The 138,905-nt window shown below is 46.4% G+C and overlaps 7 protein-coding genes and 1 long non-coding RNA gene across 26 annotated transcripts in view; 5 read left to right on the top strand and 3 right to left on the bottom strand.

Moving 5' to 3' along the window:
* LYSMD1 (LysM domain containing 1) overlaps positions 1-17,201 on the bottom strand; it is a 19,151-nt gene extending 1,950 nt beyond the window's left edge. The window contains exons 1-4 of one of the 5 annotated variants that reach the window (XR_008524124.2): positions 17,041-17,121; positions 16,373-16,561; positions 13,069-13,433; positions 12,147-12,352 (exon numbers count right to left, since the gene is read on the bottom strand). Coding sequence is in view for 4 of the 5 variants with exons in the window: in XM_054553153.1 (XP_054409128.1) it covers positions 12,214-12,352; positions 13,069-13,433; positions 16,373-16,561; positions 17,041-17,076 (729 nt within the window). In the remaining variant the exon portion in view is untranslated. Of the gene's footprint in view, positions 1-11,081; positions 12,353-13,068; positions 13,434-16,372 lie in introns of those variants that run through there. The other 4 variants (XM_054553154.2, XM_054553153.1, XM_009244566.3 and 1 more) reach the window with 4 other exon arrangements.
* TNFAIP8L2 (TNF alpha induced protein 8 like 2) lies at positions 7,747-11,628 on the top strand. 2 transcript variants are annotated; one of them, XM_054553155.1, is made up of 2 exons: positions 7,747-8,053; positions 10,027-11,628. In XM_054553155.1, exon 2 carries the CDS (start codon positions 10,032-10,034, stop codon positions 10,584-10,586), a length of 555 nt encoding a protein of 184 aa, XP_054409130.1. In that variant the 5' UTR covers positions 7,747-8,053; positions 10,027-10,031; the 3' UTR covers positions 10,587-11,628. The 2 variants fall into 2 exon arrangements, with proteins under 2 accessions (XP_054409130.1, XP_002810295.1); XM_002810249.4 differs by having other exon boundaries at positions 10,000-11,628.
* A 48-nt stretch (positions 17,202-17,249) lies between the features above and the next one.
* SCNM1 (sodium channel modifier 1) lies at positions 17,250-20,426 on the top strand. Its single transcript, XM_024257116.2, has 7 exons — positions 17,250-17,498; positions 17,766-17,836; positions 18,230-18,318; positions 18,417-18,514; positions 18,622-18,710; positions 19,435-19,629; positions 20,274-20,426. Exons 1-7 carry the CDS (start codon positions 17,250-17,252, stop codon positions 20,371-20,373), a joined length of 891 nt encoding a protein of 296 aa, XP_024112884.2. The 3' UTR covers positions 20,374-20,426.
* An 844-nt stretch (positions 20,427-21,270) lies between these two features.
* TMOD4 (tropomodulin 4) lies at positions 21,271-27,056 on the bottom strand. The gene is made up of 9 exons (XM_054553151.2): positions 26,037-27,056; positions 25,675-25,831; positions 24,757-24,873; positions 23,542-23,631; positions 22,918-23,048; positions 22,718-22,825; positions 22,205-22,348; positions 21,804-21,948; positions 21,271-21,388 (listed from the first exon to the last, which is right to left on the bottom strand). The coding sequence occupies exons 1-9, from the start codon at positions 26,157-26,159 to the stop codon at positions 21,366-21,368; spliced, it is 1,038 nt and encodes a 345-aa protein (XP_054409126.1). The 5' UTR covers positions 26,160-27,056; the 3' UTR covers positions 21,271-21,365.
* VPS72 (vacuolar protein sorting 72 homolog) lies at positions 21,272-42,479 on the bottom strand (the record flags this gene model as incomplete). Its single annotated transcript, NM_001133199.1, is given in 13 exon segments — positions 21,272-21,388; positions 21,804-21,948; positions 22,205-22,348; positions 22,718-22,825; positions 22,918-23,048; positions 23,542-23,631; positions 24,757-24,873; positions 25,675-28,328; positions 29,312-29,456; positions 36,593-36,769; positions 37,789-37,903; positions 38,081-38,233; positions 42,294-42,479. Coding segments are annotated over 6 exon segments (1,095 nt in total). The 3' UTR covers positions 21,272-21,388; positions 21,804-21,948; positions 22,205-22,348; positions 22,718-22,825; positions 22,918-23,048; positions 23,542-23,631; positions 24,757-24,873; positions 25,675-27,940.
* Positions 42,480-50,461: 7,982 nt separating this feature from the next.
* PIP5K1A (phosphatidylinositol-4-phosphate 5-kinase type 1 alpha) lies at positions 50,462-101,592 on the top strand. 11 transcript variants are annotated; one of them, XM_009244520.2, is made up of 16 exons: positions 50,462-51,347; positions 68,184-68,222; positions 76,551-76,582; positions 79,609-79,689; positions 84,217-84,347; positions 84,799-84,916; positions 85,102-85,254; positions 86,745-87,044; positions 89,094-89,299; positions 90,785-90,868; positions 91,709-91,757; positions 92,527-92,611; positions 94,405-94,551; positions 94,720-94,849; positions 98,975-99,020; positions 99,925-101,592. In XM_009244520.2, exons 1-16 carry the CDS (start codon positions 51,263-51,265, stop codon positions 99,925-99,927), a joined length of 1,689 nt encoding a protein of 562 aa, XP_009242795.1. In that variant the 5' UTR covers positions 50,462-51,262; the 3' UTR covers positions 99,928-101,592. The 11 variants fall into 11 exon arrangements, with proteins under 11 accessions (XP_009242795.1, XP_054384274.1, XP_003775627.1 ...); XM_054528299.1 differs by having other exon boundaries at positions 76,548-76,582; XM_063727748.1 differs by lacking the exon at positions 50,462-51,347 and adding an exon at positions 65,709-65,772.
* Positions 101,593-105,760: 4,168 nt separating this feature from the next.
* PSMD4 (proteasome 26S subunit ubiquitin receptor, non-ATPase 4) lies at positions 105,761-118,482 on the top strand. Of its 4 annotated transcripts, none has more exons than XM_024257093.2 (10): positions 105,763-105,865; positions 113,173-113,313; positions 114,930-115,044; positions 115,851-115,937; positions 116,184-116,252; positions 116,412-116,627; positions 117,019-117,127; positions 117,323-117,454; positions 117,535-117,602; positions 118,195-118,482. In XM_024257093.2, exons 1-10 carry the CDS (start codon positions 105,840-105,842, stop codon positions 118,363-118,365), a joined length of 1,134 nt encoding a protein of 377 aa, XP_024112861.1. In that variant the 5' UTR covers positions 105,763-105,839; the 3' UTR covers positions 118,366-118,482. The 4 variants fall into 4 exon arrangements, with proteins under 4 accessions (XP_024112879.1, XP_024112861.1, XP_024112856.1 ...); XM_024257088.2 differs by having other exon boundaries at positions 117,019-117,136; XM_024257111.2 differs by lacking the exon at positions 113,173-113,313 and having other exon boundaries at positions 105,761-105,865.
* Positions 118,483-119,744: 1,262 nt separating this feature from the next.
* On the top strand, positions 119,745-124,494 carry LOC134762078 (uncharacterized). The gene is made up of 2 exons (XR_010141615.1): positions 119,745-119,882; positions 121,391-124,494. It is a non-coding gene; the product is annotated as an uncharacterized LOC134762078 (long non-coding RNA).
* Positions 124,495-138,905: the final 14,411 nt, after the last annotated feature.

The following is a 138,905-nucleotide window of genomic DNA, read 5'->3' as shown; positions in this document are numbered from 1 at the left end:
TATCATGGAGGACAGGAAAACTTTGGTGGGAGTTGGCTTGGTGCAAAAGAAGAAAATGTTCCTGAGGGACACAGCTTCAGCAAAAGCTTTTACTTGGTGAGCAAGGAGCCTGCAGCATGGATAACAAAAAGGTCCTGTGAGGCTGGTGTGTGGGAAAGGCACTAGTTAGGAGCAAGGAGAGGGAAAAGGGGAAGACAAATTACAGAAGACCTGGAATGCCTAGGTGAGCTGGTTAAAATCATCTGACAGGAGTAGGATGTCATTTTAAATTCTTGAAAAAGGTGCAACTTGTCTTTTTTTTTTTTTAAGCAAGAAGACAGAGACCTACTAGCAAGAAAATAGGTTTAAAGGTGAGGGGAGAGGGACAATCAGACAAGGGTGATGGGAACAGGTTTAGAAAGAAATACATGAATCTGAGAGCTATTTTGAAGGACAAATCAAAATGACTCTCTTGGCTGGGCGAGGTGGCTCACCCCTGTAATCCCAGCACTTTGGGAGGCCGAGGTGGGCAGATCACCTGAGGTCAGGAATTCTGAGACCAGCCTGGCCAACATGGAGAAACCCCAGCTCTGCTAAAAATACAAAAAATAATTAGCCGGGTGTGGTGATGGGCACCTGCAATCCCAGCTACTCAGGAGGCTGAGGCAGGTGAATTGCTTGAACTCGGGTGACAGGAGATTGCAGTGAGCCAAGATCGTGCCACTGCACTCCAGCCTGGGTGACACAGAGGGAGACTCTTTAAAAAAAAACCAAAAAAACAAAAAACAAAAAACCCTCTTCCTACTCCATTAGTGTTTTGAATAAAATCACATGGTCCTGGCCGGGCACAGTGACTCAGGCCTGTAATCCTAGCACTTTGGGAGGCCGAGGCGGGTGGATTGCCTGAGCTCAGGAGTTGGAGACCAGCCTGGGCAACAATGGTGAAACCCCGTCTCTACTAAAATACAAAAAATTAGCTGGGCATGGCGGCGTGCGCCTGCAGTCCCAGCTACTCGGGAGGCTGAGGCAGGAGAATTGCTTGAACCCGGGAGGCGGAGGTTGCAGTGAGCCGAGATCACACCACTGCACTCCAGCCTGGGCAACAGAGCGAGACTCCATCTCAAAAAAAGGAAATCACACAGTCCCACAGATCGGATTGGAAAAGCACTCTCTTCCAATCCCCAGGGAGCTATTTCAAACTTCCTCCTTTTTTTGCAAGTTCCTTTCCTTACCATTTCCTTGTTCATCTCAGGAAAACCCTCATCCGTCTTCAGAGAAAACAGAGATAATAAAGTGAGAATTCCACCAACTTTTTGCTCCCTACAGATATACTTAGCTGCATCATGTCTCTCTCATCCTAGTGAATGCCATTCATATCACCTGTCGAAGGTTCATCTATGACTTTACTATAAGTTGTATGCAGTCCCTGGTTGTCTATCTTGCTCAACACTGTATCCTTTCCTTGTAGCATAGTGCCTGCACACAGAAAGTATTAACTTAACAAAAAAAAAAAAATAGAGGCAGAGTCTCATTGTGTTGCCCAGGCTGGTCTTGAACTCCTAGGCTCAAGTGATTCTCCTGCCTCGGCCTCCCAAACTGCTGGGATTACCGGCATCAGCCACCATTCCCAGCCTTAACCTGTCCTTTTCTACTGATATTTTCACCTTAGCATATACACACGCTCAAGTAGTTCCCATGATTAAAAGGAAAACATTCCAAACTTTCTCTTGATCCTTGTCTGCACCCAGTCATCACTCAGTTTCTCTTCCCTTCATAACTAAGCTTCTAGAGTTACCTATACTTGCTATATCCATTTTCATGATTCTCATTCTCAATCATTTTAGTTTTTGCCCCCCATCAGTCCACTGAGATTGCTCTCATTAAAGCCACCAATGACCTCCTGGTCACATTCAATGAACAACTCTTCAGTCTTTATCCTTTTGCCCTCTCTGTGCCATTTGACCTGTTGACTCCCCCCTCCTTGAAATGCTTTCTTCTTTTGGCTCCTGAGGTCCCTCTTTCTCTTAACAGAGACTAGGGGCTTAATAAATATGTATTTTTAATGAATGGATAGTTTCACTTCTATTAATATGGCTTTTCTTTTTTTTTTTTTTTTTGAGACAGAGACTCACTCTGTCGCCCCAGGCTGGAGTGCAATATCATAATCTTGGCTCACTCACTGCAAACTCTGCCTCCTGGGTTCAGGCGCTTCTCCATCTCAGCCTCCCGAGTAGCTGGGATTACAGGCGCCCGCCACCACGCCCAGTTAATTTTTATATTTTTAGTAGAGACAGGGTTTCGCCATGTTGGCCAGGCTGGTCTCGAACTCCTGACCTCAAGCGATCTGCCCACCTCAGCCTCCAAAGTGTTGGGATTACAGGTGTGAGCCACCACACCCAGCGTAATATGACCTTTCTTATCCTTCTCTGACCTCTCTAAATGCTGGTGTTCCCTATGGTTATGTCCTTAGCCACCTCTTTCTTCTCTACCCATTCTCATTGGTCAAGATAATCTGACAATGAGAACAGTTACAAAACCAACAGTTACAATAAACTGTTTTTTTTTTTTTTTTTTTTGAGATGAGTCTCCCTCTGTCACCTAGGCTGGAGTGCAGTGGCTCACTCGGCTCACTGCAAGCTCCGCCTCCCGGGTTCACGCCATTCTCCTGCCTCAGGCTCCAGAGTAGTAGGGACTACAGGCATCTGCCAACACACCCGGCTAAATTTTTTTTTTTTTTTTTTTGTATTTTCAGTAGACACTGGGTTTCACCGTGTTAGCCAGGATGGTCTCGATCTTCTGACCTCATGATCCGCCCGCCTGGGCCTCCCAAAGTGCTGGGATTACAGGTGTGAGCCACCACGCCCGGCCACAATAAACTGTTTATATGTTGCTTACCATAAAATCTAGGTGTTCAACTCAGGTCTTTCTCCTGAGTTCTAGACTCATGTATACAATTGCTTATTGGATACTTCCATTTGGATTTTTCATGTTTACCACTTAGTCTAAAGACAGGAAGTAGCCAGACGCAGTGGCTCACACCTATAATCCCAGCACTTTGGGAGGCCGAGGTGGGCAGATCACCTAAGGTTGGGAGTTCAAGACCAGCCTGACCAACATGGAGAAACCCCGTCTCTACTAAAAATACAAAATTAGCCGGGCATGGTGGCGGGTGCCTGTAGTCCCAGCTACTCAAGAGGCTGAGGCAGTAGAATTGCTTGAACCCGGGAGGTGGAGGTTGCCGTGAGGCAAGATCACGCCATTTGCACTCTGGCCTGGGCAACAAGAGTGAAACTCTATCTTAAAAAAAAAACAAAAAGACAGGAAGCTTGTCTTTTATCTTTTTATCCCCAGCACTTAATCATAATGCCTGGCATACAGTAAGTAGAGGAAAAAATAAATGCATCAAAGATTAAAAACAAACAAACATCCTATGGTTCAGAGGAAAAACAACAACAACAACAAAAAAACAAAACAAAAAAAAAACAAGCCAGGTACAGTGGCTCACTTCTGTAATCCCAGCACTTTGGGAGGCCAAGGCAGGCGAATCATGAGGTCAGGAGATCGAGACCATCCTGGCAAACACGGTGAAACCCCGTCTTGATTAAAAATACAAAAAATTAGCTGGGCGTGGTAGCGCGCGCCTGTAATCCCAGCTACTCAGGAGGCTGAGGCAGAAGAATCGCTTGAACCTGGGAGGCAGAGGTTGCAGTGAGCCAAGATCGTGCCACTGCACTTCAGCCTGGGTGACAGAGTGAGACTCTATCTCAAAAAAGTAAATAAATAAAAATAGGACGGGCAGGGTGGCTCACACTTGTAATCCCAGCACTTTGGGAGGCCAAGCTGGGCAAATCATGAGGTCAGGAGTTCAAGACCAGCCTGGCCAACATAGTGAAACCCCATCTCTACTAAAAATACAAAAATTAGCCGGGCATGGGGGCGCGCACCTGTAATCCCAGCTACTTGGGAGGCTGAGGCAGGAGAATCAGTTGAACCCGGGAGGCAGAGGTTGCAGTGAGCTGAGATCATGCCACTGCACTCCAGCCTGGGCGACAGTGTGAGACTCGATCTCATAAATAAATAAATAAATAAATACCCAAAACAAAAAAAGAGTAAAAGCCGTGAACTATCTCCAGCTATGTCAGGCTGACTTACTTGACTGCTTTAAATCACACTAAACTTACTCTTTCTGAACTGATATGAGAGTACTGATCTTAACCATGGTAAAACCTCACCTAAAACAAACATAGGACTGTTCCATCCCGAATACTTTTCCAAATAACTGAAGTTTATCCAATTAAGTGCAAAATATCTTCATTTTGCTTCAAAGTAGAAATTGCTCAAAAAAGTACTATTCATTTCCTGTAGATTATACAGTGGAAAGAGCACCATTGAAAGTCATTGAGACTTAGCTAGATTCATCTCTGGAGTATGGCTTTGGATAAACTACTTATCTCTAAGTCTGATTCTGTCTTCTGTAAGAAGACATACTACCTTCCTGCCTACTTCTTAGGATCAAATAAGATCCTGTAGGTGAAACGTTTTGTAAATTCAAAAGTGTTTTGCACATTTAAGATACCATCATTTGGCCAGGGTACACAGTGACTCACTCCTGTAATCTCAGCACTTTGGGAAATTGAGGCAGGAGGTCTGAGTCCAGGAGTTCGAGGCTGCAGTGAGCAGTGTGAGCCACTGTACTCCAGCCTGGGCAAGATAGCAAGACCCTATCTCTAAAAAAATTTGTGGCCAGGCGCAGTGGCTCACGCCTGTAATCCCAGCACTTTGGGAGGTCGAGGTGGGTGGATCACAAGGTCAGGAGTTCGAGACCAGCCTGGCCAATATGGTGAAACCCCGTCTCCACTAAAAATACAAAAAAATTAGCCGGGCATGGTGGCACATGCCTGTAATCCCAGCTACTCGGGAGGTTGAGGCAGGAGAATTGCTTGAATCCGGGAGGCGGAGGTTGCAGTGAGCCGAGATCGTGCCACTGCACTCCAGCCTGGGTGACAGAGTGAGACTCCATCTCAAAAAAAAAAAGAAAAAAAAATTGTTTTTGGCCGGGTGCGGTGGCTCACACCTGTAATCCCAGCACTTTGGGATGCTGAAGTGGGTGGATCACGAGGTCAGGAGTTCAAGACCAGCCTGGCCAAGATGATAGAAACCCCGTCTCTACTAAAAATACAAAAATTAGCCAGGCATGGCAGTGGGTGCTTGAAATCCCAGCTACTCAGGAGGCTGAGGCAGAGAATCAGTTGAACCCAGGAGGCAGAGGTTGCAGTGAGCCGAGATCGCACCACTGCACTCCACCCTGGGTGACAGAGTGAGACTCTGTCTCAATTGAAAAAAAAAAAAAAAGAGAGAGAGAAAATAAAAGACTTCCCCATGAATGAAGTAAATGAACATTATAACATGTGACTCCTATGTTACTACCATTTTCCCCTCATATCCTGGTTCTTGGATATGTTTTGACTTTATTCTTTCAGCACATATTTATTGACCACAGTATGTGCCAAGCACTGTGCAGACACTAAAACATAATCTGAGCTCAGTGGGTAGACAGTTAATAAAATCACAAATTACAGACAGGCGCTATGGCTCATGCCTGTAATCCCAGCACTTTGGGAGGCCAAGATGGGCAGATAGCTTGAAGCCAGGAGTTCGAGACCAGCCTGGCCAACATGGCGAAACTCTGTCTCTACTAAAAATTCAAAAATTAGCCAGGTGTGGTGGCAGTGTAATCCCAGCTACTCGGGAGGCTGAGGCAGGAGAATCACTTGAACCTGGGAGGCAGAGGTTGCAGTGAGCTGAAATCGCATCACTGCACTCCAGCCTGGGTGACAGGGACAGAGCAACACTGTCAAAAAAAAAAGAGAGAGAGAGAGAGGAAGGAAGGGAGGGAGGGAGGGAGGGAGGGGTGTCTGAAGCTGGAGAGGAAAACAGGTAAAGACTAGGTAGCAGAATTCTGAATCCAGAAGTTATTATTGTATTTACATCTTCTTATAGTTTTATTCCCTTTATTCTTTTTTTTTTCTTTCCTTTTTTGTTTTTTTTGGAGACAGAGTCTCACTCTATCACCAGGCTGGAGGGCAGAGGTGCGATCTCGGCTCACTACAACCTCTGCCTCCCTGGTTCAAGAAAATCTCCTGCCTCAGCTTCCCAAGTAGCTGGGACTACAGGCATGTGCCATCATGCCCAGCTAATTTTTGTATTTTTAGTAGAGACGGGGTTTCACCATGTTAGCCAGATGGTCTTGATCTCCTAACCTCGTGATCCGCCCGCCTCGGCGTCCCAAAGTGCTGAGATTACAGGTGTGAGCCACCATGCCCAGCCGAGACAGGGTTTCACTACGTTGGCCAGGCTGGTCTCAAAACTTCTGACCTCAGGTGATCCACCCACCTTGGATTCCCAAAGTGCTGGGATTACAGTCATGAGCCACTGTGCCCGACCTGGAGCAACTTTTTTAAAGTTTGCCATGATCTGATCTTTTTCCTTCTTCACTTATCTGTCAAACAACTTACATTCCAGACATAAATCACCACTTCCTGAGAATGTCCTGTATTATGTTTTTTTCCTGCATGTGCTTATGCCGTCCCCATCATCTGGGACTTCTTCCCCATCTCTGGCTATTAAGTAGTTGAATCTATCTTTCCAAGTCTACCTCTTCAGCCCTATCATAATTAAGCTTCTTTACTCTCAAAATTATTTAAATCCCCATTAAAGTTAACGGCATTGTTTGACTAGTATTACTGTTATTTATGTTTAAGCTTATCTCCCTGTCCAGATTCCCCATAAGATTCTTGATAGCAAGTGTTTTTGTCTCATTCAACAACTGTGACTTCCAGGATGGGTGCAGTGGCTCACGCCTGTAATCCCAACACTTTGGGAGGCCAAGGTGGAAGGATTGCTTGAGCTTAGAAGTTCAGCCTGGGCAACATAGTGAGATCCTTCTCTCTACAAAAAAAAAGGAAGGCTTGGTGGTGTGAGCCTCTGGTCCCAGCTACTTGGGAGGCTGACGTAGGAAGATCTCTTGAGCCCAGGAGGTCAAGGCTGCAGTCAGCTGTGATGAAGCCACTGCACTGTGGCCTGGGCGACAGAGCGAGACCCTATCTCAAAAACAAAACAACAAACAAAACCCAATTGTGACTTCCCCTCATTTTTGTATCCCTTTAGCAGCTACAAAGCTCAGTAGGCCCTGTGGGGTGTGGTGGCTCACACCTGTAATCCCAGCACTCTGGGAGGCCAAGGTGGATCACCTGAGGTCAGGAGTTCAAGACCATCCTGGCCAACATGGTGAAACCGTCTCTACTAAAAATACAAAATAAGCCAGGCATGGTGGCACATGCCTGTAATCTCAGCTACTTGGGAGGTTGAGGCAGGATAATCACTTGAACCCGGGAGGCAGAGGTTGCAGTGAGCCGAGATCACACCATTGCACTCCAGCCTGGGCTACAAGAGCAAAACTCCGTCTCAAAAAAAAAAAAAAGGCAACTCAGTAGGCTTGTTCCTCTAGGCTAGTGATTCAGTGCTGTGCTGGCACCTGCTGGTCACCTGTGGTGCAGCAGCCCTGGTCCCAGCACCTTCCTCCCTTCAGTATGAAGGGTTGTGACAGTCTGTGCTCTTACCTGGCAATCACTGGAATAATATATTAAATACTTGCCCCACAACACCACCTTTCAATCTTCAGAACTTTTCCCACTGACTTCCTACCCCAGAAATTTGGACTCTACATCCTTCCCAGTACTGTAGAAATATAAGGACAGGATCTCCAGGAACTGGGCAGCAAGAAAAGAAAGAAGCAATTTGAGAGTGGAGGATGCAAATCCCTTTCCCCCCTTCAAAGAATCGAGACTGTTTCCAACAGAATTGCACTCTTTTTGACCTTTGTCTTATTTCTAGGTTGCTCTTGGGCCAGAGGCCTTCTTGGTGACAGTAGTGATGAACCGGAGGTTGAGCAGAGAGTAGGTAGGCGGGGCTCAGGGGTGGGGCCAAGCCAAAGGGCTCTCACACTAAGTGAAGCTTCTCCATTCTGTAAGCTTTCCGGGAACATCCAAGGCAAGACTGGCACCCAGCACAGCAGGTGAGGGACCGGCAGTGACAGAATGGTAGACTTTAGGGGTAATGGTGGCAGAGGAGTCTCCAGCTCTTTCAGTCTTAGCTTTTCATATTGTGAAACTCTCGCTTGTACAATTCTTGGGTCCTTTGTAGAGCTTAGCTTAGTTTTTCTGGTGGCAAGGCAGCCTCTGAAAGACCTGGTTTTGGATGCGGTGGGGGCAGGGCTGAGGGATGCAGGTGGATCCATATCCATATGGATGTGTGCGAAATGCAAGGAAATCTTAGGAAACAAGGAGATAGACTGGTAAGAGCCAGAGGGAGAGTATGGCCAGGCCAGAGGATCATAGGGAGGACCCAGACAAGAGAAAAAGGGAGACTGAAACAGGGAGAGAGGGAGAAGACAGCGGAACAAATGTGAGACGGCAATGGGGGCAATGGAGACCTGGGTAACAGGAAGGCCAAGGAGGAAGGAAGGCTCACATGGAGCAATCTCCTCTTCCGGCTGGGGAGCGTGGTCCAGAAAGCCCCAAGGCAAGCTGGGAGCAAAGCAAGGTTCAGGTTTCCACTGGAAGGATTCAGCTGGGGAAAAAAATCCTCCACAGTCCCCACCTCCCCTGCCTCTTCAGACTCCCATTTTGGTTTGGGGGAGAGGGTGAGGCTGCTCCTCACTGCGGTCACAGCCACATCCTGCAGAGCAGAGGAGGGGGAAGTAAGAAGCAAAACAACCAGAAGAACCACAGGCGAAGACCATGGGGAGAGAACCCTGGACACATGGAGCTGATATGCCGCCAAGAGGGTCCTGAGTTCAGTGTAGCAGAAGGCTCAGACCTTCAGGACTGCCTGCCCTTCTTGAGGTGCTGGCTTCTCGTGCTTCCTCAGTGTGCTTTAACCACACTGGGAGCATTCCGGGGAAGGAGGTTTCTCTGGATTATTTGGTTTGAAGCCCATCTTTATAATTTACTAGTGACTTTGGCCAAATTGCTAAATTTCTCTTAGCTTCAGTTTTCTCATTGCAAAATGGGGATACCTACCTTAACCTTACACAGGATTAGGAAGACTAAGATGACTGACGTAAAGCACTTGGCACATAGTAGGTTCTCAGTAAATGTTAGTTATTACTCCTATTAGGATTCCTGGGATGCTTATGCTTCTTACTTTAAAGGAAGTATAGTGCACTAGCTGCCACTGGCTTTGGGGGCCAAAAAATGAGTTGCGTTTGATCTTGGGTAAATTACTTAATGTAAGTATCATTTGCTTAGCTATAAAACAAGGATGGTAATATCTATGCCACACAGACATATGGCACAGAGTCAGCGTCCAAAAATGGTAGCTGTAAGAATTCTGTCAGGCTGGGCGCGGTGGCTCACGCCTGTAATCCCAGCACTTTGGGAGGCCGAGGTGGGCAGATCATGAGGTCAGGAGTTCGAGACCAGTCTGGCCAACATGGTGAAACCCTGTCTCTACTAAAAATACAAAAATTAGCCGGGCATGGTGGTGGGTGCCTGTAATCCCAACTACTTGGGAAGCTGAGGCAGGAGAATAGCTTGAACCCGGGAGGTGGAGGTTGCAGTGAACAGAGATCGCACCACTGCACTCCAGCCTGGGTGACAAAGCAAGACTCCGTCTCAAAAAAAAAAAAAAGAATTATCTATTATCTGTCAGGTAAGCCCTGTCTTCACTGCAACAGCAAGAGCCTGCTTCCCCTTGAGATGTAACTTGTGCTAGGCTAGCCACCCACGTGCCCATATTCCTCCAGCCGGGGCTATCACCACTCCCGTGGGCTGTTTTGGAGTCAAGATTTGCTACAGCACTAAGGGGAAAAAGCAGGCAGGAGCAAGGCATAGAGGACTGAGGGGCCCCAGGGGGCGGGGAGGATGACAAACAATGATGATGACATGGAAACTAAAGAAGCAACAGAAAGGGGAAAAGCCATTTCTCTCTTTCTAAGGAAGCCTGTGGCCTTTCTTCTAGTGACTGACCACATACCCCACTCTCCAGGACCCATGGAGTCCTTCAGCTCAAAGAGCCTGGCACTGCAAGCAGAGAAGAAGCTACTGAGTAAGATGGCGGGTCGGTCTGTGGCTCATCTCTTCATAGATGAGACAAGCAGTGAGGTGCTAGATGAGCTCTACCGTGTGTCCAAGGAGTACACGCACAGCCGGCCCCAGGCCCAGCGCGTGATCAAGGACCTGATCAAAGTGGCCGTCAAGGTGGCTGTGCTGCACCGCAATGGCTCCTTTGGCCCCAGTGAGCTGGCCCTGGCTACCCGCTTTCGCCAGAAGCTGCGGCAGGGTGCCATGACGGCACTTAGCTTTGGTGAGGTAGACTTCACCTTCGAGGCTGCTGTTCTGGCTGGCCTGCTGACCGAGTGCCGGGATGTGCTGCTGGAGTTGGTGGAACACCACCTCACGCCCAAGTCACATGGCCGCATCCGCCACGTGTTTGATCACTTCTCTGACCCAGGTCTGCTCACGGCCCTCTATGGGCCTGACTTCACTCAGCACCTTGGCAAGATCTGTGACGGACTCAGGAAGCTGCTAGATGAAGGGAAGCTCTGAGAGCCCTGAGCCTAGCACATTCCACTTTGACAAAATGGCTGACTGAGAAAACATAGATAATGGGCTTCCTAACCCTGCTCACCTGGCACTAACACTTTTCAATCTTCAGGCTTCATTCCTTCCCAAGAGTGCTTTTGACTCTGAGACCAGCCCACCCCCAAACAGCTAGTGGAGAAGGAGCAATGCTGAGGGGTGAGGCCTCTCTCCCACTCCAGCCCCAGGACAGGAAACAGAACTGCCTGAAAAAGGTGAAGTGAAACTTGGATCTCTATTTCTCCCATAAGGGACTTCTGAAACAGGGAAGCCCCCTCCCATGTGAACCAAGGAAAGGAGGCACAACCCAGAGAACCCCTCTGGGGACACTAAAGACAGAAGAAGGGAAGGTGGCCCTTAGAGACAGAGCTTGGACAGATGCCAGAGGCTCTGTTCCAGAGTGCAGGAGAAAGGGGCTAGGGCAGGGGAGATTCTCATAGGGGAAATAAAACTACTAAAATATGCACAGGGCTCAATGTTTAATCTGTCCAGCTTCGTATACCTTATAATCATCACAGAAGAAAGGAGGTATATAAACATTACTTATCTCACCTCTCATCATTTCCAAACAGGAGACTGAGGCAGATTTCCATTATTATTGAGGTTCCCTTACCTACTTCTGTTTAAGAAACAGAACAACGGTACCATAGATCAGTGCTACAAATCGCAAATAAATATGCAGTGAGGAGGAAGGCATAGAGAGAGAGGGTTTGGAGGGGAGGGGGTGTAACAAAGAGACTCCCACAACTGGCTTCCTCTTCAAACCCCAAGGAAAGCCTTATTCCATCTGTTTCCCTCACCACAGGCTGAGCAGAACAGGTGAGAAGGGTGAACTGGTAGAATGGAGAGTTCAGGTCCCTACAGTGCTGCTTTTTCTCAGAGTCAAGAATTGTGAAAAAGTTACAGGGAATTGGTTAGTCAAGACTGAGCCCATTCAACAGGAATGGGGTACCAAAAAAAAAAAAAAAAAATCAGCCCAAATCTGTCACTTTGAGATTGGAGAAAAGGCCAGCAGTCATCCATTCTCTGTGGTGTGCTAGATCACTGATTGCCTCACCCTCAATAACATGTTTGGCTAACAAGGTGGGGAAGGTGGAGAACCAGCAGTCACTGGCTCACTGTTCCCGGGTTCTCCTCACCCCAGGGCTATAGAAATTCCATTTTTCAGCTAAGAGTGGGAAGGAATAAAATATAGCAAATAAATATTACTTCAATATTAGCACCAAATAAATTATGTCACATAGTTGGAGATGAGGAAGAAGCTGAGGGGGAGTCTCTGCTTCCCTGTTCTAAGGCCAGGGAAAGGTAAAAAGGATAGGAAAGGCAACAGGGATATAAAAAGAGCCTTTTGAGTCTAAAGGACTCAACTCTAGATTCAGCCCAAGAACTGGGAAAGGTCCAGTTCCCATTCCCTAATCTTGCCAATAAAACTGCCCCAGGCCAAGGAATTTTTGGCGGACAAGGAGGCTGGGGAAGATGGCTGGAGGGGAGGGAGGCAGGCTTGTAAGCCATGTTCTTGAGCCTCACCTCAGGCTCCTCTCCCCCTGAAGTTTCTCCTTCAACATCTTCCTTCTTTCAGTCAGTTCCGGGGACATCAGAGTTTGAAGATTTCATCCTCCTGGTCCCGTAGTGTCCGGGTCCGAGAGGTACGGGTCAGCGGCACAGGACCTAGGACTGCTCGTTGCTGCATCCAAGGGGAGCTCAGGTGGAGACCTGCCTCCTCCCCAGGTACCCTGCAAGCGGGGAAAGGGGGGAAAGAGTGACAGATCAAGGGAAGAACCTGACAGTGGGCCAAGTGAGAGAGGTACATGGAAAGCTGTCTTCTAATACATAAGCTGGTTGCTTCAAGACGTCTCAGTACCCTCTAGATAAATCCTAACCCTAATGCTCCTTCATGGATGATCAGAGCAGTAAAAACAGTTAACTGTCGGCCGGCCGTGGTGGCTCACGCCTGTAATCCCAGCACTTTGGGAGGCCGAGGCGGGTGGATCACGAGGTCAGGAGATTGAGATCATCCTGGCTAACATGGTGAAACCCCGGCTCTACTAAAAATACAAAAAATTAGCCGGGCGTGGTGGTGGGCGCCTGTAGTCCCAGCTACTCGGGAGGCTGAGGCAGGAGAATGGTGTGAACCTGGGAGGCGGAGCTTGCAGTGAGCCAAGATCGCACCACTGCACTCCAGCCTGGGCGACAGAGTGAGACCCCGTCTCAAAAAAAAAAAAAAACAGTTAACTGTCTGACTCCAATAAGAACACAGAACCCAGTTTTCCACTGCCTCTACCCATGCTAGCAGCCATCGCCTCTGCTCATTGTCTTGGGGCCACATGGGGGAAAGGTATCACCTTGTCTCTGTTGGCACTGTGCTTACTTACTTGTGTTTGTGGTTAGGTAAGACAGGAACGATGGAGGAGTCTAGGGAGGAACTTATAAGGAACCATTCAAGACTCACCCATTTTCCCCTTTTTTCAGCTTCTGAGCAGCAGCCTTCTTGGACAGGCTGATCTGTGAATCAAGCTTCTTAAGGAAATCAGAGGCAGAGAGGTCATGGATGGGCGTGGGGGTTTCCTGGCCAGGTGTGGGGAGGACTTCACCATTGGCACGTCCTGCTCCTGTCTCTTGTTTCTTCCCCTCAGTTAAGTGTGGCCAAACTTCATTGTTACTTGGGTGTACTTCTTCCTCTCCATCTTTCTCTTCCTCGGAGTCCAAACCATTGAACAGGTCTCTGGGCTCCGTCAGGATGGGGATGTAGAGGGTTTTCTTCAGGAAGATGGAGTCATTAGTATAAAGGCGGTTTGCACGTTTAATCTGTTCCATCTTAAAAAAAAAGGTCACCAAAATTAAGGACAGTAATAATGATCAATCTTACATTACATCTCGAGCTTTTTAAAGTGACTGTACAGAGTCTTCTTTGATTCCATAGTAACCAAGCTAAAGTACAAAGGGCTGACATTATTTCTATTTTGTAGATGAGTGGTTTTCATACTTTTTGGTCTTAGGGCCCCCTTACATTTTAAAAAATTATTGTGCAAGCCAGGCACAATGTCTGATGCCTATAATTCCAGCTACTCAGGAGGCTGAGGAGGGAGGATAGCTTGAGCCCGGGAATTAGAGTCCAGCCTGAGTAATATAGTGAGATGCCATTTCTAAAAATAAAAAAATTAAAAATAAATGAATAAATAAAAATGAAGGAACTGAGGCTCAGAGAGGTTAAGCTACTTGCCTAAAATTATCTATCAAGTTAATGACAGAGCTAGAACAACAATCCTAGGTCTTTTCACTGCTTCTGGGAATGCTTTTCACACTATACTATTAACAATGTCATTAATAAATATTTATTTTGACCTATTTATTCATCACTGGACATAGTGACTGGCATCACCATCTATCTGCCTGGCCTCCCAAGGTAGAAACATCAATGTCATCCTTAACTAATACTTGCCTTTCATCACCATACCAAGTGGTCAACAAAACTGCTTCAAAAATCTCTCTCACAACTGGTCTCACCTTCAGGTCTACTGCCAAAGATTTAAAATAGACCCTCAGTATTTCTCATCTGGGGTTATTGCAACAGTTTAACTGGCCTTCCTCACTCTATTTCTACTCATCCTCCTCTTGGCATCTATCTTTCTAAAAAAATAAATCTGATTAACCCACTACCCACCTATGGCTCCGCATTGGCTAAAAGATAAAAACTAAATTAGCATTCAAGGGCTTTCTCAATCCAGCTCCCAAAGGAAATGTCTACATTAATCTCCCTCTGCCACCTCTACATTTTGCTATCCTGAACTTTTTATTTTTCTTTGAACATTCCATGATCTTTTTCACACTTTATTCATGCTATTACTTCTGCCTGAAATGCTCCCGCCCTCCTACTATCCCATTCTTTGCTTGGAAAACTTCTATTCATCAACTATCACTCCCTTTGTGCTACCTTCTTCAGGGCTCCCAATGCATACTGTAAATATTGCTATAATAATACATAACCCTACTATAATATTATTCACCTCTTTAAATATTTGCTTTGCCTAAACCCTATAAGTCCTTTAAGGGCAAGGATTGTGACTTCTTGTCTCTGTATACCCAGGCAGTTGTTAGCATCCTACAGACCTTGACACATAGCAGGGGCTCATTAATGCTTTATTTAAAAATTATTAATTATAATTATCTAATTATTATCATAATTAGATAATGAAATATAGAAACTACAGATACAGTGTATTCGTATTTTCTTTCTTTCTTTCTTTTTTTTTTTTGGAGACAAGGTCTCACTCTGTCGCCCGGCCTGGAGTGTAGTGGTGCGATCTCGGCTCACTGAAACCTCCGCTTCCCCGGCTCAAGTGATCCTCTGCCTCAGCCTCCCCAGTAGTTGAGATTACAGGCACATGCCACCATGCCCGGCTAATTTTTGTATTTGTTGTAGAGATGGGGTTTCACCACATTGCCCAGGATGGTCCTGTACTCCCGAGCTCAAGCAATCCACCCACCTCAGTCTCCCAAAGTGCTGGCGCCTGGCCCACCACAGCCCCTTTCTGACTGAAATTTAATCTTTTCTGATTTCCCAACTTTTTTTTTTTTTTTTTTTGAGACAGAGTCTCACTCTGTTGCCCAGGCTGGAGTGCTGGAGTGCAGTGGTGCGATCTCAGCTCATCGCAACCTCCCCATCCTGGGTTCAAGCGATTCTCCTGCCTCAGCCTCCTGAGTAGCTGGGATTACAGGTGAGCACAACCACGCCGGGCTAATTTTTGTATTTTTAGTCGAGACAGGGTGTCGCCATGTTGGCCAGACTGGTCTCGTACTCGTAACCTTAGGTGATCCACTTGCCTCCGCCTCCCAAAGTGCTGGGATTACAGCGGTGAGCCACCGTGCCTGGCCCCTATTCTTTGTTAATACCTTTACAAACTCACCACATTCTGTCACTTGTAATCATTATTTGTGTCCCTGTTCATTTCTCATTAGGCCATAAATTACATGAGGACAGCAAGCATATAGTTTAAGTTTCTATCTCCCAGAAAAGTTATCACAGTGCTTTAAATACAGCAAGCATAAAAATGTTGGCTAAATTCAACATTTGTTTGAGTGAGATGGAACAAGAAAACAGGGGGATAGGGGGAGTAACCCCATCAACTTCAATGCTGTACATTTTTACATCTATCCAATTTCCCCCATGCATGACCTGAAATACTTGGTGTAGAGTACCTGTTTTGCACAGAGGAGGCCACCTTACTGGAAAGAAGGCAGAGCATTGAGGAGGAACCAAGAGCAAGGAGAGGTGGGCACTTTAGGAACTGAGAACTAAAAATCAGCTCTCCATTATTTGCTGTAAACGTTTAATCACTCTCAACGTAAAATTTTCTGTGTGGTTAATAGAATCAGACAGACCTGTTTGAATCCCAAATCTGACACTCATTATTTGACCTTAGTCAAACTGGTTAACCAATCCAAGTCTCAGTTTCTTCATCTGCCAAAAGAGAACGATCAATGTATACTTGATACAGATGTGAGGGTGAAATGAGCTAACGTATGTGAAGCCCCCAGCACAGTGTCTGGCATAATAAAATAGGAGCTGTTCCTCTCCATTGGAATAGTAGGGCAGGACTTGTGCAACACTGTGATGGGAAAACAAAGATAAAGGCAGAACAGAGTGCAACACATTAGGAACATTTCAGGGGAGGATACCTAGAAGGGCCACTACATTCTTCTCAGGACTAAATCCCTCCTGACTGTTGTCTGCACCCCAATCCTGGAAAACTCACCGTCACCCCATATTTGAGTGCTAGTCCAGCCAGGGTGTCTCCGGGCTCCAACTGATGCTCCAGGCGTCTTTCCCTCACTGGGGAGCAGGCCGATTGCACCAGGCTTCCATATGAACGAGCCCGGCTCCCTTGAAGCAGTCCTGACCCCCCTGGCGGGGGCTGTCTAGACGGGGAAGCCATCTCTTCACCCTGCCAACAGCTAGAGTTGCAACTAGGGGAGGTACGACCGACACTGCGAGTGACAGGCCTGAAGTCTGGGAATGGATATTCAGGGGATTCCTTTCCCCCTCTCTCTTCCCCTATGTCCCCGCCTCCCCAGCACTACGCCATCTGCCCCCTCCCGGTTTTTCCTCCCTCCAAGCTCCTTATCCACAAATCTGTCCCTTGAGTATTCAGTCCCTCCCTAATTCTCCCCTAAGCACCCCTCCGACTTTGGACTCCCCCACAACTCCTCGCTACATTGACCTCTGACCTTTGAACTCTAGAAATAATCCTCAACACTCTTTCCTCAGTTTGCCCCAAAGTAGCCTGGCCTCAGGGCGCTCCAACATCCCAGCTCTGCCCGGTCCCGGGGTTTGTTTGCTAGAGTCAGGAACAAATCAGGCCCACCCCAGGTGAACTGTCGCCGCAGACGAAGAGCGTGAGGATTGCAAGAATTTGTAGTACACCTTCCACTCAGAGATCCTCGAAGGTCCGCTCCGCATAAGACAGGTCACACCCTCAAATTTTGGCTCCACTTCTAGGTTCTTGTCCCGCCAAACGCCTCAGATCCGCCAAGATGCAAGGGCCTGGATCCAGCTGAGCGGCAAGGCCTTTGAGAAAAGACTTCATTTCCCAAAAGGCTCCGCGTCTGCGGAGTCGCAGGGCACCATAGGAAATGCAGTTCCCTCCGCGCACCAGAGAGTGGATTTCCGGATCGCGCAATGCATGCGTGGAAATGCATCCCCGGAAGTACGGAGGCCGACAGGAAGAGAAGGAAAAAGGAGAAGGCGCTGTCCCGCTCTTGCTACGGTGGCCTGGAGGAGTGGAGAAACCGGAACAAGAAAATTTATCACTTCTGGGACTCACAGTCGGGATGTCTTTCAAGAGGGAAGGAGACGATTGGAGTCAACTCAATGTGCTCAAAGTAAGCGTGAGCGGAGAGGATCTGGAGCCGCTTCAGTCGCTCTCTGAAGGTTGGGAAGGAGCTTTGTTTCATTGCTCTGGCAACAACTCGGGGGTGCAGGAGAGAACCAGGCGACTTAGAGCTGTGTAGTGACTCCTTTTTCGGTCTATGATCGCTGTTCTCCCCAGGGTCCTTATTCCATTTCACTCCTCATTTCTATAATTTCACTTCCATCCCTCTCTCCTATCCCGGTGATCCCGTCCGGATTTCTTCCCCTACTCCCTGCAGAAAAGAAGAGTCGGGGACCTCCTAGCCAGTTACATTCCAGAGGATGAGGCGCTGATGCTTCGGGATGGACGGTAAGAGCGAGGAGTGGCTCAAGCCTGAGGGTTCTGCGGTTAGAGGCTCAACAGACTTTTTTTTTTTTTTTCCTTTGAAACGGAGGTCTCGCGGTGTTGCCCAGGCTGCCCTCGAACTCTAGGGCTCAAGTGATCCTGCCTCCTCAGCGTCGCGATTAGCTGGGATTACAAGCGCATGCCACCACGCCCGGCTTCAACAAACTTTTGTTATTAATTAGGACAGCAGGAGTACCTAGGATTCTTTGGCGGCCAGTGAAGACTGGAAGAAGTGGAGATTGGGTCACCAGGGAGTTGGGTTTTGCAAAGACTGCTAGGGCAGGGTGGGGCTTATGGCAGGGACGGGCCCAACCCTCTTCCCCTGGACCGGTTATCCTCTTCTCTACCCCTGCTCAGCTTTGCTTGTGCCATCTGCCCCCATCGACCGGTACTGGACACCCTGGCCATGCTGACTGCCCACCGTGCAGGCAAGAAACATCTGTCCAGTAAGTTAGGGGGAAGACGGGATCGGGAATAAACCCTCGAAATCTCTGCACACCACTCTTGGTGCTATGCTTTTCATTCTGTTTCCCTTTCTCCTCAGGCTTGCAGCTTTTCTATGGCAAGAAGCAGCCGGGAAAGGAAAGAAAGCAGAATCCAAGACATCAGAATGAATTGAGAAGGGAAGAAACCAAAGCTGAGGTAATCAGAGAGTGGAGAGTGTGTTCTAGGCAAGACCCTGCTGCACACACCAGGCTGGAAGTGTGGAGGGCTGAAGGCTCTGACTCTGTCTCCCATCTCCTTACCAGGCTCCTCTGCTAACTCAGACACGACTTATCACTCAGAGTGCTCTGCACAGAACTCCCCACTATAACAGTTGCTGCCGCCGGAAGTACAGGTATGGAACGGGAAAGCCAGAGGTAGGAAGGCTCAGAAGGAGACAGATGGCTCTCAAAGAGTTCCAGTGTGTATTGTGAGGAATACTCGTGTTCTGGAGATGTTACTTAGTGTTTCAAGAAAAGGAGAATTTTGGCTGGGCGCGGTGGCTCACGCCTGTAATCCCAGCACTTTTGGAGGTTGAGGTGGGTGGATCACTTGAGGTCAGGAGTTAAAGACCAGCCTGGCCAACATGGTGAAATCCCGTCTCTACCAAAAATATAAAAAATTAGCTGGGTGTGTGGTGTGTGCCTGTAATCCCAGCTACACAAGAGGCTGAGGTGGGAGAATTGCTTGAATCCGGAAGGCAGAGGTTGCAGTGAGCTACGGTCACACCACTTCACTCCAGCCTGGGTGACAGAGTGAGACTCCATCTCAAAAAAAAGAAAAGAAAGAAAAAGAAAAGGAGAATTTTGTGATTTTTAAATAAAGTTTGGGAAATGGCACTTCGTAATTTTACTTGAAGAGTAACAGTTTTAAAAGCTATAGAAAGTCTTAAGATTAAAAAAACTTGTAAAATTTTAAGCTAGCCTTTCCCAAATTCATGATTCTAAAATCCTTTGTATGCAGAACTTATTAATATCTTCAGAAATATAGTTTAAGAAGTACTGTTTTAAGAGGTTGGGAGTCATAGGAGAGTTGGCCCTTTCCCTTACTGCTTTTACAGACTATTCTTCTCTACCTAGACCAGAAGCCCCTGGTCCCTCTGTCTCCCTTTCCCCTATGCCACCCTCAGAGGTCGAACTCCAAAGTGGGAAGATCAGTAGGGAACCTGAACCTGGGGCTGGCCCACAGGCCGAGGAGTCAGCAACTGTCTCAGTCCCTGCACCCATGAGCCCCACAAGAAGACGAGCCCTGGACCATTATCTCACCCTTCGAAGGTAAGTGTGCCTAATCAGTTTCCTCAGATTTTCTCTTTTCTCTGACCCTTCTTGTTTCAAAGCTATTGTTTTTCCTTTTTTTTTTTTTGAGACGGGAGTTTTGCTCTTGTTGCCCAGGCTGGAGTGCAATGGCATGCTCTCGGCTCACTGCAACCTCCGCCTCCTTGGTTCAAGCAGTTCTCCTGCCTCAGGCTCCCGAGTAGCTGGGATTACAGACATGTGCCACTACGCCCGGCTAATTTTGTATTTTTAGTAGAGACGGGGTTTCTCCATGTTGGTCAGGCTGGCCTCAAACTCCTGACCTCAGGTGATCCGCCTGCCTCGGTTTCCTAAAGTGTTGGGATTACAGGTGTGAGCCACTGCACCTGGACTCCTATTGTTGTTTTCTATCTTTGGTTTCATTTTGTTTTAGCCACCCAACTTACATGGCTCTCAATTTTTTCTCACCGCTAACTTTTTTTTTTTTTTTTTTTTTTGGTAGAGACAGGGTTTCACTATGTTGGTCAGGCTGGTCTCGAACTCCTGACCTCAAGTGATCCACCCGCCTTGGCCTCCCAAAGTGCTGGGATTACAGGTGTGAGTTCACCACTAACTTCTTAATAAGCCTCTTTCCTGATCGATGCTATTTTCTCTGATGTTTCCAGCTCTGGATGGATCCCAGATGGACGAGGTCGATGGGTAAAAGATGAAAATGTTGAGTTTGACTCTGATGAGGAGGAACCACCTGATCTCCCCTTGGACTGATACCCTTTTCCCATTCATTCACAAATAAACTACAATGGGTGCTGAGAACTTAACTTTCCTTAAGTCTGGTTCCTTGTTGGATCTCAGGATTTCAGATCTGTTCATTCTCATTCCAGCTACTCCTTACCTGCGACGTACATAGCTCTCCATACTCCTTTTTTTTTTTTTTTTTTTGAGGCGGAGTCTTGCTCTGTCGCCCAGGATGGAGTGCAGTGGCACGATCTCGGCTCACTGCAAGCTCTGCCTTCCAGGTTCACGCCTTTCTCCTGCCTCAGCCTCCTGAGTAGCTGGGACTACAGGCGCCTGCCACCACGCCCAGCTAATTTTTTGTATTTTTAGTAGAGACGGGGTTTCACCGTGTTAGCCAGGATGGTCTCGATCTCCTGACCTCGTGATCCGCCCCCCTCGGCCTCCCAAAGTGCTGGGATTACAGGCGTGAGCCACTGCGCCCAGCCACAGCTATCCATACTTCTAACCCCTCCCCCACCTTCTACCAAAGCCATGCCAAGCGTCAGCTGCATCAGCCTGGTGCCCTATTAATAAGACTGTCAAAAAGAGGTCTTTGCCCTTCATGTTGTCTGCCTGCTTCTCCACTACCACTCAAAGTCCTTTCCCCCTTCAAATCACATGAGGACTGCGGGTAGGCACTGGGGGGACCTGGCCACATCTGGAAACAGGGCTGCGGCTAAGTTCCCTGTGAAAGTAGAAGAGTCGAAAGGCATTGGCAGGGTTATGGGGAACACCAAGGGAGGGAGCTCCCCCACCTCCTCCTAGTAACCTGAACCTCTCTGCCTGCTGATCCCCAGAGTATAAATAATCCCCTGGTGAACTGGCAGTAACCCTTGGGGGTTAGCGCCAAGATTCTCACCCCAAAGCCCAAGGAAGGAGGCAGGCAAAATGGATAGAAGGGCTTTTATTTACAGGAAAGGAGGACAGATGAGGATTTAAGTGTCCAGTGCTCCCAGCTCTAGTTGGTAAAGGGAAATGCAGTGTTATCTCTTCTTTTGCTGGCGACCTGTAAAGGAGCAATATTAAACGTAAGTATTTTTTCCAGCTCCTGCTTTCTGCAAAGGCACTCTTCTCCTTTCCAGTCCCTTAGCCAAACTCATAAATTGGTAGTGTCTTAGGCCACCTTACAGGCCCATCCCACATTAGCAAAACAAAAGAAGAAACCACATTACAAATAAAATTACGATACCTCTAAACAAGTATGATTATCTCTAGCATCCTTTCTACCTCTCTACTGGTCCATATTTGGGGCAGGGGGAGTTTTCTGTCTACCTTCTGATCACTCTTGGGATTTGAACTTCTCATATGAATAGCTCTTTGGTAGCACCCTGGGCTGTTAGTCATTAGGTCTGCTTTCAGGAGGATCCACCAATTTCTGCACTTCCCTGCCAACTCCACACATCATGTCTGCAGTTACTCACGTAGTTCATTGTTTCGGGTCATGGCCTGGGCTGCCCGAGCTCGTGGCCCCTGCTGCGTAAAGTGGTAGCCAAAGCGGACAATAGAGGGACACTGCTCTAGCACGGTGGCCATCTCCATCTCCACTGCATCACCAGGCCACTGGCGCTGGGGGAGGGAGAGGCAAAAGCTGACAGTCACCCTCTCTGGGCTGTTTACCATCCCAGAGCACAGACCCCTTTGGGAGGTCAAAGAAGCTTGTTTCTCCACAGTGGGTGAAGAGAGATGCTGACTTGGCTTCCCTCATAGAGACAATGAAGAGGAGAATTCAAACAAGATTAAGTAAGATAGGTGCCCCACTGGCTGGCTCAGGGAGGAGACTCAATGAGACTGAATGCTAACATCAGGGGAAGGGAATGCTGACCTGATTGTCTACACGGAGCTCAGTGAGTGTGGCATTTTCCCGAACTGCCTTCAGCACAGCCATGAGTCCTGTGCTGCTAATGAAGTTGGATTCGATGTTTAGGCTCTGGAGGCTACGATTCTCACGCAACATGTCAGCCACTGCCTGGGTAGTAGGGACTTGGGTTAGGATTAGGGAACAGTTTCACAGATGACTGAGGAAAGAAAGAACAGGAGCAAGAGGGAAACACAGCTCTTTGAGAAGAGTCTTTCAGGAGCTGTAAATGGAGCTAGAGGGATACAGAAAGCAGGGCGGATAGCAGGGGAAAGCAGGGAGATGAATGTGCAGTGGGACTGGGGGTGTTAGAGAGGGTTGAGAGTTATGAGCCATAGCACTGAAGGTAGGAGTCTCCATGAGGGCTGCCCTAAGAAGGCATGATGAGAATAGCACTCCTTAGCAAAACCCTTTATGACAACCATGCAAGGGGTGCATATAAGATGTGGGGAGAGGGCTGGGGATGTCAACTAGCCTTACATTGGCGATGGGGTCACCACTCCTCGTGGCTACCAGACTGAAGCTCCGCACATAGGTATTTGCCTTCATTGCCTCACACAGCTCACTTAGCATGGGTATTGGGATGTCCTACCAGAGGGGAATAGGAGATGGTGGGCTAAGGGACTCTCGGATGTCGGTGGTTATCCGGTGTCATGGTTTGGAGGATGCAAGTCAAATACCTGTATATTATTCAGGTTCACCTCCTCCAGCTCCTTGTCATTGCTTCGGACCCTCTTTAGTATCTCCTCAATGTTTGTGGGATTTGGGGGTTCATCCGGCACTGGCTTATACTTGTCAGGCTGTACCACACCTGGTGAGTGAGGGCAGGAAGGGAACCCCAACATGTTCCCCATAATCTCCTCCCCATTGGTTTTCTTTTCTTTTTATTTTTTTTGTGATGGAGTCTCGCTCTATCCACCTAGGCTGGAATGCAGTGGCACAATCTCAACTCACAGCAGCCTTGACCTCACGGGTTCAAGAAATTCTTGTGCCTCTGCTTCCCAGGTATAATAGCTGGGATTACAGGCATGCAACCAGCTAATTTTTGTATTTTTAGTAGAGACAAGGTTTCACCATGTTGGCCAGGCTGGTCTCGAACTCCTGACCTCGGGTGATCCACCCACCTCAGCCTCCCTAAATGCTGGGATTACAGGCATGAGCCACCTCGCCTGGCACTCCACAGGTTTTCTTATCACTCATGCAGCATGTCCTCTCCCAGAATCAATTTCACCCTTTTCTACCTTCTCCCACACTAGGACTGCCTGCCCAGAGCCCTGGGGACCATGCTCCCCAAACACACTCACTACTAATGCCTTCAGTGTTGCAGATTTCTCCACTGCAGAGGGCATCATAGTATTGCTTGTTGCTCATCAGTGTGTACATGTCCAGAATTGCTGGAGAGGGTAAGCAGAGGGGTCACAGGGAATGAGAAGGAACCTGTTCCAAGCCTCCCTCCTACCTATTTCTGAATCTGCTGCATTTGTAAAGCCTGACCACTTATACTTTGCCAAAGAAGTTCCCCACCCTCTCTCAGCCCCAGGGGTCCTTTCCATAAACTTCTTAAAGCAGTAGTTTCTAAAACATTGAGAAAGGGCTAAGGGAAGCTCCCTTATGAGCCACTAGAGGATAAAGGAGTCTGTAGAGACTCTCCTCTTTCAGCCAGAATGGTTCCACTTTTTTTTCCCCCGAGACGGAGTCTCGCTCTGTCCCCCAGGCTGGAGTGCAGTGATGCGATCTTGGCTCACTGCCACCTCCACCTCCCGGGTTCAAGCAATTCTTCTGCCTCAGCCTCCCAAGTAGCTGGGACTACAGGCGCATGCTGCCATGCCTGGCTAATTTTTGTTGTTGCTGTTGTTTTTGTTTTTTGTTTTTTGAGACGGAGTCTTGCTGTGTTGCCCAGGCTGGAGTGCAGTGGCACTATCTCGGCTCACTGCAAGCTCGGCCTCCTGGGTTCACACCATTCTCCTGCCTCAGCCTCCCGAGTAGCTGGGACTACAGGCGCCCACCACCACGCCCAGCTAATTTTTTGTATTTTTAGTAGTGATGGGGTTTCACCATGTTAGCCAGGATGGTCTTGATCTCCTGACCTCGTGATCCACCAGTCTCAGCCTCCCAAAGTGTTGGGATTACAGGCGTGAGCCACCGTGCCCAGCCAATTTTTTGTATTTTAGTAGAGATGGGGTTTCACTGTGTTGCCCAGGCTGGTCTTGAACTCCCGAGCTCAGGCAATCCACCCGCCTCAGCCTCCCAAGTGCTGAGGTTACAGGTGGGAGCCATGGCACCCGGCCCAATGGTTCCACTTTTATTTGCTCTTACAATCCCTGTAAAATTGCTCTTGAGGTGTTATTAAATTTAAAAATGAATAAATACATAAACAAACAAGAAAAGCTTGAAACTACTGCTTGAGGCTTTCTTAGACATCCACATTCTGGTTGAGGGCCTTCCTCACTAGTCCCATGTCATGGCTAGAATCCACCTGCCCCTGATCCTCTCACTCTCAACTTCCCACAGCTACCCACCTGCAATGTCACACATTTCAGCATCTGTAGCATGTGCCAGTGCCTCCTCCAGCTCAGGCTCCAGGGTGATCTGCTCCTCCGCTGGGATTTCCCTCTTGGGCTGAATATAGGGTTTCCCTGATGGGGAGATGAAGGATGGTTCAGGTAGAGGTAATTTCTCCCAAGATCCTGGCCTCCAGGTTTCTTTCCTTCTCCAGGAGGTAGAATGCTGGGTCACGAAGGGACACTGGAAAGCCTGAATCCTCTACAAGCTCAGGAGTCCTTAGTCCCCATCTCTCAAGAACTGAAGAGTGCGGGGCCGGGTGCGGTGGCTCACGCCTGTAATCCCAGCACTTTGGGAGGCCCAAGGCGGGCGGATCACAAGGTCAGGAGATCGAGACCATCCTGGCTAACACGGTAAAACCCCATCTCTACTAAAAATACAAAAAAATTAGCCAGGCGTAGTGGTGGGCGCCTGTAGTCCCAGCTACTTGGGGGGCTGAGGCAGGAGAATGGCATGAATCCGGGAGGTGGAGCTTACAGTGAGCCAAGACTGCGCCACTGCACTCCAGCCTGGGCGACAGAGCAACACTCCATCTCAAAAAAAAAAAAAAAAAAAAAAAAAAATAGCAGGGCGTGGTGGCTGGTGCCTGTAGTCCCAGCTACTTGGGAGGCTGAGTGAGGCAGGAGAATGGCGTGAACCTGGGAGGCAGAGCTTGCAGTGAGCCGAGATCACGCCACTGCACTCCAGCCTGGGAGACAGTGAGACTCCGTCTCAAAAACAAAGAAAAAAAAAGAACTGAAGAGTGTAAGTGTCAGGGCATCTGAGTCCCTAGGCAACTAGGAGCTGGAAGGTGAGAGGCAAGCTGGAGTGGGGACAAGTGAGAGACAGCACAGCCACTTGGGTTCTACGAGGCATGGATGTCAGGGTCCCCATACCCTTCTTCTCGCCTGTGAAGGGCACCAAGTCATCACGCTCTTTGACTTCTAGTGCCTGTTGCTCCAAGTACTGCAAAAGGGCCTCTCGGTCCAGTGGCCCCGTTGGGCTCTTCTTTGTCTGGTCACGTTGTCTTAGTCCAGCTGGCAGGAGCATGTTCTTAGGGATGAGTTTTGGGGAGCAAGTCAGACCTCCCCTCTGACCTAGGTACTGCTAGGGCTCCCTAAAACATCTTCAGACACCTTTCCCCTGGCCTTCTTAGGACTCTAGGTCCTGTAGCAAACCCTATTCTCAGCCACCCAGAGCCCAACACCCTTCCCAAATGCCTGGGACTGCCCCTGGTTCCCTGTGCTGGAGCCCCTACCTCAGGGTCCATCTCCTGTAGCTCGCAGTCCAGCTGCTCTAGCTCCTCGGGGCTCAAGGTCCTTAGGATCTCATCTTCATCTATGTCTCTGTATTTCTCCAGTTCCTTCTGATATGATGACATGGTGGCCCCCACCCCCTCCCCACTGTGTGGCACTCACAGAGCCTGGGCAACATGGGACAAAAGGATGGACAATGGTAAGATGGACAGGGACACAGCAGGGACACAAAGAAACCAGCTGGGGGGGGCAGAACATTGGATTGGATTTCTTGGAGATTAGAAATCTAGTTGAAGATGGGAAGCTGGGGAAGAGTAGGTTGTTTAGAGTTAGAACTAGAGTCTCCTTTCTGCTTCCCCAGCTTCCAGCCACCCTGGATGGGGATCCCAGACATCTAAGCTGGGTTTATCTTCCCACGGTATGACAGAGAATTCCTGGCAGCACCCCTCCTCTATAACCTCTCTTGTCAGTGCCTTCGCCCTAACACAGCTGCTGGAAGCCCTGCCAACACAGCTGGTCGCATGCCCAGTTCCTATTGAAAGGGGACGAGGGGTGGGGGAATAGAGAGCTTCAGGGAAATTCCTCCTCTCCTCCTCATAATCCAGCCTTTTTCCTAAACCGGATAAAAAAAGCAAGGACAATGGGGTGTAAGGGGAAGAGAGAGTCTCTTACTCCATCCTCATTTCCCTTTTATTGTGGGGAATCAAGATTTCACTTTCTGTGTTTGCTAAAATTTGAAGTCTTAAGGGAAAGCAAGGGCTCGGAGCAGTTGGGGGACTTCCAGGTTGGGGGAAGGGTAGTAAGGCCTCTGGAGAAGGGACTGAGTCCCCATAATCTGTCCCTTGCTTTGGACAGGAAGGTGACACCAGACCAATGGGTGTAAATGGGGTAAAGTTTCTTTAAAAACAGTGGGAATATTAAACTCGCACAATTTTATACAATATAAGATACACACAAGGAGCTATACATACACACCATGCTGAATATGAAAGATCCAGAAAGTATGTGAGACACACATCGACAATGTAAACTATACACAGTTAAGGGGTAGGATGGCACAGTGGCAGAAATATACACTGAGTGACAGAGACAGGGACACACTCCACATCATTCCCCATAGGAGCCACTCTTCTCCTCCCATCTCCCACCGGGCTCTCATCCATAAGCCCCCTGTCTTCCCCACCTACCAGTCCTGGTGGTCACCTCCCTTCTCACCTCCCCTGTGTCAGTAGGTCTGTCTGTTCTACTAGAGCACTGTCCCAGCAGCAGGAGGAGCCCGGTGCCGGGGGAGAGGGTGGGGGAACAGTGAGCTCAGCATTTTATTATTTTAGCTCTGGCCAGGTGGGGGGTAGTGGGAGATCACATATACACAGCCCCCATACCCTGCCCAGCCCTGAGAGCCTCTAGTGGTCATTAACAGCCATGGCATCTCCTCCACTTCCCTTCATACAAGCCCCAGTCTGAGACATCGGAGTTCGACTAGAATCAGCCAGTTCCTAATTTGGTGCCTGCTGTATTCAAAACAGTGAGTGTAAAGTGATAGGAAGGTCAATACAAGGATGTGTTTTGGTGTGCAATCTTCAGATGTTTATAATTTAGTTGGAGGAATGAATACAATTTAGAAAGGACAGCTCATAATAAATGCTATCAAATAAAGACCCAAATATATTCAGGTATTCATAAATACTTCTTGCTCCCAACCCTAGACTGGACACCAGACAAAAGGGATCTTTCTATTTTATTAGATTAAAAAACACAACGAAACCTGTAAGAACTAGGGGAAAAGGAAAAAGAAATAGATTAGGCAAAGATCAGAGGTGACAAAGGGGAGAAGCAGGGAGAGGAAACGGAACAGCAAGAGCCCTAATCAGGGCAGGATAGAAGTTTCTGAGGACTAGACATCTCTTCATTTAATGACAATTTTCTGGCGCAAGGCTCGGGGCCCAGAGCCAGGGAGGGGCTCAGGAGGTGGCGGGCCAGGGCCCAGGGCTGAGGCAGTGGGCGGCAGTCCATGGGCAGTAATGTACTTCTTGTAAGCCTCACGAATGATCTTGAAGGCTCGAGCAGTGGCATAGGGTATGTCTGTAACAGGGTCCCGGTATAGGGCTGGACGATGGGTCACTGGACAGACCTCCCGAACAGGGACTTTTGGGGGCCGCCCTTGGGGGAACCATTCCTCGAAAGTTGCGTCATCACTAAAAGTGATGAAGGTACGTGAGCAGCGAGCAGGGGGGTTGACGGGTCCAGTCCCAGCATGAGGAGTCAATGCAGACGCCGAGGGAGCTGGATCAAGTCTGAGGACAAAAGACAAGGAAAAACACAAAGAGCTGAGGAGAGAAGACAACAGATACAGAAAGAAGGAAATCAGGCTGAGTGCAGTGGCTCACGCCTGTAATTCCAGCACTTTGGGAGGCTGAGGCAGGCAGATGATGAGGTCAGGAGTTCGAGACCAGCCTGACTAACAAGGTGAAACCCTGTTTCTACTAAAAATACAAAAATTAGCCGGGCGTGGTGGCGGACGCCTGTAGTCCCAGCTACTCAGGAGGTTGAGGCAGGAGATTCACTTGAAGCCAGGAGGCGGAGGTTGCATTGAGCCAAGATTGTGCCATTACACTCCCGCCTGGGTGACACAGCGAGACTCCATCTCAAAAAAAAAAAAAAAAAAAAAGAAAGAAAGAAAGAAAGAAAGAAGGAAATCAGAGAGATGAGGAAAGAGAAAAAGGAGGCAGGGTGTTGGGAACATTCTGAGGAACCTACTAAGTGATTGATGGGAAAAGAAAGCTAAGCTAGAAGGAAAAGCAGGAAAGAGAAGAAGAGAGAAGCTAAAAGAAAAAAGAATAAGAAAGAAATAAGCTAGGCTGGGTGCGGTGGCTCACACCTGTAATCCCAGCATTTTAGGAAGATGAAGTGGGAGGATTACTTTAACCCAGGAGTCTGGGCAACACAGCAAAACCGTCTCTACAAAAAATACAAAAATTAGCATGTGTGGCTGTACTCCCAGCTACTTGGGAGGCTAAGGTGGGAGGATCGCTTGAGCACAGGAGGTGGAGGTTGCAGTGAGCCGAGACTGCACCACTGCATTCCAGCCTAGGCGACAGATCGACAGCGTCTCTCAAAAAAAAAAAAAAAAAAGAAACAGAAAGTGAGCTGAAGGGAGTGAGGAATCTGAAAGAAATCTGCAAGTGTTAAGGAGAGCTGTGTGAGAAAAGCAAGCAAAATGGGGCCAAGAGAACATGAGCTGAGCACACAATCTCTTTTCCTCTTGAGATTCACTCACCCTTCTATGTCAACGTTCTCTTCCTTGGGGCCTGGCTCCCCAACAAGTGGCACTGTCACTGAATGATAGGTGATTATGGGCCCAGGGCACTTCCGCTTCTTATGAACCTGCTTCTTTTTGTCAGCCTCGAGCCGCTCATATGTCTCTTTAGGGTCAAAGGAAGAAATGATGGGATGATCAGAATGTCCCTTTTTCTCACATCCCAGTACTGTCCCACGATCTCTCAATTATCTTCCTGGCTATCTAGTCACTGCCAAATACCAGAGACAGCTATGGAAGTCCCCTAAGGCCCTCTGGCACCTCCCATTTTGTAAGTTTTCTGCTTATAAGTTTTTTCTTGACATCCTCTCTGCTCATTTCTCAAGTACACCTGGGCCCTCTATAGTACCTCAGAGTTGGAAGGTACCCTTTGATGAGGAGCTTATTTGCTTTGCAAGATACCAAAATCTCCTCTACAAATGCCCTGTCAATTCACTCCTACAGCTCGGTGTACTGGCACACGCCTGTAATCCCAGCTACTTGGGAAGCTGAGGTGGAAGGATCGCTTGAGCCAGGGATGCGGAGGTTGCAGTGAGCTGAGATGGCACCACTGCACTCCAGCCTATGCAGCAGAGTGAGATCATATCTCAAAAAAAAAAAAAAAATTAATAAAGTAGGAAATTAAACATAGAGATTTCTGGTCGCTCTTAAACAACAAGAAAATCTGGCAACCCTGGGTCTGCATTCTTACAGGAGAACAATTAGATGAGCTGAGTAACTGTTCCTCCTTTCAGGCACTCCTCTCCAGTTCACCACCATCCCTCTGGCTGCACACTTCATGTTACCTGCCTGGTCTCCATGACACTGCTCTGTAGCGATGCACTATTGGTATATATGTTTCCTCCTTAAGGGCAGTGACTGTAACTCATATTGCCTAAATATTATCAGGGTGATAGAGCATTTTCCACATTACAGGCACTCATTAAATATTTGTTAATGAATAAACGAATCAAGGCCGGGCACAATGGCTCATGCCTGTAATCCCAGCACTTTGGGAGGCCGAGGTGGGCAGATCACAAGGTGAGGAGATCGAGACCGTCCTGGCTAACACGCTGAAACCCCATCTCTACTAAAAATACAAAAAATTAGCCGGACGTGGTGGCGGGCACCTGTAGTCCCAGCTACTCGGGAGCCTGGGGCAGGAGAATGGCGTGAACCCAGGAGGCAGAGCTTGCAGTGAGCTGAGATCGTGCCACTGCACTCCAGCCTGGGCAACAGAGTGAGACTCTGTCTCAAAAAAAAAAGAATCGCCAGGTGTGGTGGCTCACGCCTGTAATCCCAGCACTTTGGGAGGCTGAGGTGGGCAGAGCACCTGAGGTCGGGAGTTCGAGACCAGCCTGACCAACATGGAGAAACCCCGTCTCTACTAAAAATACCAAATGAGCCAGATGTGGTGGTGCATGCCTATAATCCCAGCTACCGGGAGGCTGAGGCAGGAGAATTGCTTGAACCTGGGAGGCGGAGGTTGCAGTGAGCCAAGATCATACCATTGCACTGTAGCCTGGGAAACAAGAGTGAAACTCCGTCTCCAAAAACAAAACAAACATACGAAAAAAAAAAAAGAATCAAAATATTCCTTGTTCCCTTCCTCTGAATGAACTCCAGATTTCTGTGTCCTTAAATATGGTTACGATGAACACAATCCCCTAGTCTGACCATAAAAGAGTACTCTGGAGGCCAGGTGCGGTGGCTCACGCCCGTAATTACAGCACTTTGGGAGGCCTAGGCGGGTGGATCACCTGAGGTCAGGAGTTTGAGACAGACCTGGCCAACATGGTGAGACCCTGTCTCTACTAATAATACAAAAATTAGCTGGGCATGGTGGCTTGGGCCTATAATCCCAGCTACTCGGGAGGCTGAGGCAGGAGAATCGCTTGAACCTGGGAGGTGGAGGTTGCAGTGGAGCCGAGATTGTGCCATCGCACTCCAGCCTGGGCGACAGAGCGAGACTCCGTCTCAAAAAAAAAAAAAAGAGTACTCTGGAAACCCTTCCGATGATTGAACCTCTTTTGCACTTGAACTGTTTGAAAATACTGCTTTCTCTCCCTTGAGCCAGTCTTCCAACCCCTCAACCCCTTTACTTTCTATTTCTTTTTTGAGACAGAGTCTTGCTCTGTCGCCAGGTTGGAGTACAGTGGCATGATCTCGGCTCCCTGCAACCTCCCCCTCCCAGGTTCAAGCAATTCTCCTGCCTCAGCCTCCTGAGTAGCAGGGACTATAGGCACGCACCACCATGCCCAGCTAATTTTTGTATTTTTAGTAGAGACAGGGTTTCACCATATTTACCAGGATGGTCTGGAACTCCGGACCTCGTGATCTGCCCACTTCAGCCTCCTAAAGTGCTGGGATTACAGGCGTGAGCCACCAAGCCTGGCCCAACCCCTCGACTTTCAAACACTTGCCTACACCCTCTGGAACTCATGCTCTGTAATCTGCCAACTCATCTATATCCTCAAGCTCCTCACTCAGCATTCCTTCCATGACTTGCCTTCACAGAAACCTGGTCATTCACTGAGGCCACCACTCCTCTCTGCAGACCTCTGGTGGAGACTGCTCATTCTCTTACATCCCTACAGGATATACCTATGTCCTACTGGGCCCCACCCTGTAGCTTTCAAATCACTACTTTTCGGCCTACCAGCAAACTCCCTTCTCTTTTGAGACCTGTGCCAAGAGTCTAGATTAACTTCTCTCCTTCCTAGTCATGGTCACTCCCTCACTCACTGAAGACTTTGGCAGTGGTTTCCACTCTTCATCTCTATCCCAATTCCCATCATCTTAGGGTCACCCTGGTGACTTCGAAGTGCACATGGGTAGCCCCTTCAACACTGCATGGCCACAGTTTATCACCTCATCTCTAACAACCTTCTTTTCCATGTCACTTTACTTTTTTTTTTTTTTTTTGAGTCTCACTCTGTTGCCCAGGCTGGAGTGTAGTGACACGATCTCCACTCACTGCAATCTCCGCCTCCCGGGTTCAAGTGATTCTCCTCAGTGATTCTCAGCCCCCCTAGTAGCCAGGACTACAGGCACGCACCACCATGCCTGGCTAATTTTTTGTATGTTTAGTAGAGACGGAGTTTCACCATGTTGGCCAGGCTGGTCTCGAACTCCTTACCTCGTGATCCGCCCGCCTCGGCCTCCCAAAGTGCTGGGATTACAGACGTGAGCCACCGCACCCAGTCATATTTTCCTTTTTAAATCACGCTTAGGTTGCTCACTGTATCATTTCAATCACTTCAGTCACTCTCCTGTCAATAATTCTCTTGTGCTAATCTGGACTGCTGAGTGCCACTGGAGAAAAATAACAGCACAGACTGGAACCACCATAAATTCATGGTCCTAGCCTTCAGCAGGTCCCTCAATACTGCTCAATATCCCACATCAATAACTATTTAAATGCTCCTCAGTTTCCTCAAGCTTCCAGCTGTATCCTTAATGTTTGACAGATGGTGCTGCATAATGAAAAAGACATCAGGTGAGAACCACCGCGATGCCCTCCCTCTGTATTACAAACCTACAACTGTAAGCCACATTTTTAAACAGAGACAGGGTCTCACTATGTTGCCCAGGCTGGTCTTGAACTCCTGGGATCAAGCGATCCTCCTTCCTTGGCCTCCCAAAGTGCTGGGATTACAGGCATGAGCCACTGCACTCGGCTAAGCCATACTTTCTTTCTTTTTTTTTGAGACAGAGTTTCACTCTTGTTACCCAGGCTGAAGTGCAATGGCACGATCTCGGCTCACTGCAACCTCCACCTCCCGGGTTCAAGTGATTCTCCTGCCTCAGCCTCCCAAGTATCTGGGATTACAGGCATGTGCCACCACACTCAGCTAATATTTTGTATTTTTAGTAGCCTGTTGGTCAGGCTGGTCTTGAACTCCTGACCTCAGATGATCCGCCCGCTGCAGCCTCCCAAAGTGCTGGGATTACAGGTGTGAGCCACCACACTTTCGTTCTCCCTTCCCCCATCTGAAACCAGTTCCTCCACCATGCTGCTCTGGTTCCCAGCCTTGCCTCCCATCTCCAAAAACCTACACTATTAATAACTATTTTTTCTTCTCTTTCTTTAAACTCAGTTGTTTCTCATGAAAGATATAATTTCTAATATCTTCGAATAAAATAAAAACAACTTTACCTTAATCTCAGACCCCTCTGTAGCTTCTATTCCCTCTTCTACCCTTCATGGCCAAGCTTGAAAAGTTTTGCTCCCCAATATACTTTGATATGACTTGGTCCCCAAAAAGTGCTAAGCTAATGTCTGACCTCTATCTCACCAAAACCAATGGGCACTTCTCAGTTCTACGAATCATCATCTCAGCAGCAATTACTCTCTTGAGACATCTCTTTCCTGGCATTTTTAATACAAAGTCTCCTGGGTTTCTCCAACTCGTTGGTCACTTCCAGGCTCTTTTCAAAGCTCCTCCTCTTGTATGAAACTATCACATTTTAGTGTCTGCAGGACTCTATCAGGCCTCTGCTTTCTCACTCTGAACTTTCTCCCTCCATGCTCAGATGCACTCCAATATCGTCAATTACCATCCATATTCTAAAGACTTCCAAATTTGTATTTTCAGCCCAGATCTCTTATTGGAACACCAGATTTGCATATTTAACTGACCTCTCATCACTGCATGAATTGCTCACAAACTCCTTAAATTCAACATGTTCAAAAATAAATTTATTTTTTCCCCACTGAACTTGCTCCTCCTTCAGGGTCTCCTAAGCCAGTTACTGATGTCGAAAACCTGGGAATTGCCGGGCGCAGTGGCTCAAGCCTGTAATCCCAGCACTTTGGGAGGGTGAGGCGGGTGGATCACCTGAGGTCAGGAGTTCAAGAACAGCCTGGCCAACATGGTGAAACCCCATCTCAACTAAAAACTACAAAAAAATTAGCTGGGCGTGGTGGTGGGCACCTGTAATCCCAGCTACTTGGGAGGCTGAGGCAAGGGAATCTCGAGCCCAGGAGGCAGAGCTTGCAGTGAGCCGAGATCACGCCACTGCACTCCAGCCTGGGTGACAGAGTGAGACTCTGTCTCAAAAAAAAAAAAAAAAAAAGAAAGGAAAACCTGGGAGTCACTCTCCTTACAGTGGTCCAAACCAATCAACGTGGACAAAGGATGCAGATTGTAACTACAGTAACATCAAGGTGACCTTGTTGCTTGTGATGGTTCTGTCATTACTTTATATGTTTTGAGGGATAGCTACTGTTTTAAAATACTTAATTGCTGTTATATAAATAAAGATTATATGTCCCACTTTAATACCAATATAATGAAAGAAAAAGTGATGAGAATATATCCTGAAGATGTTAGGGATGAGCTAAATCTTTTCTCAATCATCATGTTCTTTTGGAGTCAAGTTACCTAAATTTCTTTCTTTCTTTTTTTTTTTTTGAAACGGAGTCTCGCTCTGTCGCCCAGGCTGGAGTGCAGTGGTGCAATTCTTGGCTCACTGCAAGCTCCGCCTCCTGGGTTCACGCCATTCTCCTGCCTCAGCCTCCTGAGTAGCTGGAACTACAGGCACCCACCACCATGCCTGGCTAATTTTTTTGTATTTTTAGTAGAGATGAGGTTTCACTGTGTTAGCCAGGATGGTCTTGATCTGCTGACCTCGTGATCCGCCCGTCTCGGCCTCCCAAAGTGCTGGGATTACAGGCATGAGCCACCGTGCCTGGAGAAGTTATCTAAATTTCAAAACTATTACTAATCTGGAATGGGATGGGTCCCAGATATTCCAGGTAAATAACCTCCCACTTCTGGGAAATCACATCTGGCTTATGTATATTCAATTATATATGGTTGGCCAAAAAAAAAAAAAAAAAAAAGAGACAGAGAACAAAAAAAAAGGAAATTCAAGAAGAGAAAAATGGCCAGGCACAGTGGCTCATGCCTGTAATTCCAGTACTTTGGTAGGCTGAGGCAGGCAGATCATGAGATCAGGAGATCGAGACCATTGGCTAACACGATGAAACCCTGTCTCTACTAAAAATACAAAAAATTAGCCGGACGTGGTGGCATGGGCCTGTGGTCCCAGCTACACGGGGGACTGAGGCAGAATCGTTTGAACCTGGGAGGTAGAGGTTGCAGTGAGCTGAGATCGTGCCATTGCACTCAAGCCTGGGTGACAGAGCGAGACTCTGTGTCAAAAACAACAAAAAAGAGAAAGAAAACATATTAAATACTATAGGTGATTCCACATGCTATTTCACCCAGAAAGTATGTACTAAGAGGTGTGAATCTGCTGGTCCCTCAATTTATCATGTACCTTTCACGATATGAGACTCCTTACTACTCTATAAAGAAGTATATATTTTTGTATAATATATTACTGTACATGGTTCTATCTATGCCTATAAACTGAAGAGGTGTTTTTTTTTTTTTTTTTTTTTTTTTTTTTTTTGAGATGGAGTATCGCTCTGTAGCCCTGGCTGGAGTGCAGGGGTGTGATCTCAGCTCACTGCAACTTCCACCTCCCAGGTTCAAATGATTCTCTTGCCTCAGCCTCCCAAGTACCTGGAATTACAGACATGCACCACCACGCCCAGCTAGTTTTTGTATTTTTGGTAGAGACGGGGTTTCACCATGTTGGCCAGGCTGGTCTGGAATTCCCAACTGCAAGTGATCCACCCACCTTGGCCTCACAAAGTGCCAGGATTAGAGGTATGAGCCACCGCGCTTGGCCCAAACTGAAGAGATTTGTAAAGCAATACCATAAAATGAAGAGATTTTTAAAGCAATTTATCTCATGAAGGACTAATCTGCTGACTTTACATTCTCATGATTATCATTAAAGTCAACATTATCACCCCCTGCTTTTTTTTTTTTTTTTAAGAGATGGGGTTTCACTATGTTGTCCAGGCTAGTTATGAACTCCTGGCCTCAAGTGATCCTCCTGCCTAAATTCCCTGAGTCATTAGGTATACACCCCATTTTATAAACAAGAAAAGCAAAATGTGAATAAGTAATTTACCTACAGACTTAATGCAAGCGAACAGCAGAACGAGGATTTGACCTCAGTTCTATACAACTCTTATTTTACACCAAAGAACCTTAGCTTGTTTTTCAGAGTGCTCATAACTGCCTAGACTCTTGCACCTAATTACCTACTCTCTGCCATTTCTTCCTTCTGATTCCCTCATCCCAAATTTCCATCTCTCCAGTTCTTTGGGCCTCCAAGTCTCATGGTTTTTCTCATGCCCCTCAGCCCCTCTACCCACTTTTTCTGAAATCACAGACTTACCCAGTGAACGTAAATTAAGCTCTTCTGTGATCTTGGCCTCCCGGAGCAGTTCCTCCTGGGTTAGTGGCCGCTCACAGTGGGGCCCCTTTCGCCGTCTTGACTGGCCCTGCCTCTCCTGTACCCGCAGGAACGTTTGTCGTGTATGCTCAGCTGTAGACTGACGCATGGACTTCCGACCTGGAAGAGAGTGAGATAAAAAGAAATCTTTCAATTCATCTCCACCTATTTTATTTATTTTGAAATTTTGTGCTTGGAAATAATTTTTTTCTTTCTTTTTTTTTTTTTTTTTGAGACGGAATCTCGCTCTGTCGCCCAGGCTGGACTACGGTGGCACGATCTCGGCTCACTCCAACCTCTGCCTCCTAGGTTCAAACAATTCTCCTGCCTCAGACTCCCGGGTAGCTGGGACTACAGGTGCATGCCACCATGTCCAGCTAATTTTTTGTATTTTTAGTAGAGATGGGGTTTCATCATGTTAGCCAGGATGGTCTTGAACTCCTGACCTCGTGATCTGCCTGCCTCGGCCTCCCAAAATGCTGGGATTACAGGCATAAGCAACCGTGCCTGGCCTGGAAATAATTTCAAACCTACAAAGTTGCAAGAATAGTACAAGGAATACTCATGTATCTTTTACCCCTATCACCTATTGGTAATATTTTGGCCCTTTTGCATTTTGTATGTGTGGTTTTTTTCTGAATGATCTAAATTAGGTAACTAAAGTTGTACACATCATGGCCTTTATCCCTAAATATTTCAGTGTGTACTTCCTAAGAATGAGGATTTTCCTATCCATAGTAAGTTATCAACATCAGTAAATTTTTTCTTCTTTTTATTTTTATTTTTTGGAGACAGAGTTTTGCTCTTGTTGCCCAGGCTGGAGTGCAATGGTGTAACCTCCACCTCCCAGGTTAAAGCAATTCTCCTGCCTCAGCCTCCCAAGTAGCTGGGATTACAGGGTCCCACCACCACAGCTGACTAATTTTTGTATTTTTAGTACAGACGGAATTTCACCATGTTGGCCAGGCTGGTATCGAACTCCTGACCTCAGGTGATCTACCCGCCTAGGCCTCCCAAAGTGCTGGGATTCTAGGAGTGAGCCACCGCACCCGGCAACATCAATCAGTAAATTTAACACTGATATGATACTTTATCATCATATTCCAATTTTGCCAATTGACCCAAACATCCCTACTCACTGTCAGAGCCGTCATCTTGTAGTTCTAATGGCAGTAGTGCCTTCTCTTCTCGGGCCTTCTGAGAGCTACCAGCCGGGGTGCTGACCTTTCGAGGCCTTAAGCTCTTGAGAGGCTCCTGAGGACAGATTGGAATCAGATACCGGGAAACAGAAGAAGTCAGGAGAAATATGAGGATCTCAATGAGAGAAAACTAGCATTGCCAGAAATGGAAGTGGCATAGGGAGTACTGGGACCTGATGAAAGACAGAATAGGAATTGAGGAAATCCAAGACAACTAGGACTCCCCCTGTACCTTATAGGCCTTGGTGACTACTCGGCGCTTCCTTCTTGGCTCTTCTGCTTCTCCATCACTGGATGGTTCATCCCCTTCATCAATGTCAAAGTCAGAGTCCACTTCGTCCTCTGTGTCTGACTGGTCCCCTTGATACTCATCATCTCCGGATTCCTAAGGACACAGGGAGATGAGGGTTGGCTGGCAATGGAAGCCTTAATGCCCCTTCAGGAGGAACAGAATCTCTCAACTTTCTTGATAAGGGCTGCCCTACTCTCCTTCCTAATCCAGCCCTTCATTTTCCTCAGGCAAGAAAACTTTCTAGCTAATGGCCTTTGGCTCCAGTACCACCTCCTTCCAACATTAATTGATAGCCCTTTACCTGCAACACACTGTTAACTACTGGGGAACAAAAGGATATGGTTTGGTCTCTGCCTTCAGGGGCTTACAGTAAAGGGGAGAACATAATCTTACTTTTTTTTTTTTAAGATGTGGGTCTCGGCCAGGCTTGGTGGCTCACGCCTGTAATCCCAGCACTTGGGAGGCCGAGGTGGGCAGATCAATTGAGGCCAGGAGTTCAAGACCAGCCTGGCCAACATGGTGAAACTCTGTCTCTACTAAAAATACAAAAATTAGCTGGGCATGGTGACGCACACCTGTAGTCCCAGCTACTTGGGAGGCTGAGGCAGGAGAATTGCTTGAACCCAGGAGGCATAGCTTGCAGTGAGCTGAGATAGTGCTACTGCACTCCAGCCTGGGCAACAGGGCAAGACATAGTCTCAAAAAGAAAAAAAAAAGGATGAAGAGGACTTAAACTATGGTTGAAAACACTGTTAGTATTTAGACAGCCAAGAGGGAGGAAGGAATCATGGGCAGATGAAATAGCAGAAACAAAGGTGCAGAAATGGTAATGTGTACAGCATGTTTATGGAATAAGGATTTAGATCTAAGTAAAACTTTTCTCTGTCAAGAAACTTTGTTAGCCAGCTGCGTTTGGCTCCAGCACTGCCTCCTTCCAACACTGATTGCACTGTAGGACTATATGATTTGAAAAGAAGGTTGCATTCCATTTATGGAGAAACTTAAATGTCACACTAATAAACACGATTTTAACCTGCAGGCCAGTGATTCTCAATCCCCTCCATCTCCTTATTTGTCCTACCATTGATAATCATTGTTGAGGTAAACTAAAGTTACTGAGAGAAATATGTGTCATTCCTCAGGTGTGTTGGGACAGAAAAACAGCTGAGAACTGCTACTATGGATAATGGAGAGCCACTGAAGATTTAGGGGAGGGGTAATGGTATGTACAATGGGTATTTCAGAAAGCTCTGGAGGCAGTTAGATGGCCTGGAGTAGAGAACGTGAAGTACAGCATAGACCTCAGGTGAACTGATTAGGGCTAGAATGGCAGCCATATTATAAAGAAAAGGGAAAAAAGCCAGTTGAGGGAGAGGGAGTCAACTGGGCTGGGTGACACCTCACACATGTGGCTCTCTCTTCAATCAGTGATGCAAACTAATGGGCTAATCTTGGTACACATGATGCCAAAGCAAGCAAATAACACAGATGGTTGACGCTCCAAGCCAGCCAGAGTTCAATTTTGCACTAATGACCATCATTTCCTCCTAACTGATGTTTGTGAAAGACAGCCTGGGAACACATTAATCCCCTCAGCTTTAATCTGGTATTAAGCCATATCACCAGAGGGTAGTAGATCAACCCACACATTAGCTTAGTGCCCAATCAACATACTTGCACTAAATTAAGGATTTACTACCATTCCTTTGGCTTTTATTGAGAGTCATTAAGAGACATCACTAGATAAGAGAATGTTTGTATATCATCTACGAAAACCGTTACTTTTTATAATATAAGGATATAATGATAAATGCTCCCTAGGATTTAAGGCTGAAAAAGTTTGTGTCTCTTGAAGAACTTGTATGCTTCTTTCTTACTAAAAAAAGAAATACAAGGTTTGGCTACCAGGAAGCTCACAGCTAAATTTAATATCAATTGCTATTACCATTTTAGCAGAGGTTCCTGGTACAATTACTTCTGATCTGTCTCTATTTTTACTGTTCCTACTTTTTGTTTATATTGTAAGCCTCCTTAAATCCTTTTTGGAAGCATGAAGGGTACATATTAAATAACAAGTCGTAAAATGACAGAAATAGGAAAATGGCCTTAGAGGAGGGATGAGAAAGTTCTATTTTAAACTAGTTGGTTAGGGCTGTGTCAGTAATGACTCTGTCAGTGATGTGGATTTTTTTTTTTTTTTTTGAGACGGAGTCTCGCTCTGTTGCCCAGGCTGGAGTACAGTGGCGCAATCCACTGCAACCTCTGCCTCGCGGGTTCAAGTGATTCTCCTGCCTCAGCCTCCTAAGTAGCTGGGACTACAGGCACACGCCACCACAACCAGCTAATTTTTTGCATTTTTAGTAGTGACAGGGTTTCACCATGTTGGTCAGGCTGGTCTCGAACTCCTGACCTCGTGATCCACCCACCTCGGCCTCCCAAAGTGCTGGGATTACAGGCGTGAGCCACCGCAGCCAGCCCCTAAGTCCTGTGGGTTCTATTCCGTAATTTCTCTTTAATCTTGCTGTTTCTCTACTGCCATGCCCCCTTCAAGCCATTCTCATTACAGAGTAAGTCATCTTCCTAAAGTACAAATTTCATCGTGGAATTCTGATGACTTCTCAGTCCTCTGGATGAAGAGCAAAACTCCTTAACATAGCTCACAAGGCCCTAAATGATCTGGCCCACGCCTACTCCCTCCAGGCTTATCAATCTTTAGTCTCCTTCATGCTCTGGAGAATGAAAGTAGACTTGCAGGTCCTAGACCAGGATCTCAATGTCTTTACACACTCTCCCCAACCTGCTCTGTGGACTAAACTTTCTCCTTCTCTTGCTTTTCATCAAGCTAAGGTCTACTTTTCAAACTGTCCTCAGCTTAAATATCATCCCTCCAGGGATGCCTAACCTGATCAACAACTTTGGTTCAGATGTATTACCTTAACACTCTATCTTACACCTTGTTTAGTCCTTATCAGACATTTTTTGTTTGTTTTTGAGACGGAGTCCTGCTCTGTCGCCCAGGCTGGAGTGCAGTGGTACGATCTCGGCTCACTGCAACCTCCTCCTCCCGGGTTCAAGCGATTCTTTGCCTCAGCCTCCTGAGTAGCTGGGACTACAGGCAAACGCCACCACGCTTGGCTAATTTTTGTATTTTAATAGAGACAGGGGGTTTTACCATGTTGGCCAGGATGGTCTCGATCTCCTGACCTTGTGATCCACCCGCCTCGGCCTTCCAAAGTGCTGGGATTACAGGCGTGAGCGACTGTGCCCGGCCAAAGCGACCATGCCTGGCCTATCACACAGTATTTTAACTGTTAACCCAGCCAGTTACCCCACTGGGGCATGGAGTATGTAAGGACAGAGCACCGTTTTTAATATTCTCTGTTTCCCTAGAGTCTAAAACAACCTATTACCGATGGCATGCTCTGGGTACTCAACACATTTAATAAACGGGTAGATTCAACTAATAAAAATTTAGCAAGTGGCAGCCCAGTCCGGACACCTCACACATAATGTTGAACAAAACAGACCATCTCTAACTTTATACAGTTTACAATGCAATAGAAGAAAAGCATAAGCAAGTAAGCAAACCAAATCTAATTACAAATTGAAATATGTTCTGTGGAAGAAATAAATGGGGACACTTGCTAGGATAGTCAAGGAAGGGTTATCTTCCTGAGAAAACATTTACACTGAGACTTGAAAGCTGAAAAAGGAGTGGGCTAAGCTCCTCTACTTTTGGAGTGGTTCCTTTCCATGTCTCAGGTGAATAATCCAGCAGTGGGCCAACGAGTATACATCGAGCAACTGACTACTACTACGTGTGTGCCTCGTGTATGCTGGACGTCAGAAGTACAGTGAGAGATGCAACCACGCAAGTACACGGTAGGTTTCTGCCGTTCTCTGTTCTCTGGAGTGCCTCCGGAGAGCTTCTCCGTCTCAGGCCCCTTTGACCCCATCCAGAGCTCTCCCTTCTAGGACTCCACACTATCCGTCCCCCCCGCCTCGCCCCCCGGCTCCGATTCACCCACCCAACTCGAGTATCAGCTCCCAGAGCTCCTCTCTATTCCCCGCCCTCTTCTTCTTTGTCCGGGGTTTCTCCCTTCAGGGCTCCCCTTCGCTTCCTCCCCTCCCTTTTCCCAGGCCCGGATCTTGCCTCTGTGAAACCCCCATAAGTCGTCTGGTAGAACTCATCTTCCTCCTCTGCCTCCAAAAGCCCAGAAAGCCGGTTCCCAGCGGTCTTCCGGGGTGCCCGGCCCCCAGCCAAACTCATACCGCCTACCGAAAGACTGCGCCGCCACCAGCAGCCCCTCACCAGCTCGGTTCTGGGAGCTCGACGCTCGACACCACTACCTGCGGGTGGCCACCAACGGCGGAAGTCGGGCTTTTACAGGCAGAAGTAACCGAGTGTCGAGAGACTCCTAGTCCCACCCTCTAAACCCTCTTTACTCTTCAGCCTCTCCTACTCCTGCGCGGAGCCTCTAGACCGCTTGCTCTAGGACCCAGCGATCTCCCTTGCTCAATGAGTCCACTTGGTGGTACGACGACCCCCATAACCCTAAGTCAACACATTTTCTTTTATTTTATTTTTAATTTATATAAATATGTTTTTTTTTTTCATAGGGACGGAGTCTCGCTTTGTCGCCAGACTGGAGTGCAGTGGCACGATCTCGGCTTACTGCAACCTCCGTCTCCCGGGCTGAAGCGATTCTCCTGCTTCAGTCCCCCGAGTAGCTGGGATTACAGGCTCCCGCCACCATGCCCAGCTAATTTTTGTATTTTTAGTCGAGACGGCTTTCACCATGTTGGCCAGGCTGGTCTCGTACTCCTGACCTCAGGTGATCCGCCCGCTTCGGCCTCCCAAAGTGCTGGCTGGGATTACAGGCATAAGCCTGCGCGCCCGGCTCACATTTTCTTTTAGAAGAGGTCATTCTCTTCGCTCCAGTCCGTTTTCTACACTGCTGCCAGTAGGAAACTTTCTAAAAACCCACATTTTGCCATTCCTGTCCTCAAACATTTTTAACGGCTCCACATCATCTACGAGATAAAGTCCAAAATCCTTGAGGAAGAAAGCATAGTATTGTGGTTGAAAACACAGCCATAGACATTTATCCAAAGGAAAGGACATGATTCAACCTGAGGAAGCCGATTTAGGGGAAAAAAAAAAAAAGGAAATCAGTATATCCAAGAGACATCTGCACTCCATATTTATGCACCCCCATATTTATTGCAGCACTACTTACAGTAGCCAAAATAGGAAATCAATCTCCGTGTCCAACAACAGATGAATAAAGGAAATAGGGTGTATATACACAATGGAATACTTTTCAGCCATTAAAAAGAACAAAATCCTGTCATTTGCAGCAACATGGATGGAACTGGAGGACATGTTAACTGACTTAAGCTACGAACAGAAAGTTAAACACTGCATGTTCTCACTCATATGTGGACGCTTTAAAAAAGTTGATTTCATAGAAGTGAAAAATAGAACAGAGGATACTGGAGGCTGGGAAGAGCAGGGGGAAGGAAGGGACAGGGAAAGATTTGTTAAAAGACACAAAATTGTGGCTCACACCTGTAATCCCAGCACTTTGGGAGGCTGAGGGGGGTGGATCATGAGGTCAGGAGTTCACTACCAGTCTGGCCAAGATGGTGAAACCCCATCTCTACTAAAAATACAAAAATTAGCTGGTCGTGGTGGTGGGCGCCTGTTATCCCAGCTACTCGGGAGGCTGAGGCAGAGAATTGCTTTAACTCGGGAGGTGGAGGTTGCAGTGAGCCGAGATCGCGCCATTTGCTCTCCAGCCTGGGAAACACAGCAAGACTCCGTCTCAAAAAAAAAAAAAAAAAGACAAAATTGGGCCTGGCACAGTGGCTCACACTTGTAATCCCAGCACTTTGGGAGGCTGAAGCCGGCAAATCCCGAGGTCAAGAGATTGTGACCATCTTCGCCAACATGGTGAGACCCTGTCTCTACTACGAATACAAAAATTAGCTGGGTGTGGTGGCATGAACCTGTCGTCCCAGCTACTACAGAGGCTGAGGCAGGAGAATCGCTTGAACCTGGGAGGCAGAGGTTGCAGTGAGCTGAGATTGTGCCACTGCACTCCAGCCTGGCAGCAGAGCAAGACTCCATCTCAAAAGAATAAAAAAAAAGACACAAAATTAGAATTTTTTTGAGACAGGGTCTCTGTTGCCCAGGCTGCAGTGCAGCAGCAGGATCATGGCTCACTGCCTCCTTGACCTCCTGGGCTCAAGCTGTCCTCCCACCATGGCTTCCCAAAGTTCTAGGATTACAGCCGTGAGCCACCACACCGGCCCCCAATTACATTTGTTTGTTCGTTTGTTTGTTTGTCTGAGATAGGATCTCACTCTGTTACCCAGGCTGGAATACAGTGATGGAATCACTGCTCACCGCAGTCTGGACCTCCTGGGTTCAAGTGATCGTCGCACCTCAGCCTCACGGGTAGCTGGAACTACAGGCTCATGTCACCACGCCCGGCTAATTTTTTGTACTTTTTGTGGAGATGAGATTTCATCATGTTGCCCACGGTGATCACCTGGGCTCAAGTGATCCCCACTCCTCAGCCTCTCAATGTGCTGGGATTACAGGCATGAGCCACCTCGCTTGGCCCCAAATTACATTTAGATAGGAGGAATAAATTCTAGTGTTCTTGGCTGGGTGTGGTGGCTCACACCTGTAATCCCAACACTTTGGGAGGCTGAAGTGGGCAGATCACCTGAGATCAGGAGTTTGAGAATGGTCTGGCCAACCTGGCAAAACCCCATCTCTACTAAAAATACAAAAATTAGCCGGGCATGTTGGCGGGTGCCTGTAATCCCACCTACTAGGAGGCAGAGGCAGGAGAATCACTTGAACCCCAGAGGTGGAGGTTGCAATGAACCAAGATCGCGCCATTGCACTCCAGCCTGGGCAACAAGAGTGAGACTCCATCTCAAAAAAATATATAAAACAAAAAATTCTAGTGTTCTATGTCACTGGGGGATAACTATGTTTAACAATAATATGTATTTTCAAATAGCTAGAAGAAGGATATTGAATGTTTGTGCTGGAAACAAATAAATTATATATTTGTGAGGCTGGGCACGGTGGCTCACGCCTGTAATCCCAGCACTTTGGGAGGTTAAGGTGGGCAGATTATTTGAGGTCGGTAGTTCAAGACAAGCCTGACTGACATGGTGAAACCTTGTCTTTACTAAAAAGTACACAAATTGGCCAGGAGTGGTGGCAGGTGCCTGTAGTTCCAGCTACTTAGGAGGCTGAGGCATGAGAATCACTTGAAACCGGGAGGTGGAGGTTGTAGTGAGCCGACATCATGCCACGGCACTCCAGCTTGGATGACAGAGCGAGACACCTTCTCAAAATAAATAAATAAATAAATGATACATTTTTTAGATGACAGATATGCTAATTATCCTAATCTGATCACTGAACATTTTATGTATTGAAACATCACTATGTGCCCCATAAATATGTACAATTATGTGCTAATTAAAAATTAAAATAAAATAAAACAACAACAAAAAGAGAACACAGCTTTAGAGCCAGCCAGACCTGAGTTTGAGTGTGAGCTTTAAGGTCTTTTAGCTGTATGACTTTGGACAAGTTGCTTTACTGCTCTGAATCTCAGTTTTCTCATCTGCAAAGTGGGACTGATAATAATACCTATCTTTTAAGGTTGTAGAAGATTAAGAGATATAATTATTGGCCAGATGCCGTGGCTCACCCCTATAATCCCAGCACTTTGGGAGGCCGAGGCGGGTAGATCACAAGGTCAGTAGTTCGAGACCAGCGGGGCCAATATGGTGAAACCCCATCTCTACTGAAAATATAAAAATTAGCTGGGTATGATGGCGGGCACCTGTAGTCCCAGCTAGTCGAGAGGCTGAGGCAGGAGAACAGCTTCTGAACCCAGGAGACGGAGGTTGCAGTGAGCCAAGATAGCACCACTGCACTCCAGCCTGGGCGACAGACCAAGATTCTGTCTCAAAAAAAAAAAAAAAAAGAGAGAGATCATTCTTGTCAACTGCTTAGCACAGTGTTTAGTAAGTGCATAGTAAATGTGTAGTAGGTGGTAACTACTACATGGCATTCAGTATTCAGATCCTTCATAATTTAGCCTCTCCCTGTCCTTCTAGTCACACCTCTGCAACATCACTACTCTAGCATCACTCCCTTAACACCTAATTCTCTGTCATGCCTCTATGCCTTTCTTTCTCCTTAGAATCCCTTTCCTTTCTTTTCTAATTTTATGGGATAGTGGAGTCTTCCTGAACACCCATTCCTCTCTTTCCAGGCACAATTCATATAACTGTGGAGATGATGTCTTCTGTAGTCTCTGGAATAGTTCCAATCTCAAATATTGTCTGTTGTAAAGACTCTGTTCTCATTTTTTATGCTGAAAATATGGTTATCAAACCATAGCACTTATATAAACTTTATGACGGCACCTATTACATTGTATTCTAATGATTCACATGTCTGTTCCCCTCATTAGTCTGTGATCTTTTTGAGGGCAGGGGCTTAATCTTTTCCTTTTTTTAATTAAAAAAATTTTTTTTGGAGACATGGTTTTGCTCTGTCGCCCAGGCTGGAGAGCAGTGGTGCAATTTTAGCTTACTGCAGCCTCCACCTCCTGGGCACAAGTGATCCACCCATCTCAGTTTCCTTAGTAGCTGAGACTATAGGTGTGCGCCACCATGCTCAGCGAATTTTTGTATTTTTTGTAGAGATGGGATTTTTGCCATGTTGCCCAGGCTGGTCTTGAACTCCTGGGCTCAAGCAATCTGCCTGCCTCAGCTCCCAAAGTGTTGGAATTACAGGAGTGAGCCATCCTGCCTGATGATGGGCTTAATCGTCATCTGTGTATTCCAGGAACTCTAATAGTGCCTGGGACGTAGCTTGGGCTAAATAATGTTAATTGAGTGAATTAATGAATGAATGATTAATTGAATAAATAACCCATCCTCTTATTGTAGAATCCTTTCCTTGCTCTTGCCAGTCCCCACCCCTTCATTCTAATCTTAGAAACTGTTCTGGCCGGGCGTGGTAGCTCATACCTGTAATCCCAGCACTTTGGGAGGCCGAGGCAGGCAGATCACGAGGTCAGGATATCGAGACCATCCTGGCTAACACAGCGAAACCCTGTCTCTACTAAAAATACAAAAAAATTAGCTGGACGTGGTGGTGTGTGCCTGTAATCCCAGCTACTTGGGAGGCTGATGCAGGAGAATCTCTTGAACCCGGGAGGCGGAAGTTGCAGTGAGCCAAGATCGCGCCACTGCACTCTAGCCTGGGCGACAGAGGGAGACTCCGTCTCAAAAAAAATAAATAAATAAAATAAAGAAACTATTCTAACATATGAATGACACTTTAATAAAGGTGTGGGTGTGTACTCACACGTACTGAAGTCTGTACCTGTGGCCCTACTTTGAGGTCATCAGACTGTACCCCCTTTTCCAAAGTATGTATTGGTGAACTCCCTTTTCTATTTCCTTGGGGGCACTAAGCCAACATGTCCTGCTCTGCCCCTGTTTCCACACCCTGCCACGTCACCACAGTTCTACTATGCCAGGGATGTTACTGGGGAGGAGTGGTTCCATGACTCAGAGGACACCCCAGGTACTCAGTGGGAGTGGGGGCGCCCCAGGGACTGAGTGGGAGTTGGTGAAATTAAAAATAAAAATAGTAGTAGTTGATGAAAATAAAAATTAAAAATATAAAAAATTAGCCGGGCGTGGTGGTGCATGCCTGTAGTTCCAGCTACTCGGGAGGCTGAGGCAGGAGAATCGCTTGAACCCGGGAGGTGGAGGTTGCAGTAAGCCAAGCGCCACTGCACTCCAGCCTGGGCGACAGAGCCAGACTCTGTCTCAAAAAATAAAATAAGATGAAATTCACAGATTAGCTCACAGGGAGAAGATTCCTCTGTTTGACTGCGTTGTTCATTCTGGGATTTATTAGTCTGTTTCCAATTTTAAAATCAGAAACAGCTTTACATCAACACCAGCCGAATTTGTTTTTGTTTTTTTTTTTGAGACGGAGTCTGGCTCTGTCGTCCAGGCTGGAGTGCAGTGGCGCGATCTCGGCTCACTGCAAGCTCCGCCTCCCAGGTTCATGCCATTCTCCTGCCTCAGCCTCCCGAGTAGCTGGGGCTACAGGCGCCCGCCAACTCGCCCGGCTAATTTTTTGTATTTTTAGTAAAGACGGGGTTTCACCGTGTTAGCCAGGGTGGTCTTGATCTCCTCACCTCGTGATCCGCCCTTCTCGGCCTCCCAAAGTGCTGGGATTACAGGCGTGAGCCACCGCGTCCGACTACGCCATCCGATTTCTAAAGTAACTCAGGAAATGGTAGCAACCCTATGCCTTTTCGGAAAACAAGGATAATTTATTCAACAAATATTTATTTATTGAATACCTATGAGCCAAATCCTGTGCTCAGTGTGCCCCTCACTAGTTCCTGTCCTGTTAGTTGAGTGGAGGGTATAGTTATAGGCAATTATAAAATACTTCAACACTACAAAATTCCACTGCTGTGGAATTACAAACAAGATTTTGTCTACTTTCGGTGCCCAAAGGAAGACGAATAATCCAGCAGGTGGCAGCAGGGAAACAATTATTTTAGATCTTCATAAGGGAGGAGTAGAAGGCTGCCGTAAATGCATGGGGATTTTTTTTTTTTTTTGAGGCGGAGTTTCGCTCTTGTTGCCCAGGCTGGAGTGCAAAGGCGCCATCTCGGCTCACCGCAACGTCTGCTTCCCAGATTCAATCAATTCTCCTGCCTCAACCTCCCGGGTAGCGAGTAGCTGGGATTACAGGAATGCTCCACTACGCCTGGGTAATTTTGTATTTTTAGTAGAGACGGGGTTTCTCCATGTTGGTCAGGCTGGTCTTGAACTCCTGACCTCAGGTGATCCGCCCGCCTCGGCCTCTCAAAGTGCTGGGATTACAGGCGTGAGCCACTGCGCCCGGCCTTTTTTTTTTTTTTTTTTTTTTTTTTTTTTTGAGACTGAGTTTCGCTCTCGTTGCCCAGGCTGGAGTGCAACGGCGCGATCTCGGCTCACTGCAACCTCTGCCTCCTGGGTTCAAGTGATTCTCCTGCCTCAGCCTCCCGAGTAGCTGGCATTACAGGCACCCGCCACCACTCCCAGCTAATTTTTTGTATTTTTAGTAGAGACGGGGTTTCACTATGTTGACCAGGCTGGTCTCGTACTCCTGAGCTCAGATGATCCACCCGCCTCGGCCTCCCAAAGTGCTGGAATTTCAGGCGTGAGCCACGGCGCCCGGCCTGCATGGGGATATTCCATGGATGTTGGGGTCCTAGGTTACTTTATGAGGACCCACAAGACATCTGGAAAGAGGATAACCAGGCCATTCTGGGGGTTACAAAACCTGGTTTTTGTTTTGTTTTTTTTTTTGAGACAGTTTCGCTCTGTCGCCCAGGCTAGAGTGCAGTGGCGCGATCTCTGCTCACTGCAAGCTCCGCCTCCCAGGTTCATGCCATTCTCCTGCCCCAGCCTCCCAAGTAGCTTGGGACTACAGGTTCCCGCCACCACGCCCGGCTAATTTTTTGTATTTTTAGTAGAGACGGGGTTTCACCGTGTTAGCCAGGATGGTCTCGATCTCCTGGCCTCGTGATCCACCCGCCTCAGCCTCCCAAAGTGCTGGGATTACAGGCGTGAGCCACCGCGCCCGGCCACAAAACCTGTTTTTAATGGAGTTCTTTCATGGGCTATGAATTTGAGAGGATCTATCTGACCGACTCTTACCCCGAATGTTTTACCATTCCTCTTTATTTATTCATTCCACACATAATTATGGAGCCCCTACTATGTACAAAGTCACAGGAGGAGCTGGAGATACAAAAGTGAACCAAACAAAGTCCTTGCTCCCCAGAAGTTTTACAGTCTGCTCAGAGAGACAGGTCTTCCCACCAGGGTTCATAGCCTACGGGGTACTTTGTTAAAAACGAGCAGTTACTACGAAGACTACAATGGGAGAAATTTTTCTGTGTATCTCCATGCCCTTTGGAGCACAGATAATTGACAGTTGGAGGCTAAAGGGCTTGGGGCGCGGGAAGGTTGTGATAAGTCCCTGATAGCCTCCCGTGCCCTTTTTTGACAGGTCTTCACTGATTCATGCATCAAATATTTACTGAATTCCGTCACTGTGCCTAGATTTGTGCTTGAGGCAAACAAAACACAGATCTATTTCGAATGCCATTCAGAGGAAGGTAAGACACGCACGCACGTTTAATTAAATAGTAAACAGAGTAGTAAAACTGGAAAAAGACTAAGAGTTCTTGGTGGTATTAAATGTTTTGTGATATTCGACACCTTAACGTCTCTGACTTGACACCAGTACTCCCGCAGAGAGTTCTTTCCTGGGTTAGGAATTTCAGAGGACTTGGCGGACCGACTCTTGTCCCGAGTTCAGATCACTCGACCCAGTCCTAGCAAAGAACTGAACCTAAGAGGACCTGCCGAGCCACCGTAGGGATTGTCGGCCAACCCGCGCGCGCACATCTTCCACCCGTTGACTCGTCAGGGCGTGAGGGCCCACCTCACGTGACCATTAGCAGCCTCCCGATTGGTTTTGCTCCTTTTCTCTCCCCAACTAGTGGGCTGATGCCGCGAGAAGGTCGGGCGCATGCGCAGTGCTCGGATTTTGCTTGGCTACCAGGAGTGAAGCGGCCGGGTTGGGCGATTAACAGGCGGTGGCTAGGGAGGACGGAGAGGGGGCGTTCGCTCCTCTGGGACTTTTCATGCCTCGTTTTTTTTTTCAGATGTGGCTTGGTCTGGACGCAAGGTCCCAGCAGCCAGCTTAAGCTTACTCTTCTGTGAAAGGGGAAAGTATCGCCTGTGGAAAGCGGTTAAACTTGTGGAGGGGGTGCGAGACGTGAGTTCTCCCCCATGCCAGGCGAATGGTGTGGCCTTGAGCTGGTCAAGGAGCCGGCTCGACGTGTCTGAGGGAGGCCCCGGAGGGGGCGGGGAGGTGGCCCACAGAACGCGCGTTCTGTAAAGAGACGTTGGGAAGATTCGATTCCGAGAAGAGGAAGAACTGGATTGAAAGAGAGCCAGGCCGCTGAGGGGGAGGGGGCTGCCAAGATGGCGTCGGCCTCCTCCGGGCCATCGTCTTCGGTCGGTTTTTCATCCTTTGATCCCGCTGTCCCTTCCTGTACCTCGTCCTCAGGTAAGCCCGGCAGGGCGGGGGTAGGGAGCTGGTGAGGAATATGCGATGGGAGGAAGAGCGAGACCTAAGAGGGTACCTGTAGCTGGGAATGTCCTACGTGTTACCGGTAAGTGGGGCGCGAGTTGGGCTTTCAAATAGGGATTTCTGAGCAGGCAGGAGTTTGAGGAAAGGATAAGTTTGATTAAGAAGTTGTCGAAAACGTTGGTTGTCTTTGAAGAGGAGGGATGGAGATTGAAGGTGGGGGTAGGGTGGCCGGGCGCGGTGGCTCAGCACTTTGGGAGGCCGAGGCGGGCGGATCATTTGAGGTCAGAAGTTCGAGACGAGCCTGGCCAACATAGTGAAACCTCGTCTCTACTAAAAATACAAAAATTACCCGGGCAGTAGTGGCGTGCGCCTGTAATCCCAGCTACTCGGGAGGCTGAGGCGGGAGAATCCCTTGAGCCTGGGAGGCAGACAGAGCTTGCGGTGAGCCGAGATTGGGCCACTGCTCTCCAGTCTGGGCGAGAGAGTGAGACCCTGTCTCAAAAAAAAAAGGAGTTGGGGTAGGAAACAAGAGAAACGGAAGGGAGTAGAGAAACTAAGAAAGTAAATGGAGGCCTAAGAAGTAGAGAGAACTACTTAGTGTGAGAGGCAGGTAGAATCTAAGTTGATGGTGGGCTAATTGGATGAAAATGTTGAGGAGAAGCCATGGGACTTAAAAGATATTGAAGAGTTATTGGACGCTTTCGATTTCTGGAGAGGTAGGGAATCGTGGATTTTGTTGGGTGGGTGGGAGTTGTTGAAGCCATCTTTTCCCTCAGATACTCCCCCTAATGTGTCACCCCTTCTCACTTCGCACCCCCACCCTTAGGGCCGCACAGGCACACAGACACACATACATAATTTCTCAGACTAACCCCTTTGGTGATTCCCAACTCTAAACTGTCCAACTTTGGGAAGGAATGGAAATTTTGAAGAAGCTTAAGGAATGTAGGAAATTAAGGTCAAAGACCTTAAAAACAGATGGGAAAGATGGAATGGAGTCTTGAATTGCAGTAGAGACTGCGAGAAGTGATGTTTTGGAAATTAGGCCTGAGAAGAAGAAAGATGGGTGGGGGGGGGTGACTGTAAGTGTTGTGGGGGAGTATTGCATAATAGAAAATGGGCTGGAAGAATGCGTAGGCTGTATCAGGAGGTTGGAATTTGGAGAATGGAGCCAGGTTAATGTAGAGAGCTCAACATATTAATAGTTAAAAACGAATGAAGATTGAGGGAGGGCTGAGGAGGCTCACAAGAAAAGCAGTAGATTGTGTGTAGGAGAGAAAGTGTGTGTATGTGTGTGGGGTGGGGGGCGGGAGGTGAGTCAGAAACTGAGCGCTTCCATCAGAAGTGTCTGGTGTTTTCACAGTAACTGCTGCTTCTACACTGGAATAGACGCTGCCAGATGTTGGATGCTTTGCTTGAGATTTTGGTATTTCCTCAGGCCTAGTGTTGCGTTTTTGCTGTTTAGAATTTGCTGAATAGGGTTCCTTCCACCTTTCACATTCCAGCTCAGATGCTGGAATATCTAGTCACATATATCTTCTTAAGAAGCTGCAGTTTTATTTATTTTTAATAAAACTCTATTTTTAGTTTGTTGAGAGGGGATTTTTTACCTTTCCTATAAAAGTATTAGGGGACCAGAACAACTCATGCTGCATTGTAAGCATGAAATAGGATAAAGTAAAAGTGACAGGGTTTTTATTTATTTATTTATTTTTGAGACGGAGTCTCGCTGTGTCGCCCAGCCTGGAGTACAGTGGGGCGATCTCGGCTCACTGCAAGCTCCGCCTCCCGGGTTCACGCCATTCTTTTGCCTCAGCCTCCCTAGTAGCTGGGACTACAGGCGCCCGCCACCACGCCTGGCTAATTTTGTTTTTTTGTATTTTTAGTAGAGACTGGGTTTCACCGTGTTAGCCAGGATGGTCTCGATCTCCTGACCCTGTGATCCGCCCGCCTTGGCGGGATTACAGGCGTGAGCCACCGCGCCCCGCCTGGGTTTTTATTTTTAAATAAATAATTTTAATAGACTAGCTCCTTAATTTGAAACCTGCTCCCCCTCTAATCCCCAACCCAGAAAGAAGAAGGGTTGTGTATGGTCCATAAACAAACTTCTCAACTATTAAGTCAGGTGTTTGCTTTGTACTCTTTGATATTTTTGTAGGTCTTTATGTTTTCTGTCAGATCCTCTCACTAACAGTTAATAATACAGATTGTATAAATGTTTTTGTGTGGTTTTTTTTTTTTTTTTGAGACAGAGTATCATTCTGTCACCCAGGCTGGAGTGAAGTGGTGCCATCTTGGCTTACTGCAACCTCTGCCTCCCAGCTTTGAATGAGTCTCCTGACTCAGTCTCCCAAGTAGCTGGGAATACAGGCACGTGCCATCACGCCTGGCTATTTTATTTTTGTGTGTTTTTAGTAGTGATGGGGTTTCATCATGTCAGCCAGACTGGTCTCGAACTCCTGACCTCAAGTAATCCGCCCACTTCGGCCTCCAAAAATGCTGGGATTACAGGCGTATCGCAAGGTCAGGAGTTCGAGAGCAGCCTGGCCAACATGGTGAAACTCCATCTCTACTAAAAAATACAAAAAAATTAGCCAGGCATGTTGGCGCAGGCCTGTAATCCCAGCTACTTAGGAGGCTGAGTTAGGAGAATCGCTTGAACCCGGGAGGCAGAGGTTGCAGTGAGCCGAGATCACGCCACTGCACTCCAGCCTGGGCGACAGAGCAAGACTCTGTCTCAAAAAAAAAAGAGGGGGGGCAAAAAGTGGCTAAATTTCAAGCTCTTGATGGACTGTGGAAAGATTATAATGGCCTCCACCAAATCCAAACATGGTAATTGCTCCAATAGCAAAAGTAGTTAAACATCTCTTAGAGCTTATGGTTTGCTTTACCCTGTGTATTTCACTTGTCAGCAGTATAAGAGCTGACAGCTTAATGGTGAAACTATCTTTAATATTGGCAGGGAACAAACTCTCCTAAATAACCTCTCCTTCTCAATTTAAATGCCAGATTTGGAGTGCCTAAAAGTTGTGAGTGGCTTATCAAAAACTGTCAATATGTCCTTGGCTATGACATTTTTGTTTTATATCCATTTTCAGCATTGTCAGAGAACATTGTCCTTTAGGATTTCAGAGTTTCACCAAAACTTAAGTGGAGTTCAGCTAAACAGCTAAGAACAGTAAATGGTTTTAGGATGGTTGACACGCACACTTCTTGAATTTCTACAGGGCCAGCCTTCTAGCCTTTAACAATTCAGGAAATCATAAACCATCACTTGTTCCTGCCAACTTTCTAATTCCTCTGGTACCATGCAGACAGAGAAGCACTCTCTTCCAATCACAAATAAAATCTTTTTTGTTTTTTTTGAGATGGACTCTTGCTCTTGTCGCCCAGGCTGGAGTGCAGTGGGGTGATCTTGGCTCATTGCAGCCTCAGCCTCCCGGGTTCAAGCGAGTTGCCTGCTCAGCCTCCCAAGTAACAGATTACAGACACCTGCCACCACATCTGGCTAATTTTTGTATTTTAGTAGAGAAACAGGGTTTCACCATGTTGGCCAGGCTGGTCTCAAACTCCTGACCTCAGGTGATCCACCCGTCTCGGGCTCCCATAGTGCTGGGATCACAGGCATGAGCCACCATGCCCTGCCAGTAAAGTCTTTTTTTTTTTTTTTTTTTTTTTGAGAGGGAGTCTCCCTCTGTCGCCCAGGCTGGAGTGCAGTGGAGCAATCTTGGCTCACTGCAGCCTCAGCCTCCTGAGTTCAAGCAATTCTCCTACCTCAGCTTCCCAAGTAACTGAGATTACAGGCACCCGCCACGTCTGGCTAATTTTTGTCTTTTAGTAGAGATCGGGTTTCACCATGTTAGTCAGGCTGGTCTTGAACTCCTGACCTCAGGTGATCCTCTCGCCTCAGCCTTGCAAAGTGCTGAGGTACATACAGGCTTTAGCCGCTGCCCCCGGCCTTACTTTTTGCCCTTTTTACCACCATGAGGAGAGTAAAGAGTTTCTGTCTTGGAGGCTTGATTTGAAGTTAGTGGTTGGGTTAGAAGGGATAGGATGCTAAGGTGTACACTGCTCCTATGAAATAAGAGTTGTGGAGTAAAATCATGTGTGACTTCCTCAAGGAAAAGCACTTGAGGCTGGGTACAGTGGCTCACGCCTATAATCCCAGCACTTTGGGAGGCCAAGGCAGGCAGATCACCTGAGGTCAGGAGTTTGAGACCAGCCTGGCCAACATGGTGAAACCCTGTCTCTACTAAAAATACAAAAATTAGCCGGGTGTGGTGGCAGCACCTGTAATCCCAGCTACTCGGGAGGCTGAGGCAGGAGAATCGCTTGAACCTGGGGGACAGAAGTTGCAATGAGTCAAGATCACACCATTGCATTCTAGCCTGGGGGACAAGAGTGAAACTCCATCTCAAAAAAAAGGCCAGGAGCAGTGGCTCACGCCTGTAATCCCAGCACTTTGGGAGGCCGAGGTGGGCGGATCACAAGGTCAAGAGATAGAGACCATCCTAGCCAACGTGGTGAAACCCCATCTCTCCTAAAAATACAAGAATTAGCTAGGCATGGTGGCACACTCCTGTAGTCCCAGCTACTCGGAAGGCTGAGGCAGGAGAATTGCTGGAACCCAGGAGGCGCAAGTTGCAGTGAGCTGAGATCGCACCACTGTACTCCATCCTGGAGACAGAGTGAGACTCCATCTCAAAAAAAAAAGAAAAAAGAAAAGCACTTAAACCCTAGATAATCATGAGCTGTAGTTCCTTTTGCTTCAGACTAGAACATTTTCAAAATGGTCATCACTCACCTATATGATTTTATCATGTGCACAAATGATTTAGACAACTTTACAGCCACTTACCTGACTTTTTCTCCCCCTTAACTGCTCAGGGAGATCCAGAGGATACAGGATTGGAGCATTTTTGCTTGGGACTTTTATAGTAGGGACAGCCTCATCAGTCTGTGATTCTGATTGCTTTATTCTTCCCAGCAGAGCCCTACCTGTAACCTGCAGTAATCTGTTAACTCCAGTAGTAGGGATTATTGTTGATTTTTTTTTTTTTTGAGATGGAGTTTCGCTCTTGTTGCCCTGGTTGGAGTGCAATGGCACGATCTCGGCTCACTGCAACCTCCGCCTCTGGGGTTTGAGTGATTCTCCTGCCTCTGTCTCCTGAGTAGGTGGGATTACAGGCACCCACCAACATGCTGGCTAATTTTTGTATTTTTAGTAGAGACGGGGTTTTGCCATGTTGGCCAGGCTAGTCTCAAACTCCTGATCTCAGGTGATCTGCCCACTTCAGCCTCCCAAAGTGCTGGGATTACAGGCGTGAGCCACCACACCCGGCCTGTTGATGTTTTTTTGGTGTGTGTTCTTTTGTGTACAGTGTAAGCCATTTGTAGGCTGTTTTCTTTCCCAATTCTTCCTCTTAGTGAAAAGTAAAGCAGTTTAGATCATGTTTAATGAGAAACTGAAATTTAGAAATGTAAACATAGAATACAATGTCAGAATATCACCAGGTGCCCTTTTGGTTGATATTTTATAAGTAGGGAGATATTTTTCTGTTCACTCTCCATAGGGATTTTGACACCCTCCACCCACCCCTTTTTCCTTTTGTCACCTTGGTATATTCTGCCAGAAAACTGACATCAGAATGTCATTGCTTCTGATCGATTTATTTCTGCCATGACTGCTCAAGCCCATTGTCAGGTATAATTAACTAGTCTAATAGGTATCCAGTTTCTGATATTAATTGATAATGTGTACTTACACATTAGCATTGAGTATCAAAATTGTATGTTTTGCTTGTTAATGTCCGTGGGCTTCTTTAGGTTAATTTAAAACTCTTCTGATTAATACCTTTGCTCAAATATGTGCTACCTAAATAGCTATTAAATATTTTATTAGCCTGTTTTTCTTTGATAATAAAGTGGAAACTATAGCCTGTGAAGTGAACAACAGAGATAATACCAGGCCAGCCAGCAAACTGGGGAGAGGGAAGGTGGTAATTTTATCCTTTAAATTGTTCTCTCCTAGAATTTTATTTATTTATTTTTTTGAGACAGTCTTGCTCTGTCGCCCAGGCTACAGACCAGTGTAGTGCAGTGGCGCGATCTTGGCTCACTGCAGCCCTTGCCTCCCAGGTTCAAGCGATTCTCCTGCCTCAGCGTCCTAGGTCACTAGGATCACAGGCGTGCACCACCACGCCCAGATAATTTTTGTATTTTTAGTAGAGGCCGGGTTTCCCCATGTTGGCCAGGCTGGCCTTGAATTCCTGGCCTCAAGCGATCCTCCTGCCTTGGCCTCCCAAAGTTCTGAGATTACAGGCGTGAGCTACCGCCCAGCCTCTGTCCTAGAATTTTGGAGCATTCTTACTTGACGTAAAGAAGGGAACAAGAGCTGGGCGTGGTGACTCACGCCTGTAATGCCAGCACTTTGGGAGGCCAAGGCAGGTGGATCACCTGAGGTCAGGAGTTCCAGACCAGCCTGGTGAAACCCTGTCTCTATAAAAAATACAAAAATTAGTTGGACGTGGTGGCATGCTCGTGTAGTCCCAGCTGCTAGGGAGGCTGAGTCAAGAGAATCACTTGAACCCAGGAAGCGGAGGTTGCAGTGAGCTTAGAGCGCACTACTGCACTCCAGCCAGGGCAACAGAGCAAGACTCTGTCTCAAAAAAAAGAAAAGGGAACAAGAAAACTGAAGTTAATCAGTTTATTTTTCTCTCTTCTTTTTACTGAGTTTCCTTGATCAAGGACAAAAGTGTACTTCAAGAATATACTCTATCCTGATGGCCAGGTAGAGAGGGAATCTTTTTCTGTGCTCCATACCCAGCCCAGAGAGACTGATTGAAACACCGATGGTGTTTCCTAGAGGAAACCCTAAGAAGCCCGTTTCCCCTATTGTACCTCACTTCTCTGCCCTTTCCCAGCTAAATAGAGTATTTAATTTCCACATGTTTATCCTGTTTTGTTCATATCTCCTATAAGCTTTTATTCTTTTACTGTTTTCTATTTGAAGTGAACTTTTTTCCCTCAACCCCTCCATCTTGTTAAACTGTCTCCATTTTTCTTTATTCTCCTGTGAAATTTCAGTCTGTTTATTTGTAATGGTTGTATTCAGTATGTATTAATTTACAAATATCTAATTCCTGGAAAATCTCTCTGTTGGAATCTGAGGAAGACATTGGGAAAAAGAGAGGAAGGTAGGTCTGTTTTAGGGAGTTCAGCATATTCTTATTATTTACCTTGTATACTTAACTGAGCAATATGGAAGTAATCCAGAATAAGCTATCCAAAAAGATTAGAGATGTTGGTTGGGGGTGGACAAAGGAGAGGTGAGCAAAGGAAGTTGGCGAGAGGGAATGGGAAGAGGGTTTTTTGTTCTTATTTGTTTTTAGAATATTTAATTAGAGTATATTAACACTGTTTTTTTGTTTTTTTGTTTTTTTTTTTTGTTTGTTTGTTTGTTTGTTTTTTGAGGCGGAGTTTCACTCTTTTGCCCAGGCTGGAGTGCAGTGGTGGGATCTCAGCTCTCTGCAACCTCCACCTCCCGGGTTGAAGCGATTCACCAGCCTCAGCCTCCCAAGAAGCTGGGACTACCGGCGCGTGCCACCACATTCGGCTAATTTTTGTACTTTTAGTAGAGACAGGGTTTCACCATGCTGGCTGGGCTGGTCTCTAACCCCTGACCTCAGGTGATCTGCCCACCTCAACCTCCCAAAGTGCTGGGATTATAGGCGTGAGCCACCTTCCCTGCTATTTTTGTGTTTTTGGTAGAGACGGGGTTTCGCCATGTTGGCCAGGCTGGTCTCGAACTTCTGACCTCAGGTGACCCTCACTGCAACCTTCGCCTGCTGGGTTCAAGCGATTCTCCTGTCTTAGCCTCCCTAGTAGCTGAGATTACAGGTACACACCAACATGCCCAGCTAATTTTTGTATTTTTAGTAGAGATGAGGTTTCACCATGTTGGCCAGGCTGATCTTGAACTCCTGACCTCAAGTGATCTGCCCGCCTTGGCCTCGCAAAGTGCTGGGATTACAGGTGTGAGCCACCGCGCCTGGTCTGAAATATGTTCATTTTAACCCAGCAGAATTCATTGCTGTTTCAAGATAGAACCAGATTTGGAAATAAAATTGGAAGGTGGCTATCTGCCAAAAATTTCAAGTGCCTCTTGGCCATGGGTAGCTTGTTCAGGAAACCCAAGCCTTTTAAGGAAGGACTTGGATTTTTTTCTTAATTTCAAAGAACGTTTTTGTGCCAAAGGATACATATTTGAGGTCTGAGAACCATGAAACTTGTTTATAGGACTAGAAGCAAAAGTTGACTAGAGGGAAATGTAGAGTTATTTTAATTTAACTCCCTCATTTTCCAAATTAGAAAACTGAGGTAAAGATGTTGCATAAAGGCTGTATGTTACCAAGATTAATCTTTTTTTTTTTTTTTTTTTGAGCTGGAGTCTCGCTCTGTCCCTCAGGCTGGAGTGCAGTGGCGTGATCTCGGCTCACTGCGACCTCCATCTTCCAGGTTCAAGTGATTCTGCTTCCTCAGCCTCCCGAGTAGCTGGGATTACAGGTGCACGCCACGACGCCTGACTAATTTTTGTATTTTTAGCAGAATCAGGGTTTCACCATGCTGGCCAGGCTGGTCTCGAACTCCTGACCTCGTGATCTGCCTGCATCGGCCTCCCAAAGTGCTGGGATGATTACAGGCATGAGGCACCACGCCTGGCCATCAAGATTAATCTTAATAAATATGTTGCTCATTCTTTTTTTTTTTTTTTTGAGAGAGAGTTTCACTCTTGTTGCCCAATCTGGAGTGCAGTGGTGTGATCTCGGCTCACTGCATCCTCCTCCTGACTTCAAGTGATTCCCCTGCCTCCCTAGTAGCTGGGATTACGGGCACGTGCCACCACGCCTGGCTAATTTTTGTATTTTTAGTAGAGATGGGGTTTTTCCATGTTGGGTCAGGCTGTTCTCGAACTCCTAACTTCAGGTGATCCACCTGCCGTGGCCTCCCAAAGTGCTGGGATTACAGGTGTGAGCCACCGCCCCCGGCTGGCTCATTCTTTGATATACTGCTTTTAGTTGGCTATTAGCTGAGGTGAACCCAGGACTGGTAGATCAAATTGCTTTCAAGCTTTTGTTTCTAGGCACATCCTTGCACTTCTGACTGTTTCCTAGAAGAGCCTTAGGAAAAATTTACACCAGCTAAGAAACAAAATTTAGCTTTTCTCTGAGATGTGGCTTGGTTTTCTTTTCTTTTTTTTTTTTTTGAGATGGAGTCTCACTCTGTTGCCTAGGCTGGAGTGCAGTGGTGCAATCTTGGGTCACTGCAAGCTCCACTTCCCGCTTTCAAGCGATTCCTCTGCCTCAGCCTCCTGAGTATCTGGGATTACAGGCGCACACCACCACGCCCAGCTAATTTTTGTATTTTTAGTAGAGACGGGGTTTCACCATGTTGGTCAGGCTGGTCTCGAACTCCTGACTTCGGCATCCATCTGCCTCAGCCTCCCAAAGTGCTGGGATTGCAAGTGTGAGCCACTGCGTCCGGCTGTGGCTTGGTTTTCTTAATTGGCTTGATCCAGTCATTATTAAGGATGTTGTAATGGTACGCTTTTTTTTTTTTGAGACGGAGTCTCGCTCTGTCGCCCAGGCTGGGATGCAGTGGTGCAATCTCGGCTCACTGCACGCTCCACCTCCCGGGTTCACGCCATTCTCTTGCCTCAGCCTCCTGAGCAGCTGGGACTACAGGCGTCCGCTACCACGTCCGGCTAACTTTTTATATATATTTTTTTTTTTGGGGGGGGGGTTTCACCGTGTTAGCCAGGATGGTCTCGATCTCCTGACCTCGTGATCTGCCCGCCTTGGCCTCCCGAAGTGCTGGGATTACAGGCGTGAGCCACCGTGCCCGGCCACTTTTTTTTTTTTTTGAACACACTTCCTTAGAGCTATGTGTTCAGCAGTACTTCTCAGGAGGCAGGTTGACATTTCAAGAGTATTTTCAGTTGAAGAACAATTTGTGTCTCCCGCCTGCAGGCGTATAGAGTGTCTTTCAGTATTCCAAGTTAACTAGGACCAGAGAGATTGCCTCAGATAATCCAGCAAATAACTGGGTAGATTTTGTTTTTGTTCTATTATATTGTAAGGGGTCTTGCTTTTTTTCTTTCCCGCACCCAAGACAGAGTCTTGCTCTGTCGCCCAGGCTGGAGTGCAGTGGCACGATGCCATCTGACTGCAACCTCCGCCTCCTGGGTTCAAGCAATTCTGCCTTAGCCTCTCTAGTAGCTGGGATTACATGCGCATGCCACCATGCCTGGCTAATTTTTTTTTTTTTTTTTTTTGAGATGGAGTTTTGCTCTTGTCGCTCAGGCTGGAGTGCAATGGCATGATCTCAGCTCACCGTAACCTCTGCCTCCCGGGTTCAAGCGATTCTCCTGCCTCAGCCTCCTGAGTAGCTGGGATTACAGGTATGTGCCACCATGCCCGGCTAATTTTGTATTTTTGGTAGAGACGGGGTTTCTCCATGTTGGTCAGGCTGGTCTCGAACTCCTGACCTCAGGTGATCCGCCCACCTCAGCCTCCCAAAGTGCTGGGATTACAGGTGTGAGACACTGTGCCTGGCCTGTATTTTTAGTAGAGACGGGGTTTCACCATGTTGGCCAGGCTGGTCTTGAACTCCTAACCTCGTGATCTGCCCACCTCAGCCTTCCAAAGTGCTGGAGTTACAGGCATGAGTCACCGCGACTGACCTGCATTTTTTTTCTTTCTTTTTTCTGAGATGGAGTCTTGCTCTGTTGCCCAGGCTGACTGATGTGCAGTGGCGCAATCTCAGCTCACTGCAATCTCTGCCTCCTGGGTTCAAGAGATTCTTGTGCCTCTGCCTCCCGAGTAGCTAGGATTCTAGGTGCCCGCTACCATGTCTGGCTAATTTTTGTATTTTCAGTAGAGATGGGGTTTTGCCATGTTAGCCAGGTTGGTCTCGAACTCCTGACCTCAGGTGATCTGCCTGCTTCCGCCTCCCAAAGTGCTGGGATTACAGGTGTGAGCCACTGTGCCTGCCCTCCCTGACCCCCCACCTTTTTTTTTCTCGAGACTGGATCTCACTCTGTCATCCAGGGTAGTGTACAATGGCATGATGATAGCTCACTGTAGCCTCAAACTCCTGGGCTGAAGTGATCCTCCCACCTCAGCCTACTCAGGATTACAGGCATGGGCCACCACGCTGCTTTTTTTTTTTAAAGTAGAGACAGTCTCACCATATTGCTCAGTCGATCTCAAACTCCTGGCCTAAAGCGACGCTGCTGTTTCAGCCTCTCAAAGTGCTGGAATTACAGGCATGAGCCACCCTGCTTGGTGTGGCTCTCCATCTTTATCAATCAAGAGTCCACTGAGAGTTAGCATTTTAATTCCAAAAAAGCTGCTTATCTCTTTCTGCTCTATGTAGGAACTATTGACATACACATATATTTTTTGAGATGGAGTCTCGCTCTGTTGCCCAGGCTGGAGTGTAGTGGCATGATCTGGGCTCACTGCAGCCTCCCGTCTCCTGGGTTCAAGTGATTCTCCTGCCTCAGCCTCCTGAGTAGTCGGGATTACAGGCGTGTGCCACCATGCCTGGCTAATTTTTTTGTATTTTTAGTAGAGACGGGTTTCGCCATGTTGACCAGGCTGGTTTCGAACTCCTGACCTCAGGTGATCTACCTGCCTCGGCCTCCCAAAGTGCTGGGATTACAGTCATGAGCCACTGTGCCTGGGCTTATTGACATATTTTTGTAGTAGTGTTGGTAGGTAATTAAATTGGACCTCAGGGATTGTTTCCCTATGACCTGTTTGGGCAAAACTCCAGTTGTCTGAGGAATGCATATCTGGCTAGCCTTTAGCGTCCCCAAATTATATGTTTATTTCGAACATTAGAGTCAGTCACACACTGCTTCTTGGTTTCTCATCAGTAGATGATGTCATTGCATCTCTGACAGAAATGCTTCTGCTCTGAAAGTGCAGGGAGAGGCTGTGCTATTAAGGCCAACTCTGTTTTGTTCCACACACTAGGGTGAGGAGACTCATTTCAGAACTATTTGGGCACAGTGGTTTACACCTGTAGTCCCAGCACTTTGGGGGGCTGAGGCAGGCAGATTGCTTGAGCTCAGGAGTTTCAAACCAACCTGGGTAACACAGTGAAACCCTGTCTGTATAAAAAATATAAAAATTAGCCGGGCATGGTGATGTGTGCCTGTAGTCCCAGCTACTCTGGAGTCTGAGGGGAGAATCACTTGAACCTGAGAGGTTGAGGCTGCAGTAAGCTGTGTTCCTGCCACTGCCCTCCAGCCTGGGTGACAGAGTGAGACCTTGTCTCAGGACCAAAAAACTTAAAAGATATTTTGTCGGCCAGGCGTGGTGGCTCATGCCTGTAATCCCAGCACTTTGGGAGGCTGAGGCGGGCAGATCACAAGGTCAGGAGATCAAGACCATCCTGTCTAACAGGGTGAAACCCCGTCTCTACTGAAAATACAAAAAATTAGCCGGGCGTGGTGGCAGGCGCGTGTAGTCCCAGCTGCTTTGGGAGGCTGAGGCGGGAGAATGGAATGAACCCGGGAGGCGGAGCTTGCAGTGAGCCAAGATCGCGCCACTGCACTCCAGCCTGGGCGACAGAGCGAGACTCTGTCTCAAAAAAGAAAAAAAAAAAAAGGCCGAGTGCGGTGGCTCACACCTGTAATCCCAGCACTTTGGGAGAACGAGGCGCGCAGATCACGAGGTCAGGAGAGCGAGACCATCCTGGCTAACGTGGTGAAACACCGTCTCTACTAAAAATAAAAAATAAAAAATAAATTAGCTGGGTGTGGTGGCAGGCGCCTGTAGTCCGAGCTACTCGGGAGGCTGAGGTAGGAGAATGGCGTGAACCCGCAAGGCAGAGCTTGCAGTGAGCCAAGATCACGCCACTGCACTCCATCCTGGGTGACAGCGCGCGACTCCGTCTCAAAAAAAAAAAAAAAAGATATTTTGTTTACATTATCTCTTTAAGTTATCTCTTAAACATCTTTGTGGCTTGTGCGGTAGCTCACGCCTGTAATCCCAGCACTTCGGGATGCGAAAGTGGGTGGATCAGTTGAAGCCAGGAGTTCGAAACCATCTTAAAGTTCAGCTCATTTCTCATTCTGAAGTTTGCTTTTTTCACACTTCTCAGAATTATACTGATGGATTTTCGCTTCCTTTACATTTTCTCCTTCCTCTCAATAGTGAATATTAGTCTCCAGTGGCTGGGTAGTAGCAAGTAAATTTATGAAGAATCATAGTTAGGTTTGCCAAGTGACTAGAAATCAGCTTCCCTAGTACCTCTTCACTACAAACACAATTAAAGGTGGGGCCAAGGACCAAAATGGAATGCTTCCTTAGGACTGGTACAGAGTTACTCAGAAAAATTTTCTGTGACATGGTGTGATGATTCGACTTTGCCTTTTTTTTTTGAGACGGAGTCTTGCTCTGTCGCCCAGGCTGGAGTACAGTGGCGTGATCTCTGCTTACTGCGATCTCTGCCTCCCGGGTTCAAGTCATTCTCCTGCCTCAGCTTCTCGAGTAGCTGGGACTACAGGCGCATGCCACCACGCCTAGCCAATTTCTGTATTTTTAGTAGAGACAGGGTTTTACCATGTTGGCCAGGATGGTCTTGATCTCTGCCCGCCTCGGCCTCACAAAGTGCTGGGATTATAGGCGTGAGCCACCGTGCCTGGCCGACTTTGCCTTTTTTTTTTTTTTTTTTTTTGAGACAGAGTCTCACTCTGTCACCCGGGCTGGAGTGCAGTGGCGTGATCTCGGCTCACTGCCAACTTCGCCTCCCGGGTTCACGCCATTCTCCTGCCTCAGCCTCTGGAGTAGCTGGGACTACAGGCACCCGCTACCATGCCCGGCTATTTTATTTTTTTTTATTTTTTATTTTTAGTAGAGATAGGGTTTCACCGTGTTAGCCAGGATGGTCTCGATCTCCTGACCTCGTGATTCCCCCGCCTTGGCCTCCCAAAGCGCTGGGATTACAGGTGTGAGCAACCGCGCCCAGCCTGCCTTTTTTAAAAAAATAAAATTTGTATTTTTTTGTAGTACTGCTCCTTGTGGAGCAGGGCTACCTTATAGGCAGTGTGTCCAGAGTAGGCTTGACATTGTATTTAGCAAGAATGGACTGGGTTGTTTTCACTTTGGCATTTGACTTGACTGGTTCTGCTGTTCTGGAATTATTTTAGTAACATTAATTATTTCCTAGCTTATTTTCATAATTTAGAAGCTAGTTCTTTAATATTTTTGGAGTCTTGGCATCCAGGAGATATGCTGAAATTGGGTATCCCTGTTTTATAGGAGACTGTTGATTTCTGAGGGATATGGTTCCCTTTTTCAGAGAGAATCTCTTATATGTGCTGATACAGGTATGTTTCAGGTTGTATAGGCATCTGAAAGTAATATGTAGTTGGGAAAGAGTATGAGAACATAAGACTTATACTTATTTTTAGCTTAGGATCGTCAGCAGCATTTCTGGCATTTTCTTTTCATATTTTTTCTTGTTCCTTATGTTTGCAATAGCATAACGTGATTGTAATGAGCTTGAGTTAATGTGTGTAGGGAGAGTGTGGTGGTTTGTATGTGTGGGACAGTTGAGTAGTGGTTTACTGGGGAAAATGGGTTATTAAGCAAAGAAAATGACAGTAAGGCCATACCTTTTCTTTAATTGTTAAATTATGTAACATACACATTAAAATATTTGTATAGTTTATATAGGTAAGGAAAAATAGAAATTTAAAGTTACAAAATAAGCCTATTCTCACTATCAGGAAATGGTCATCTTTTAACATTTTGGTATATAATCTTGTGCACCTTTTCTATGTGTATAAGTACATGTGAATTTACAGATAAAGTTTTTGTAAAAAATTGTATTATACTATATAATTTTTTGACCTTTTTCCACTCAATATGTTGACATCCATAAATATACATAAAAATAATGGTTATATAGTATTCCATTTTATGACTGCGCCATGTTGTATATTATCAGTTCCCTATTGTTCATTTAGATTCTTTCCAATAATGGGATCTATGCAATTATATATACACTGCTGTAATCCTTGTATATACATCTTTGTTCGCTTCACTAATTTAAGATAACTTAGTACTTCTTGGTCAGATTGTACATAATGATTTTTAAGGCTTTTTGCTTTGTTTTTTTCTGTTTTTTTTGTTTTTGGTTTTTTTTTTTTTTTTTTTTTTTGAGATGGAGTTTTGCTCTGTCGCCCAGGCTGGATTGCAGTGACCCCATCTCGGCTCACTGCTGCCTCTGCCACCCATTATCAAGTGATTCTTGTGCCTCAGCATCCCTAGTAGCTGGGATTACAGGTGATCGCCACCATGTCCACCTAATTTTTATATTTTTAGTAGAGACGAGGTTTTGCCACGTTGGTCAGGCTGGTCTTGAACTCCTGACCTCAAGTGATCCGCTTGCCTCAGCCTCCCAAAGGGCTGGGATTACAGGCGTGAGCCACAGCACCCGGCCGGCTTTTTGCAAGTTAGTACCAAATTGCCCTCAAGGAGCGGAAGAGCCTCAAACAAAATCTACCTTGTGACTGTCGCCCAGGCTGGAGCACAATGAATGGTGTGATCTCGGCTTACTGCAACCTCTGCCTCTTGGGCTCAAGCCATCCTCCCACCTCAGCCTTCTGAGTAGCTGGGACTACAGGCGTGCGCCACCACACCTGGCTAAATTTTTGTATTTTTAGTGGAGACCGGTTTTCACCATGTTGCCCAGGCTGGTCTCGAACTCCTGGCCTCAAGTGATCCACCTGGTTTAGCCTCCCAAAGTCTTGGGATTACAGGCATGAGCCACCACGCCCAGCCTGTGCATTCTTTTTTTTTTTTTTTTTGAGACGGAGTTTTGGTTTCGTTGCCCAGGCTGGAGTGCAATGGCGCGATCTCAGCTCATTGTATCCTCCGCCTCCCGGGTTCAAGCGATTCTCCTGCCTCAGCCTCCCAAGTAGCTGGGATTACAGGCAGGCGCCACCACACCCGGCTAATTGGTTTTTTTTTTTGTATTTTTAGTAAAGACGGGGTTTCTCCATGTTGGTCATGTTGGTCTGGAACTCTCGACCTCAGGTGATCCTCCTGCCTTGGCCTCCCAAAGGGTTGGGATTACAGGCGTGAGCCACCGCACCTGGCCTTTTTTTTTTTTTTTTTTTTGAAAAGGAGTCTCATGGTGTCATCCAGCCTGGAGTGCAAAGGCAATCTTGGCTCGCTTCAAGCTCTGCCTCCTGGGTTCAAGCGATTCTCCTGCCTCAGCCTCCTGAGAAGCTGGGATTACAGGCGCCTGCCACTGCGCCGGCTAATTTTTGTATTTTTAGTAGAGACGGGTTTTCACCATGTTGGCCAGGAGGCTGGTCTTGTGAATTCTTGACCTCAGGTGATCTAGCTTTGCCTCCCAAAGTGCTGGGATTACAAGTTTGAGCCTCTGCGCCCGGCATTCTTTTTTAAAAGATAAAAGTCTGGCTGCAGAGGAACCTTAATACCTGAAATGTTTTGCTGTCTGAATTCACTCCAGAGTGAAATGACTTGAAGTGCAAGTTTTGTGACTGCTCCTATAATTTTTGTGTCAGAGGCTTCTTCTGCCATTTTTTGAACATTTACCTAGAATTACAAAAAAAATCATTCCACATTTCACAGTATGGTGCTAGGAATCTGACCAGGTCCAGTTCATAATTTTAAACTTTAGAGTTTTAAAAACATGTATGCTTATCATGCTGTAAGCAAATGGGACCCCAGGAGTAAGTGATAACTTTCTGTTTTTCCTCATTAGGTTTCAACTTTCTGTGCTGTGGGGTCAGCCGTAAGAGAGGTAGATCTGATGTGAATCTGTGCTAAAGAAGCATGAGCTCCTTACAGTAACTAGCAGCCAATTCCTCTTCCCCATAACAGTTGCAGACTTGTAATCACAGCACTTTGGGAGGCCGAGGCGGGCGGATCACGAGGTCAGGAGATCGAGACCATCCTGGCTAACACAGTGAAACCCCGTCTCTACTAAAAATACAAAAAAATTAGCCGGGCGTGGTGGCGGGTGCCTGTAGTCCCAGCTACTCCGGAGGCTGAGGCAGGAGAATGGCGTGAACCTGGGAGGCGGAGCTTGCAGTGAGCTGAGATCGTGTCACTGCACTCCAGCCTGGGCAACAGAGCAAGACTCCGTCTCAAAAAAAAAAAAAAAAAAAAAACAGTTGCAGACTTCTTGGAGTGGTAGTTCATGGTCTTCTTCTAAGAAGGTTGTGGATGCCTTACAAACATTATTTGACTCTGGCTCCCATATCTCACTGCCCTCTCCAAAAAAAATGTTATCCTAACATAGAAGTATCTTTTCTCAGAATTCTTCAGTATATTATGAATCAGTGACTACCTTTTCTCTCCCTTGAAATTTTCCTGTAACTTCATGTTCATTTCCTTTTGTTTCAGTAAACCAGTCTCAACTCTTTTCCTTTTCTCTTTCTGTTGTACCTCTCATTTCCTCTGACCCTTCCTGTCCTGTAGATAGCATTTCATAATTCACATTGATAATAATTGCTAGAATTTATAGGCATTTATTGTAGATTAAATAGAGCATTTATTATAGATTAAGTCTATACGTAACTTGTTTAATTCTCATAACAACCTTATGAAGTACATGTTTTTAATTCCACATTTTACAGATAAGGTAGCCAGTCTGCTCTAGAGAAATTTTAACCAACCTATCCAAGGTTACCTACTTAGTAAATGTTTTTTTTTTTGAGACAACGTTTTGCTCTGTCACCCAGGCTAGAGTGCAGTGCTGTGATCTCAGCTTATTGCAACCTCTGCCTCCTGGGTTCAAGCAATTCTCGTGCCTTAGCCTCCAGAGTAGCTGTGACTACAGGTGCGTGCCACCACGCCCAGCCAATTTTTGTATTTTTAGTAGAGACAGGGTTTTTCCATGTTGGCCAGGCTGGTCTTGAACTCTTGGCCTCAAGTGACCCACCCACTAGGCCTCCCAAAGTGCTGGGATTACAGGCTTGAGCCATTGTGCCCAGCTGTAAATGTTAAATCTAGTATTCAGACCTAGCAAACCTAGGTGTTGTGATTTCTTTGTCTGTTTTTGGTTTTGTTTTCCCTGGGCTACAGATTTTCAGGTGTTCTGATTTCAGAGCCTGCATTCCTACCCACTGTGCTGCTGCTCCCCTCACTAATTTGAAAGTCTGTGTGTGAACTAACTTTACTTAAAACTGGGTTAAATGTTTGTTGTTACTGTCTGAACCAAGAGTCCTTGGGGTGAAGGAGAGAGTAGTACAGACGGAAACTTCTCCTTCTGACTTTAGCCTTACTAAATCAACAAAATTCTGAGCTCCTTTGTGTACAGTAGGTAGAATTATTGTTCATTCTTTCAGAAGCATTTTAATTTTATTAATGTATTAATTTATTTATGTATTTTGAGACATGGTCTTGTTATGTCACCCAAGCTGGAGTGCAGTGGCACGATCATAGCTCACTGCAGCATTGACCTCCCAGGCCCAAGCCATCTTCCCACCTCAGCCTCACAAGTAGCTGGGACTACAGACACCACCATGTCTGGCTAATTGTTTTTTCTTTGTCTTCTTCTTTTCGTTGTTTTTTTGTTTGTTTGTTTGTTTTTTAATTTTTTATCTTTGAGATGGAGTTTTGCTCTTCTTGCCCAGGCTGGAGTGCAGTGTTACGACCTTAGCTCACTGCAACCTCCACCTCCTGGGTTCAAGCAATTCTCCTGCCTCAGACTCGCAAGTAGCTGGGATTACAGGCAGATGCCACCACGTCCGGCTAATTTTTGTATTTATAGAGGTGAGGTTTCACCATGTTGGCCAGGCTGGTCTTGAATTCCTGGCCTCAGGTGATTCACTGCCCACCTTGGCCTCCCCAAGTGGTGGGATTACAGGCGTGAGCCACCATGCCTGGCAGTGTTAAAATTGTTAATGTCTTGTTACAAAGACAAAAAGGTATTTTCTATGCTAGTGAGGACCTTAACGTCTGTAAAACTGTGAAACTGCGCTTTCAAGTATCAGACTTGAAAGTTTCTGCTCCTCTAGAATACCGGCATTGCCTAATTCAGAACAAAGGTAATCTCTCTAAAAGAAAGGTACTTTCATATTCTTTTTGCAAATGATGTTGATGAGTGTTGCTAGAGGAACAGTGTTGTTAATTTCCTTGAGAGGACCTGAAGGAGGACAACTGTACTCTTAATCCCATCAGTGAAAATGAAACATTTCCTTGTCTCAAGGAAAAAGAGGGGGTACCTTGAGGGAAGAATATATGTGTTCATATTGTCCATTAGCAAATCTGAGATTTAGTGTGTTAGAGCATTCTAGTTCCATTGGTGCTTTCTTGTTCCAGCTGCTTTCTAGGTGGCCAGGAAATGAAAAACCAAAGATGAGGCTGGGCTCAGTGGCTCATGCCTGTAATCCCAGCACTTTGGGAGGCCAAGGCGGGTGGATCACAAGGTCAGGAGATAGAGACCATCCTGGCCAACATGATGAAACCCCGTCTTGACTGAAAATACAAAAATTAGCTGGGTGTGGTGGTGTGCACCTGTAGTCCCAGCTACTTGAAGGCTGAGGCAGGAGAATCGCTTGAACCTGGGGGGTGGAGGTTGCAGTGAGCCGAGATCACGCTACTGCACTCCAGCCTGGCAACAGAGTGAGACTCTAGCTCAAAAAAAAAAAAAAAAAAAAGCCAGAGATTATTCAGAAGAAAGTATTGAATTAGGGATCATGAATGTGGGTTCTAGTTTTGGCTCTGTCACTGCCTATGCTTTGATTTTGAGCCCATTCCTTAACCTCTTCCTCTGTGTTCTTATAATAAAAGGGATTAGACTAAAAATTAGACTAAAAATCTCTTTCTGAATGATTTTGTTCTAATATAAGTGGTTTATTGATTTGTAATAAGTGGTTTTAGCTTGAAAATTGGAAAGTAGGCTGGGCACAATGGCTCACGCCTGTAATCCCAGCACTTTGGGAGGACGAGGTGGGCAGATCACTTGAGGTCAGGAGTTCCAGACCAGGCTGGCCAACATGGCGAAACCCTGTCTCTACTAAAAATACAAAAATTAGCCAGGTGTGGTGGTGCACACCTGTAATCCTGGCTACTCGGGAGGCTGAGACAGGAGAATCAGTTGAGCCCAGGAGGCAGAGGTTGCAGTGAGCCGAGATCGTGCCACTGCACTCCAGCCTGGGCAACAGAGCAAGACTCTCATCTCAAAAAAAAAAAAAAAAAAAAGGGCTGGCCCTGGTGACTCACGCCTATAATCCCAGCACTTTGGGAGGCCAAGGCAGGCGGGTCACCTGCAGTCAAGAGTTGGAGACCAGCCTGACCAACATGGTGAAACCCCATCTCTACAAAAAATTAAAAAAAAAAAAATTAGCTGGGTGTTGTGGTGCGTGCCTGTAATCGCAGCTACTCGGGAGGCTGAGGCAGGAGAATTGCTTGAACCCGGGAGGTGGAGGTTGCGGTGAGCCGAGATTGCACCATTGCACTCCAGCCTGGGCAACAAGAGTGAAACTCTTAAAAAAAAAAAAGAAACAAAGAAAATTGGAAAGTAGGCCTTATGCGGTGGCTCATGCTTCTAATCCCAGTACTTTGGGAGGCTGAGGTGGAAGGATTGCTTGAGCCCAGGCAATCAAGACCAGCTTGGGCAACATGGCTAAACCCTGTCTTTACATATTCTTTCCTTTTTTTTTTTCTTTTTTCTTTTTTTTTTTTGTTGGCCGAGACGGGGTCTCCCTATGTTGCCCAGGCTGGTCTCAAACTCCTGGGCTCAATTAATCCCCCCATGTTGGCCTCCCAAAGTACTGGGATTATAGATGTGAGCCACTGTGCTCAATGTCTGTCTCTGTTTTTATTTATTTATTTATTTTTTGAGACAGAGTGTTGCTCTGTTGCCCAGGCTGGAGTGCAGTGGCGAGATCTTGGCTCACTGCAATCTCTGTCTCCCAGGTTCAAGCAATTCTCCTGCCTCAGCCTCCCGAGTAGCTGGGATTACAGGTGGTGTCATCATGCCTGGCTACTTTTTTATATTTTTAGTAGAGACGGGGTTTCACCTTGCTAGCCAGGATGATCTCGGTCTCCTGACCCTGTGATCTGCCTGCCTTGGCCTCCCCAAGTGCTGGGATTACAGGCATGAGCCACCACGCCCAGCTTGCCTGTCTCCATTTTAAAAAAGCCAACTCAGATCAAGAAGTTTGATTATCCAGACTTGTTTTATTTTCTTCTGTGGTATTTTTTTCCTTTACTTACATTATAAAATTCCTCAGATGCACATGAAGTAGAGAGAATAGTATAATGAACCTCCATATACTTACCACCTAGCTTTTTTTTTTTTCTAAGACAGGGTTTCACTCTTTCGCCCAGGCAGGAGTGCCATGGTGTGATCTCGGCTTACTGCAACCTCTGCTCCCCGGGTTCAACCGATTCTCCTGCCTCAGCCTCCAAGTATTTGGGATTACAGGCGCCCGCCACCTTGCCCAGCTAATTTTTGTGTTTTTAGTAGTGATGGGGTTTCGCCATGTTGGCAAGGCTGGTCTCGAACTCCTGACCTCAGGTGATCCACCTGCCTTGGCCTTCCAAAGTGCTGGGATTACAGGCATGAGCCACTTTGCCTAGCCTATCACCTAGCTTTGATAACAGCATTTTGCCAATCTTCTTGCATCTATGCTTCTCCATTTTTCTACCTCTACCTCCCTGGAATATTTTAAAGCAAGCCCAGTCCTCATGGGATTTCACTCCTAAATACTTCAGAACGTATTAATACACTTAAGGAATCTTTTAGAGATGAGGATGGGAGAGTATAATATAACTACAGTGGTATTGTCACATCTATAAAATTAATAATTATTTAACTTTGCTTCTCAAGGCTCTTTTCTCAGAAATGTCTTTTTATGGTTTCTTTTTTTCTAATCAGCACCCAAACAGGTTTCACACATTCCATTTGTTTATTTCTCTCTTAAATCCTTAATTAAAATAGTTTCCAAACCCTGTAGTATTTTTTGAGGGCCAAATAAGATATATTTGTAGGCTTCCAAAGTGTTTATACAAACGTAAGTTGTTTGGTCATAGGAGAGAAATAACCTTTCTAAAAATATATCAGCATTGCAGTTTAGTGTTAATAGCATTAAGGAGAAATGAGAGAATGTGGAGATGCCTGAGTGATGGAGAAAAAAGCAGGAATAATTTGGCATTGAACTAAGGCTGAGATGTATTAAAATTGAGCCAGTATGGAGAAGCTGGCCTAGTACCTTCTCTGTAGCATTTATAGCCAAGCTATTACCTATATACCCAAGCTATTACCTATATACCCACCCTTGGGTAATAGGTTCTCCTCTCTTATAGTACATGCCACACCTCCAAGTGTAGACTGATGATAATAAAGACATTCGAATAATGCCCTTTGAGAGTTTTGCCTTAGTTAGGAAATGCAGGTCTCAAAATTCTCAGACAAAATATTTTCTTCTAGGGAAGAGTACATTTTAATGCTGTTTCCCTACCCAAAAAGATGATATATATAAATCATGGGTATGGATTACAAAATGATTATGTATACCTACAGTATTTTTCACAAAGACACTAGAAAACATTTTCTGTTGAACAGTATTCTGGTTTTATCCATAGGGATGAATCTCATTCTCTTTAAAAATTGTCTGGCTAACAGCCAGGTGCAGTGGTGCAGGCTGATAGTCCCAATGACTCAGGAGGCTGAGGTGGGAGGATCACTTGAATCCAGGAGTTTGAGACCAGCTTGGGCAACATAGTGAGACCTCATAGCTACAAAAAAGAATAATAGCAAAAAAAGCAAAATCAGCTGGGCATGGTGGTACACGCCTGTAGTCCCAACTACTCAGGTGGCTGAGGTGGGAGCATCACTTGAGCCTGGGAGGAAGGGGCTGCAGTGAGCAGAGATTGCACCACTGCACTCCAGCCAGGGTGACATTGTGAGACCGTGTCTCAAAGGAAAAAAAAATTACATATATATATATTTTTTCCTTTTTTTGATATAAAATAGATATGATATTTTTCTCTTCTGTTCATTAGTAGGTTGGATCTCTGATGTGTGCCATAGGGGCAAAACTTTAGGCAAGGAAGAGAGTCGGTTTTGTGTCCTGATTCTGCTCCTCTCTTTGTCACTTGGTCTGAGTATTATTACTTAGACCCTAATAGCATCATCACCCTGTGTGCTCTTGGAATTAGTCCCAGTTTTGCAGTCGCAGATAGCTAAGCAGTTGGCACCAAAATTCCATGGAGCGACATCGTCTCATCTTTATTCTAAGTATTTTGCAAGAGTGTAGCAGCCCTAGAGCTACATGTTTGTGTGATAAAACTAGGAAAGGTAGCAAGGTAGAACTTTTTAGGGAGTAGAAAGTTTCAGAGCCACTCTGCATTGAAATTACTTACTTGCTTTTTTTCTGTTGTTTAACTTTATTCAGTGACTTTTTGCATACAGAGGAGCTTGCTTTCTAGGTGGTAACTACCAGACTAGAAGCAGATGCTGGCTTTTGGTTCTGCCTGGTCTCTTCTAAACCCTTTCCTCTGGGTTAAAAGAGGAGAGGATAGGCCAGGCACTGACCAAAGAGTCTAGAATCAGCATTTTTATTTTCAACTGAAAGCATACAGAGTACCTCGTTGAGAATCAGATTCCATAGTTGCTAGTGTGCACAAGCATGTGGGTATGTTGGGAGATGGGGCAGCTGAGGGTTTTGGCAGGAACCGTGTTCTTTGAGATGGTAATTAGAATTTCCTAAAGGTCTAGGTAAATTGAAAATTAAACCTTGCTGTGAGCCTAACTTTGCTCTTGCGTCACACGTAATGGCCGGGCATTGTGGCTCATGCCTGTAAACCCAGCGCTTTGGGAGGCCAAGGCAGGTGGATCACAAGGTCAGGAGTTCAAGACCAGCCTGGCCAAGATGGTGAAACCCTATCCCTTCTAAAAAAATACAAAAATTAGCCAGGCGCAGTGGCTCACCCCTATAATCCCAGCACTTTGGGAGGCCGAGGCGGGTGGATCACCTGAGGTCGGGAGTTCGAGACCAGCCTGGCTGACATGGTGAAACCCCATCTCTGCTAAAAATACAAAAATCAGCCAGGCGTGGTGGTGGGTGCCTGTAATCCCAGCTACTCGGGAGGTTGAGGCAGGAGAATCGCTTGAACCGGGAGAAGGATGTTGCAGTGAGCCAAGATCGTGCTGTTGCACTCCAACCTGGGTGACCAGCAAAGCTCCGTCTCAAAAAAAAAAAAAAAAGGCCGGGTGTGGTGGCTCACACCTGTAATCCCAACACTTTGGGAGGCCGAGGTGGGAGGATCATGAGGTCAGGAGATCGAGACCATCCTGGCTAACACAGTGAAACCCCGTCTCTACTAAAAATACAAAAAATTAGCCAGGCATGATGGCACACACCTGTAATCCCAGCTACTCAGGAGGCTGAGGCAGGAGAATTGCTTGAACCCAGGAGGTGGAGGTTGCAGTGAGCCAAGATCGTGCCATTGCACTCCAACCTGAGCAACAGAGCGAGACTCTGTCTCAAAAAAAAAAAAAAAAAAAAAAAGCGACAGAGCGAGAGTGAGACGCCATCTAAAAAATAAAAATTAAAAAAAAGGGACAGGTGCGGTGGTTCTTGCTTGTAATCCTAGCACTTTGGGAGGCTGAGGTGGACGGATCACTTGAGGTTAGGAGTTTGAGACCAGCCCGTCCATCATGGTGAAACCCGCCTCCACTAAAAACACAAAAATTAGCTGGATGTGGTAGGAGGCGCCTGTAATCCCAGCTACTCAGGAGGCTGAGCAGGAGAATCACTTGCAGTGAGCTGAGGTCATGCCACTGCACTCCAGCCTGGGTGACAGAATGAGACTCCATCTCAAAAAAAAAAAAAGTTATATTTCCCAGAGAAAATATGGATATTTGAGTAAGAAAGGGGTCTAGAATAAAAATGGAATATGCACGAGGCCTATGTGAGTATGGAGAAGGAGAGAGGGACATACACAGTTGCTATCCAAAAAGATCTGGTATCACTGAGCAAGAGGCAGGAGTTTATACTCATGTTTAGTTTGACTCAAACTCTGATGCTTTCAGTATGCTTGACAGAGATGTGAGTGTGTGATACACTCTTATGATTGTGTTTTTGTTTTTGTTTTTGTTTTTTTTCCCTAGCAGCATCTGGAATCAAGAGACCCATGGCATCTGAGGTGAGTTTCGTATTGATACAATGGTTACTAAAACCTTAATTCTGGGATAGAAGGAACCTGTTTATGACATTTTTATTTTTTCTCTACTTAGGTCTTGGAAGCTAGACAGGATTCTTATATCTCATTGGTGGGCTAGAAATTATGCAACTCGTCTTTTATTGTAGTTTATTTTAAATATTAACAATATCTCACATTTATTGAGCATTTTTAATGTACCAAATGCAATATGTACCAAAAAGTAAATACTGTACCTAAGTGCCCTTTAAGATATTCTTATTTAATCCTTCAAACAACTACAGTGAGGCAAATACTGTTATCTGTTTTACAGATGAAGAAAGTGAGGATTACAGAGTTATTAAGTGGGATTAGTAAAGCTGGGATTCAAACCCAGGCAGTCTGACACTAAAGCTCACTTTCTTTGTTTTGCTGTTATGGCCTCCTGATTGCATACCTTCGATGAATATGAAGAACTTTTAGCCATGCAGAAGCTATTAGTTTCCCAAGTTTCTCCTTTTTGTCCAGAATATCGCCATTTTGCTCAACTTTCTTCCCATGGAGTATTTCCTAACTCTCTCCCCTGGGTTTTGTGAAAGGGACCTCAGAATGCAGGCCCTTTTGACCTGGGACTTCAGACTTTCTCTCAGAACATCTTCCAGCATCTGTCAGGTGATACACTGAGAATTTTCTGGTACTAAGGGCCTTGGCTGAAAGAATAGAACTTGAATATCAGGTCTTAAGATTGGGACATCCAGCCAGTCACGGTTGCTCATGCTTGTAATCCTAACACTTTGGGAGGCCGAGGTGAGAGGAGTGCTTGAGGCCAGGAGATCGAGACAGGCCTGTGCAACATAGTGAGACCCTGGTTCTACAAAAAAATAAAACATTAGCCAGGCGCACACCATAGTCTCAGCTACTCAGGATTGCTTGAGCCCAGGAGGTTGAGGCTGCAGTGAGCCATTATCACACCAGTACCCTCTAGCCTGGGTGATAGAGACACCCTGTCCCCCCCAAAAAAATTGTGACATCCTGTTTCCGCTAGTCTCTCAGCCTTCGGGCTTATAAACTTAGTGAGTATTGATGTCATGAAGAGTAACTTCATGTCTGTTGCTCTGACATCTTGGCTCTTGGGGATAACTTTCTAGACTGCTATACTGGTTTACTCCTCCCTTCTTGCCTTTTTTTTTTTTTTTTTTTTTTTTTTTGAGATGGAGTCTTGCTCTGTTGCCCGGTATGGAGTACAGTGACTCGATCTTGGCTCACTGTGTCCTCTGCCTCCCAGGTTCAGGCAATTCTTCTGCCTCAGCCTCCCAAGCAGCTGGGATTACAGGTGCACGCCACCATGCCCGCCTAATTTTTGTATTTTTAGTAGAGACAGGGTTTCACCCTGTTGACCAGGCTGGTTTTGAACTCCTGACCTCAGGTGATCCACCCGCCTTGGCCTCCCAACGTGCTGGGATTACAGGTGTGAGCCACTGCGTCTGGCCTCTTTTCTTTTTTTTTTTTGAAACAGAGTCGCACTCTGTTGCCCAGGCTGGAGTGCAGTGGCGTGATCTTGGCTCACTGCAACCTCTGCCCCCTGGATTGAAGTGATTCTCCCGCCTCAGCCTCCTGAGTAGCTGGGATTACAGATGCATGCCACCACGCCAGGCAAATTTTTTGTATTTTTAGTTGGAGATGGAGATTCGCCATGTTGCCCAGTCTGGTCTCAAACTCCTAGACTCAAATGATCCTCCCCACTTGGCCTTCTGAGTAGCTGAGATTACAGGTGCATGCCACACCACCCAGCTATGTTTCTTTTCTTTTTTTTTTTTTTTTTTTTTTGAGACAGAGTCTCACTCTGTCACCCAGGCTGGAGTGCAGTGGTGCGATCTCAGCTCACTGCAACCACCACCTCCCAGTTTCAAGCAATTCTCTTCCTCAGCCTCCCAAGTAGCTGGGATTACAGGTGCCTACTACCACGCCCGGGTAATTTTTGTGTTTTTAGTAGAGACAGGGTTTCAACATCTTGGCCAGGCTGGTCTTGAACTCCTGATCTCATGATCCACCTGCCTCTGCCTCCCAAAGTGCTAGGATTACGGGCCTGAGCCATTGCGCCCGGCCATCGCCCAGCTATGTTTCTACTACTATTTAAAAATACTCACTTTTGGTTGGGTGCAGTGCCTCACGCCTATAATCCCAGCACTTTGGGAGGCCAAGGCGGGTGGATCACCTGAGGTCAGGAGTTTGAGACCAGCCTGGTCAACATGTTGAAACCCCATCTCTACTAATAATACAAAAAATTAGCTGGGTGTGGTGGCGCATTCCTGTAATCTCAGCTACTCGGGAGGCTGAGGCAGGAGAATCGCTTGAACCCGGGAGGCGGAGGTTGCACTGAGCCGAGATCGTGGCATTGTACTCCAGCCCAGGCGACACAAGCGAAACTCTGTCTCAAAAAAAAAAAAGTACTCTTATTTTCTGGCCAGGCATGGTGGCTCACACCTGTAATCCCAGCACCTTGGGAGGCTGAGAAGGGTGGATCACTTGAGGTCAGCAGTTTGAGATCAGCCTGGCCAACATGGTGAAACCTCATCTCTACTAAAAATACAAAAATACAAAAATTAGTCAGGCGTGGTGGTGCGCGCCTATAATCCCAGCTGCTCGGAAGGCTGAGGCGAGAGAATTGCTTGAACCGAGGAGGTGGAGGTTGCACCACTGCACTCCAGCCTCGGCAACAAGAGCAAGACTCTGTCTCAAAAAAATAAAGAATAAAAATACTCACTTTTATTTTCTATGTCTTCTTTCTGAGGACCAAAGGGAAAATATGTGTCCCTTGGAGTTTTCTTCTGTGATCTTTTAGCCACTTAATTCACTGGGAACCAACATTATAGGTGTATATTTGCATGGGATAGATCTTCTGAAGATTTTGTAAAATGTTTTTAATCTAGAAAGAATATGTTGTTTCAGTTTATTTTGTTTTGATGTACCATCGTGGTAGCTATTTGGTGTCTTACATGGGAATTGTATTATAATCTTGACTATTCTTCTAGGTGCCTTATGCCTCTGGCATGCCCATCAAGAAAATAGGCCATAGAAGTGTTGATTCCTCAGGAGAGACAACATATAAAAAGGTGTGTCTGGATGGAACCTTCTCATCTTACTCCAGGAGCTCAGCAGCTTACTCTGGGAACTCAGTCTCCTTGAAATTACTCTCCATGTGCTGTCCTGTTTCTTGATATCCTAAGCTTTTGCACATAACACAGCTTAGACTTTAGAATTTATTTCTCAAAGGGTAAATTGTCTCCTTTTTGTATATGAATGTTTAAATGAGAATTTTTTTGGCTGGGCATGGTGCCCCAGGCCTGTAATTCCAGCACTTTGGGAAGCCGTGGCAGACAGATCATTTTAGGCCAGGAGTTCAAGACCAACCTGGCCAACATGATGAAACTCTGTCTCTACTAAAAATACAAAAATTAGCTGGGTGGCATACGCTTGTGGTCCCAGCTACTCTGGGTGTTGAGGCAGGAGAATCGCTTGAACCTGAGAGGTGGAGGTTGCAGTGAGGTCAAATTGTGCCATTGCACTCTAGCCTTGGTGACAGAACGAGACTCCATCTCAAAAAAAAAAAAAAAAATTTTTAGTGAACAAATCTGGCATTGGTTGCTATTTTACTGAGCTGAAGAAACTGGGTTTCCCTGTTAGGTATAAATATGTAACAAGGCCATGAAAGCCATTCTTATCTTACTACAGGGAACCATGTCTCTCGCAGTCTTTCTGTCTTTTTGTCCATTGCTGGATATATATCAACAGAGGGCCAGGTCCCAGCCTAGCCTGTTGATACAAATATACACAATAAGTCAGACTTTTTTTTCTCTTCAAATTTTTTTTTTGAAGCGGAGTCTCACTCTTTCACCCAGGCTGGAGTGCAGTGGCGCGATCTTGGCTCACTGCAGGCTCCGCCCCCCGGGGTTCACGCCATTCTCCTGCCTCAGCCTCCCGCGTAGCGAGGACTACAGGCACCCGCCACCTCGCCCGGCTAATTTTTTGTATTTTTAGTAGAGACGGGGTTTCACCGTGTTAGCCAGGATGGTTCTCTTCAATTTTTTTTAGAGCCAGGGTGTCAGTCTGTCACCCAGGCTGGATTGCAGTGGCATAATCATTGGCAGGTGGCGGGAGGCTATTGTAACCTCCAACTCCTGGGCTCAAGTGATCTTCCTGCCTCAACCTCCTGAGTAGCTGTGACTACAGGTGCACACCACCACATGTGGATAATAATAAATTAGTTTTATGAGATGATCTCGCTGTGTCGCACAGGCTGGTCTCAAACTCCTGCCCTCAAGCATTCCTCCTACCTAAACCTTCCAAAGTGCTGGAGTTACAGGGGTGATTGACCGTGTCTCACCCCCTTTTACCCCACAAAGAGTCATTTAGCTGGCAAATAGTACCTAGAACATCTGCTTTTTTGAGCTCTGAATATCAAATGGACTGGAAAGGAACAGTAATAGTGAAAAAGTGGAAATTGAGCTGGTGAAGGGAAAACAGAAGCATCCTGGATCCTTGAGGGATCCAAATTCTTGAGTTCTGGACTAGTTTGCAGATGGTTTAGGCTTCCTGAGGGACAGTGTTCAGTCTCCCATTTAGCATCTGTAGTTTGTCTAATATGGAATGTGAAGATTTCTTGGAGTTCTGTTTCTGGCCTATGTAAATTTTGTGTTCGTTCTCTATTTCATTGTCCCAAGTAGCAGAGGTGGACTGACTCATTCTCAGTCAAGGACCTGACAGTCCTCAGAATGGACTCTGTGGCTCATGTCAATTCCTTTTACTGAGCTCTTCATTTTTAAATTTTTTTTTTTAAGAAATGGGATCTTGCATTTGGGAAGCTGAGGCGGGTAGATCACCTGAGGTCAGGAGTCCGAGACCAACCTGACCAACATGGCAAAGCCCCGTCTCTACTAAAAATACAAAAATTAGCTGGGCGCGGTGGCAGGCATCTGTAATCTCGAGTACTAAAAATACAAAAATTAGCTGGGTGCGGTGGCGGGCATCTGTAATCCCAGCTACTCGGGAGGCTGAGACATGTGAATAGCTTGAACCTGGGAGACGGAGGTTGCAGTGAGCCGAGGTCGCGCCATTGCACTCCAGCCTGAGCAACAGAGCGAGACTGCGTCTCAAAAAAAAAAAAAAAGAAAGAAAGAAAAAGAAATAGGATCTTGCTCTGTTGCCCAGACTGGAATGCAGTGGGTGCGTTGATGGCACACTGCAGCCTTGAACTCCTGGGCTCAAGCCATCCTCCTACCTCAGCCTCCAGAGTAACTGGGACTACAGGCCTCAGCCACCACACCTGGCTTATTTAGCTTTTTTTTTTTTTTTTTTTTTCTGAGGGAGTTTTACTCTTGTTGCCCAGGCTGGAGTGCAATGGCACGATCTCCACTCACCACAACCTCTGCCTTGCGGGTTCAAGCGATTTTCCTGCCTCAGCCTCCCAAATAGCTGGGATTACAGGCATGCACCACCACGCCTGGCTAATTTTGTATTTTTAGTAGAGATAGGGTTTCTCCATGTTGGTCAGGCTGGTCTTGAACTCCTGACCTCAGGTGATCTGCCAGTCTCGGCTTCTCAAAGTGCTGGGATTACAGGCGTGAGCCACAGCGCCCGACCATTTAGCTCTTTTTATATGTTGAACATTGAGATAAAAAGATGAGTTTCTATTCTAACTGGGGAGGCAGATACTTAAAAAAAAAAAAGGAACTAATAATTTATTTTCCTTTGACCTATTTGTACATGAAAAAAACTAGTTGTAGGCCGGGCATGGTGGCTCATGCCTGTAATCCCAGTACTTTGGGAGGCCGAGGCAGGTGGATAACGAGGTCAGGAGATTGAGATCATCCTGGCTAACACGGTGAAACCCCGTCTCTACTAAAAAAAAATACAAAAAATTAGTCGGGCGTGGTGGCTTGCGCCTGTAGTCCCAGCTACTCAGGAGGCTGAGGCAAGAGAATGGCGTCAACCAGGGAGGCGGAGCTTGCAGTGAGCCAAGATTGCGCCACTGCACTCCAGCCTGGGCGACAGACAGAGCAAGACTCCGTCTCAAGAAAAAAAAAAAAAACTAGTTGTAATTTATTGCCCATTGAGGACCAAGTAGAAATATAAGTAATGCCTGGCGGAGGTCAGGGATGAGGCAAATAGAGCAAAGCTGTCTAATCAAAGTTTCTACAGTGATTGAAATGTGCTGTATCTGTGCTATCCAATAAGGTAGCTAGTAGTCACACTTGAACTGTAGGTAGTAAGACTGAGGAAATGAAGTTTTAAATTTGAATTAACTTTAAATAGCCATGTGTACCTAGTGGCTACTGTTATCAGACAGCAAAGATCTAGATGATGCGATACTTTCCCACGGGCTTGGAATCCTGGATTGTAAGAGTGGGGCTCTTGTGTTTGTGTTTTGACCAAGTTTGATAATTCTAATTCTGAATACTGCTCTCAGAAATAATTTGAGTCTTTCATGCTTTCTTCTTCAGTTAGGAGCTCTTTTACCACACTGTTGTCCTTTTTTTTGAGACAGAGTCTTGCTGTGTTACCGAGGCTGGAATGCAGTGGTGTGATCTTGGCTCACTGCAGCCTCCGCCTCCCAGCTTCAAGCAATTCTCCTGTCTTAGCCTTCTGAGTAGCTGGAACTACAGGTGCACACCACCTTACTCAGCTAATTTTTGTGTTTTTAGTAGAGACGGTTTCACCACATTGGCCAGGCTGGTCTCAAACTCTTGGCCTAAAGTGGTCTGCCCACCTCAGTCTCCCAAAGTGCTCGGATTAGAGGCATGAGCCACCGCGCCCACCCCACCCTGTTGTCCTTGAGACACTAGTCAGGCCCTTCCTTAGAGGACTGAAGTTTCTGCCGCCAGGCAGTCAGATCAGAATATTGGTTAATTTTAGGGCTAGGCATGGTGGCTCAAGCCCGTAAACCCAGAGATTTGGGAGTCCTGAGGTTAGGAGTTTGAGACCAGCCTGACCAACATAGTGAAACCCCATCTCTACTAAAAATATAAAGAATAAGCAAGGCGTCGTGGTGCATGCCTGTAATCTCAGCTACTCGGGAGGCTGAAGCATGAGAATCGCTTGAATCAGGGAGGCAAAGTTTGCAGTGAGCCGAGATCATGCTGCTGTACTCCATTCCAGCCTGGGTGACAGAGACTCCGTCTCAAAAAAAAAAAAAAAAAAAAAGGAATATTGGTTAATTTTAGTTACATTCTATATCAGATGAAGGAAATGTTTAGAGGGCTCCAGATACACTCTGGGGGCAGAAACCTTAGCAGTGAGAACTAAGAATGTTGTGTCAATACAATGTATCTTCCAAATACAGATATGGAACTCTTGTTTAGGCAGGCCAACAGGAGGGAGCACCTTGCCTAGCTGAGGCTGGCTCAGAGAGTCCTAGCTTTGCTACTCTGTATCCTCACTGTCCTTCCAATCTTTACTAAGCTTAATTGCAGAGTACAGCATAGGGATGGGGAAACTGGATTGTCCCAGTTTTATCTGAACTATTGCTCAGACTAAAGGACGTTTGTTTTAAAGTGTTTCTTCTAGCTTCCCCTTTCTGAATTTTTAATTGTTATGATCCTACTTATACTAGGAATTTTCTTCTCATTTCTCTTGTTTCTCAGACAACCTCATCAGCCTTGAAAGGTGCCATCCAGTTAGGCATTACCCACACTGTGGGGAGCCTGAGTACCAAACCAGAGCGTGATGTCCTCATGCAAGATTTCTACGTGGTAGAGAGTATCTTCTTTCCCAGGTACAGAGTTTAATGTTCAGGAGCACGTCCTGGAAATGTGGACTTTTCAAATCAGCCCAGGGCAGTTTTAGGGGTTCAGGTCAGACAATTTAGACATGTGTCCATTTCTTAACCTGGTTGTAATCAGGGTGATGTGGGACTAGAGAGTTCGGAGAGCAGATACTGTCCTCTAGATGCTTCCATTAGCTTCTGTCCTATGGATTGACCCATAAAAAACAACCTAATGCATTGGATAGGAGGCAGTGTGATTTCTTCTTGTTCTTATGTCTTGCTGTCCATGCTGTGCCATTGTCTCACTAAGTAACTCATCTAAGAAGGGCTGTGATTATCTTAGGAGGAATGTATTCCCCCAGTCCCCCCACCATGAGGTGACTCTTGAGTGTCTTCGCAAGGTAGATTCTCTGGATGATAGGGACTGGCAAGTTATGGCTACCTCTGTTTAACCCCACAGTGAAGGGAGCAACCTGACCCCTGCTCATCACTACAATGACTTTCGTTTCAAGACCTATGCACCTGTTGCCTTCCGCTACTTCCGGGAGCTATTTGGTATCCGGCCCGATGATTACTTGGTAAGCATCTGGATATCAGGACCCTGTGACTCCAGTATCAGAGGGATATTCCCAAAGGAAGGCCCCTTTTCTCCACAGTCTCGCTCTGGTTTTTATTTAGAAAAGAATTGCATCTGTAGTTGATTTTTGTGTTGGGCAAGGCCCTGATGTGTCTAAATCTCTTAGTTCTTCTCTGTTTGCCCCAGTATTCCCTCTGCAGTGAGCCGCTGATTGAACTCTGTAGCTCTGGGGCTAGTGGTTCCCTGTTCTATGTGTCCAGCGACGATGAGTTCATTATTAAGACAGTCCAACATAAAGAGGCGGAATTTCTGCAGAAGCTGCTTCCAGGATACTACATGGTAAGGGAGAGAGAAGCACTGTCCACCTGTGCTGCCCACTTCTGGGCAAGGCTGGGGAGGCTGTCTTCAGCAGGGTAAAACAGTGTCAGCACTTCTATCTTAAGAGTGTAGTTCAGGCCGGGTGCGGTGGCTCACGCCTGTAATTCCAGCACTTTGGGAGGCCGAGGCAGGCGGATCACGAGGTCAGGAGATCAAGACCATCCTGGCCAACATGGTGAAACCTCGTCTCTACTAAAAATACAAAAAATTAGCCAGGCGTGGTGGTGGGCGCCTGTAGTCCCAGCTACTCGGGAGGCTGAGACAGGAGAATGGCGTGAACCCGGGAGGCGGAGTTTGCAGTGAGCCGAGATCCTGCCACTGCACTCCAGCCTGGGTAACAGCGCAAGACTCCGTCTCAAAAAAAAATAAAATAAAAATGTTGTTCAGTTTTGTGCTTTTCACCCCATTTCTTTTGCCTCTCTATGGTAAAAGAGGTTTTGTTTATCTGTTCTGTTTTAAGTGTTGTTGATCTCCCAGGCTCAAGTGATCTTCCCACCTCAGCCTCTCACGTAGTTGGGACTAAAGGCACACACCGCCACACCTGGCTAATTTTTATGAACATTTTATTTTTATTTTTTCATGACGGAGTCTCGCTCTGTCGTCCAGGCTGGAGTGCAGTTGCGCAATCTCGGCTCACTGCAACCTCCGCCTCCCGGGTTCAAGCAATTCTCCTGCCTCAGCCTCCTAAGTAGCTGGGATTACAGGCATGCGCCACCACGCCAAGCTAATTTTTTATTTTTTAGTAGAGACAGGATTTCACCATGTTGGTCAGGCTAGTCTTGAACTCCTGACCTCGTGATCCGCCTGCCTCGGCCTCCCAAAGTCCTAGGATTACAGGCGTGAGCCACCGTGCCCGGCCTAATTTTTATAAATTTTTAGTAGAGATGAGGTCTTGCTACGTTGCCCCGGCTGGTCTCAAATTCCTGAGCTGAAATGATCCTCCTGTTTGGCCTCCCAAAGTGCTGGGATTATAGGCATGAGCCACTGCACCTGGCTATTTTCATCTTCTGTTCTTAGTTCAGCTTCTAGTTTGGGGAATGAGGTAGGTTATTTCCCTTGATAATACTCTCTGCAGCCTTACTCTGATTGCTATTGGAGGTTCTGGAGAAGTTAGGTAACTCTCCTTACCTGCCTTACCATCCCCAAGAATATACTATACCCAGGACAGAGAGTGTCGTCTTCTCTTAAATCTCTCTGAAGAAATATATCCATCTTTTATTGGTATCCTGACTGATATCTGTATTGGAGAGTCTGTGGCACAGCTTGATGGTGAACTTATCATTGAAATAGATGCATAGGGAAATTTAAAGCATATATGATGTAGGTTTGTGGACAGATTGTGTCTGAATCTCATATAGAAGATAAAGGGAGGATGGGTGGTAACTTTTACCTGTGAGTTTCACTGAAAATCAGCTAAGTTCTCCTACTTCTGTTTACTTTTGTGTTCTCAGAACCTCAACCAGAACCCTCGGACTTTGCTGCCTAAATTCTATGGACTGTACTGTGTGCAGGCAGGTGGCAAGAACATTCGGATTGTGGTGATGAACAATCTTTTACCAAGATCGGTAAAAATGCATATCAAATATGACCTCAAAGGCTCAACCTACAAACGGCGGGCTTCCCAGAAAGAGCGAGAGAAGCCTCTTCCCACATTTAAAGACCTAGACTTCTTACAAGACATCCCTGATGGTCTTTTTTTGGATGCTGACATGTACAATGCTCTCTGTAAGACCCTGCAGCGTGACTGTTTGGTGAGTTTGTTACTTAGACACCAAAAATCTCAGTTACTAAAACAGCTTGATTGTTCTTAGGCGTTAAGTTTGTGGGAGATGGAACTCTGTTCCTTAGCACTGTATGTCCTGGGCTGTATTTAAAATAACTTTTAATTAGTTCATTGCCATTCCTTTACATTTTTACTTTCTCCCCGTTTATCCTCCCACAATGGGATTTATTTCCTTCTCTAGCTAGCCTGGGCCTCATAGTCAAATGTTCTGCTTATTTTCACACCAACATCATCCTTCCTCAGATTTTGGTCCTGGCTGCCAAATCCAAATTTATATTTTGGAAGCTGAGTGCTGCTGAAGAATATTACACAACTGTGTATACTGGCATCTCTACAGAATTATGATATCCAACCCCACTTGGGCTTTCAATATCGTTCTTCAGTCCATTTGCTGTTGCTCTCAATAGGGATTTCAGATGTTTGGCATTCTAATCAAACCATTTTCTGACTCTGATCTCCCTAGCTTTGTTTCTCAACAAGCTACCTTAACTTTTTATCCTATTTCATCCTCTCATGCTGCCCCTGTCACCAACAGATAAATGTAATCTACATTTTACTTAATTTTTATTTTTTGAGATGGACTCTTGTCGCCCAGGCTGGAGTGCAATGGCACGATCTCGGCTCACTGCAATTTCCACCTCCCAGGTTCAAGCAATTCTCCTGCCTCAGCCTCCCAAGTAGCTGGGATTACAGGTGCCCATCACCATGCCTGGGTGGTTTTTGTATTTTTACTAGAGATAGGGTTTCACCATGTTGGCCCCGCTGGTTTTGAACTCCTGACCTCAAGTGATCTGCCTGCCTTGGCCTCCCAAAGTGCTAGGATTACAGGTGTGAGCCACTGCACCCGGCCTAGATATCGCTCTTGACGTCTGTACTCTTCTGTCATGTGAACACTTCCCACTGTTGCACATATTAAACTGTATTGTGTTTATTTTACATTTGTATCCGTTTCTAAATGTATAATGTCCTTGAGGACAGAAACTCTCTCTTTAATCTGTAAGGAGGCACAGCGCCTACATGGTGGGGATTCAGTAAATGTTTAACTGAATTAAAGCTAGTCATACAAGGTCCTACCACAGATCTGTTCTGTCACAAAGTGTACTTTACCACAACCTCATTGTGGAATCTTCACAGCACAAATATGTATTCCTTGTTCTCTTGAGAAGATAGTGTTCTCTTCATGGAGAGACATACATGGAAAGAACAAAGACGGTCTTGTGGGCTAGGCAGTGGGACTTGGAAAAATTATATTTACTCAAATGAGAGAAAGCTAAGGGATGTAAATAAAGACTAACCAGGCCGGGCGTGGTGGCTCACGCCTGTAATCCCAGCACTTTGGGAGGCTGAGGCAGGCAGATCACGAGGTCAGGCGTTCAAGACCAGCCTGGCCAATATGGTGAAACCCCAGCTCTACTAAAAATAACAAAAATTAGCTGGGTGTGGTGGCACGTGCCTGTAATCCCAGTTACTGGGGAGGCTGAGGCAGGAAAATCGCTTGAACCAGGGAGTTGGAGGTTGCAGTGAGCCGAGATCGCGCCACTGTACTGTCTGGTGACAGAGCAAGACTCCGTCTCAAAAAAAAAAAAAAAAAAAAAAAATTTAGCCTTACAGGTTCACTGTAAGGCTAAATTAAATAATTACGTCATGAAAGCTGTCAAGCCAGTCGTGGTGGCTCATACCAATAGTCCCAGCACTTTGGAAGGCTGCGATAGGCAGATCCCTCGAGCCCAGAAATTAGAGACCAGCTGGGCAGCATGGTGAAACCCTGTCTCTACGAAAAATAAAAAATTAGCCAGGCGTAGTGGTGTGTGCCTGTAGTCCCAGCTGCTTGGGAGGCTGAGGTAGGTGGATCCTTTGAGCCTGGGAGGTTGCAGCTACAGTGAGCCAAGATCACAGCACTACACTCTAGCCTGGGTGACAGATTGAGACCCTTTCTCAAAAAAACAAAAAAAATGAGATCCTGAAAAATATTTTTATTTCTTCCAAGGCTCAGATCATGTTTTTTTCCTTCCATTAGGTGTTGCAGAGCTTCAAGATAATGGATTATAGCCTCTTGATGTCAATCCATAATATAGATCATGCACAACGAGAGCCCTTAAGCAGCGAAACACAATACTCAGTTGATACTCGAAGACCGGCCCCCCAAAAGGCTCTGTATTCCACAGCCATGGAATCCATCCAGGGAGAGGCTCGACGGGGTGGTACCATGGAGACCGATGACCAGTGAGTGGGCTCAGGGCCACTAGGAAGGAGAACATAGGCCCACAGCACTTTTTCTTTTCTTTTTTTTTTTTTTTTTTTTTTTTTTTTTAGTTTCACTCTTGTTGCCCAGGCTGATGTGCAATGGCACGATCTCAGCCTACTACTACCTCCACGTCCTGGGTTCAAACGATTCTCCTGCTTCAGCCTCCTGAGTAGCTGTGATTACAGGCGCCCGCCACCACACCCAGCTGATTTTTTGTATTTTTAGTAGAGACGGGGTTTCATCATGTTGGCCAAACTAGTCTACGAACTCCTGACCTCAGGTTATCCACCCGCCTTGGCCTCCCGTAGTGCTGGGATTACAGGCGTGAGCCACCGTGCCCGGCCACAGCACTTTTTCTTTAGGAAGGGACCCAGCTTCTGGAAAGGAGTAGCCTTGACTCGGCAGTTGGATCAGTAATATTAATGTTTACAGAAGTATAGAATGAGCTTGAATGAGCTTTCTTAATACAAAATGAAAACAAGGTTAATTTCGGGTTTATAGTATATATGGGAAGGAGAGCTATTCAAGAGTTAAAGACTTAAAAAATTATAGTCTTAAATGCATGTCTGCAAATTATATTAGAACTTTATTATCATTTTTTAGTCGTCTCTTTTTGTTAGTAATATATTAGAACTTTATCAAAAATAATCAATGGGCTGGGCACAGTGGCTCATGCCAGTAATCCCAACACTTTGGAAGGCTGAGGCAGGCGGATCACTTGAGTCCAGGAGTTTGAGATCAGCCTGAGCATCATGATGAGACCTCATCACTACAAAAACTCAAAAATTACCTGAGTGTGGTGATGAGCACCTGTGGTCCCAGCTACTCAGGAGGCTGATGAGGCAGAATTGCTTGAGCCTGGGAGGTCAAGGCTGCAGTGAGCCACTGTACATGCCACTGCACTCCAGCCTGGGCAAAGAGAATGAGACCCTGTGTCAAAAAAAAAAAAATTATTATAGACTTCTTTGTGGAAGGCATCCTTCTTCATCATGGATCTATCTAGTAAGTGTAATTACTGAAATATCACAAATATCTTAGATTGTTTCATTTTTTTAAGGTATCCTGTAATATGACTCTCAAGAAGAGTGTCTTAGTGGGCATAAATTAAGATAGCAAAAGTACTGAAGAAGTTCAGTTAATTAGGAGAGCATTCCCAAAATTGCTGAGTAGTGGCAATTTTAGATTCTCTTTGGTGGAATCAGAGTGGAAGAGGTAGGCAAGGAGATGTGGAGAAAACTAGATTATAATACATACTGTAGAGAGTTCCTGGGGTTAGAGGCAGGATCTCATTTTCTCCTGTTTTTTAAATATATTTTTTTCTCTTTTTGTTTTCTTGATCACTTATTGTCTGATCTTCTGGTTTATGGAGGATGAGGCAGTTATGTGTAGGTTTCACTTCCCCATCCTGATCTGACTAAACTAGCCAACAGATTTTCTCACCCTTTCCTTTTTGCCTTTTCCAGTATGGGTGGCATCCCTGCCCGGAATAGTAAAGGGGAAAGGCTTCTGCTTTATATTGGCATCATTGACATTCTACAGTCTTACAGGTGAGGAGCATATGGATCCCAAATTAAGAGAGGGTGGATACAGATAACCACTCACGTTTCTCTTTTAGATGGGTTTGTTGCCAAGTTCTTCCGGAAGCAAGAACAGTGAGTTGCAGTCTGGCTACTTACTTCATTGGTTTTGCCTCTTTCCCCGGCCTTTATAACCCTTCCTCCCGCATCTCCCCAGACATAATGTATACCTTCTGTGGAAAGCTGAGTCAGTCCTTGGAAGCACCAGGGTAGAATATGCCATCTGTCTGGCTCTTTGCAAAAACCTATGAGATGAGTCATGTTCCACATTGGGATACAGCTGGAAATGTTACCCTTTTCCGTGGAGAAAAAACAGGAGGGTCACTGTGTTCTGTAAAATGTATTAGACTCTGGAACTAAGAGGCAATGGAGTGATCATCAGAGAGGAGCTGGAATTGTTAGACCCCAGTTTTGTTCCTGTAAGGTTTTAAATACTAATGAGGACTGGACAGTACTTGATTTGTTGGTTCAGTGTTATCATCCAGTTTTAACTACCCTTTCCAGTCTTGCCCATCTGTTCCTTCAGCTCTCCTTTTATAATAAATACTCATGTTCCTGATTTGCCAGGGACATAAATTGCCCTTTTCCCATGGGGTGAATAATTGACTTACCTAGAAACAACATTGGTCTCCGTGATGAACCAGCACTGCTATGCCTGTTCTTGGGAAAACCAGTGTACCAGTAGATGTGCTTTCTCAGCTTCTGTCTTTTCAAGATTTTCTATTACCCCTTTAACCCCCTAAAATATAAAGTTATTAAGGTCATTTATTTAAAAATGACGTGAGTAGGTGATGTACATTTTTCTTGCAGGTTTGTTAAGAAGTTGGAGCACTCTTGGAAAGCCCTGGTACATGACGGAGTAAGTAGTAATACTAGAGGCTCTCTTACCGTACACTTCTGCCTCCATCACTTCTGACTGGCCTCAGTTTCTTGCAATTTTTTCTTTTTCTTTTTTTTTTTGAGACAGGGTCTCACTCTGTCACCCAGGCTGGAGTGCAGTGGCGTGATCTCGACTCACTGCAACCTCTGTCTCCCAGTTTCAAGTGATTCTCCTGCCTCAGCTTCCCGAGTGGGTGGGACTACAGGCGCGCACCACCACGCCCAGCTAATTTTTGTATTTTTAGTAGAGACGGGGTTTCACCATGTTGGCCAGGCTGGTCTCAAACTCCTGACCTCAAAGTGATCGGGCCACCTTGGCCTCCCAAAGTGCTGAGTTGAGATGGAGTCTCGCTCTGTCACTCAGGCTGGAGTGCAGTGGCACAATCTCAGCTCATTTCAGCCTCCATCTCCCAGGTTCAAGCGATTCTCATGCCTCAGCCTCCCATGTAGCTGGGATTACAGGTGCCCACCACCATGCGTGGCTAATTTTTGTATTTTTAGTAGAGATGAGGTTTTGCCATGTTGAACAGGCTGGTGTCGAACTCCTGACCTCAGGTGATCTGCCACCTCGGCTTCCCAAAGTGCTAGGATTACAGGCGTGAGCCACTATGCCTGGCCTCTTCCATTTATTTCATTTGTAGGTTTTACCCTTCTGCTTAGGGGCTCAGTCTGGGGGAAGATGGCCCTTGGACTAGAGTTCCTCTTGCTGGGCCTCCTTCTAACTCTATAGCATTTCTTCTGCCCTGCAGGACACTGTCTCAGTGCATCGCCCAGGCTTCTACGCTGAACGGTTCCAGCGCTTCATGTGCAACACAGTATTTAAGAAGATTCCCTGTAAGTGGTTTCTACCAAGTGACTGCCTACTCCTGCCCAGTGGCTCCCTTACCCCAAGAGAACAGAGGGCAGGACACCTCTGGTAGGGAGCTGCCAATGCCAGAGGCCTCTCCTTCCACCTACATCCCATGAGAGCCATTTCTTGTCCTTTGTGTTAGTCAGTCTGTCATAGTCGTTTTCAAGTTGCTGTTTGCCCCTTGGCTCTTCCTGCATGTGTCAATGAGGTGAGGGCCATTTCTGGGGAATTGGGATTTGCAAAAAAATAAATAAATAAATAATGTATAGTTGTGGATGTAGGATCCATGCCACAGAGATAGGCAGAGCCTATGTACAGAGATACGCAATGAGGTTACTGGTGTTCTGTTTTATCTTCTAGACTATCTCCGGTGGTTACAGAAGCATTTACTGATTTCTGCTTAGCACATGTTTTTAGTCTCTTTTCCCAACTTTCTTGTTTAGGAAGTGCCAATATTTCTTTTTTTGCAAATCTTCCATGCTGCTGCCATAGCAAATTCTAGCTTCTCTTTCCCTTCTTCTCATATTAGGCATCATTAGTTCCATAGCGAGGGAGAGGGGACCTAGGCATGCCAGACAGTCTTAAGGGATATGGAAAAACCAGGCTGGGTGCAGTATCTCACACCTATAATCCCAGCACTTTGGGAGACCAAGGCAGGAGGATCAGTTAAGCCTGGGAGTTTGGAACCAGCCTGGGCAACATGGTGAGACCTTGTCTCTACAAAAAATTTTAAAAAGATAAGGAAAAAAATCTTTACAAAGTGGTAAAAATTACAAGTATCAGTTATTTAGTGCTGGGCACATACGTGCTAAGAAGATATAGAGTGAGAGTTATCTTTCTTGGCCCAGCATGGTGGCTCACGCCTGTAATCCCAGCACTTTGGGAGGCCAAAGCAGGTGGCTCACCTGAGGTCAGGAGTTCGAGACCAGTCTGACCAACGTGTTGAAACCCTGTCTGTACTAAAAATATGAAAATTAGCCGGGTGGTGGTGAGCACCTGTAATCTCAGCTACTCAGGAGGCTGAGGCAGGAGAATCACTTGAACACGGGAGGCAGAGGTTGCAGTGTGCTGAGATAGTGCCATTGTACTCCAGCCTGGGTGACGAGAGAAACTTCATCTCAAAAAAAGTTATCTTTCTCAGGTTTTACTATAGAATACTATTAAAGAAAAAGAGGGGCCAAGCGCAGTGGCTCACACCTGTAATCCCAGCATTATGGGAGGCCAAGATGGGCGGACCACCTGAGGTCAGGAGTTCGAGACCAGCCTGACCAACATGGTGAAACCCCGTCTCTACTGAAAATACAAAATTAGCTGGGTGTAGTGGCGCATGCCTGTAATCCTAGCTACCCAGGAGACTGAGGCATGAGAATCACTTGAACTCTGGAGGCGGAGGTTGCAGTGAGCCAAGATCGCGCCATTGCACTTCAGCCTGGGCAACAAGAGTGAAACTCCAACTCAAAAAAAAAAAAAGGGAATTATGCAATAGGGTACATTTCATCTGATGGAAGTAAAGCAGTCATCAGGGCTCCATGTTGGAGGGGTAGGTGTGAATATGTTTCCTTTCTTCTAGGTTTTCATGCCTCTTGGAAAGTGAAGTGAGCTAACACCTTGTTCTCTGAATAGTAATTCATAGAGCCTGTCTTTGTTGACATTAGCCTTTTCACTTTTCAGACCAACTTTGGGTGTGTGTTGGGGATACTAGCAATTATTTGTATCTATGTCTTGGTAATGGTTGCTAAGGTGGTTGCTAAGTAGGCTCTGTTTTTCCCTTTTGAAGTGAAGCCTTCTCCTTCCAAAAAGTTTCGGTCTGGCTCATCTTTCTCTCGGCGAGCAGGCTCCAGTGGCAACTCCTGCATTACTTACCAGCCATCGGTCTCTGGGGAACACAAGGCACAAGTGACAACAAAGGCGGAAGTGGAGCCAGGTCAGCACTAGGGCTGGGGTCCCCGTGTGATTGGGTACTCCCTCCCTTCCTTGTGAGCCTTTACCTTGTCTGGCCAGAACCTCTGCTCCCATTTCTATCCAGGAAGCCAAGCTGCTACATATTTTTCCTTGTATTTACCATACCCCATCTTCTCTATCTTTTTTCCAGGCGTTCACCTTGGTCGTCCTGATGTTTTACCTCAGACTCCACCTTTGGAGGAAATCAGTGAGGGCTCGCCTATTCCTGACCCCAGTTTCTCACCTCTAGTTGGAGAGACTTTGCAAATGCTAACTACAAGGTTGGTTTATTGGCCCCTTTCTCCATATAATCTTATCTCTCTTTTCAAGTCCTTGGAAACCTCTATAATTTGATTGCATCATAATAAAGTACCCCAAAGATTAGTGGCTTAAAATAACAAATATATATCATACTTTCTGTGGGTCAGGAATCCAGGCCCAACTTAGCTGGGTCCTCTGGCTCAAGATTTCTCATGAGGTGGCATTTAAGCTGTTGGCCAGGGCTGGGGTCTCATCTGAAGGCTCAAATAGGAGAATCTGCTTTTAAGCTTATTTATGTGGTTACTGGTAGGATTCTGTTCCTTGTGGGTTGCTGAACTGAGGGCCTTAGTTCCTTGCTGGCTGTTGTCTGGGGGCTTCCCTCAGTTCTTTGCTACATGGACTTCTCCATAGGACAGCTCACAACATGGCACCTGGGCTATCTGACAGTGAACAAGAGAGCATGTGCCTATGCAGAAATCATGGCCTCTTATAACTTAATCTCAGAATTGACATTCTACTACTTGTGCTACATTCTGTTCACTAAATGCAGCCCACACTCAAGAGGAAGGAATTACCCATGGGTGTGAATACCAGGAGGCACAGGGATCATTGTGAGCCATCTTAGAAACTGCCTGTCATAGTCTGCCCTCTGGTCTCCAGTAATTTACATACCTCCATGTCCAAAATACACTGATCCCCTCCCAGGGTCTCATCCCATTGTAGCATTAGCTCAGAGTCCAGAGTTTTATTACCTAAATTAGGTCCGGGTTTGGATGAGCCCCCCAGGTATAGTTCCTTAAGCACAGCTCCTCAAGTACAGTTCTTAATCTGTGAACTTGTGGAACCAAAGAGACAAGTTATCCTTTCCCCGTGTACCTAGCATACAATGGTGAGACAGGCATTAGATAAGCAATATACACATTTCTGTACATAAAAGGGGAGAATGGGAGACACTAAAAGGAGTCATTGATTTTATTTGCTGTTCCAAAATCCAGGAAGTGTTGGAGTTTCTTTTATCAGGCCTCAAAGCAGAAGAATAATTCTCTGTGGTTCTTGGCTCTACCCTCTAGACTCTTGGTTTTGTCTTCTGAGTCTTCCTTTTTCATGAAAGCTAGAGTGTGTTTTTACCTGAGTTCTTTTCTCAGCCTGCTTCTTTCCAGTAGAATTTTGGGGGAACTAGTGGTCTCTATTTTGTACTGTTTCTGTCCTTTTTGATCCAAGATGGCGTGTTTCTACTGATACAGAAAATTTTGTGGGCCCCCTGTGATTCTCCTTGGGATTTACTCCGTTAGACAAAAGCCACACTCATAAATATCTTCTTTATGAGACCTAAGCTTCTTACAGACCCTGTTTTTCAGTTGAAAGGATCTGTGAAACATAATCTTTTGAACAGCCTTTTGAATAGCACAATCAGCCCTCCGTATCCACAGGTTCCACATCCCAGATTCAACCAACTGTGGACTGAAAATACTTGAGAGCCTGGTGTGGTGGCTCATGCCTGTAATCCCACCACTTTGGGAGGCTGAGGTGGGAGGATTGCTTGAGGCAGTTTGAGACCAGCCTGGTCAATATAACGAGACCCCATCCCTTTTAAAAAAAAAGAAAAGAAAAAATACTGAAAAAAAAAAAAATCCTGAAAATGTTATGTTGTTGCTGATATGTACTGTACAGTTAGGCCTGTACTTAACATGTACAGACTTTTCTTGTCATTATTCCCTGAACAATACAGTATAACAACTATTTACATAGCATTTACATTGTATTAGTTATTATAAATAATCTAGGAATGATTTAGCCAGGCGTGATGGCTCACGCCTGTAATCCCAACACTTGTGGGAGGTAGAGGTGGCCAGATTACTTGAGCCTAGGAGTTTAAGATCAGCCTGAGCAACATGGCGAAACCCCATCTCTACCAAAAATACAAAAAAATTAGCCAGGCGTTGTGGTATGTGCCTGTAGTCCCAGTTACTCAGGAGGCTGAGGCAGGAGGATCGCTTTAACCCCGGAGGTGGAGGTTGCAGTGAGCAGAAATCGCGCCACTGGACTCCAGCCTGGGTGACAGAGCGAGACCCTGTCTCAAAAGAAAAAAAAATAAAGTATATGGAGGATGTGCGTAAGTTATATGCAAATACCATACCATTGTATATAAGGGACTTGTGCATTGTGGATTTTGATATTCAATGAGGGGTCCTGGAACCAGTCCCCCACAGATACTGAGGGATGACTATACTCTGAACCAATACCTTTTGTTTTTCTGAGGTCTTAATAAAATGTTTCACAGTCATATGTTTGCCTTCATCTTTAGACCACATTTTCTTGGCAGTGCCCTGGAGCTTATCCTTGCTCAAAAGCCTTTTTTTTTTTTTTTTTTTTGGTAGAGATGATGTCTCATTGTGTTAACCAGGCTGGTCTTAAACAATCCTCCTCCCTCTGCCTCCTAAAGTGAGCCACCGTATGTGGCCTGCCATTTCTTAATTTTAGCATCGTTTGCTCTCTGGAGAGGCTTGGAATTTTCAAAACTTACCAAGTTCTGGCATTTTTGTTTAATGGTCCTTCCCATAATTTCTTTCTCTTCTTCTATATTTTATTATAAGCATCAAGAGAAAACCAGGTGGCACCTTCAGGACTTTGCTTGGAAATCTCCTTAGCTAGATTGTCCAATTCATTAGGCACATATTCTACTTTTCACATAATCACAAATCACATTGTTGCTAAACTTTGTGCTGCTGCCTTACTAGGATCTCCTTTCCTTCAGTTTCCAATAAAATTTTTCTCACTGTAAGCCCTCACTGGTAACCCCCTTTAAGTCCAAAATTCTATAAACAGCATATTCAGGACACTACCTTTTCACTAAAATGCTCCTCCAAGCCACCCCCAATGTTTTGTTTTGTTTTTGTTTTTTGAGATGGAGTCTCACTCTGTTGCCCAGGCTGGAGTGCAGTGGCACTATCTTGGTTCATTGCAGCTTCCGCTTCCCAGGTTCAAGCGATTCTCCTACCTCAGTCTCCCGAGGAGCTGGGATTACAAGCGTGCACCATCATGCCTGGCTAATTTTTGTATTTTTGGTAGAGACGGGGTTTTGCCATGTTGCTCAGGCTGGTCTTGAACTCCTGGCCTCAGATGATCTGCCTGCCTCAGGCTCCCAAAGTGCTGGGATTACAGGCATGAGCCACTGCATCGGGCCACCACCCCCAAATTTTAGATTTTTGTTACAGCAGCACCTCAATTCCAGGTACAAAAATCTGTATTATCTATTATTGTGTAACAAATTACCCCCAAACTTAGCTGTTGAAGACAAACATTTGTTATCTCATTCCGGGTGTGGTGGCTCACACCTGTAATCCTGGCACTTTGGGAGGCCGAGGAGGGCAGATCACTTGAGGCCAGGAGTTCAAGACCAGCCTGGCCAACATGGTGAAACGCCGTCTGTACTAAAAATAGAAAAATTAGCCAGGTGTGGTGATTTGTGCCTATAATCCCAGGTACTCAGGAGGCCAAGGTGAGAGAATTGCTTGAACCCAGGAGGCAGAGGTTGCAGTGAGCCAAGATAGTGCCACTGCACTTCAGCCTGGGCAACAGAGCGAGATCCGTCTCAAAAAGAAAACAAAAATTTGTTATCCCCGTTTCTGTACCTTAGCTGGATGCCTTTGGCTCGGGTTCTCTCTGGAGATTACAGTCAAGCTATTAGTCCAAAAGCTTATCTGAGGGAAGATCAGCGTCTCAGCTCACTTATATGGTTGTTGGCAGTATTTGGTTCCTTGTCACATCGCCCTATCCATAGCCAGCTCATAGCATAGGAGTTGGCTTTCCTCAGAGCAGGCAAGCAGGGGCTAGAGCATGAGTCCAAGAAGCAACTACGGTATTTTTGTAATCTAATCTCAGAATTGACATTCCATCTCCTGTGCTGCATTCTGTTCATGAGAAGAGAATCACTAAGTGCAGCCCACACTTGAGAGAGAATTACACAATGGCATGGATCTCAGGAGGGAGGGATTATTGGGGGCAATCTTAGAGGGTACCTACCACACCTGGAAATTGATTCTGAAGTGAAAATTAGAGAAGCAGTATGAGATTTAAAAGGAGAGTCCTTTGTTGTTGTCTTCTAATTCTTTTTCTCTCTGCTTCCATTTTTTTTCTCCTGTTAGTACAACCTTGGAAAAGCTTGAAGTTGCAGAGTCAGAGTTCACCCATGTGAGTGTCTGGGATGTGTGGGAGGTGAACGTTTTGCAAGGTATAAAGAGGATCACTGATGGCCTGGAGCAGGAAGTTAATTGGCAAGATTAGAGGATCTGGGTACCTCCTAAATCTTGTTTTTTATTTTTTTATTTTTTTTAAATTTTGTATGTATGTATGTATTTATTTATTTATTTATTTTTGAGATGGAGTCTCAACTCTGTTGCCCAGACTGGAGTGCAGTGGTGCAATCTCGGCTCACCTGCAACCTCTGCCTCCTGGGTTCAAGCAATTCTCCTGCCTCAGCCTCCGGAGTAGCTGGGACTACAGGTGCGTGCCACCACGCCTGGCTAATTTTTGTATTTTTTAGTAGGTGCAGGGTTTCATCATATTGGACAGGCTGGTCTCGAACTCCTGACGTCATGATCTGCCCACCTTGGCCTCTCAAAGTGCTGGGATTACAGGCGTGAGCCGTTGCACCCAGCCATCATGTTTGTTTTTTTGAGACGGAGTCTCGCCCTGTTACCCAGGCTGGAGTGCAGTGGCGCGATCTTGGCTCACTGCAAGCTATGCCTCCCAGGTTCACGCCATTCTTCTGCCTCAGCCCCTTGAGTAGCTGGGACTACAGGCACCCACCACCACGCCCGGCTAATTTTTTGTATTTTTAGTAGAGCAGGGTTTCACCGTGTTAACCAGGATGGCCTCGATCTCCTGACCTCGTGATCCACCTGCCTGATCCTCCCAAACTGCTGGGATTACAGGTGTCAGCCACCGCGCCCAGCCGCCATCTTGTTTTTTAAAAAATATTTTTGGTACCTCATACTTGGAGTCTGAGGCTGAAATAGAAACTTCTTAACACTTGAATTCCATTCCTGCTTAATGTCGTACTCCATATCCTTAACTTTACACTCTCCCTTTTCAGTAAGCTCAAAGCCTCAGAAGACCTGGAACAAGATTCTGCCATCTCTGTGATCCCAAGATGTCAGCCCTTGCCCCCCAGCAATGCTGAATTTTCTTCTACTTGGTCATCAAAAAAGGAGTGTAATAGAAGCGAGGGGAGCTGCTCCTCCATCTTCTTCCTAAAGAAGAACCTCCTCTCCTTCCCCTTCCTCATGAATGGGCATTAGTGCCTCAGAGAGTTGAGGACCGCAGCATCCCCTCCACTCCAGAGTTGGGTGGTACGGATTTTCAACTGGCTAACCCTTGGCCTCCACAATTGAATTTTTTTCAGACCCCCATTCTTCATGCTGGAAATGGGATTGCTGGACTTGGCAGCTTTCTTTCCCCTCGTCTTTGACCAGGAACTGGACTCTTAATTTCCTCAGGACAGACTAGCTGGCACATTATCCCCACCTTAGTTCTTTCTCTCTGATCCCTGGAAGAATACTCCTGTAATCTTTGTAAAGGTTTTTGGGGGATAAGGGTGTTTAACCACCTCCCAGCTTTCTTCTTTTTTTTTTTTTTTCCTGAAAAAAGGAAAAAGCGCACAGCACACAATTTCAAGCCATTTTCAGATCAGAACTCCAGAAGTGTTGAGAAGATGCCTATTCGTAGGGTTCCCTCAGAAGAGCCATGGTGTTTGTGAAGAGAAGTGATTGCTCTGCCAAAAGCAGCTCCTCTTTACACTCCTCCTCTCTTGATGAATTTCTTAAGGCTGAAGGAATGAAGAGAGTGGGACATGGGGTAATCTTTATCCCTTTTATTAAAACAGGAGGCAGCCATGGGCTGGGAGATCATAGCCCTTCCTAGGCACAATCCTGTTCACTGCCAGGCTGTGATAATTATTACTATTTTGCAATTTGAAATATATTCTGGTTGTTTTTCTAAATGTGAAGACTTGCCAAATGAATTTTAGATCATTCTCCAAAGGAGATTTTTTTGCTCTTCTCGTCTTTTCCAACAGTGTTCTCCTGTTTGTGGAGCTAAGGTAAAGAGGGGACACTTCTGTCTGTTTAACAGGCAGTCCATATCTATGAGGCCAGCAAATATTTTCTTAAACTCATGGGGAGACAGCAGATTCTTGCCTTGGTGAGGTCATTGCTGTGCCATATGTCCTACCCCCCTGTCTTCATGCAGGGAAGTTGGAAATGGGGGCTACATATGCCCTCTCCTCCCCTTCTACAAGAGTTGTGGTTTTCCATCTGATCCTTCCACTCTTGTCAGGGGAAGAAGGGGGCCTGGTATCTCAGGCAGATTGTTGAATTCCTGTTCTATCCCTTCTCTATCACACCCTGCCTTGATAATATGTTAGCCCATACCCCCAAATAACTGTCTATATTAGACACCCCCAGCCAGTTTCTGGCTGCCTGTCTTTGCTGCCATGTTTTTTACAAGAAGGAAAGAATTCTTGCTATTTTTTTTTCATAATTTACTATTTATGATGTATTTAAGTGTTTTATTAAGGACAGAGTTCTGTTAGGGGTGGGAGGGAATATTTGAGGGAGGGCTGGGTCTTAGGGAAAGGAATGGAGAATCAACATTTTTATTAAGTGTTACTATTTGCCTCTACTTTGTATTGTTCAGAAATGGCAAATACAATATAAAAGTGATATATGGTTTTAATGTAATAAACTTTAATCAGTTATTTAGACCTCTTATTTTTTCTGATTCTTTTTCATATACCATCCGCTCACCCTCCTACTCCACCACCCAGGCTCAGTTTTGTTCATGTTGCCCTAAACAAAGGCTGCATACTTTCCAGCTTGCAACACTCCAGCTTCACTCTTAAGGCTTTATGTCCTTATATCCTCTTCCTCAGCAACCCCATTATCTTCACAAGGAAAAGCAGTGAATGAATATGAGGGGAATTACTGTAGGTCTCTTGCCTAGGTTGCAACCCAATTTAACAGGGATTTGAGGTTCAAAACTCACTTTACTCAGTTAAGAGGAAAGGAGAGGGACAGTGGGAAAAGTAAGTGTGAGGTTAGCTGGCCCTAGTGATTCCCTCCCTTTCGTTCTCTTGACCTGGCCCTAGGGTGTCACTCTTAGAAGATCATAGAGATTGCTTTCTTTAGCTGTTTTCTTCTGTGAGGTTGAGCTAAGGCTCCTTTACTTTGGTAGGAAGCTAGACAAAAAAGTAGGGGCGGGCCAGGCACGGTGGCTCACGCTCGTAATCTCAGCACTTTGGGATGACGAGGCGAGCAGATCATCTGAGGTTGGGAGTTTGACCAACATGGAGAAAACCTGTCTTTACTAAAAATACAAAAAATTAGCTGGGCGTGGTGGGTGCATGCCTGTAATCCCAGCTACTCGGGTTGCTGAGGCAAGACAATCGCTTGAATCTGAGAGGCAGAGGTTGCGGTGAGCCAAGATCGAGCCATTGCACTCCAGCCTGGGCAACAAGAGTGACAAGAGTGAAACTCCTTCTCAAAAAAAAAAAAAATTAGCCAGGCATGGTGGCGGACACCTGTAATCCCAGCTACTCGGGAGACTGAGACAGGAGAATCGCTTGAACCCAGGAGGCAGAGGTTGCAGTGAGCTGAAATTGCACCATTCATTGCACTCCACCCTGGCAACAGAGTGACACTCCATCTAAAAAAAAAAAAAAAAAAGAAAAAGCAAATACTTGGATTGGAAGAGGAATGGGGGATTCTCAAAGTTTCTTTTCTTTTTTTTTGAGACAGATTTCACCATGTTGGCCAGGCTGGTCTCAAACTCCTGGCCTCAAGTGATCCGCCCACCTCGGCCTCCCAAAGTGCTGGGATTACAGGCATGAGCCACCGCACTCAGGCCAGATTCTCAAAGTTTTGAATTTGATTTTCCCACAGCCCCAGCCAGTCCTCCTTTTGTCTGGATAAGGAGAAAACATTTTTTCCCTAATAGGAATTTGACGTTAACATGTTTTAGCCATAAATGTTCTGCATCCCTGACCTTGTCACTCAGTGTACTCACAACTACTGAGTGGGTGGTGTAGATAATCCTCTTATGATCAGAGGGTCCCTCTAGCGGTGAGCAGCGACTAGTGCTTATTCTCTAGCTATATGCTCTAATTTATAGTCAGATACAAGTAGGGTCTATTAGTGTAAAACTTCTAACTAAAAGAGAAATTAAAATCATAGGATAATAAAGTTGGAAATCGTCATCTGGTCTGATATTTTACTCTTAAGCATGTCAATCTCAGCTATTCTGAAAAGTATTCAGAGATGAAGTCTCACTCATTCTTTATTAGTTTTGTTTTTTTTTTCTTTTTTTGAGACGGAGTTTCACTCTTGTCGCCCAGGCTGGAGTACAATAGCACGATCTCAGCACACTGCAACCTTTTCCTCCCGGATTCAAGTGATTCTGCTGCCTCAGCCTCCAGAGTAGCTGGGACTATAGGCACCCGCCACAACGCCCGGCTAAATTTTTGTATTTTTAGTAGGATGGGATTTCACCATGTTGGCCAAGATGTTCTCGATCTCCTGAACTTGTGATCTGTCCGCCTCAGCCTCCCAAAGTGCTGGGATTGCCCAGCCTTGGTTTTCTTTTTAAATCTTGCTCTGGCACCCAGAGCAATCCCAGCTCACTGCAGCCTTGACTTTCTGGGCTCAGGCGACTTTCCTACCTCAATCTCTCAAGTAGCTGGGACTACAGGCTCACACTATCACAATCAGCTAATTTTTGTATTTTTTTGTAGCGACGGGGGTATCCAGACTGGTCTCAAACTCCCGACCTCAAGTAATCTGCCCACCTCGGCCTCTCAAAGTGCTGGGATTACAGGCGTGAGCCACTGTGCCCAGCTGGCCTTTTTTTTTCATTATGGAAATTTCCAAACCAAAAGTAGAGTATCATGGTGAACCACTAGGCACACATAACCCAGCTTTAATAATTATCAACATAAATAAGACCAGTGTGGCCAGGTGCAGTGGCTCAAGCCTGTAATCCTAGTTTTCGGAGGCTGAGATGGGAGGCCAGGAGTTAGAGGTTGCAGTGAGCTATGTATGATTGCACCACTGCTGCACTCCAGCCCAGTGAGACCTTGTCTCTTTTGTTTTATTTTGAGACCCTGTCTCAAAAAACAAAACAATTTGTTTCTTCCAAAGGATTAAGTTAAATCCCAAACTTCATATACTTTTTTTTATCTATGAATACAACATATAACCCTTAATAAAGACTACTTTTATAATGGTGATAACTTTAACACTATTATGCCTAAAAAAAATTGCTTAATATCAAATATCCAGCTGATGTGATGGCTCACACCTGTAATCCCAATACTTTGAGACTTTTTTTTTTTTTTTTTTTCAGAGATGGGGTCTGGCTATGTTGCCTACACTGGTCTCAAACTCATGAGTTCAAGCCATCCTCGCACATCAAAAAATTAAAAACAAATTAGCTGGGCTTGGTGGCATGCACCTATAGCCCCAGCTACTCAGGAAGCTGAGGCAGGAGGATCGCTTGAACCCGGGAGGTGGAGATTGCAGTGAGCCGAGATCAGGCCACTGCACTCCAATCTGGGCGACAGAGTGACACCCTGTCTCAAACAATAAAACTTTGTAGAGACGGAGTCTGGCTGTGTTGTCCAGGCTGGTCTCAAACTCCTAGCCTGAGTTGATCCTCCTGCCTGGGCCTCCCAAAACTCTGGGATTATAAAACCTAAGCCATTGCATCAGGCCTTGAATGTAATTTTTGATTAACCAAAAACGGTTTAGTGGTTTGTTCTTTGGCAGATTAGTTAATATAATTGAGTTGTCAAATCTTTTCTGGGCTCTGTACTGGGCTTAGGGAATGGTAAAGATTAAGACACGTTGCCGGCCGGGTGTGGTGGCTCACACCTGTAATCTCAGCACTTTGGGAAGCTGAGGCGGGTGGATCATCTGAGGTCAGGAGATCGAGACCAGCCTGGCCAACGTGGTGAAACCGCGTCTCTACTAAAAATACAAAATTAGCCGGGCATGGTGGCATGCCCCTATAGTCCTAGCTACCTGGGAGGCTGAGGCAGGAGAATCCATGGAACCCAGGAGGCAGAGGTTGCAGTGAGCCTAGATCTAGCCACTCCACTGTAGCCTGGGTGTCAGAGCGAGACTCCTCCGTCTCAAAAAAAAAAAAGAAAAAGAAAAAGGAAAAAAAAAAGCACGTTGCCTACCCTTAGTTAAATGGGGGAGGAGATAAATATACAAATAAATTCAATTCAAGGGTATAAGGGCTTGTTGAATTAAAATTCTACAGGGAACTGAGGGCTGTAGAAAGTCATTAGCGATCCCGACACTTTTTTTTTCTTTTTTTGAGACGGAATCTCACTCTGTCGCCCAGGCTGGAGTGCAGTGGTGCGATCTCGGCTCACTGCAATCTCTGCCTCCCGGGTTCAAGTAATTCTCCTGCCGCAGCCTCCCGAGTAGCTGGGACTACAGGCGTGCGCCACCAGGCCCAGCTAATTTTTTTGTATTTTTAGTAGAGACAGGGTTTCACCATCCTGGCCAGGCTGGTCTCGAACTCCTGACCTCGTGATCCGCCCGCCTTGACCTCCCAAAGTGCTGGGATAACAGCAGTGAGCCACCGCGCTCAGCCGATCCCGACACTTTTTTAAAATGACGAAGCTGGAATCGACACAGCACTTTCAAAGGTTCCTCCATACCTCCCCTGAGATCCGGCCAGCGGGAAACCCCAACTGAGAACTGCAATGGCAGGGAAAGTGGAGGCTAGATCCTGTTTTTTGTGTTAACCGTGATTCCCTCCAACTACGCCCAAGACGCCCATTTGTTTGGCGGCGCCTACAACTCCCAGAACGCAACGTGGAGGACGGAGGCGGAAGCAGCTGGCCAAGCTGAGGTCTGTGATTGGTGAAGAGCGACGGGCCAATTGGAGGAGTTGTTGTTAGGCCGTCCCGGAGATCCTGTCGGGAGGGAGGAAGGTGGCAAGATGGTGTTGGAAAGCACTATGGTGTGGTGAGGAGCTACCTCGGGGCAGGAGGGGCAGAGCTGGGTCCCGGGCGCGTGTAGCGCCAAGGCAGGGAGGGCCTGGGGTGGGGGCCGGGGGCTCATGGGCGAGAGGCGGCCCTGGGCCCGGAGGTAAGGAGCCCGCTGGACTCCCTGAGTCATCCCGGGGCCCTGGAGTGGCGGATAGTCCCGGGTTACCCCTGTTACCCCCAGGGGGACGGTCATTGACTGGTCAATCCTGCTGCCTTTCTCTGTTCTAGCGCCGTCTTCTCTAGAGCAGCCCGGGTCTGTCTTTAGCCACAGTTCTGCTTTTCGGACTCATCGTAATAGTTTTCTGCCCTCCTTTCTTCGCAAAATAACGTCTATTAGGAAAATAGATTATTAATCCCTCTCCCCATTCCCTCGTCTCTAACTTCATTACCTTTCCCTGTATCATCTTCAAAGGTACCATTTACAGATTGTTTTTTTATGTATCAGTCATTTTGTTTATCTCACTTAAACCTCACAACCACACCTGAAGGTAAGTTATCTCTCCATTTTACGGTTCAGGATACCGAGTCTCAGCGATTTTAAGTGATTTGTCCAAAATCATACAGCTAGTTAAGTGGTGGAGTCAAGATTTAAACCCAGGGCTGTCTGACACAAAGGCTTCATCCGGAGAGGTAGCTCTCTTCGTCAGTCTCAGGCTTGGGCTGAGTACCTATTACGAGTCACATTAGAAGAGGAGGACATAAATTTTTGCAGGATTTCAAGAGTTCCTTCTAAGTGTAATCATTGAATGTAATACAGAATAGTTGACGAACACAAATCACCAATTGGGTGAAACAGACACCTATGAGATTTCTTCTTTTTATTTTCGGGGGGGAGCATAGCGTTGCCAGATAACATACAGGATGCCCAGTGAAATTTGAATTTCAGATAAACGATGAATAATTTTTTTTTGAGACAGTCTCGCTCTGTCTCCCGGACTGGAGTGCAGTGGCCCAATCCGGCTCACTGCAGCCTCCGCCTCCCTGGTTCAAGTGATTCTCAATGATTGAACTAATTTACACTTGCACCAACGGTATAACAGTGTTCTCTTTTCTCGCAACCTTGCCAGCATCTGTTATTTTTTTATTTTTTAGTAATAGCCATTCTGACTGGTGTTAGGTGGTATCTCATTGTGGTTTTGATTTATTTGCATTTCTCTAATGATCAGTGATATTGAGGTTTTTTTCATATGCTTGTTGGCCATATGTATGTCGTCTTTTGAAAAGTGTCTGGCTGGGGCAGTGGCTCAGGCCTGTAATCCCAGCACTTTGGAAGGCCGAAGTGGGTGTATCACCTGAGGTCAGGAGTTACTGACCAGCCTGGCCAACATGGTGAAACTCCATCTCTACTAAAAATACAAAAATTAGCCAGGCATGGTGGTGGACGCTTACTCCGGAGGCTGAGGTGGGAGAATCGTTTGAGCCCGGGAGGTGGAGGTTGCAGTGAGCCGAGATGGCGCCACTGCACTCTAGCCTGGGCGACAGAGTGAGACTCCCTCTCGAAAAAAAAAATAATAAAATAAATAAATAAATAAAAATAAAGTATCTGATGTCTGTTCATGTCCTTTGCCCACTTTTTTTTTTTTTTTTCTCTTTGAGAAGGAGTTTTGCTCTTGTTGCCTAGGTTGGAGTACAGTGGCACCGTCTCAGCTCACTGCAACCTCCGCCTCCCTGATTCAAGTGATTCTCCTGCCTCAGCCTCCTGAGTAACTGGGATTACAGGTGCCCGCCACCACGCCCAGCTTTTTTGTATTTTTGGTAGAGACGGGGTTTCATCGTGTTGGCCAGGCTGGTCTCAAACTCCTGAGCTCAGGTAATCCACCTGCCTCAGCCTCCCAAAGTGCAGGGATTACAGGCGTTGAGCCACCATGCCTGGCTCCTTTGCCCATTTTTTTTTTCGCTCTTATTGCCCAGGCTGGAGTGCAATGGCACAATCTCAGCTCACCGCAACCTTTGGCTCACCGCAACATCCGTCTCCCGTGTTCAAGCAATTCTCCTGCCTCAGCCTCCTTAGTAGCTGGGATTACAGGCATGCACCACCACGCCCAGCTAATTTTGTGTTTTTAGTAGAGACCGGATTTCTCCATGTCCGTCAGGCTGGTCTCGAACTCCCAACTTCAGGTGATCCGCCCGCCTCAGCCTCCCAAAGTGCTGGCATTATAGGCGTGAGCCACTGTGCCCAGCCTGTTTTCCAGGATTTTTGTAGTTTTGGGTTTTACATCGTCTTTAATCCATCTTCAGTTAATTTTTGTGTATGGTATAAGAAAGGGGTCCAGCTTCAATTTTCTGCATATGGCTAGCCAGTATCCCCAGTTATTGAACAGGGACTCTTTTTCCTCACTGCTTGTTTTGTCAGCTTTGTCAAAGAGCAGATGGTCATAGGTGTGCGGCCTTATTTCTAGACTCTCTATTCTGTCCCATTGATTTCTGTGCCTGTTTTGTACCCGTGCCGTGCAGTTTTGGTTATTGTAGCCCTAAGTAATAGTTTGAAGTTGGGTAAAGTTGCCTCCAGCTTTGTTCTTTTAGCTTAGGATTGCTTTGGCTTTTCTGGCTCTTTGTTGGTTCCATATGAATTTTCAAATAGTTTTTTCTAGTTCTTTGAAGAATGTCCTTGGTAGTTTGATAGGAGTAGCATTGAATCTGTAAATTGCTTTGGGAAGAATGGCCAATTTTAATTAATTAATTTATTTATTTATGAGACCAAGTCTTGCTCTGTCTCCCAGGCTGGAGTGCAGTGGTGTGATCTTGGCTCATTGCAACCTCCGCCTCTTAGGTTCAAGTGATTATTGTGCCTCAGCCTTCCAAGTAGCTGGGATTCCAGGCACCCGCCACCATACCTGGCTTTTTTTTTTTTTTTGTATTTTTAGTAAAGATGGGGTTTGGCCATGTGACCAGCCTGGTCTTGAACTCCTGGCCTCAAGTGATCTGCCCACCTCAGCCTCCCAAAGTGCTGGAATTACAGGTGTGAGCCACCATGCTCGGCAGTATGGCCATTTTAATGATATTGATTCTTCCTATTCATGAACATGGGATGTTTTTCCACTTGTTTGTATCTTCTTTGATTTATTTGAGCAGTATTTTGTAATTCTCATTGTAGAGCTCTTTCATCTCCCTGGTTAGTTGTATTCCTAGGTTTGTTTGTTTGTGTGTTTTTTTTTTTTTGAGACGGAGTCTCGCTCTTGTTGCCCAGGCTGGAGTGCAATGGCGCCATCTCGACTCACTGCAACCTCCACCTACCAGGTTCAAGCGATTCTCCTGTCTCAGCCTCCCGAGTAGCTGGGATTACAGGTGCATGCCACCACGCCTGGGTAATTTTTTTCTGTATTTTTAGTAGAGATGAGGTTTCATCATATTGGTCAGGCTGGTCTCGAACACCTGACCTCAGGTGATCCGCTGGCCTCAGCCTCCCAAAGTGCTGAGATTACAGGCATGAGCCACAACGCCCAGCCAAAGTATTTTATTCTTTTTGTGGCAGTATGCACATAGTTCTTGGCCCTATGTAGTGCATCATGGGGAACCTGCTGTTGATGTGACTGCCTTGCACATGTGCCATTGTATTACCCTTTTTGAGTGTTTTTTTTTTTTTTTTTTTTTTTTTTTTTGGGAGACAGGGTCTCATTCTGTCACCCAGGCTGGAGTGCAGTGGTGTGATCTTGGCTCACTGCAGCCTCGACCTCATGGGCTCAAGTGATCCTCCTGCCTCAGCCTCCTGAATAGCTAGGACTACAGGCACATACCACCATGCCCAGCTATTTTTTGTATTTTTTGTAGAGATGGGGTTTTGTCATATTGATTAGGCTGGTCTCGAACTCTTGGGCTCAAGAGAGCCTCCCTCCTTGGCCTCCCTAAGTGCTGGGATTACAGGCATGAACCATCACACCCAGCCTGTATTCTCTTTTAAAATAAAGGTTTTGGCAGTAATCCCAGCTACTTAGGAGGCCGAGGCAGGAGAAGGGGTTAAGCCCAGGAGTTTGAGGTTACAGTGAGCTATGATTTCATCACTGGCCTCCAGCGTGGGTGACAGAGCAAGATCCTGTCTCAAAAAAATATGTGAAATGGCCAGGTGTGGTGGCTCACACCTGTAATCCCAGCACTTTGAGAGGCTGAGGTGGGTGGATCATCGGAGGTCAGGAGCTTAAGACCAACCTGGCCAACATGGTGAAAACCCCGTCTCTACTAAAAATACAAAAATTAGCCGGCATGGTGGTGCACGCCTGTGGTCCCAGCTACCCGGGAGGCTGAAGTGGGAAGATCTTTTGAGCCTGGGAGGTTGAGGCTACAGTGAGCTGTGACTGCACTTGAACCTGTGCCTGCGCTTGAACCTGTGCCTGAATACTACCCTAGACAGGTTGAGTATTCCCTATCTGAAATGGCTAGGACCAGAAGTGTTTCAGATTTTGGATTTTTGTCAGATTTTGGAATATTTACATTATACTTAACCAGCGGAGTATCCCTAATCTGGAAGTCTGAAGTGCTCCAGTGATAATTTTCTTTGAACATCATGTCAGCACTCAAAAACTTTCTGATTTGGGGCATTTCGGATCTCAAGAGTTTCTGATTAAGTGTACTCAACCTGTATTCCCTTTTCTAGTAATACTTGTTTTCCAGTACCTTCTTAATTACCTCTCTTTACCATTTTTGGTTTATTGCCAAACAAAGCATACTAAAGAAAAAAAATTGCCCCAAGCTCACATTTTGCTTGCCAATAGAAATGAGATGTCTTGGCTAGGTGCTGTGGCTCACACCTGTAATCCCAGCACTTTGAGAGGCCAAGGCAGGAGGACTGCATGAGTCTAGGAGTTTGTGACTAGCCTGGGCAACAAAGTGAGACTCCATCTCTATAAAATAAAAAATAAATTAAAAATGTGTTTTTTTTGGTAGAGTTTGGGTCTTCCTGTGTTGCCCAGGCTGTTCTCCAACTCCTGGGCTCAAGCGATTCTCCCTTCTCGGCCTCCCAAAGTGCTGAGATTACAGACATGAGCTACCATGCCCAGCCTAAAAAATAGATAAAATTCTAAAAAGAAGAAATAAGGGCCAAGTGTGGTGGCTCATGCCTGTAATCCCAGCACTTTGGTAGGTTGAGGTGGGTGGATCACCTGAGGTTGAGGTTGGGAGTTTGAGACCAACCTGACCAACATGGAGAAACCCCGTCTCTACTAAAAATACAAAATTAGCCGGGTATGGTGGTGCACGCCTGTTATCCCAGCTACTTAGGAGGCTGAGGGAGGAGAATTGCTTGAACCTGGGAGGCGGAGGTTGTGGTGAGCCGAGATTGAGCCATTGCACTCCAGCCTGGGCAACAAGAGCAAAACTCTGTCTCAAAAAAAATAAAAAAAGGAAGAAATGAGGTATCTCATCTAAGGCAATGCTTCCGTCCGTTAGCACAGGTAGAACCTTAACTATTAGAGCTCTCAGGGACCTCAGAGGTCATCAGGAATTGATCCTTATAGGAGCTTATATAACTGCATCACTTACCTGCCTTCTTTTGGTCTTTGGGAAACTCAAGATTATATTTCACATTAGCTGGATACTTTTAGATCATGAAAAGTTGCAGGGATCTAAGAGGTGAGACTTCAGATCCACAAAACCTCATTTTTACCGTTCAGTTCAGCTGTCGAAGCTCTTAAGCATTTAATGACATGACTGCATTGTACTTTCCTGCACTCAGTGCTGCCAAGTGTGTGTTATTTTATAGACCTCTTTTTTTTGAGGCAGTGGCACGATCTCGGCTCAGTGCAGCCTCCACCTCTTGGGTTCAAGTGATTCTCCTGCCTCAGCCACCCGAGTAGCTGGGATTACAGGTGCCTGCCACCACCCCCGGCTAACTTTTATATTTTTTAGTAGAAATGGGGTTTCACCATGTTTGCCAGGCTGGTCTCAAACTCCTGAGCTCAAGTGATCTGCCCGCCTCGGCCCCCCAAAGTGCTGGGATTACAGGTGTGAGCCACCATGCCTGGCCCTATTTTATAGTTCTTTTTTTTTTTTTTTTTTTTTGACGGAGTCTCACTCTGTCGCCCAGGCTGGAGTGCAGTGGCATGATCTCGACTCACTGCAACCTCGGCCTCCCGGGTTCAAGCAATTCTCCTGCCTCAGCCTCCTGAGTAGCTGGGACTACAAGTGTGCACAACCATGCCTGGCTAATTATTGTATTTTTATAGTAGAGACGGAGTTTCACGATGTTAGCCAACACTGGTCTCTAACTCCTGACTTCAGTTGATACACCCGCCTCCACCTCCCAAAGTGCTGGGATTGCAGGCATAAGCCACTGTGCCCAGCCTATTTTATAGATTTTTTTTTCTTTTTCTTTTTTTTTTTTGAGACGAAGTTTTGCTCTTGTTGCCCAGGCTGGAGTACAATGGTGTGATCACCGCAACCTCCGCCTCCTGGGTTCAGGCGATTCTCCTGCCTCAGCCTCCCGAGTAGCTGGGATTACAGGCATGTGCCACCACGCCCAGCTAATTTTCTACTTTTAGTAGAGACGGAGTTTCTCCATGTTGGTCAGGCTGGTCTTGAACTCCTGACCTCAGGTGATCCGCCTGCCTCGGCCTCCCAAAATGCTGGGATTACAGACGTGAGCCACCGCACCCAGCTATAGATATTTTTAAGTTACCTTCTTCATTTCCTATATTTGGATAACTGCCATTTAATGGCAGACTTAGAGTATTTATCCATGACAAAGCTTAGTAGCACTTAAGTGCAGCTTATAAGAAGGTGCTGTGGTTCATCAGTAGATCACCACCTTTGGTGCTCATCAGAATCATTTTGTAAGGATTTAAAAATTTTTTCGGCTGGGTACCAGGTGGCTCACACCTGTTATCCCAGCACTTGGGGAGGTGGAGACAGGAGGATCTCTTGAGCTCAGAAGTTCAAGATCAGCTTGGGCAACATAGCTAGACCCCTGTCTCTACAAAAAAAATTTGAAAGGTAGCTGCATGGTGGCTTGCACCTATAGTCCCAGCTACTTGGGAGGCTGAGGTGAGAGGATCACTTGAGCCCAGGAGGTAGAAGCTGCAGAGAGCCATTAGTGCACCACTCTACTCCAGCCTGAGTGACAGAGCAAGACCCTGTCTCAAAAAAAAAAACACAAAAAAAATTCCTCATTGGTTATTCTGAGTCAATAGATGTGGGCTAAGGCTTGATCATCTGTATATTTAAAAAAGAAAAAAAGCTACAGGTGACTCTATGAAGACTGAGAGCTGCTGCCATAGGGGGCCTCTGGAACTGGAGAGAAGGTTTTGGAAAACTTCTACATTTCTTCTCTCTTGTCCTTCAACCCTAATCTGACAGTGTGGACAACAGTGAGTATATGCGGAATGGAGACTTCTTACCCACCCGGCTGCAGGCCCAGCAGGATGCTGTCAACATAGTTTGTCATTCAAAGACCCGCAGCAACCCTGAGAACAACGTGGGCCTTATCACACTGGCTAAGTATGGGGGACAGAGGAGGAGGGGACTCAGTAGGTGGGTGGTTGTTACATGCTACTCTTCTTTAGATTCCATGAGGCTGCTTTTGCCCATCACCTTCCTAGACTGCCTTCTGCACTACTTAGTGTAAATGTCAATAGCAACTTGTTTTTTGTATTAACCTGAATTTAATACAGTACGGAAGCTAAATCTCCTGGGGTGAAATTTCTGTTTCTTTTTATTGTTTGTTGGGCAGGGCTAGGGTACGGGGTGAAATTTCATAATATATTTTAAAGTCAGTGAAAAGTGATTTTGGGCTGGGCATAGTGGCTCATGTCTGTAATCCCAAGAGTTTGAGACCACCCTGGGCAACAGGGCAACCCCGTCTCTACTAAAAATACAAAAATTAGCCAGGCATGGTGGTGGGTACCTGTAATACCAGCTACTCAGGAGGCTGAGGCAGGAGAATCGCTTGAACCTGGGAGGCTGAGGTTGCAGTGAGCCAAGATCACACCACTGCACACCAGCTTGGGCGACAGAATGAGACTCCATCTCAAAAAAAAAAGAAAAAGAAAAGTAATTTTTGGATCAGAGCCCCTGGGTATATGTCACTCATCCTTTTACCCTAAAGTGTTTTGTTTTAGGAACTGATAATTCTTAAATGAGTAGCCTCCCACTCCAGTGTACATACTGTTAGCTGGGAAAATGGGTCTGGAGGTGGAGAAGACAGGAGAGATACAAATTAGCATCGTTATTTTGGTGGATTCTCAGGGCCCTGTGAGCCTTTAAAAGGAGTTAGGGGAAAACATTTGGAAGCAGAGGGCAGGTTTCTTACAAAGCCAACCACTTAATTATTTCTGTGCTTGGTTTCCATTAAATACTAGATGTTTGATTAAGAAGAATAGAGGCCAAGCACGGTGGCTCACGCCTGTAATCCCTGCATTCTGGGAGGCCAAGGCAGATGGATCACTTGAGGTCAGGATTTCGAGACCAGCCTGACCAACATGGCAAAACGCTGTCTCTACTAAAAATACAAAAATTAGCCAGGCGTGGTGGTGCACATCTGTAATCCCAGCTACTCAGGAGGCTGATGCACGAGAATTACTTGAACCCGGGAGGCGGAGGTTGCAGTGAGCTGAGATTCGCCACTGCATGCCAGCCTGGGTGACAGAGCGAGACTCTGTCTCAAAAAATAAAATGAAGAATAGAGATTACAGTTAGAATAGAAATAATGGTTATTATCCAGGTCTCTAAAGAAAAGTCAGACACAGGCCAGGCACGGTGGCTCACACCTGTAATCTCAGCACTTTGGAAGGCCAAGATGGGCAGATCACGAGGTCAGGAGATCGAGACCATCATGGCTAACACAGTGAAACCCTGTCTCTACTAAAAAAAATACAAACAATTAGCCGGGCGTGGTAGTGGGCGCCTGTAGTCCCAGCTACTTGGGAGTCTGAGGCAGGAGAATGGCGTGAACCCGGGAGGCGGAGCTTGCAGTGACCCGAGATCGCGCCACACACTCCAGCCTGGGTGACAGAGCGAGACTCCGTCTCAAAAAAAATAAATAAATAAAAGTCAGACACAGTTTAGAGGTACTTGTGCTGACCTGAACTCACTGAAATGCTTTTCCTACATCCCAGTGACTGTGAAGTGCTGACCACACTCACCCCAGACACTGGCCGTATCCTGTCCAAGCTACATACTGTCCAACCCAAGGGCAAGATCACCTTCTGCACGGGCATCCGCGTGGCCCATGTGAGTCCTACTGGGTTCCCTGGACCTTTCCTCCCTGCTCTGAGGTCCTGCGTCCATCATACTCATTTCTCCCCTGGAATCCTGAGCTAGGACCAGAGCAAGAGAAAGCTAACTTGAAGTAGAAAGGATATGGGGGATGAATCCCAGGGTAGTTGAGGGTTGTGAAGGGAAAAATCCCTAGAATTGAGAATTAAGGCCGGGCGTGGTAGCTCATGCCTGTAATCCCATCACTTTGGGAGGCCAAGGGAGGAGGATTGCTGAAGGCCAGCAGTTGAAGACCAGTCTGGGCACATAGTGAGACCCTGTTTCTCTTAAAAAAAAAAAAAAAAAAAAAAAAATGCTGGGTGCGGTGGCTCATACCTGTAATCCCAGCACTTTGGGAGGCTAAGACAGGCGGATCACCTGAGGTCACGAGTTTGAGACCAGTCTGGCCAATGTGGTGAAACCCCATCTCTACTGAAAATATAAAAATTAGCCAGTACTAGGGAGGCTGAGGCAGGATAATCGCTGGAACCTGGAAGGTGGAGGTTTCAGTGAGCTGAGATCGCACCACTGCACTCCAGACTGGGCGACAGAGCGAGACTCCATCTCAAAAAAAAAAAAAAAGAGAATTAACCTCCCTTCTTTATGTACAGAGAGTCATAGCAAAAAGGGAGGAGTTGGGGGTGTTAAATCTTGTGTGAGCGTGATGGTAGATGGTGTACTTCAGGTACAAAGAAACTGTAAGAAAAAGGGAACCGAGTGACAGAGGAAAGAGCTGAGTGATTCCTCTGGTTGACTCTGAGAACTTCCTCTCCCTTTACAAGCTGGCTCTGAAGCACCGACAAGGCAAGAATCACAAGATGCGCATCATTGCCTTTGTGGGAAGCCCAGTGGAGGACAATGAAAAGGATGTGAGTCCAAGTGGCAGCTGGGGAATGTGGGGAGCCCGTGTTTGGGACTGAGGTCTTTCAGCCCTCAGGAGAACCTGGCAGAGGCATCAGGCTCATCACTTTGGGGAAAGGTGAATGTGGAGAATTCAGTGATTCTGTTGGAGGACCTTGGGGAGGTCAATAGATTTCTGTATGCTTTTATGCGGCGGGTCCTTTCCCACCTCGAGTATGGAACAGATTTCTTGATTTTTCTCCCCTTCTTCCCAGCTGGTGAAACTGGCTAAACGCCTCAAGAAGGAGAAAGTAAATGTTGACATTATCAATTTTGGGGAAGAGGTGAGTAAGGACTGATTGGAGGGCATTGACTTAATTTGGTCATAAACAGAATGGTCCTTAACCCTGAGGAGTGCGGGCACTGTGGCAGAGTAGTGCAGAAATGGCAAAGAACAGGGAGCAAGGCCTGAAGGAGGGTGTCATGTGTTCTTTCCTCCCCAGGAGGTGAACACAGAAAAGCTGACAGCCTTTGTAAACACGTTGAATGGCAAAGATGGAACCGGTTCTCATCTGGTGACAGTGCCTCCTGGGCCCAGTTTGGCTGATGCTCTCATCAGTTCTCCGATTTTGGCTGGTGAAGGTGGTGCCATGCTGGGTCTTGGTGCCAGTGACTTTGAATTTGGAGTAGATCCCAGTGCTGATCCTGAGCTGGCCTTGGTGAGCAAATGTTGACCCCAGGTAGAGTCCAAAGGTCCTTCTTTGTTCTCTTCTGGCACACACATCACAGAGCTTCTATCAAGCTGGACAGTCCTAGACACTACCAATCACTCATTTTCCAAGACCTCCTTTTGTCCCCTCTTCCCTATAATTCTGTCTGATCTCTAGGGGCACCAGTGTCAGACGCTTTCTTGTTCACTTCTGATGAAAACCGAGGCTTCTCCCAAGTCCTTACTTTTTAATCCCGTACCACTGCTTATCCCTCCAGCTTCTCTGTGTGATAAACCAGAAGCTGCCCCTTTATGTTCCTTTCCCACACCCCAACTGACTTACCCAGCTCCCTGTAGGAGTGAGGGCAGGGGAGCCCTGATTATGCCCTGCCCTTCACCAGGCCCTTCGTGTATCTATGGAAGAGCAGCGGCAGCGGCAGGAGGAGGAGGCCCGGCGGGCAGCTGCAGCTTCTGCTGCTGAGGCCGGGATTGCTACGACTGGGACTGAAGGTGAAAGAGGTGGAATCTGAAGTCCTGGGACTGCGGGATGCTAAACATTGAAAGCTGGGTGTAGGCACTGCAGGGAGAGTGTGGAGGTCTGACAGGGTAGGAATATGTGGGAGGGCTGGGCTAGGAATGGCTTTGGAGGCTGGCCTGTGTGGATATGGCACCGATTCTACCCTGCTCCTCTTTTCTTTTTCCCAGACTCAGACGATGCCCTGCTGAAGATGACCATCAGCCAGCAAGAGTTTGGCCGCACTGGGCTTCCTGACCTGAGCAGTATGACTGAGGAGGAGCAGATTGCTTATGCCATGCAGATGTCCCTGCAGGGAGCAGGTGAGCCAGAGCCTGGGTGGTGCCTAGGCAGAGGTTGGGGTGAGGAAGTGTAACTGAACAGACTGACCTCTCTTCCTCAGAGTTTGGCCAGGCGGAATCAGCAGACATTGATGCCAGCTCAGCCATGGACACATCTGAGCCAGCCAAGGTGAGACCCAACCCTGCCCCCATCAGGTCTAAAGTCCTTGAATTTAGATCCTCATCCCTCTGGGGCTGGGAGCATTTCTACCATAGCTAAGTCCTTTGAGGAGCAGAGGGAAACACATGGATATGCATTTCTTACATGTAAACCTTGCTAAGGTAGCAATGCTAATGGTCAGAGTTGGAGAAATGTCCTCTTGTTCTGTAATTTTCCTTCCTTGCTGGTGGGAGCAGCCTGGGCAGTTCTCTAGGATGTCTTCCCAGGAGGGAGAAAAGAGGGTCTGGGAAAAAGAAAAAGGAGAACTAGGTGTCTTGAGAGCAGGAAACCTCAATGTGATGGCATCTGTTTTTCTCCTCAGAGCTCAATTAACAGAGTTCTCAGCAGGCCCCTCCTCTATTTGGTTAGTAATAACTGTTTGCATTCATGCTGTATAAAGGATTTTGCTGACTTGTCCTTTCCTTACCTCGGCCAGAGGTGCCCAGATCCCCACGCAGTCAGAAGGCAGGGGGGCTCTGGCAGCAGCATGCTCCTGTCCTTAACACCTGCTTACTTCCTGCCACTCCATACCCTCCCTTGAGCTCACACTGCCTGTTTGCAGGAGGAGGATGATTACGACGTGATGCAGGACCCCGAGTTCCTTCAGAGTGTCCTAGAGAACCTCCCAGGTGTGGATCCCAACAATGAAGCCATTCGAAATGCTATGGGCTCCCTGGCCTCCCAGGCCACCAAGGACAGCAAGAAGGACAAGAAGGAGGAAGACAAGAAGTGAGACTGGAGGGAAAGGGTGGCTGAGCCTGCTCAGGGGACTGCATGGGAAGCACGGAATATAGGATTAGATGTGTGTTATCTGTAACCATTACAGCCTAAATAAAGCTTGGCAACTTTTTTTCCTTTTTTGCTTCAAATATTGATGGTTTTGAGTGTGAGAGAGGGGAGGAGCCCCTGGCCTGAAGGAGAGCCTTCCTTGTTGAGTTCTCCATGTCTCTGTTTCCACCTGTCTGGGCCTCCTAACGTGCTGGGATTACAGGCCCAGGAGCCGTGTTTCCATTTCTAATGAGCGAAGACCTTATTTAAACCACCTTCTTGCCAATAACTTTTACTCTACACTCACACAGCTGAACCCCAAGCATGGAATGGTACTCAACCTTTTCAATTTTTTCATGTGGACTTCTAAGGTTCAGCAAGTTTAGGTTATTTGGCCAAGGATATTTAGCTAATGAAGAGGCAGAACCAGGATCAAATCCAAACTTGTCTCAGACCTGTCTCACCAGGAGTTGAGTCACCACCAAACAGTAGTTTCCCATTGGTCAGCTGCCTTCAGTGACCCTGGTCAGCCCTGCAAGTCAGTTCCTTGTAGCAACTACTATGCCTTCCTCTACTCCCCCATCACTCTCAACAGAAGCCTGACATCTTTACAGAGAGTCAAGGCCATGAGGCAGGAAGCTCTGGCTCCCTCCCTCCTGCCAGCACCTCCCTGCATCAGTTATGCTGTCTCCCGAATCTCTGCTGTCCTAAACACCCTGCTGGCGTTTTCCTCTCAGTGTACACGCATCAAATCCACTCTACAAGTAACCTTACCTTGAGACTTTATATTGTACTGTTTAAATATTATTTTACAAGGAACATCTATTCCCTTTATAATTCTTTTTTAAAGTTTTTTTTTTTCGGCCAGGTGTGGTGGCTCACACCTGTAATCCCAGCACTTTGGGAGGCCGAGGTGGGCAGATCACAAGGTCAGGAGTTTGAGACCAGCCTGACCAATATGGTGAAACCCCATCTCTACTAAAAATACAAAAAAAATTAGCCGGGTGTGGTGGTGCACGCCTGTAATCCCAGCTACTCAGGAGGCTGAGGCAGGAGAATTGCTTGAACCCGGGAGGCGGAGGTTGCAGTGAGCTGAGATCGTGCCACTGCATTCCAGCCTGGGTGACAGAGGGAGACTCTCAAAAAAATAAATAAATAAATAAAATAAGATATATATTTTTATTTATTTTAAACAAAGTCTGTGCTCTGTCACCCAGGCTGGGGTGCAGTAGTGTGATCATAGCTCACTGTAGCCCCAACCTCCTAGCCTAAAGGATCCTCCTGCCTCAGCCTCCTGCATAGCTGGGACTAAGGCACACACTACCACGCCCAGCTAATTTTTTTTTTTTTTTTTTTTGAGATGGAGTCTCACTCTGTCACACAGGCTGGAGTGCAGTGGCGCTGTCTTGGCTCACTGCAACCTCTTCCTTCCAGGTTCAAGCAATTCTTATGCCTCAGCCTCCCAAGTAGCTGGGACTATAGGTATGTACCACCATGCCTGGCTAATTTTTAATTTTTTTTTATAGATAGGGGGTCTATGTTTCCCAGGCTGGTCTTGAACTCCTGGGCTCACGTGATCCTCCCACCTTGGCCTCCCAAAGTGCTGGGATTATAGGTGTGAGCCACCGTGCCTGGCCTATATAGTTTTAAAAGTTAGATTTGTAATAAAAATTGGTAGGGTCCTGCCCCACCCCTCTGTACTCTTGAGGTCTACTCCCAGAAGTAATCAATTTAACTTCTTTAGCTAGCTCTTCCTGTACTTACTTACTTATTCCCAAAGAATGAACTGATATGGCTATTTCTTAATTTTTCCATGTTAGCCATTATCTATACTGTTTACTATAGAATATTATAATTTAGTTTTTTTTTTTGTTTTTGAGGCAGAGTTTCGCTCTTGTTGCCCAGGCTGGGAGTGCAATGGCATGATCTCTGCTCACTGCAACCTCCGCCTCCTGGGTTCAAGCGATTCTCCTGCCTCAGCCTCCCAAGTAGCTGGGATTACAGGTATGTGCCACCACACCTGTCTAATTTTTGTATTTTAGTAGAGACAGGGTTTCACCATCTTGGCCAGGCTGGTCTTGAACTCCTGACCTCGTGATCTGCCTGCCTCGGCCTCCTGAAGTGCTGGGATTACAACGCCTGACTAATTTTTATATTTTTTTGTAGAGACGGGGTTTCGCCAGGTTACCTAGACTGGTCGTGAGCTCAAGCAATCTGCCCACCTCAGCCTCCCAAAGTGCTGGAATTATAGGAGTGAACCACCACACCTAGCATTTTTTGTTTTTGTTTTTGTTTGAGACGGAGTCCTGCTCTGTCGCCCAGGCTGGAGTGTAGTGGCACGATCTCGGCTCACTGCAAGCTCTGCCTCCCGGGTTCACGCCATTCTCCTGCCTCAGCCTCCTGAGTAGCTGGGACTACAGGCGCCCACCACCACGCCCGGCTAATTTTTCATATTTTTAGTAGAGACAGGTTTTCACCGTGTTAGCCAGGATGGTCTCGATCTCCTGAGCTTGCAATCCGCCCGCCTCGGCCTCCCAAAGTGCTGGGATTACAGGCTTGAGCCACCGGGCCCAGCCCATTGTTTTTGTTTTTATTCTTTTACCATCAGAAATAGAAACCTCCTCTCATTGGTCAAATACAGTTGTTAACCTCACGTGATGGCCTCCTGAGCTTGCTCCAATGTGGATTGGTTGTCCTAGACCTGCTGCAAAGTTTTAGTTCTGGCCCTTCCCTGCACCTTCATCCTGGGACTCACTTATTTCCTGGATGCCATATTTTGGTTTTCCTTTGTTTCATCCTCTGTTTTAGTAGAATTTGTCATCCAGTAGCTTCCTGAGAAAGGAGCACAGCAAGTTTATTTTTTGTATGTCTGAAAACATCTTGGCAGAGTATAGAATTCTACATTTAAAATAATGTTTCTTTAGAATTTTGAAAGCATTGCCTCATTGTTTTCAGTTTTCTTTTTGTTTTTCTTTTTCTCAATGTTTCAGCATCCAGAGGAATGCTTGTTGGTGTTGAGACAGGGTCTCACTTTGTCACCCAGGCTGCAACGCAGTGGCAGGAACACGGCTCAGGCTGACTGCCGCCACTACCTCCGAAGCTCAAGCAGTCCTCTTGCCTCACTATCTCAACTCTCGGGGACTACAGGTGCATGCCACAACACCCATCTGGTTTTTGTATTTTTTGTAGAGATGGTGGTTTTTGTATTTTTTGTAGAGATGGTGGTTTTTGTATTTTTTGTAGAGATGGTGGTTTTTGTATTTTTTGTAGAGATGGTGTTTCACCACGTTGCCCAGGCTGGTCTGGAACTCCTGACCCTAAGTGATCTGCCCACCTCGGCCTCCCAAAGTGCTGGGATTACAGGTGTGAGCCACCTTGCCCATGGCCTGTATTCTAGTTTTCAGGGGGTATTGTTAAGAAACCAGGGCTGGGTGTGGTAGCTCATGCTTGTGATCCCAGCACTTTGGGAGGCCAAGGCGGGAGGATAACTTGAGCCCAGGAGTTCAAGACCAGTCTGGGGAACATGGCAAGACCCCATTCCCCCACATTTTCTTAATTAAAAACAAAAAACAAAGTTAGCTGGCTGTGGTGCAGTGCACCTATAGTTCTAGCTACTCATGAGGCTGAGGTGGGAGTATCACTTGAGCTAAGGGGTCCAGGCTGCAATGAGCAGTGATCACGTTACTGTACTCTAGCCTGGGCAACAGAGCAAGACTGTCCCAAAAAACAAACAAAAAAAGCATCCTGTTTTTGTATCATGGGTGCAATATCTTCTATTTCTTTTCTTTTTTTTTTGATACAGAGTCTCGTTCTGTCACCCAGGCTGGAGTGCAGTGGCATGATCTCAGCTTACTGCAACCTCTGCCTCCTGGGTTCAAGCAATTCTCCTGCCTCAGCCTCCCGAGTAGCTGGGACTACAGGCATGTGCCACCACGCCCGGCTAATTTTTGTATTTTTAGTGTAGACAGGGTTTCACCCTCTTGGCCAAGTTGGTCTTGAACTCCTGTCCTCATGATCTACCTGCCTTGACCTCCCAAAGTGCTGGGATTACAGGCGTGAGCCACGACGCCCGGCCAATCTTATATTTTTAAGTATAGTAATTGCAGTTTTAGGATATTTTCTTCCGGTCCCTTCATTATCTGTTACTCTCTGGGCTCCTCCTCTTTTGGCTTCTTTTATGTTGGAGGCTGCCTTCAATTCTCAGATGATCCTTGGCTGTCTGTCCCCACTTAAGAGAGAGCTGCCTGGAAACTCCATGGGTGGGGTGAGCAGAGAGTCATATGTGGGCCTCCCTGGGAGTAAGGAGGGAGGGAGCAGCTTTTGAGTTCCTGTTGGCTTCTTCTCCTGAGTCAGTCATTATCTCCAAAAAGGAATTTTCCAATCTTCCTTCCCCTGCTTTCAGAGGACCAAGGACTTTTCTGTTTTTGAGCCTTCTTGGGATCTAAGACTGATTATTTTGTTCTTTGTTGGCTCTTCACTCCCTACGTTATGAGTAGAATGGAAAAATCCCAAACTTAAGTCAGTTATCCTGCACATCTGGCTTTCCATGTATCAAACTAAATCAGTCTCTCATTTGCTGTAGTCTTTGTCCTTGTGCTTTTTCATGTCTTATTTTTTATTTATTTATTTTTATTTTTATTTTTTTTGAGACGGAGTCTCGCTCTGTCACCCAGGCTGGAGTGCAGTAGCGCGATCTCGGTTCACTGCGAGCTCCGCCTCCCGGGTTCACGCTATTCTCCTGCCTCAGCCTCCTGAGTAGCTGGGACTACAGGCGCCCGCCACCATGCCCAGCTAATGTTTTGTATTTTTAGTAGAGACAGGGCTTCACCGTGTTAGCCAGGATGGTGTCGATCTCCTGACCTCATGATCCGCCCGCCTTGGCCTCCCAAAGTGCTGGGATTACAGGCGTGAGCCACTGCACCCGGCTATTTTTTATTTTTCAGACAGGGTCTCACTTTGTTGCCCAGGCTGCAGCACAGTTGCGCCATCATGGCTCACTGCAGCCTTGGCCTCCCAGGCTCAGGTGATCCTCCTACCTTAGCCTCCCCAGTAGCTGGGACTACAGGCACGTGCCACCATGCCTGGCCTTTTTCACTTCTTTACTCTTATTTTGATGTGATTTCTAGGGTGAGCAGAGATAAGCTTAATTCACCACATATAACCAGAAGCTCTTTACTTCTTTAAGTTCAATTACCTAATTCCTCTAACTCACAAGGTGGTTGTGAAAATTAAAGGTGGCGGGCAACCTGCTTGGGTCCCCTTCCACACTGTTGAAGCTTTGTTCTTTTGCTCTTTGCAATAAATCTTGCTGCTGCTCACTCTTTGGGTCCACACTGCCTTTATGAGGTGTAACACTCACCGCGAAGGTCTGCAACTTCACTCCTGAAGCCAGAGAGACCACGAACCCACTGGGAGGAACGAACAACTCCAGACGCGCCACCTTAAGAGCTGTAACACTCACCGCGAAGGTCCGCAGCTTCACTCCTGAGCCAGCGAGACCACGAACCCACCAGAAGGAAGAAACTCCGAACACATCCGAACATCAGAAGGAACAAACTCCGGACACGCCGCCTTTAAGAACTGTAACAGTCATCGCGAGGGTCTGCGGCTTCATTCTTGAAATCAGTGAGACCAAGAACCCACCAATTCCGGACACAATGCCATTCTCCTGCCTCAGCCTCCCGAGTAGCTGGGACTACAGGCGGCTGCCACCACGCCTGGCTAATTTTTTGTATTTTTAGTAGAGATGGGGTTTCACTGTGTTAGCCAGGATGATCTCGATCTCCTGACCTCGTGATCCGCCCGCCTCGGCCTCCCAAAGTGCTGGGATTACAGGCGTGAGCCACTGCGCCTGGCCCAGTTTAGCTTTTTAACAGCTTAGTTCTTTCATCTTTGTTTGAATACAAAGGCCAAGGAAAATAGTCTACATGTTATTTTCAGGAAAATTTTCTGTATAAATTATTGTTATTGAAGCATTAATTTTCTATTTCATGATCAGGCTGCATGCCTTGGAAAGGATGTAGTATATGATGAAATTGCCCAATCATTTGAATGATAATAAAAGTTAAAAAAAAAAAGAAAAAAGAAAATTAAAGGTGGCTGTGTGTGTGTAACAAGATGTTGAAAGGTTTTCCTGGTTGTGTTGGAGTTTGAGCTGAGTCTTAAGGACAGAAGTGTACACAGGTGCCCCCACATTGTAGAAAAATACTTTTCCGGCCACGCAAAAGACAGCACAATTCCTCCAGCTGCCATGGCCCCCACTGCCACCTGCAGCCTCTATGAGATGACACATTTGACACAGGAAAGGGAGCACTCTTATGGAGATAGATCTGTTGTTGATTGCTGATCTGTCTGGAGTGCTTTGGTATTCCCCGTTTCTTGTTCTTTAGGGGCGAGGGGAGGATGCAGGCCAAGGTAAGACAGTACCAAGAGACTGGGAGTGCCTGTAAGAAACTGAGATGGGCATCTGAGTCCTTGGCTGGATGTTTCCTGGGTGGCAGAACTCCTGACCCAGTGTTGTCAAAGACCACAAGCAGGTCACTGAGAGACAGTTCTGGAAGAGCCTGACGTGAATTTACTGGTATTTGGGAGATATAAATGAACAGAGACCAATGTTTGCTGAAAGCTTGGTGAATGGGACATGTGGGAGGTTGGCTGGAGCCCAGACCTGGAATGGTGGCACTAGTGGGTAGACTTTATTTCAGCACCTGGCATGCTAAGAATGTGGGAGTTTCCCATGGACCAAGAGGAGAGCATGGAAAGTACCCAAGCTTGAGCCATCCAGATAGAACCTGCCCAAGAGGAGTTCCTGAAGGGCAAGAAGAGCCCAATGGTAAGATGCCATGGGGTAAAAGTGCAGGGTACTGTGCAAGAGGTCACCTGGAGAGTGCACTGCAGATGCCAGAGAAAAGGGCAGTGGAGAGGTCCCTGTAAGTCTCCTAGGGACCTTCAACTATGCCCCACCCAAGAGAAAGCCAGCATTTAGGAACCTGTCACACAGAGGGCTCTGACAGCCCCCCGTCATCTAAAACTTGACTCCTTTCCTTCCTCGCACCATCCCAACTCTGGAGAAGCCAAAGGCAGGAAGGGAAGGGAGGGTGAAAGAAGAGCAACAGGCCGCATGCGGTGGCTCACGCCTATAATCCCAGCACTTTGGGAGGCCGAGGCGGGCAGATCACCTGAGGTCAGGAGTTTGAGACCAGCCTGGCCAACATGGTGAAACTCTGTCTCTACTAAAAATATAAAAACTAGCCAGGCGTGGTGGCGGGCACCTATAATCCCAGCTACTTGGGAGGCTGAGGCAGGAGAATTGCTTGAACCCAGGAGACGGAGGTTGCAGTGAGCCGACATGGTACCATTGCACTCCAGTCTGGGCGACAGAGTGAGACTCAGTTTCTCAGTTTCAAAAAAAAAAGAGCAACAAGGCCAGGTACAGTGGCACACCTGTTATCCCATCATTTTTGGAGGTCAAGGCAGGAGGATCATTTGAGCCCAGGAGTTCAAGACCAGCCTGGACAACAAAGCGATAGCCCCCCATCTCTAAAAAAAAAAACAAAAAACAAGAGCAAAGAAACAGGCTCCCTCCCTGCCCATGCCATTGCAGATCTCTATGCCGTGGGTCCAGCTTGCACCAGGGGAGGACGAGGCTTGGAAGTGAATAGAAGATTGAAACTTTACAAGTGAACTGTTTAAGACTTGCAATCCATGAAAATGACCAGAAGGCAATGGGGCCTTTTTGAGAAATGTATTCCTGGGATGGGGAAGGTTGCTGACAGCAGAGATGAAGGCAGTGGTTGATGGGGGTAGAAAAGAAAAGGCCTACTCCTCCCTTTGTCCTTTTTGTACCTTATTGAGTTCAGATAATTCAATAAACCAGCCAGGTGCAGTGGCTCATGCCTGTAATCCCAACACTTTGGGAGGCCGAGGCAGGCGGATCACTTGAGGTCAGGAGTTTGAGACCAGCCTGGCCAACATGGCGAAACCCTATCTCTACTAAAAATACAAACATTAGCCAGACATGATGGCGCGTGCCTGTAGTCCCAGCTACTCAGGAGGCTGAGGCACAAGAATCACTTGAACCCAGGAGGCAGAGGTTGCAGTGAGCCAAGATCGTGCCTGGGTGACAGAGCGAGACTCCGTCTCAAAAACAAAAAAAGGAGATAATTCAATAAACCAGTTACAACTTAAAGCACTAGGCATTCATTCAACAAGTCTTTATTGTGTACATACTCTGTGCCAGATTCATATGAGTTGCAGATTAAAAAAAAAAAAAAAAGATGAGCAAAACCAAAGTCCCTGCCTCAATCAGTGAGGACCACCGACTGTCTAAGGTAGGAACTGCATTTGGCTGCTAATAATGGAGACCAGAACTAACAGTGGCTTAAGTTAGATTCAAGTTTTATTTTTCTCTCATGTAAAATAATCTCCATAGGTAGGTAGCTCACAGCAGCTCCAGCATCATCAGAGGTCCAGGCTCCTTTTATTTTTCTCCATCACTATCCTCAGCCTGTGGTTTTTTCTTTTCTTTTTTTTTTTTTTTGAGATGGAGTTTTGCTCTTGTTGCCCAGGCTGGAGTGCAATGGTGTGATCTTGGCTCACCGCAACCTCCGCCTCCCGGGTTCAAGCAATTCTCCTGCCTCAGCCTCCCGAGTAGCTGGGATTACAGGCATGCACCACCATGCCCAGCTAATTTTCCATTTTTAGTAGAGAGAGGGTTTCTCCATGTTGGTCAGGCTGGTCTTGAACTCCTGACCTCAGGTGGTCTGCCCACCTCGGCCTCCCAAAGTGCTGGGATTACAGGTGTGAGCCACCATGCCCAGCCTATCCTCAGCCTGTGGTTTTCATTCTCGGGGTTACCTCATGGTCCAAGATGATTGCTGGAGCTCCAGCTATCATATCTGCATTCCAGCTGGGAATCAGGAGGAATGAAGAAAGGGCAAAAACAGGATCAATGTCAACCTTTCCCCGTGTAAAAAGGCTTTCTTGGAAGTCTTGTCCAACAACTTTTGCTTACACCTCACTGGCCAGAATTTTTGCCACATGGCCACTCTTAGCTGCAAGGGAAACTCAGAAATACAAGGGTTCCAGTGGCTCACGCCTGTAATCCCAGCACTTTGGGAGGCTGAGGCAGGTGGATCACCTGAGGTTAGGAGTTCGAGACCAGCCTGGCCAACATGGCAAAACCCTGTCTCTACTACAAATACAAAAATTAGCTGGGCGTGGTGGCACATGCCTGTAGTCTCAGCTACTCGGGAGGCTGAGGCAGGAGAATTGCTTGAATCTGGGAGGTAGCAGTTGCAGTGAACCAAGATCAAGCCACTGCACTCCAGCCTGGGCGACACAGCAAAACTCTGTCTCAAAAAAAAAAAAAAATACAAGAAGAAATACAAGGGTTATTTTATTAAGGAAGAAGAGAATGGCTTTTCTTTTTTTTTTTTTTTTTTTGAGACGGAGTCTTGCTCTGTCGTCCAGGCTGGAATGCAGTGGTGCGATCTCGGCTCACTGCAAGCTCCGCCTCCCAGGTTCATGCCATTCTCCTGCCTCAGCCTCCCGAGTAGCTGGGGCTACAGGCACCCACCACCATGCCCGGCTAATTTTTTGTATTTTTTTTAGTAGAGACGGGGTTTCACCATGGTCTCGATCTCCTGACCTCGTGATCCACCCGCCTCAGCCTCCCAAAGTGCTGGGATTACAGGCATGAGCCACCACGCCCAGCCGTGGATGGCTTTTCTTAGGTAACTACCAAACTCTAGAGTGGCACATCCCTTCGGCTACTTAATGTCTCTCTATCAGTTCTTCATGTGGCTATTTGTGGTTCAGCAACCTATAAACTAAAGACAACTTATCAACTCTCAACACACCTGATATACAGTAGGAAACATTGACCACAGTCAAAATTCCCAGTTGGGAAAGGAGAGCATAGGAGATAGCCCATTGAAAGGTGGGTCTGTGTTCTGTCCCTTGAACCTCAATTGGTTGACCAATTGAGTGTGGTAGAAGGGATGCTTTGTAACTTCTGAGGTTAGGGCCTGAAAGGTGATGCAGTTTCTGCTTTCCTTTCTGGAACAATTATGCTGGGACTTTGGACATCTAAGTTAGCACAGCAACTGCCCTAAAGCTGGCATCTTGTGAGGAAGCCCACATTAGCCACATGAGGTGTGGGTCATTAAGTAGCCCTGAGAATATATAAAGAGACTGAGATCCAGTCAGCCCTTACCTGCTCTGGCTTCAGTCATTGCCTGCCTACGACCCCAAAATGCCTGGGGCCAGAGTGCCCAGCCAAGCCCTTTGGATCCGTGGAAACAGTAAGAGGTAATAAAATAATTGTTATTTTAAGCCACTAAATTTTGGGGTGATGCATTACACAGCATTAGGTCACCAGAACAACAGTATGTAGCAAATCTGGGGTTGGGGATGAGGATGACTTGCCCTGACAGAGGGGTGAGTTGCTGGGTTAGTCTATCTGGCTTCCCCTGGTTCTGCCCCCTGGGAAAATCTCCCCTGTTCTCCATGGCCCTGGCTCTGTATTTTTTGTAGAGATGGGGTTTGCTATATTGCCTAGGCTGGTCTCAAACCCCTGGGTTCAAGCAATCCACCTGCCTCAGCCTCCCAGAGTTCTGGGATTATAGGCATGAGCCAATATGTACACCCTTAACTGCTTTCTAAGGCAAAATAGGGAACTATCTGACTAAGTGCTTCACAGGTACTAGGGGTTACCAGCTTTCCAGTCTGTACTGGGTGTATCCTTCCTAATAACTGCCTAACCCACTTCTCCTAAGCCAATGCCAAATTTTATTTATTTTTGTTTGTTTTTGTTTTTGAGACAGGGTCTCACTTTGTTGCCCAGGCTGGAAGGCAGTAGCGCAATCTCAGCTTACTACAGCCTCCACCTCCTGGCTTCAAACGATCCTCCTGCCTCAGCCACCTGAGTGGCATGTGATACCATGCCCGGCTAATTTTCGTATTTTTAGTAGAGACGGGGTTTCGCCATGTTGCCCGAGCTGGTCTTGAACTCCTGAGCTCAAGCAATCCGCCCACCTCAGCCTCCCAAGTGCTGGGATTACAGATTACCGTCATGAGCCACGCACCCGACCCCTATTTTATTTTATTTTTTGAGATAGGATCTCACTCTGTCCCCAGGGCTGGAGTGCAGTGGCATGATCATAGCTTACCGCAACCTTGACCTCCTGGGCTTAAGCAATCCTCCCACCTCAGCCTCTCAAGTAGCTGAGACCCACAGGCATGCACCACCATGCCCGGCTTATTTATTTATTCATTCATTCCATGAACCAGCTAATTTAATAAATTTAAAAAATTTATTTTTAATTAATTATTTATTTTGAGACAGAGTCTCCTTTGTTGCCCAGGCTGGAATGCAGTAGTTCAATCTTGGCTCACTGCAACCTCTGCCTCCCAGGTTCAAGCAATTCTCCCTGCCTCAGCCTCCTGAGTAGCCAGATTACAGGTGCCTGCTACCACGCCCGGCTAATTTTTGTATTTTTTAGTAGAGACAGGGTTTTGCCATGCTGGCCAGGCTGGTCTTGGATACTCTTACTTGACTACTTACTTGCAGTAATAATTATGAATCGATTTGGAATTGCATTTATGTTTATAATACAGACTAGAAGTAACAGAGACTTAAACAAGATGGAAGTTAATTTTTCTCTCAAGGTAATGAAATCTGGATGCAGGCAGCCCAGGGCTCATCTAGTGTCCCCAGGAATTCATCAGGTTCCCAGGCTGCTCTGCATCCTTAAAGACCTGTGTTTTTCCCCCTGCTCTGCCATCCTTAAAGGCCTGTGTTTGGCTGGGCACAGTGGCTCATGCCTGTAGTTCTAGCTACTCGCAAGGCTAAGGTGGGAGGATCTGGGAGGATCCCTTGAGCCTGGGAGGTTGAGGCTGCAGTGAGCCGCGAACGTGCCGCAGCATTCCAGCCTGGGTGACACAGGGAGAACCTGCCTCAAAAAAAAAAAAAAGGCTTTGGCTTTCTCAATTTGCCTGAAAAATCACAAGATCACAAGATCCTTCAACCATCAGGCAGGCCTGTGTTCTAGACAGGAAATAGGAAGGGGAGAGGAGAAAATGATTGAAAGAATTAAAGGGAGCATATGCCAGCTGCTTGACCTTCTTTAATTTTAACTTTCTGGTGCTCTCCTTGTCTCCCTGTCTCTACAGAGACAAAAAATAACAACAATAATAATAATAATTAGCTGGGCATTGTGGCATGCACCACTAGTCCTAGTTACTCAGGAGGCCAAGGTGGGAGGGACTGCTTAAGCCAAGGAATTTGAGGCTGCAGTGGGCTATGATGATGTCACTGCACTCCAGCCTGGGCAACACAGTGAGACCCTGTCTCAAAAAAATAAAAAAGTTTGAGGGGGCCGGGCGCGGTGGCTCACGACTATAATTCCAGCACTTTGGGAGGCCGAGGCGGGCGGATCACGAGGTCAAGAGATCAAGACCATCCTGGCCAACATGGTGAAACCCCATCTCTACTAAAAATACAAAAATTAGCTGGGTGTGGTGGCGCCCGTGCCTGTAGTCCCGGCTACCCAGGAGGCTGAGGCAGAAGAATCACTTGAACCGAAGAGGTGGAGGTTGCAGTGAGCCAAGATGGCGCCACTGCACTCCAGCCTGGTGACAGAGTGAGACTCCGTCTCAAAAAAAAAAAAAAAAGTTTGAAGCTGAATTATTAAGAACATACAGGTTTATAATTATTGTATCTTCCTAGTGAATTGAAACATAACAATGTAGTAACTCTTTATGACTAGTTAATACTTTTAGTCTTAAATTTTATTTAATCTAATATTAATACAGCTATACCAACTCTGTTTTGTGGTTAGTGTTTCCCTGGCGTATATATGTTTTTTCTATTCTTTTATTTTTAACCCCTCTAGTTCTTTTTCTTTTTTCTTTTCAATTTTTTTTTTTTTTTTTTTTTTTTGAGACAGAGTCTCACTCTGTCACCCAGGCTGGAATGCAGTGGCGTGATCCCGGCTCACTGCAGCCTCTGCCTCCCAGGTTCAAGTGATTCTCCTGCCTCAGCCTCCTGAGTAGCTGGGATTACAGGTGCCCGCCACCACACCCGGCTAATTTTGTATTTTTAGTAGAGACAGGGTTTCACCATGGTAGCCAGGCTGGTCTCGAACTCCTGACCTCAGCGGATCCACCCGCCTTGGCCTCCCAAAGCGCTGGGATTACAGGCATGAGCCACCGCACCCAACCAAGCCTCCACTTTTCTTTGAGAAAGAAATAACAATTCTAGCCCACCCCGCCCAGCTAATTTTTGTATTTTTTAGTACAGATGGGGTTTCAATATGTTGGCCAGGCTGGTCTCGAACTCCTGACCTCAAGTAATCTGCCCAACTTGGCCTCCCAAAGTGTTGGGATTACAGGCATGAGCCACCACACCTGGCCAGATGTTATCACTAGTGTCTCATATAAGCAATGTTGATTTAGCTTTACCCACAAATTTGCTAATCTTTTTCTCACCAATTAATGCTTCACAAACCTTCATTCTGGGATAATTTTTATTTTTCTGGAAGTAAATCCTATAGCTCTTTTTTTTTTTTTTTTGAGACAGAGTCTTTGTCACCCAAGCTGGAACGCAGTGGCACAATCTTGGCTCATTGCAACCTGCAACCTCTGCCTTCTGGGTTCAAGCGATTCTCTTGCCTCAGTCTCCTGAGTAGCTGGAACCACAGGTGTGCACCACCACACCCAGCTAATTTTTTTGTATTTTTAGTAGAGACGGGTTTCACTATGTTGGCCAGGCTGGTCTCGAACTCCTGGCCCCAATTGATCCGCCTGCCTCAGCCTCCCCAAAGTGCTGGGATTACAGGTGTGAGCCACCACACCTGGCCTAAATCCTATAGTTCTTTTAGTGAAGATATGTTGGTAGTAAACTTTCTCAGCTTTTGTTTGTGTAAAATGTCCTTGTTTCATCTTCATACATAAATATATTAGATATAGAATTCTGAATTGGTGAATATATTCTCCCAGCACATTGATGACATAATTCTACTGTTGGGCTTTTACTGTTGCTGTACAGAAGTCAGATATCAATCTAATTGCTATTTTTACTTTTATTTTTATTTTTTGAGACGGAGTCTCGCTGTCACCCAGGCTGGAGTGCAGTGGCACCATCTTGCCTCAATACAACCTCCACCTCCCAGGTTCAAGTGATTCTCTTGCCTCAGCCTCCCAAGTAGCTGGGACTATAGGCGCATGTCACCACGCCCAGCCTCTAATTGCTATTTCTTTGTAAGCTTTTTTTCCCTGAGCTGACAGATGATTACAATATCTTATCTTTGTTTCTGATGTTCTACACTTTCAGTATAATGTGTCTGGGTATAGATTTATTTTCATATGTCGTGCTTGGGATTTGTTGGGATTCCTGAAACTGAGGACTAATGTCTCATCAATTTCATAGTACTATTAGCCACTAACTCTTTTTTGAGAGTTGGGGTCTTGCTCTGTTGCCCAGGCTGGAGTGCAGTGATACAATCATGGTTCACTGTAGCCTCCAACTCCTGGGCTCAAGCAGTCCTCCCACTTCAGCCTCTCGAGTAGCTGAGATTACAAGCACATTGCACTGTGCTTTGCCTTTTTTTCTTTTGAAGTGATGTCAAACTTACATAAAAGTTGCAAGTATAGTCCAAAAGACTTTTTTTTCCCCCTGAATCATCTGAGGGTAAGTTGCCAACTTAATTGCTCATTATCCCTGAATACTTTAGTGTACATTTCCTAGAAAAAAAAAAAAGACATTCCATTACATAACTAGAAGACAATCACACAAATCAGAAAATTAACACTGTTATATTATTACCATCTAATCCTCAGATTTACCAACTAGCCCAATAATGGCACTTATAGCAAAGAAAGAAAAAAATTCAGTTTAGAATCTCATGTTGCATTTAGTTGTCATGTCTTTCTAAACTCCTTTAACTCAGAAGAGTTCCTGATCTTTCCTTGATTTTTATGACCCTGACACTTTATTTATTTTTATTTATTTATTTTTTTTTTGAGACGGAGTCTCGCTCTGTCGCCCGGGCTGGAGTGCAGTGGCGCGATTCTGGCTCACTGCAACCTCTGCCTCCCGGGTTCACGCCATTCTCCTGCCTCAGCCTCCTGAGTAGCTGGGACTACAGGCGCCCGCCACCGTGACTAGCTAATATTTTTGTATTTTTAGTAGAGATGGAGTTTCACCATGTTAACCAGGATGGTCTTGATCTCCTGACCTCGTGATCCGCCCGCCTTGGCCTCCCAAAGTGCTGGGATTACAGACGTGAGCCACCGCGCCTGGCCTATTTATTTTTGAGACAGTCTTGCTCTGTTGCCCAGGCTGGAGTGCAGTGGCACCATCTTGGCTCACTGAAACCTCCATCTCCTGGGTTCAGGTGATTCTCCTGCCTCAGCCTCCTGAGTAGCTGGGATTACAGGCATCTGTCACCATGTCCAGCTATTTTCTGTATTTTTAGTAGAGTCAGTGTTTCACCATGTTGGCCAGTCTGGTCTCGAACTGCTGGCCTCAGATGATCTGCCCGCCTTGGTCTCCCAAAGTGCTGGGATTACAGGAGTGAGCCACTGTGCCCAGCCAGACCCTGACACTTTAGAACATTACAGGCCAGTTATTTATTTATTTATCTATTTTTTATTTTTTTTTATGACGGACTCCTGCTGTGCTGCCCAGGCTGGAGTATAGTGGCGTGGTCTTGGCTCACTGCAACCTCTGCCTCCTGGGTTCATGTGATTCTCCTGCCTCAGCCTTCTGAGTAGCTGGGAATACAGGTGCCTGCCACCATGCCCAGCTAATTTTTGTATTTTTAGTAGAGCCACGGTTTCACCATGTTGGCCAGGCTGGTCTCAAACTCCTGATCCGCCTGCCTTGGATTCCCAGAGTGCTGGGATTACAGGCATAAGCCTGTAAAACAACTGGCCCAGGCCAGTTATTTTGAATTGCCCCTTAATCTGGATTTGTCTGATGTCAGATTCAGGTTATGCATCGTTGGCAGGGATAGCACAATGATGTTGTTATTCTTGTTCAGATGGCACACGGTTTTAATTTGTTTCATTTTTTCATAATAATAAGGGGTGAGTGGCCAGGGTACAGATAAAATAATATTGGCCCTGATTTGATAATTGCTGGAGTTGGCTGATGATTACCTGGAGGCTCATTATACTTTTCTGTTTACTTTTATGGTTTAAAATTTTTCAGAATATTGAAATATTTTTTAAAATCTGAAGTGAAGATATTTAAAATATTTTATCTAGCATATTAAGGCACACTGGTACCAAGTGGGATTTCAGTTTTATTCCATTTACTATAATGCTGGGAAGGGATGATCTTAAAATTAAAAAAATATATGTATACAGTCTAGGCTCAGCCCATGGGACCATAGTTTGTAGTCTTTGTCCTAGAAAATGAAAGAGTATGGGCTGGGAACAGTGGCTCATGCCTGTAATCCTAGGCTGAGACAGGAGGATAGCTTGAGCCCAGGAGTTTGAGACAGCCTGGGCAACATAAGGAGACCTTGTCTCTACAAATCATATATATATATATACACACACACACATACATATTTTAATTAGCTGGATGTGGTCACACACACCTGTAGTCCCAGCTACTCAGAAGACTGAGCGGGACAATTGCTTGAGTCCAGGAGTTCAAGGTTATAGTGAGCTATGATCATACCACTGAACTCCAGCCTGGGTGACAGAGCAAGATCCTGTTTGTTAAATAAATTTTAAAAATAGGCCAGGTGGGCCGGGCGTGGTGTCTCATGCCTGTAATCCCAGCACTTTGGGACGCTGAGGTGGGTGGATCACCTGAGGTCAGAAGTTTGAGACCAACCTGACCAACATAGTGAAACCCTATCTCTACCAAAAATACAAAATTAGCCGGGCATGATGGTGCATGCCTGTAATCCCAGCTACTTGGGAGGCTGAGGCAGGAGAATTGCTTGAACCTGGGAAGCGGAGGTTGCAGTGAGCCGAGATCACACCATTGCACTCCAGCCTGGGCAACAAGAGTGAAACTCCATCTTTAAGTAAATAAATAAATATAAAAATAGGGTAGATGTGGTGGCTAATCTCTACCAAAAATAAAAAAAATTAGCTGGGCGTGGTGGTGCATGCCTGTAGTCCCAGCTATTCGGGAGACTGAAGTGGGAGGATCACACGAGCCCAGGAGCTCAAGGCTGCAGTAAGCCGAGATTGCACCACTGTGCTCCAGCCTGGGTGGCAGAGTGAGACCCTCTCTCAAAAAAAAAAAAAAAGCCAGGCATGGTGGCTCACGCCTGTAATCCCAGCACTTTAGGTGGCCAAGGTAGGCAGATCACGAGGTCAGGAGTTGGAGATCAGCCTGGCCAGTATGGTAAACTCCGTCTCTACTAAAACACACACACACAAAATTAGCCAGATGTGGTAGTGGGTGCCTGTAATCCCAGCTACTCGGGAAGCTGAGACAGAAGAATCGCTTGAACCCGAGAGGTGGAGGTTGCAGTGAGCTGAGACTGTGCTACTGCACTCCAGCCTGGGTGACAGAGCAAGACTCAGTCTCAAAAAAAAAAAATCATCATCATCATCAAGAATGAGGATAGGAGTAGTATAGGACAGAGTGGGGTGAGGCAGAAGATGGCTGCAACAAGGAGAGGTGGTGGGTGCTATTAACAGAAGGTGCTGCGCCATTAATCTGGGGGTATGTGTGTCTGTGTGTGCATCTCTAAAGATTCCTCCTACTAGCGAGGTGCAGTGGCTCACATCTGTAGCCCCAGCTACTTGGGAGGCTGAGGTGGGTGGATCACTTGAGCCCAGGCGGTTGAGGCTGCAGTGAGCCGTGATTGCACCACTGCACTCCAGCCTGGGTGACAGAGCAAGACCTTGTTTAAAAAAAAAAAAAAAGTGTGTGTGAGTGTGTGTGCATATATATATATATTCCTCTTACTCTTTCCCAGGCAATGGTTACCACAATTCTGCTACTATCCCATTGATTTACTTTGCCTGTTCTTGAACTTTATTTATTATTTTTATTTTATTTTATTTTTTTGAGATGGAGTCTTGCTCTGTCGCCCGGGCTGGAGTGCAGTGGCGTGATCTCGGCTCACTGCAACTTCTGCCACCTGGGTTCAAGCGATTCTCCTGCCTCAGCCTCCCAAGTAGCTGGGATTACAGATGCGTGCCACCATGCCTGGCTAATTTTTGTGTTTTTAGTAGATACAGGGTTTCAGGATCTTAGCCAGGCTGGTCTTGAACTTCTGACCTTGTGATCCACCTGTCTCAGCCTCCCAAAGTGCTGGGATTACAGGTGTGAGCCACCACACCTGGCTTGAAATTTATATAAATGGAATCATACTATATATTTATTTTATATATATATATAATCATACTCTGTATGTGAAGTTCAAGAATTTTTTTTTTTCTGAGTTGGAGTGTCACTCTTGTTGCCCAGGCTGGAGCGCAATGGCACAATCTTGGCTCACCACAACCTCCGCCTCCCAGGTTCAAGTGATTCTCCTACCTCAGCCTCCCGAGTAGCTGGGATTACAGGCGTGCACCACTACGCCCGGCTAATTTTGGTATTTTTAGTAGAGACAGAATTTCTCCATGTTGGTCAGGCTGGTCTCGAACTCCTGACCTCAGGTGATCCACCGGCCTTGGCCTCCCAAAATGCTGGGATTACAGGCGTGAGCCACTGCACCCGGCCCATTCCTGTTGATTTAAATATCCAGGTAAATGAATCTTCAAGGCCACTGGCATCTCAGTCTCTTGATCTCCCCTTCTAGTCCATTCCTCTCTCCTGAATGCCTATTTCCTACCTTTTTTCTCCTCAAATTCCTAGTTTCTTCATCATCCTCACTCTTAGAGAGTGATCTTGATTTTTTAGTCCTATGAAGAGTTTGACAACACGTGTTCTTGTTTCTTATACCACTGGACAACAGAAGCAACAAAGAGATATCCCACAGCTCCCCAGCTCCCTCGACCCATGCCCGCTCACTCTGCCTTCTCTCCCAATTATTATTCGGGAACTGTCCCTGCCCCTGTGTAAGGCAATTCCTCTGTTTGTGAGCTTGACCCTGTCACTCACCTTCTGAAGAACATGACTCCAGAAACTTTCCTTATCGCTCTGCTACAACTTCGGTTTTTCTGCCTACAGGATCCTCCCCACCCGTGTACTAACATACAACTTCTTCATCTTCAAATAGTCCTTTCCTTGGGCCAGTAGAACCTGATGAGAAAAAAATATAACTATTAAAAGAAATAGTCCTTTCTTGGTCGCTCTTTTTCCTCTAGTTACCATCTTTTTTCTCCTTCCTTCCTTTGAAAGAGTTTTATAGTGACTTTTCTTTTTTCCTCCTCCATTCTTGTGAACCCATTCCATGCAGGCTTTTGTCCCCACCATTCCATCAACTCTCTCCTCATCATGATCACCAGTGACCTCCGTTTTGCTTTAATCCATTGGTCAATTCTCAGGTTTCATCCTATTTGATATTTTAGTGGCATCTGACTATCATTCTTTCTTCCTCTTTCTTGAGATACTTTTTAAATTTAGCTTGAAGGTTACAACACTCTCCTGGTTCCATCCTTCCTCTTTGCTGTTCTTCTCATCTCCTTGACCTTTTAACTTCGGAGTTTCCCATACCTCAATCCTCCCTTGGTGATCTCATTCATTCTGACCTGGGTTTTAAATACTATCTATAAGCTGATGACACCTACATTTTGTATCTCCACTTGGATGTGTAATACCTCAACATGACTAAAACTGAGCTACCGACCTAATCCCTAAAACCTGCGTCTCCTGTAGTCTTCTCAGCTCAAGAAATGGGGCAACATCATGCTTCTACTTCCTCAGCCTCCAAGCTTTGGAGTCTTTTTCTTTCTCCCACACCCCACTTTCAACCCTTTTAAAACATAATTCAGGCCACCATGTCATCTGTCTCCTTTTGATGGCTTTCTAACCCACTCTGAGAAAATGTCAAAGACCTTCCCATAGCTTCCAAAGCATCCCATGACCCAATTCACTCCTCCCACCCCCTCTGGAACACACTCCCCACCTGAGGACCTTGTACTTGTTCTTTCTTCCTGGAATGTTCTTGTCCCAGATAGCTGCATGGCTCACTCCCTCATCTCCTTCGGACCTTTACTTAACCACCATCTTCTCGAAAAGGCCTTTATTGTCCACCCTATCTAAAATTGCAACCCTCCCACACTTGCTGTCATCTTTCCTTGCTTTGTTTTTGTTTTTGTTTTTTTTTGAGACGGAGTCTTGCTCTGTCGCCCAGGCTGGAGTGCCGTGGTGCGATCTCGGCTCAATGCAACTTCTGCCTCCCGGGTTCAAGCGATTCTCCTGCCTCAGCCTCCCAAATAGCTGGGACTATAGGCGTGTACCACCACGCCCAGCTAATTTGTTGTATTTTTAGTAGAGATGGGGTTTCACCGTGTTAGCCAGGATGGTCTCGATCTCCTGACCTCATGGTCCACCTGCCTCGGCCTCCCAAAGTGCTGGGA

The sequence above is a fragment of the Pongo abelii genome, chromosome 1 (assembly GCF_028885655.2).
Source record: "Pongo abelii isolate AG06213 chromosome 1, NHGRI_mPonAbe1-v2.0_pri, whole genome shotgun sequence".
Lineage (NCBI taxonomy): Eukaryota > Metazoa > Chordata > Mammalia > Primates > Hominidae > Pongo > Pongo abelii.
The sequence above is the reverse complement of the archived record's forward strand: the minus strand, read 5'-3'. Positions and strand labels throughout refer to the sequence as shown.

Excerpts from the sequence above, each read along its gene's own strand:
- TNFAIP8L2 (XM_054553155.1), top strand. The coding sequence starts at position 10,032 with ATGGAGTCCTTCAGCTCAAAGAGCCTGGCACTGCAAGCAGAGAAGAAG.
- SCNM1 (XM_024257116.2), top strand. The coding sequence starts at position 17,250 with ATGCAGTTCCCTCCGCGCACCAGAGAGTGGATTTCCGGATCGCGCAAT. Across the intron at positions 17,499-17,765 it reads GTCAACTCAATGTGCTCAAA|AAAAGAAGAGTCGGGGACCT; the intron begins GTAAGCGTGAGC and ends TACTCCCTGCAG. Across the intron at positions 17,837-18,229 it reads CTGATGCTTCGGGATGGACG|CTTTGCTTGTGCCATCTGCC; the intron begins GTAAGAGCGAGG and ends ACCCCTGCTCAG.
- TMOD4 (XM_054553151.2), bottom strand. The coding sequence starts at position 26,159 with ATGTCATCATATCAGAAGGAACTGGAGAAATACAGAGACATAGATGAA. Across the intron at positions 23,049-23,541 it reads CAACACTGAAGGCATTAGTA|GTGTGGTACAGCCTGACAAG; the intron begins GTGAGTGTGTTT and ends CTCACTCACCAG. Across the intron at positions 21,389-21,803 it reads GACCCGAAACAATGAACTAC|GTCGCCAGCAAAAGAAGAGA; the intron begins GTGAGTAACTGC and ends GCTCCTTTACAG.
- PIP5K1A (XM_009244533.2), top strand. The coding sequence starts at position 51,263 with ATGGCGTCGGCCTCCTCCGGGCCATCGTCTTCGGTCGGTTTTTCATCC. Across the intron at positions 84,917-85,101 it reads TCCGGCCCGATGATTACTTG|TATTCCCTCTGCAGTGAGCC; the intron begins GTAAGCATCTGG and ends TGTTTGCCCCAG. Across the intron at positions 92,612-94,404 it reads AGTATTTAAGAAGATTCCCT|TGAAGCCTTCTCCTTCCAAA; the intron begins GTAAGTGGTTTC and ends TCCCTTTTGAAG.
- PSMD4 (XM_024257088.2), top strand. The coding sequence starts at position 105,840 with ATGGTGTTGGAAAGCACTATGGTGTG. Across the intron at positions 116,628-117,018 it reads CTGATCCTGAGCTGGCCTTG|GCCCTTCGTGTATCTATGGA; the intron begins GTGAGCAAATGT and ends GCCCTTCACCAG. Across the intron at positions 117,137-117,322 it reads TGGGACTGAAGGTGAAAGAG|ACTCAGACGATGCCCTGCTG; the intron begins GTGGAATCTGAA and ends TCTTTTTCCCAG.